At 55.1% G+C, this 125,393-nt stretch overlaps 3 protein-coding genes across 6 annotated transcripts; 2 read left to right on the top strand and 1 right to left on the bottom strand.

The window, feature by feature from the left end:
• The first annotated feature begins 2,620 nt into the window (after window positions 1-2,620).
• STARD10 (StAR related lipid transfer domain containing 10) lies at window positions 2,621-27,528 on the top strand. The gene is made up of 7 exons (XM_044258598.1): window positions 2,621-2,704; window positions 3,095-3,405; window positions 23,476-23,623; window positions 24,222-24,325; window positions 24,902-25,019; window positions 26,811-26,863; window positions 27,110-27,528. Exons 2-7 carry the CDS (start codon window positions 3,199-3,201, stop codon window positions 27,353-27,355), a joined length of 876 nt encoding a protein of 291 aa, XP_044114533.1. The 5' UTR covers window positions 2,621-2,704; window positions 3,095-3,198; the 3' UTR covers window positions 27,356-27,528.
• LOC122912614 (60S ribosomal protein L31-like) lies at window positions 20,636-21,130 on the bottom strand. Its single transcript, XM_044258599.1, has one exon. It carries the CDS (start codon window positions 21,002-21,004, stop codon window positions 20,636-20,638), a length of 369 nt encoding a protein of 122 aa, XP_044114534.1. The 5' UTR covers window positions 21,005-21,130.
• Window positions 27,529-29,522: 1,994 nt separating the features above from the next.
• On the top strand, window positions 29,523-91,262 carry ARAP1 (ArfGAP with RhoGAP domain, ankyrin repeat and PH domain 1). 4 transcript variants are annotated; one of them, XM_044258600.1, is made up of 35 exons: window positions 29,523-29,626; window positions 46,835-46,918; window positions 50,872-51,441; window positions 63,412-63,581; window positions 64,398-64,465; window positions 65,034-65,167; window positions 65,308-65,463; window positions 65,847-65,916; window positions 66,232-66,352; window positions 66,705-66,907; window positions 67,355-67,461; window positions 69,659-69,858; window positions 71,793-71,878; window positions 73,036-73,218; window positions 74,305-74,479; window positions 75,609-75,743; window positions 77,594-77,729; window positions 78,012-78,114; window positions 78,932-79,127; window positions 79,399-79,450; window positions 79,570-79,733; window positions 79,881-80,093; window positions 80,408-80,513; window positions 80,970-81,117; window positions 81,210-81,296; window positions 81,384-81,452; window positions 81,776-81,893; window positions 83,479-83,592; window positions 83,840-83,985; window positions 84,452-84,484; window positions 88,009-88,091; window positions 88,757-88,807; window positions 88,958-89,021; window positions 90,176-90,325; window positions 90,631-91,262. In XM_044258600.1, exons 3-35 carry the CDS (start codon window positions 50,915-50,917, stop codon window positions 90,646-90,648), a joined length of 4,386 nt encoding a protein of 1,461 aa, XP_044114535.1. In that variant the 5' UTR covers window positions 29,523-29,626; window positions 46,835-46,918; window positions 50,872-50,914; the 3' UTR covers window positions 90,649-91,262. The 4 variants fall into 4 exon arrangements, with proteins under 4 accessions (XP_044114535.1, XP_044114537.1, XP_044114538.1 ...); XM_044258601.1 differs by lacking the exon at window positions 29,523-29,626 and adding an exon at window positions 41,836-41,913; XM_044258602.1 differs by lacking the exon at window positions 84,452-84,484.
• Window positions 91,263-125,393: the final 34,131 nt, after the last annotated feature.

Below are 125,393 nucleotides of genomic sequence, written 5' to 3' on the forward strand. Positions count from 1 at the left end.
ACTGCCACATGTACAACTCTTTTCATTTCAATAATTCTCAGAGAGTAGGTATTTTTATTTTAGAAGAAGAAACAGGCTTAGAGGGGACTTTTCACCTGCCCTAGGTCACACAGTTAGGAAACAGTGTAGCTTGGATTTGAACTCAGGTCCACAGGCCCTTTGCACTGCCAGGCTAAGGGAAGCAGGGGTGGCCAAGTTCTAGAACTCCTCTCCAGACTCCTCTCCAAGGTCCTTGTCCCAACCTGCCTGGGCTCACTCTTCTGTCCTTGAGCAGACAGAGTCCTTCTCTCTTGCTCAGGGGTGTTTGTCGGTCATGTTTCAGAGGCTGTGATAAACCCCTGAGCTAGAGATACCTAAATTTGGGGGGCCTGGGGGTTTGCAAGGACAAATGAATGATGAGTAGAATGGGGAGTGATTGTGTCCATCCACTGGCTAGCTAGCCTGGCCTGAACCTAGAACCCAGGGTTGAGCCCAAGGCATGGCCATCGAAGCAGGGGTACCAGGCCACTTATTTCTTCTGACTCAAGACCAGGAAGTTTCATTCTTGGTTAATCAATGGTTTCTGCCATCTGTTCCTCCCTGAGTTTATGGTCTCTCTCAGACTGGCAGCTCTCCATCAGTCTGCCCCTTACTGCTGTCACCCCACCATACCTCTTTTACCCCAGACTGGGTGATGGGCATGAAAGGTTTATTGCTCTGGTACTTGCTGTCTGCTGAGATGTTGCTGGGGCCCTAAGAATGCAGGACCCACCAAGCCACTGTTCCCATCTCTTTTCCTTAGATCCCAGAGGCGACAGCTCACAAAGTAGGCTCTGTGGATTCCTTTTTTGAGTCTCCCAGCCGCTTGACTGTGATGTCAGATAAAACCACTGAGGCCACGGGAGGGACAGTGACCTGTCTAGAGTTGGGGTAGATAGAGAGGAGGTACACAGCAGAGAACCATAGGCTTGGTTTCCTGAGCTTCGAGCCATCCCCCTGCTGCCCACTCTCACATATTTAAAGAATTTGGGTTAGAAAGGGTGGGGTGATTATCTGACTATTACCCCCACATACTGGAGATTGAAGGTGATCACACCTCAAGGGGACCTGCAACTCCTTTTACAGGATTTACTTTGCAGAATACCCCTTGAGGTCACCTGCCATCACAGCTCCCTGCTCACCCTCCTGCGCTTGTAAAATCAGGCCTGATTCACAAAGGGCTTAGAGCCCTAAGCTCTGTAGGAAGAAACACCTCTATCTGTGAACCCACTGTGACAACTCATCTTTCTCTAGCACCTTTAGGAAAAGCTATTCCATCCCAGCACTCTAGGATGGTGAGGATAAGAGGTTATACATTCTGATTCTTTCATTCTACGGACAGGAAACTAGGGCCCAGAGAGGATGGAGGCGCCAGAGCAGGGAAAGGAACTCTGGGGTGGGAGGAGGCTGAGATCTGGGTACAGTATAGGATGACTATGTACTTGCTTTGTGACCCTGGGCAAGTAAGCTGCCCATCCAGGTGAGCTCCCATGGGCACTCCCTGCCCGTAGGTGGTCAAGGGCCAGTCACTGGTGTGAGTGAATGCTCAGCCTTGGGCCATCTGCCATGCTCATTCTGGCCTGGCCTGGGAGAAGTTGAACTATTGGCCTCAGTTCACACAGAGTGGCTGAAGGCAGGGCTGGCCCTAAGACCCAGGGGGTAGATGGCAGCCTCCCTGGCTGGAAGGGATGGCTGGAGTACTGGTGGAGGTAACCCCCCTCCGCCTTGGCTTTGGAGCTCTGGCCAGCTCTGCCTGGGGAGGAATAGGGGATGCTCTTGAGAGCCTAGTCTAGTCCATGGGAGGTGTGCGGGCAGGTGACTGGGTGCTTAGGACGGGTGGTGGTGGACAATGGCCGGAGTCCTGGGCTGGAGGGGCCCTGGTTAAAGCTCTCACTTTGGAGTAAGACTCAGAGATGTTACCCAAGTCTGGTCAGTCTGGGAACCTAGAGGCTAGTAGGTTCGATCAACTTCCTCCCGGGTTTGCGAACCTCACTGGGAACTGGGTTAGAAGTGTGTAGGCTTGGTGTGCCTCGTCTTTGGTGGGGGATGTAAGCTTTGGCATCTCGAGTTGCTTTTGACTGTGGCCGGGGTGTGCGCCCATGTTTGGGTCTCTGAAGTGTCGTGTGTGGGTGTCTCTGGGATGTCTGGGGACAGCGTTCCTGTGTGTAAGTAGGTTGTTGCAGGGGTGTATAACTGTGCGTATGGGAGGGGGGTGGAGAATGGGCTCCCAATTAACTTCCAGAATCGCTCTTCAAGCACCTCAGGACCCCTCCTCCCAGAGTCCCTCCTGACTTGGCCCCTTCCTGCCCCTTGCCCAACCCCGGGTTGAGGACTAGTTCCCTCCAGGCCATGGCCCCTCCCGGGGCGGGCGGGGGCGGGCGCTAGGACCCTGCGGGGCGGGGCGGGGCGGGGCTCCGAGCTCCGTCAGCTGTACCTCCGCAGCCTGGAAAATACCAAGCCCCGGGGAGCTGAGCCCGGGAGCCCCCGAGCCGAGCCCGGAGGGAGGGAGGAAGGGAGGGGGCACGCGGGGCTGGGGGGGGCACGGGGCGGGGCGGGGCCGGGCGGCGGGACCCACTGCTCCTCCCCCGGAGCCCCCGCGCGGCCCCGGTCGCCCGGGCAGCGGCGGCGGCGGCGGAGGCGCTTGCACCCCCAGCCCCGGCGGGCCCTGGCCGAGCAGCGGGCACAGGTGAGCGTCCGGCTGGGCGGGCGCCCTACCCCGCCCCCACCACCCGCCCCGGGCGCAGCCCGCCCCGGAGCCGCTGCCGAGTTAGTTGAGCGGGTCCGGCCGGCGCTGCGCGGAGCGCCCGCCGGACCGTCCGTCACCTCGGGTCCTGGCCTCCCCTGGGTTCCCGAAGAGGTCTCGCGGAACCCCCAGCACCCGAATCGCAGCCCCCACTCCGGCCCCAGGGAGGTCTGGGGTCTCTCCTGGGGGTGGCCCTGTGACTGCCCGGTGCTGGTCCGCGCTCACTAGGGGGCCAGTTCCTGCTGGTCTGGAACTCTCCATCCGCCCAGGACCCCGGACAGCCCCACCCGCGCCCCCAGCGCACTTACTCCCGACCTCAAACCGGTCCTGCAGGTCCCAGGAAGGTGGCGTCAGCATCTGCAGCCGCGTCGACGTTGTCGGAGCCTCCGCGGAGGACCCAGGAGAGCTGGACTAGGACCAGGGCCCTGGGCCTCCCCATGGAGAAGTCCGCTGCCTCAACAGAGCCCCAAGGGCCTCGGCCAGTCCTGGGCCGCGATAGCGTCCAGGTGCCCGACGACCAGGACTTCCGCAGTTTCCGGTCGGAGTGTGAGGCCGAGGAGGGCTGGAATCTGACCTACAGCAAGGCCGGCGTGTCTGTGTGGGTGCAGGCTGTGGAGATGGATCGGACCCTGCACAAGATCAAGGTAGGCTTGCCCTGCCCCACGTGCAGCCTCCAGGGCGCCCAGCCACCTCAGACAGGGAGTCTTCTGCTCCCCCGCAGGGCCACAGACACCTGGTTGTGCACCTGGCCTCAGAAGGAGTCTCCCACCAGGAGGAGGCACAGTTTGCTGGGCAAGGGCTCCTTACACAGAGGCCATCTGAGGCCGGAAGAGGGGGTGTGACTCACTCTGGCTTCACTCAGCCAGAGCCCAGTCTTCTTCATGCATTTGCCTGCTGCTGGGGAGGTGGGCTGCTGCCAGGCCTGTCTAGGGGAGTGGTCTCCCTCTGGGACCACTCTGCCCTGGCAAGACTTCACCGGGTCCCCAACTTGAGTTATCCCAGGTGGGGAGACTGAGCCCTTCTCTCCCTAATTCCTGGTTCTGTCTCCACTCTGCAGCTCTGGGTGCCAGGGACCTGATTTCCTTACCGCCTGATGCCCTGCTCTTTCCTCTTCTTTCCCCTGCTCACCCAGAGTCTTCTGCAGGGACTCAGGATCCTAGTTGGCAGATCCTGAGGTCAGGGCTTGGATGTCTGTGCTTTACACAGGGCTAGGCTCTCGGAGGAGGGGGCCAAGGGAGGCCAGCAGGTGCAAGGCAGATGCTGGTACATCGGTTCCCTCAGAGCCTACAACCCCACTCCACATATTCCTGTGACTTTCCTCCATGCAGGACAGGCTTGAGGTTTGGGACCCCATGAGCCCACCTCCCCTGCAGGATGAGATGGGGCAGAGGCTGGTGAAGACTGTAGTCTAGAGGCCTCAGTGGCTGCCTCCAACCTATCAGGCATTACTGTTATGCCACATTTCGAGGGGGGGCAGGTCTCCCTTCAATGGGCTCTTGGCAATAGGTTGTGCCCTTCGCCTCCCTTGCCTTTCCCTTGCTCTCCGCTTTCTGCTGCCCTCCTCCTCAGTGCAGAGGAGTGCATTTCTTTTGGGGCGGAGGGGAAGGGCAGGGTACTCAGAGGACACTTCTGCCCAGGACCTACTCTCAGACTTAACTGTGGCATCTGGACTTCATTCCAGGGTTGGAGATATCTGACCTTCCCTCTCTGACCCCATGCCTTTCTGCCTCACTGTATCTTCGTCACTTAAAGCTCTGTTCATATGTCCCATGTGGCCTTCTAACTCATCCTTTCTGCTTCCCTGCCACTCCAACCCTGCCACCGTGACTCTCCGTTTGGATCCCAGATATCTATCTCTTTCTCTCTGAGTGTCTATGTGTGTGTGTCTCTCCATCTGGGACTCTGCCCAGGCCTGAGGGCCCTTGGGCTAGGGGTTCCTGGGGACCTGATCTATGTCTGATGCTGAGGAGCAGGGTAGCAAAGGGCAGTTGATGTGTTCCAGCTTGCTGCTCTCTGAGGACAGGGACAGATCCTATCTCTCTTTGTGTCCCTAGATAGAGCAGGGATGTTGGTTGAAAGAAGGACGGAAAGAAGGAGGGAACAAACTGAATGAAAGGTGAGCAAGGTTGTTGTTGAGAAGAAGGTTCTTTTCCAGACTGTGACCTGGGGAAGGCTTAAGGCTCCCCAGAAGCAGAAGGTCTGAACTAAGTCCAGTATACTCCCACCCTCTGTGTCAATAGGGCCGAGTTGCTTCCTCCATCTGGTTTGGTTAATGAATAAACCCAGCCCAGTACTGGACTGGAGCTGGTGGGTCTTGGGGCCAGACTCCCACAAGAGACCCCTTGTGGTCAGATCAGACTTGTCAGGTGGCCTTCTTTGGGAGAGAAGGGGACTTGGAAAAACTGGGTGTTGTGGTACCTAGGCAGGACATGGATCTTCCGTCCCTCTCAGACTGAGCAGAGTTTGGAGGGGGCCAGAAGGCCCTTTGCCATCCCTGTTTCATACTCCCTCCTCATTGGGGCACATGTGAGAACACTGAGGCCTGTGAAGAGGACAGGGCCCAGCCCAGGGTCACACAGCTAAGTCTTAGAAGAGCCAGGCTTGGAACCCAGCCTGGCTCTCTCTGTTCTGCTCCCCACAATGGAGATAGAGTTGGGGACAGGAGGTGAGCAGAGCTGGGGCCTAGGATGGAGGCTGGAGCCTTGGCTATGGGTATCCCACGGGGCCAGCCCCCATTCCCGATCCCCTCAGCATAGCCCAGTGGAGCTCTGGTAGATGGGCAGAGGTCTCTGAGCTCCCCATCCTCAGGATTTTAGGAGTCCCAGTTTCCACGCAGTGAATCCCATTTCTGACAGGAGCTCCTGCCCTGAGCCAAGCAGGGACTGTCTCTCTCCACCTTTGAATTTACCCTCTGGCCAGTCCTGGGCAGGCTTGTCTCCATCCTACAAAGAAACTGAGGCCAAGAGTCACTTGCTTTAGGTCCCAGAGCAGCTGAGGTGGAAGTAGGACCCATGCCAGCCTGGCTCCAGAGCACCTGGCCCTGTCTGATTGGCTCACTCTGTTAGTCAACATTACAGCATTTGACCCCATCAATAACTCTTTGAAGTACTGCAGTGTTTTCATAATCCCATTCCTGTTTGATAAATGAGAAAGCTGGAGGCCCCGAAAGGGGAGGTGGCCTGCCAAGGTCACATAGCAGGTCTGCAGCCAGAGTCCCAGGGCTGATGGGGTCACTACGGGGGGCTGGGCCTCACCCGCAGCTGTTTGTTGAGCTTTGGCCCCTTACGCCATCCTGCCCCAGCCTGTTGGGAGCCATCCCCCTGAGCTGGGAAAGCCTGGACATGCCTTGTTCTCGTGATCCCAGGGTGGGGGCGGGGGTCCTGCCTATCTCTGATTGATCTCCTCTTGTGTCTCTTCCCCTAGACTTATCTTCTCCCTGTTCCTGTATCCAGAGGTCCCTGAGAGCCACTGTGGCTCTGGGACCAGCATTCAGAGCCAAGACAAAGGGAAGGGGCTGTTGGAGGCCACCTCCACCTTTGCCCTCCCTCCTGGCCTCCAGTCTGGCCTGGCCTGGGGGTTGCACTGTGCCTTGGGCCCTGGCGAGGAGGCAGACACCACCTCCCGAGAGGGCAGGCCTTGTCCCACAGGCAGATGCTGAACACGGATCCTGGGTCTAAGGCAGAAGGCAGACTGGAGCCCAGACCTAGGTCTCTTGATGCCCAGGCCGGTATCTGTGTGTATGAGGAATGCAAAACTCAGGGGTCTGCTGGTCATTTAAACAGGACCAGCTCGGGTCCAGTCCTGGTGGTGGTGTCCTCAGTGTATGACCATAGGTGGGTCCCTGCCCTTTTCTGGGCTGTTTCTCCTTCTGTGCCGGCTCTAAGAACACCTGTGCTGGGGCCAGTGGGGGAGAAAGGAGTGAGGGGACAGAGAGTAGGCGGCGATGTGGCCTGCCAAGCTGTGCCCTTGCTGCTCCTGTGCTCAGGCTCTTTGCTGCTACAGCCGGCCTAGCCTTGTGCTTGGCCAGCCTTGTGAGATGTGGAGGAGACCTGGCCCTGTCCTCAGAAGTTTCCAGAACCCAGTGAAGAGAGGAATGACAATGGCAGGTGACCCCTGCCTACTGCATGGGCAGATGTCCACAGGCGGACCACAGAGGCAGGAGTGGGCCCAGTGATCCGGGGGGCCTTGAGGGACTTGCTGGCTGCAGCAGGGGTGGGATGTCTCCTGGGAAAGTGTGCCTGAGAACCTGAGGTTCCTCTTGCTACAGGAAGCTGGGCGGTGGGGACCTGTCTTCTCTGACTTCCTTTCCAAAGGCTCCTCCCCTTCTGCTCTGGGGAGAGCTCCACAGCCCCTCCCTTTTTGACCTCTCTGTTCCCCGGCTCCCATATCACTCCCACCCCAGGTTTTAAGCTTTCAAGTCTGTTTTCTCTTAAGTGCCTCAGTAGCTCCCCTGTGAAATGTGGGATTATTTGACGGATCCCCAAGGATCCCCTTCTCACTCTTTTTATTTTTATTTTTATTATTTATTTATTTATTTATTTATTTTTGGCCCTTCTCACTCTTAACAGTTTTACCACTCTTAACAGACTCCCCAGGGTCATGGCGAATGTGGGGGCAGGGACAGATGTTTTCCTTATGGCTTCCCACTGAGTCTTCACAGCTGTCTTGTGGTAACACCATTGAACAGATGTGGAAACTGAGGCTCAGAGCAGGAATTCACTTCTGAGAGGCCAAACAGCTATAGTTGGCTGAGGCAGGATCAGAATGCAGGCCCTTGGGTCTCCAAAGCTGAGATCTCTCTGTTCCCTTGGGCTTGCTTATAAACACCATTGGGCCCTTTTGTGTTTAGAACCCCATGGGTCCCAACATACCCTTCTCTCCTTCCTGGGTCTCCCTGTGCAGTGTTGTTTTGGGAGGACACCCTGGAGGGGACCCAGCTGACCAAGAGCCCAGTCCTCAGTGGGACCCGAGGTCACTTCACTTTTCCAAGTCAGTGTTCTCTATAGAGGCAAGAGTGTGAGCAAATCTGGTTCTAGGGCCTTGGATTCAGTGAGTTCAGATTCAGGCTGGAACTCTGTGCATCTGGGGCTCAGTTTCCCCATCTCTATAGGAAGCTGCTGGGCAGGTGGTTTGTAGAGGTTGTTTGGGCCTTAGACCATGCTAGAGGGGTCTGTACCACTGGGCACAGAGTAAGGAAGGTGAGCTAAGGCCTTGCCACTCTGTGCCATCAGAGAGCTCTCTAGATGGGGTGCCTGGATCCAGGGTTCAGTCCTGAAGACTGTCCCAGCTGGCTCTACCTCTGACTTGGCCTGGAGGCAACTGGGGGCAGTGGCTCAGAGCTGAGGCCTGCTTACTTCACCAAACAGGCTCCCAGAGAGCATGCCTCCAGACAGTCAGGGTCAGGACCTTCCGGTGAGGGAGCTCAGGGAAGGGAAAGGTGAGAGGGGGCTGGAAACTTGAGGGAGGTCTTTCTGGAGGAGGTCCCTGGGTAAGGCTGAGGCTGTAGAGGAGAAAGCACATGGTCCGGAGGCCCAACCACATGGCCTTGAGCATGCTGCTGCCGCCACCTCGGCTTTAACTTCCTCATTCCAGAGACATGGATAGTGGGGCCTCTCTGAGGGCATCTCATCCATTCACTCCTTCAGCGAACACTCACTGATAGCCTCTCTGCCTGGCCCTGTATGAGAGGTAAGGGACAGAGAGGGGACTCCAGCCCATGCCTTGTTCTCAAGGAGCTCCCTTGTGCGTGGATGGACACTTGTCACAGGTGCTGTGGAGATCCGGAGGGGGGCCCTGAACCAGCCTTGGGGCCTGGGGAAGTCTTCCTGGAATGCTCAGGTGATACATCTGGAATTGGGTGGAGAATGAGATGTACATGTTTGATAGCCCTGGGAGCATTCCGGACAGGGGAGCAGTTGCGGGAGGCCTGGAGGTGGGACCTAGAGCAGCGTATCAGGAGACTGGCAGGGGGCTTAGGATAGAGCTGGGGATGCAGGGGCTTAGAGGTGAGTAGAGAGCTGGACCAAAGCCCTACGATGTGGGTCCTGCAGGTCCTGGGTGTCAGGATGCCAGGGGACGGTTTTCAAGAAGGCAGGTAGGAGGAGGAGGAAGAATCTATATTTGTCTGGACAGAGGTGCCACAGTCTATGCTAAAGCAGGGGCTGTGGGGAATGCCTCCAGGGCTGGCGACTGCATCCAGCAAGTCAGAGGAGCTGGGATGGATGGAAGCTGGCGGTTTTAGCATGACCCTTTGCAATGTGCAGGCTGGGCTGTGCAGGCTGGGCTGTGAGAGGGTGTGGTTGTATAGCTCCCTGATGCCTGCCTTGGGGGCAAGAACCTCGTGAGTATGAGTGGGGTGAAGGTGGGTTCCTCTAGTCAGTGTCCCCCTGGGGCCAGAAGAGCCCTCAGCCCATAGGCTGGCTCTGTTAATCTACGCCCAGCTCCCCAGGCTCTGGCTTTTAAACTTTAACGAGCCCCAGCTCAGTTTCCAGCCGAGAGTCTTTAAAGTTTCAAGAGATGAGAGAAAGGAGGGAGTCCTGGAGACAGATGGGTTTTCTTTCTTCTCCTGCGTCTCCACGCCTGGCAGGGCCACCTGGAGCCAGGGCCATGGGCGCCATGACTCCAGAAGCCTGGCAGTTTTCTGTGAGTTGGGACCTTCGGTTGGGCCACTCCAGCCTGTTCCTGAGGGCCCAGCAGCCACACGCTGGGCAACCAGGTTGCTGTCATGATAGACAGGCTAGAAACCTCATTCCAGCCCCGACCCTTTACCTTTGCTCCTGACTGGGTGGAAGAACCTGCTCCATCAACAGGCGGAAGGACGGCTGTTCAGACCAGGTGTCAGGCTATTCCTCTTGGTGCCTTACTTTATCCCCTCTGGTATGCTGGGGCTGGCCTCAGTGCTCTGGGGCCCCTGGACCTTTAGAAACCCAGACAGTGAAGGAACGTGGCAGGCCTAGGACTTAGTGGTGGGTCCCATGCCAAATCCAAGCTCCTCTCACTTGTCATGAGAGAGCCTGGGGCAGGTGACATAGCACCTGAAGCTCCTCTCTGGGGCTTTAGCCTACCATTTGCCCCTCTGCCTCTCAGCCTGGGGTCCTGGAAGACTTGCTACCTCTGTTGTCTCTAGAGTCATGTCCTGGGGCAGATGAGCAATGCCTGCACATGTTCACTGCCCCACCCTACCCCGCAGCACATGTGCACACACATACACGCATGCGCACACATACACACACACGGGAAGTGGGATGAGTACTGTGGTCCTGGGCCACTGAAATCATGTCCTTTGGGTTTCATGCCACAACTTGCATCTGTCTTTGGTTTCTTGAGATCCCCTCTACCATCTCCTGGATACCCCATCCCTATCTTTGGTTCCCCAGACTGCTTGTGACCTGATTCTGGACCAAAGAAGTGATAAGTCTTTTTTTTTTTTTTTTTAAGATTTTATTTATTTATTTGACGGAGAGAGAGAGATCACAGGTAGGCAGAGCAGCAGGCAGAGAGAGAAGGGGAAGCAGGCTCCCTGCTGAGCAGAGAGCCCCATGTGGGGCTGGATCCCAGGACCCTGAGATCATGACCTGAGCCAAAGGCAGAGGCTTAACCCACTGAGCCACCCAGGAGCCCCCCCCCCTTTTTTTTAAGATTTTATCTATTTGACAGAGGGAGTGTGAGAGAGCCCAAGCAGGGTGAGCAGCAGTGGGGAGGGAGAAACAGACTCCCCGCCGAGCAGGGAGTCCAACATGGGGCTCTATCCCAGGACCCTGAGATCATGACCTGAGCCGAAGATAGGTGCTTAACTGACTGAGGCACCCAGAAGACATCACCAGAAGTGATGTCTTAAGGCAGAGGCCTGACAACCAGAGTGGGTGGAGTTCCCAGGTGTGTCTTCCACATTCATTCATTCAACACATTTTTTTTTTAAATTTTTATTTATTTGACAGAAAGAGATCACAAGTAGGCAGAGAGGCAGGCAGAGAGAGAGAAGGAAGCAGGCTCCCTGCTGAGCAGAGAGCCCAATGCGGGACTCGATCCCAGGACCCTGAGATCATGACCTGAGCCGAAGGCAGCGGCTTAACACACTGAGCCACCCAGGCGCCCAATTCAACACATTTTTATTGAGCATATACTGTATGCCAAGTATTGTGTTATATCTAGGAATTTAGTGGTAAATCATACAGCTCAGACCCTGCTGTTATGGGCTTACATTCTGAGGTGGAGACCAGAGAAAACAGAAGCAAACCGATAATTAAATAAGATGCCAGATGGTGGTTGTGTGTCATGAGGACAGGGTGATGTGATAGGGCTTGTCTGGCCTTCTCCATGTGCATCTTTTGTGTGGGGAGCTGGATTGCGGGCGACTGTGTGTGTGATATGAGCCTCCTCCCAGGTGCCCCTGTGCCAGCTCTGACGAGGGTCAGTAAATTGTATTGTGTGTGTGTGTGTGTGTGTGTGTGTGTGTACACGAGCGCATACGCGCACCCGTGCCGGTGTCTGAGGTTGTGTGTATGTGCCTCTGAGTGTGGGACTGTGTGTTTCTGTGTCTGGCGTTACTGTGTGTGTGAGTCACGCCCCCTCACTGCAGCAGAGTTGTCTCTGATCCAATTATGTCTCCTCAGCTGTCTCCTGGCGGCTCTGGCCTGGGGCTCAGGGTTGGCTCTACCACAGCTCTGCCCTCCCTGCCTCCATCCAGCCTCCTGGCCTGGCCCCTGGGCCTACCTCTGGCTCTCAGAGTCTCCTCTTGGGGTGTGTTTCCTGTCCCCATGTCCAAGGGTTACCACCTCTTCCTTTATGTCTCTACTTGTCTCTTTCCGTCCATGTTTTTTTCTGTCCCTGTTATTCAGTCAACAAACCTCTTCTCATGGCCTCCCACCCACTCTGCCCCACCTCAGCCAGTGTGCAGGTGCTGGAGACCTGAAGATGGGTCAGACCCAGGCCCTATCCCTGAGGCCTAGCGGGGAGACCGATGGCGACGGGGACAGCCCTCCAAGAGAACTCTGGTGGGGACCCCAAGGCAGACAGCATGGTGGTGGCGGGGGCTGTCTGGGCAGGGCCTTGGGAGCCTGGCAGAAGCCAGGCTGCAAGCTGAGCAGTTCTCCACGAATCCCTCAGTGCCAAGGGCTCCCAGAGGCAGGAGTACAGACAGAGTGAGAAGGAGTGGAGGCGGAGCCAGAGAGGAGGAGGACATTTTGGAGTTGGGATCCGGGCCCGAAGGCAGAGAGAGATAGCAGGGACTTTCAAGCCTATGCCACCCTCAGTTCTGGCTTTTAGAAAGTTCCCTTGGGCAGGGCAAGCACTGGCCTGGGAGCCAGGAAACTAGGGACAAGGATGCGGCTGCAGTGGTTCAAGGGAGGATGGGGATGCCTGCCTCGGATTGGTGAGCAGGAGGTGTTGGAAGGTGGTGGCTGAGTGGAACTCCGATTGGAGTGAGGAATGAGTCCAGAACTGTGCCGGGGTTCCAGATGCCGGAGGAGAGGGGAGGGCAGTGGCCTTTGGGGTAGATAATATGGCAGCACTGGACAGGGTGAGTGCGTGCTCAGGTATGAGGAGGCCGTGGAAGATGAAGTCTGGAGCTTACTAGAGAGAGTGCTTTGGGGCATCAGGCCTCTGGCAGTCCCCGAAGCCCTAGAAGGTGCTTCTCCAATATGTCTTTGTCTTTGTGTCTGTGTGTTAGCCCTGGCCCTTGTCTTGTCTCTCGAGTCACCCCTTCTCTTTCCCTCTCCTCCAGGCCCACCCACTGTCTGCCTCTCCCAGCTCTCCTGCCCTCAACTCTACCTCTGTCCACCTCTCCTACCTCCCCCAGGGCTGGAGCACAGCGGCAGGAGCTCCAGGCTAGGAGGTCAACTTGTGTGATGTTCACACCCGATGCTGCTTGCTGCTGCAGAGCTGGGGCCTGCTGGTCTGGAGCCCGAGGGGTGTGCTGGGGTCCATGGAGGGTGCTGGAGACTGGGACAGGGCGGGGGTGCTGGAGCAAGGAGGCAGAGCCGGTGTAAGCCTCTCAGCCCTGGACTGAGAGCAGCACAGGGCCCCATGCGGTCGACCGGAGCAGACTCAGGCGGGTCTGGGTGGGTTCCTTCACTTCACTGTTTTGGGCCACCATTTACAAATGGGCATAATCTCCCTCCTCCCAGGTAATTGAGAGGATGGAATTAAGTCAATTTGTAAAGCTCTTAGCACAGAGCCTGGCACGTTGTTAACATTTGCTGAACGGATGAATGAATGAACAGTCTGAGGTTCTCAAGGGACGGCTCTGTTTTCTCCCGCCTCCTTCCTTGTTCGCTCAGGTTACCTGATGGAACTGCTTGAGCCCTCCCCTCCTCCCCTTCCTCCAGCCAGTCCAGGTCTTTGCCAGGCACAGACTCACACTGGCACCTCTGCCCGGAGCTCTCGTTTTCATCTGAGTGCCTTCTGTTCTTCCCTTTATCCTGTAGGACTCCACTGAGTGCTCGGCCTTGTAGCTGCAGACTGGCTTCCCTCTTGGCCTGCCCCACAGCGCCTGGTGCAGCCTGAGGACACAGACACCGCCCCCCCGCCTTCCACTCCCAGCTTGAGCAGGTGATAGGGAGCATTTCCAGGCTGACTCGGCTTCAGCCTGGGCAGCCTCAGGCCCCAGCTCAGCTCCGCCCAGACTTCCAGGTCCAGGGAATGAGGACCTCTGGATTCTGGACAACACTCTCAACGCAGGGGGAAAAAGTATAGTTCAACGCAGAGGGGAAAATTATAGTTTCAATGCCTTGTATAAACTGTTGTACCAAGAATCCAAAAATGAAAAATTACCCAAAGCCTCAATTCCTGTGTAAAACATTTCTTTGTTCTCTCCCAACTCTCATTCGATTGTGTAGACAAGTTATACATGGTTTAGCCCTTGGCACAGATACAGATTTGTATCTTCTTTCGTTCATTTAACATTACATCAGTAAAAGTTTCTTATATTGCTACAGAATTATTAATTCCCGAACCTTTCCCTCAGCTGTTCCCTGCCTGTCCTAGTCTAGGTTCCAAGGATTCAGAGCCAACCTCGCCCTGGGGAGCCCCCAGTTCTTAGTAGCTGGGCAGTCGTCATTGGTGATGTGTCTTAACCCAACCCGGCCCAGCTGTGGGTGCTGTTCCAGGTCGCTCTCCATATATTTTGCTAATTATAAATGCCATAATATAGGCATTAATATTGTAACAGCTTTTTGGTATGTTTTTTCCTGAGTATAAATTTCTGGTCCTGGGATTCCAGGAACTGAGTTGAAAGACATTTTTCTTTTTTTTCCTTTTCTTTTCTTAAAGATTTCATTTATTTATTTGACAGAGAGATTGAGAGGGAGAGAGCACAAGCAGGGGGCACGGCAGGCAGAGGGAGAGGGAGAAGCAAGCTGCCCGGGATCACGACTTGAGCCAAAGGCAAGACACTTAACTGACTGAGCCACCCAGGTGCCCCTGAAAGACAATTTTATGATTTTAAAAATATTTGCCAAATTGGTTTTCAGAATAGTGGAGTCAATTTTTGCTGTCACTAACGATATAACAGTTTTACCACATCCTTACAAGCTGTGGGTATTTTCTATATTTTTGTTATTTTCCTAAATGTAAATTGGGACCTCGGTACAATTTAAATTTATTTTATCGGAACTATGAAAGATCTTTCAGCAAGTCCCAGAATCTTCCCTGAAGCCTGTCTCTGACCTCCCACCCCCACCCCACACACTGCATTTCATGCAAGGGTAATAGCAGAAGGAATCATCAGCCTCAAGTGCCATAGAGAATTCTACCAGTGTCCAGGAGGTTTTCACGACAACTTTTCCTTCTGATTCCACAGAATCACTAAGGACCACCGGCCATGGCTCAGAGCTGCACTCTGAAAGTCAGAGGAAGCCTACTCGGGCACAACCTCTCGTTGTTTCATCTGTTCATCCCTTCCATTCAGAAACAGTTCTTGACTAAACCATGCCAGATACAGGGGAGGCCAAGATGAACAAGGGGCCATAGCGCCGGGGCAAGTCAGTGCACTGCAGTGTGTGTTGATGGAAGGAGGCCTGTGGGGTGGAGGAGACAGGAAGGAGGGCCCCAGGCCAACCTGAAGGATTTAAGGACTGGGAGGGCTGCAGCCAGGCTGAAGTTCAGAAACAAAATAGGGAAGGAGCCTGGGAAGGAAAGCCCTGGAAAGCAGGACTGATCAGACCTCTCTCTTCCCATACCCCACTGCCCACTTTCTCTGAGCCTGTGTCAGTGCCCTTGAGCTCTTCTTGAGATTTGGTAGGGGGCCTTAGAGGAAGGGCTTAGAAGTCTCCATTCTGGGAGCCCCAGAAACCTAGAGGCAAGGGCAGGTTCTCCATCAGCTCAGCTCGATGCGGGCCTCTTGGGGCCTTTGGGACAGACAGTGGGGATCCTGGGAGGGGACCCAGAGTAGAGAGGGTCGAGGGGCTGCTGAAGGGGAGCCTCTCATAGGCCTTGTGCCCCAGGCCAGTCTGCATCTCTCAGCACCTGGGCTGACATGGAGTCTGTGCTGCCTGGCGGTGAGGGGGGGAGCTGGTGCATTTGTGTAGGGCCCTTCCCTGGTGGAAGAGGCCCACCCACCCCACTCACTGTTCGTCCACCCTGTGGAGGGATCTAGGGCATTTTTGTGTTTTTAAACTTTGTTCCCTGGCCCTGCATGTCCTGCCCTTTGGGAATTAACAAGAAGGTGCTCCTGTTGGCAGGGCCTGAGAAGTCGGGGAAGCTGCCGCGGCTTGGGGCTGGAGGAAGGGCACCTGCTGCCCGGGCTTTATGTACAAGACTCATTTAATCCTCACAGCTCCTCTCTGAGGGGAGGATTATCTCTGTTTGACAGATGAAGATAACGGGGACTCAGAGCTGAAGTCCTTTGCCCAAGCCAAGGCCAGAAAGGATCTGCTGAGTCAGCTGTGAGCCGTGGGGCCTGGCTGGGTCTGGCTGGGCATTGCGATGGCCGGGACCTCCTCAGGGGTCTTCCAGGTCCAGAGCTCCAGGGCTAAGTTTTGGAAGGGCTCTGTGTTTGAGCCGAGTGAGGTCCAAGGATGCAGTGAAGAACTTTGTTCCAAGGAAGAATATATGGGCCTTGCCTTCCTGGGCAGCAAGCCATCTGAATCCAGTGAGTTCTGCATAATAACCATCAGTTAGTTAAGTCTCCAGCTCCTGCGTGGTGTTTGGGCTGGGCTGGTCCTGCCCCTTGAGGAAGGTAGCAGAAAGTCTTGACACTCTGGGGTCAGGCACAAGCAGGTGCTGGTTCCCTGCTTCACCACAGTTAGCCTTGAGGTCAATTCTTATAACTCTCTGGGCCTCAGTTTTTGCATCTGTAAGATGAGGATGATGATACCCACTGTGGGGCTGGGAGGCTCAGAGACAGTGTTGGTGTAGAGGTCGCAGCTTGGTGACCTTCACAACTGGCAGAGGCACTTTGACCTAAATGTCAGTTCCTGTGGGGTCCATGGGCCAGGAGCTGTTGTCTCCTTTGTGATGATGAATTAGGTAGTGATTTTGAGCCCTTAATATATGGTAATGGTTATTGAGGTTGTGGCTATGGTTCAGGGCTATGAGTGATTTGATATTGAGTGACCCACCCACAGACAGGAACACTTCCCTTTAATTTGAATATGGTTCTGTTAGGAACGGATGATTTGAATAACAATTATTCCTCTTACAACACTGTCTACTACAATGCAGTGTGGTGAGCAGTCAACGCGGCCTATGGGATGGTAAGAGCCCACAGAGACCCCCTACCTTCTCTGGGCCGCACGTTCCCCAGTGGTCACAGAAGAGTGGTGGAGAAGAGCTCATCCCCCTGGTCCCTAGCTAGGACTTTGGGATAATATGTGTGCCCCACATATCCCACAGGCAAGAATACTGGAGACCTGCTGTGTGAGGTCTGAGGATAAGGGCCAAACTAGGATCCCCCCCCCCCGCCCCCGCCCATCAGTTTGCATGTTACGGCCCTGACCTTTGGCCCTCAAGGTCCTATGGCAGCCCCACGAAGGTGACCTGACTTCTTTCCCCCTGTCTGGGGTCAGCTATCTTCCTGGGTCTTGGGAGAAACTGCCACCCCTCTCCCTACCACTTCTCTCCCTCCCATGGAGATTCTTTCTTCTCTAGGAAGCTGAGCCCTGGGAAGGCCTCCAGAGAAGCACAGGGCAAGGGTTGGGAGAGAGGGAGGGTGCCCAGCAGTCCTTCTGCTGAAACGGCCTTTCCCCACTAGAGGCATTTCCACTCCTTTCCCTTTTAGCTTCATTGCCCTCTACTCCCACAGTCACTGTGCTCTTCTCCCCCGACCCCAACTCATCCTCTAATGGGATTTTGTGTCCTTGTCCCTTGTGCCACCCGCTTGTTGGGGCTCCTGGTTCACTCCGGAGGCCCTACTGCCCACTTGCAGGCCTGGCACACAGTGGACTCCAGAGAATGGTGAATGGATGAATGGACAGACGGGCAGGGCCAGGGAGAGCAAGAGGAGCACGCAGGGCACAAAATTCGAGGCAGCACGTGCCAACGGGACCTGGTCCTGGTCTGTGGAAGGGTAAACAGCTGCTCACGGAAGCCTGCTAAAGCCAGAGCAGCCGCTGTGTTTGTGTATTTACTGTGTACCGGCATATCACCCCATTATCTCATTTAATTTGATCCCAACAGCCCCATGAGATAGGTACTATTATTACCCTCATTTTTCATGTGAAGAAACTAAGACTTGGAAGTTTGTGCCCAGAGGAGGAACTGGAATTGGAAGATGGGAGTGCCAGACTCAAAACCTGCTGGAGTCTTCCCTGAGGACCTTCCTCACTTGGCCAGTCCCTGCTGACCGTGGCTCAATGGGTGTGGTAGTCCTGGGGTTCGGAGCACTCTGTTTTCTGCCTCCTGGGGCTAGCGAGAAGGGAAGGGGGGACGCTGTCTGTAGTTTCCTGGTGTTACCTACTCCCTCTGGGCCCAGTTTTTTCAGCTAAAAGTCGGCGTCCCTGCTGTACCCAATCTCGGAGGGTTCTGCAGCTAGTGGCACCCTCACTGAGTAGCCAAAGCAGCCCCCCTTCGGTTCTGGTTTGCTGGGGGAGCTCCCAGAGGGCCAGCCCAAGTGACTGACTTGCCCATGGTTCAGTGGCTGTGGGTCCCGGTTACAGGCCTGCCCCCCGGGGTGCTCTCCAGTGACTAATCCCTACCCGTACCATCGCTCCTGAAACCTCTTAGAATTACAGCTCGCACATGTGGTGGCTGCCACCGTGGGCAGGAGCAATGCCGAGTGTAATTTACCCCTCTTGGCTCTGCTGCGCTGCCTCCACGGGGCTGTGGAAAGACACGGCCAGGAGCCAGGCAGGGTAAGAACACCGATAGTCACTCTCCACTCCGTTCCTGGACCAGCCAGACAGCCTGCCTGCTTCTTGACCCACAGTGCCCCCACTCCCGCCAGGCTTCCTGCCCTGCCAGCAGGGCACCGCTGCTGGCCTGCCCAGGAGCCTGCCACCAGCCTGGGAAACCTTTGACGTTTCCCTGTTTATGTATGTATGTATGTGTTTTAAGTAGGCTCTGTGCCCATCATGGAAGCCTACGAGAGACCTGAACTCATAACCCCGAAATCAAGACCTGAGCTGAGATCAAGATTCGGGCACTTAACTGACTGAGCCACTCAGTCATCCCTCCCTTTTGATTTATTTGTTTGTTTATCCCTCCCTCTTTATTTAAAAGATGAAATGCAGAGTTTATACTTACCTGTGGGGTCTGCCTCGGGGCTGTGCATACCTGGACTACCAGACTACCACTCGCTGTCTCAGGAAACCACAGGAGCCCCAGGCCCTAGGGAAAATGGGCAGCGTCTGGGCAGTGTGGGTCCCCTCTCAGTGTGTACCCAGGCCCTGGGGACGCTGAGCCTGGCCAAGGGGAGGAGGCGGTCCTAGGTAGGATTCTAAGCTAAGAGCAGAATCCTGTTGTCATGGCCCCTCCATACACACTCAGGGCCCAGAGAACACCTCTTAGGACCTGCAGAGCCAAGTCAGCTTTGCAAGCTGGCTTTCGTTAGACAAGTCCTATTTCCCCAGAGGCTGCCCTCGAGTGCTCCTTGAGAGCTGAGAGGACAGGAAGAGCCGGTTCTGGATCCCTGCTTGACTGCCTTCGCTGCCCTGTGATTCTGGCTGCTGCGGCTCCTGGGTGTTGGGCTCCTACCTGGCAGTGTGGGAGTGATGCCCACTCATAATTTGGGGTAAAGTATGCGTGTGCATTGACAGGCCACTGCAGCATCCAGACCTCCACGGGACTACTGGGTAGAGGTCATCCCACAGCTGTCATCACTGGTCTGACCTCTGCCATCTTCTCCACCACCTTTCTCTCCGTCCCAGCCCTCCCCTCACTTTGTTCCCTCACTGCCCCCACAGCATTCACTCCTGCGTCCATCAGTCAGTCCATCTGAAGTCTCCTTCAGTCTGGTAGAGTTCCCTAGTCCTTCCTTGCCTGTCCAGACCCAGATGCTCAGCAGGGGGACTTTTGTAAAAGTCCTTTATTTGGGTTTTGTCTGATTTTCCTAATGATTCGATTGTGTTTATGCCTCTTTGGCAGAAACGTCACATAAGTTTTGCCTGTATTCTCTTCATCATGTCCCGTCAGGCGACAGCCAGTGCCAATTTGTCTCCTTACTAATAAGTTCGCTGGGATCACTTGGTTCAGGAGGTGTCTTCCCTGCTTCTCTACAGTGAAGTTACTCATTTTTCCCTTTGTAATTTATAAGTATTTGATGGGAAGTTACTTTGAAGCTATGTAAATACCCTATACCTCATCAGATATTAATTTTTTTTTCCTTTTAAAGATTTTATTTATTTATTTGACAGAGAGAGATCACAAGTAGACAGGCAGGCAGAGTGGGGGGGGGGAAGCAGGCTCCCCGCTGAGCAGAGAGCCTGATACAGGACTCGATCCCAGGACCCTGAGATCATGACCTGAGCCGAAGGCAGCGGCTTAACCCACTGAGCCACCCAGGCGCCCCATAGACTTAATTTTATTTATTCATACCTATATTTCCTTTGGTTTCCTATTTTGTTCTGTGGAATACAATCTGTTGTCACTATTTTAATACATGGGTAGTTCCAGCTTTAGCCTGTGGTAGGTGGCCAACTGTCCTAGTTTGTCTGGGACTGAGGGGTTTCCCAGAATGTGGGATTTTCATTGCTAAAACTGGCAAAGCCTTGGGCAAACCCTGACAAGTCGCTTCCTGAACCAGTGGGAGCCCTTCATGCTGGATCCTGTATCTGCAGGGCAAGGTCCCTATCACTCTGTGAGTGTGTCCTTACTTTCTGTCCTTACTTGCTGACCCAGCCCCAGAATCACACATTTCTCTAAGACCTGGAACCAGGACCTTTTGACCATTAGGCTACAACACACCAGAGGGACTGGAGCAGACACTTGGCTTGCCTACACACCTCACTCTCATCTGCCTCTGTGCCTGTTTCCTGGCTGCTCTCTCTTCCAGGGTCCACGGCAGACACCTGCCTTCTAGACAGTTTCTCTATGCAGCTCGATGCCTCCCTTTACCTTGCAGAGCTGACCTCCTCCTTTGTGCCCTCATCAGGTGGTTTGGACTACCCTTCCATTGTCAAGTTAGTCTCCTCCCTCAACTGAAAGCCTCTGGAGCACAGGCCTGAGTCAACTCTGATTCTTCTGTGCTCTGCACAGGGCTGGAATTGGGGCCTGTTAGTTAACTGATTGGATCTGGAGTCATACCCTTTCATCCAGCAGAAAAGCAGAGAGGGAGGGTGACTTGTTCAGGGTCACACAGTGAATCTTTGCAGGCTGGAGTCTGTCCTTGAGCTTTCTTTTGGCGGGGGGGGGGGGGGGGGGTTCTTCCTTCCTTCCCTCCTCCACCCTCCCTCCCTCCCTTCCTCCCTTTTGCGTTTTAGACCTTTCTTTGAAAGTCAGCAGTTAGTCCTCATCAATAAGAACCGTCCGTAGACTTTTGAAAGGCACCTGAGTAACCAGCCTATGAAGCTTGTTGGATGAAACTTTACCCTTGTTATGTTTTCTGGACAACTGCGCACGAGTACAGTATAGAACATTCCTTATTCCCTTGGCCCAGACAGCTTTGCTGAGCCTGGTGTCACTGCGCACATCTGGGGTCCCCATCTCTTTCGTGGCAAATTTCTGGATCTCTCTGTGTGCCTGAGGGGCACGCCTCTTGCAACCCACTCCACAGATGCATTCGTGAATGTCAGTGGCATATTCTCTGGTCACTGCATCGTTCATGACAGAATGGCCCTTCCTCTTCTCACCACACTTCTTTGCAGGAGCCATTCTGCCAGACCCAGGTTGGAAAGGGAACTTCGAGGGCTGTCCTAATTTTAAAGTGGGGCTAATACCTCAGAGCCTTTCTGTGAGAACAAAATGTGGTAATGTGTGTAAAGCACTTAGGATAGTGCCTGGAGGGGGAAAAGGGAGACTTTCTCCTCTGTTGGTGGCTAGAGGAAGAAGGGGGTGAAGAGGAGAAGCAGGGGTCTGGGGGAGGGTAGTACCTGGCATCTGGTGAGTGCACCCCTCAGTACCTCTGGGCGACCTTTCTACTTAAATCTTGTCATTATTATTGTAGGAGCAGTACTATACATTTTAGAAAACAAGAAATACAGCAAAAAGAAAACCATCATATTCTCGTCATCTCAAGATTACTGCTGTTAACACCTTAGTGATTATTCTTCCCAGGGGTTTTCTGTGCATAGATTTCCCCCACAATGAGCTTATACTGCGCATTCCATTTTGTAACCTGCTTTTCCTCAGGCAGCATTCTACCACTTTGTTTTGGTAAATTTTCAGTGCACCTAATACTCAGAAGATATCCACATTTCTCCAGTCATCTCAAATATAGCCCTTAGAGCTGTTTCATCCAGGTCAGCATGCAATCCAGGACCACACCTTCTATCTGGTTCTTGGGTCCTGTCAGTTTAGCCCAGACCCTTCATTATGACGTTGACCTGTAGAAGCGACTGCATCAGTGGCCTTGGAGAGTGCCTCCCGTCTGCCTTCAGTTGTATTCTTATGAAATTTAGCTGGTTCTCTGTCCTCCGTATTTTCTGTAAAGTGAAGTATATCCCAGGCTTGATGAGTTAACTGATGCCTAGAATACCCAGTAGGTGGTGATGTGCCCTTCCTGTGGCTTTTCCTCACTATTAGTGTGCCAAGGCCTAACACAAGGTTAGAGGAAAGGCAGTATGACTCGCCCTCATATGTTTGCTTAGATCCCCTTTTTAGTAAGATGTGTGGCTCCCTTGGCACCATCTGAATGCCCAGTGCTGGGAGAACTTTTAGACTATACAAGAAAACTCATCCAATTGCTGAGGGGAACTTGATCCTGGTGTTTGGGGCTTTGAGGTGAAGAAAAATCACAGAACAAGGACATGAACTAAGTTTCATCTTGCTGAGTGCAAACTTAACATAGTTCTGCTATTACAGACATATGATCTGGGTTAAATCCCAGCTCTGCTGCTTACCAGCTGGGTGACCTCAGGCAAGTTACTTAACCTCTCTCAGCCTCAAGTTCCTCCTTGGATTTCTTGTCTGACAGAGTTGTTTTGAGGGTTAAATAAAAAAAGTATCCTTGGTTCTTTTCTCCCGTAGATGGAAAGCTCTTTGAGAACAAGGCTAAAAACTGTAAGAAATCCATAGATGTTTGGTGTACCTGGGTGGCTTAGTAAGTTAAGCATCTGACTCTTGGTTTTGGCTCAGGTTGGGATCTCAGGGTCCTGGGACTGCACTGCACGCCATGTCTGGCTCTGTGCTCCATGCGAAGTCTGCTTGTCCCTCTCCCTCCCCCTCTTCTCCTCCCCGGCACCCCACACTCACTCACTCTCTCTCCCTCAAATAAATAAATACAATCTTAAGAAAAAAAAATCCATGGGGTGCCTGGGTGGCTCAGTCTTTAAGCGTTTGCCTTCGGCTCTGGTCATGTTCCCAGGGTCCTAGGATTGAGTCCCGCATTGGGCTCTCTGCTCAGCAGGGAGTCTGCTTCTCCCTCTCTCTCTATCTGCCACTCTGCCTACTTGTGTTCTTTCTATTGAAGAAATAAATCTTCTTCTTTTAAAATCCAGAGATGTTTGTTGGATTAAAAAAAAAAAAGCATACAAATGATATGGTAGTGAGTATCACGGATGAAAGAAACCATCCATTTAGGCATTTATTTATGCTTTCAATTCATTTAACATGTACCTATTCCACATTCTGCGCTGAGTCAGCTGTAAGCCTCAGCCATGATGTTCAAGGGTTGGGACTGCACAGAGAGAGAGAGATTTAGTATCTGGGAGTCAGAAGGTCTGGCCTGGTCATTCAAGAAGTCTTCCTGGAGGGGCGCCTGGGTGGCTCAGTGGGTTAAGCCGCTGCTTTCGGCTCAGGTCATGATCTCAGGGTCCTGGGATCGAGTCCCGCATCGGGCTCTCTGCTCAGCAGGGAGCCTGCTTCCCTCTCTCTCTCTGCCTGCCTCTCCATCTACTTATGATTTCTCAGAAGTCTTCCTGGAGAAGAGGACTGGGATGGAAGGGGAGGTTTATTGGGGGCAGAGACGGGAGATGGTCTCTGGATCCAGGGGCTGTCTGTCTCCTGGCACAGGCGGCTGCTGGGAGGGCTGGAGAGGGCTCTCAGCAAGAGGTCAGCCCATGCTGGCCTCAGAGCTGCTGTTCTTCTCTGTCCATCTTCTCCCCTTCTTGCCTGTCCCCCCTTGGGTCTCCCGGCTGGGGCGTGGAACCTTGTGTGGCCCTGACACCCCCTGTGTGTGTCCGCAGTGCCGGATGGAATGCCGAGACGTGCCAGCCGAGACGCTCTATGACGTGCTCCACGACATTGAGTATCGAAAGAAGTGGGACAGCAACGTCATTGAGACCTTCGACATCGCCCGCCTGACAGTCAATGCTGACGTGGGCTATTACTCTTGTGAGCAGCCACAAGCACGATCCCAGCTCTCCGCCCCCATCCAGGCCTCCAGCCCAGCCTCTTTCTCCCAGGAGGGAGAAAGCCCTCCTTCCCAGGAGGGAGCGCAGCCCACCCTGCGCTCACTCCTGCGGCCAGGCAGCTCCAACACCCGAGTGCTGAGATGGAGGGGTGCCCTCCCTGGCGTACGCAGGCACACACACACATGTTCATGGATACATATTCCACACATGTATACACAGTCACGCTGCAGCCCACGGCCACGTGCCGCATGCTCCCAGTCATACATCGTCAGACACACATACTCATGGTAACATCGTTCTCCCATATACTCACGATCACACAAACAGCCAGGCCAGCAAGGGAAGAGCCGTGGAAGGCAGTGAGTGGTCCCCAAGACCAGAGGAGAGAGGAGAGGGTTCTGCCCTTTCTCTCTCCTAGTCTTAGCTCTGGGACTGTGTTCTGGCAGGGGTTGGGGTACCCGTTCGGATCAGGGAGAACTGGCTGTTGATGAGGCATCTCTGTGCCTGGCCTCAGCTGTGCCCTCCCTTGCAGGTAGGCAGGCTGGTAGCCTGGCTGAACTGTCCCTTGCACTCCACAGGGAGGTGTCCAAAGCCCCTGAAGAACCGTGATGTCATCACCCTCCGCTCCTGGCTCCCCATGGGCACTGACTACATCATTATGAACTACTCAGTCAAACACCCCGTGAGTCTACCTGCCTTCCCTTCTGGGGGCGCAGGGGAAGGGGCCGTGTATGGCCAGGCCAGCAGGCCTGGCCCAGGAAGAGGCCGCCAACCCTCAGTTTCCTTCCTACATAGTGAGAATATTGGCTCTGGTCTCCCTGCTCAGCTCTCAGACAGTTGAGAAGAGAGTGATGTAGGCCATCCCTGTGGGCAAGTGAGATGGGCTGGCTGGGAAAGGGGGTACAAGGGGTGAGAGGCAGGGCTCTCTGACCCTCTCTGAGGCTGGGCCACCTTGCTCTGGCCTGGGCAAAGAGGAGTGTGTGTGCTTGCCCACCTATGTGCTCATGACCCCTGACTGCAGACTGGGGGCCTTCCTGGGGAGAGCAGGGGGAGCTTAAGAGAGGCAGGGGTGACCTAGTCTGAGTCCTCCCTTTCTCCTCACCCCTGCATCAGGCCTGGCCTGCAGTGTATGCCAGGGGTTTTGAACTAGCTACCTGTGTGTGTGTGTGTGTGTGTGTGTGTGTGTGTACACGTACTCACAAAGACACTTCTTTTGCCCCAACCCTGAGTCTTACCTCCCTTTGCCTTCCATCCCCAGAAATACCCGCCTCGGAAAGACTTGGTCCGAGCTGTGTCCATCCAGACGGGCTACCTCATCCAGAGCACGGGGCCCAAGAGCTGCGTCATCACCTACCTGGCCCAGGTGGACCCCAAAGGTGAGGGCTTGGCCCCAGCAGCCCATCAGGGGATCCTTTCCTATATCACAGGGGATGTGACCTGATCTACTAGGGTTCAAAAAGGGCCTCTGTCTGGAGCTATTTTATATTTGGGGGACTCTCCATCCAGAATATCATTTGAACCAAGGTTCGAGACTTGATAATGGTTTGAAAAACAAAGGCCGAGGTGGTAGGTACTGCTCCGCGACGAGGCCTGGAGCTCTTTTCCTGGACCCCTGCGCCCTGGCTCTGACTTGTTTCCCGCTCACTAGTTGCTCTCACCCTGTCTGTCTTGCTGGCTCCTACCTCTGCCTATCCCAGCAACCCGAGTTTTCCATGTCTCAGTACTCTTTCCCTCAGGAGGGCTCAGCTGTTCCCCAGGCTCTGCAGTCAGCTGACATGCATCTCTGCTAGTATCCAGACCCTGCAGCCATTGGCTTCCTGGATTCATCCTTCCAGATGTCTTCCAGGACCTGAGATTCACTGTGTCCCATGCTGAACTCTCTCTCCTTCTAGGTTATGCCTTATCCTAAGCCTCCAACCCCCCAGTCACCCATGCCAAGAATCTAGGGGTTGACTGGAGTGCCCTCTGCTTGGCTCCCAAATCTGGCCACCCATTCTTATTGATTCTACCTCCTAAATAGCTCCTGAATCTGTCCTTTCTTTCTGTACTCGGCCACCTTGTCTGTCCTTACAGCTACTGAGGGATTTCTCCAAAACGCATATTTCTACATGACTCTCTTCTGATTAGAATTCTTCTCTGGCTTTCCATTGCCCTCAGAGTAAAGTCTAAGCCCCCTCCCCAGCTTTCACAGTCCCTCCTCATACCTTACATGGTCCCACCTCCCTGTGTAGGCAATGGTTTCCCTCAGCCTCACACCTCTTTTCCCTCCCTCATGCCCATAGGGCTGGTTCCGATGTCACCTCCTTTGTGATACCCAGGTCACCACTGGCTCTCTGCTTGGTGGGCCCATTCCCCTCCAGCAGAGCCCTTGGCACACTGTTGGGCCCCAGACAGTGAGCTGTTTTTTGGGCCCCGGGACTGGCCCAGAGTAGGTGTCACGGAGTGGATGTGGAGTGAGTGCGCGAACGGGTGACTGGCTAGAGGTTGGGTAAGCCCTGAACATCTTTGCCTGGGTGTGCCCACGCCCCACCGAGGGTCCAGTGAGCCAGGCCCAGGGCCCTCTTGCTCCTTACTAACTGTGATGGATGTTAGGCAGAGTAGACACTTGGGAATGAGAAAGGGCAGACAACTGGGTTGTGGATTCCAGGTCGGGCCAAGGTGGGGTGCTCAGCCAAGGGGCCTGTGTAGCAGCTAGACTTCCGGGGGCAGGGGGCCTGGAAGGACAGGTAGATGAAGGGCTGAGCATCAAGGCTGTTCACATGTTGGGTATGAGAAGGGATGTCAGTGGAGGGGAGGTGGTGGGTGGGAGCTTGGTGGGTCATGATTTCAACCTACTTGTAGCCTATGGTCACCTAGGACCCCGTGGTTTTCTTCCATGCAGTCCTCTGAGGCACAGCAGAGGGATGGGAGGGGTAATTGGGGTGGGTTTGGGGGGACACAACAGAATTGATCCTAGAGACCTTGGGCTGAGGTGGAAAGAGAAAGTGAGGATGATGCAGTCTTACAGGACTTGACTCACAGCCTCCCCCCACTCCCAGGGAGAAGAGGGTACCCTCTGTGGAAGCCCCAGGCTGGAAGGAGTGGGGTGGTATATACGTTTGGTGGGGGCTGGGTCCCTTAGGTGGCTGCTTTCCTTCTCTCCTCATTACCCTTCCCTGCTCTCATAGGCTCCTTACCCAAGTGGGTAGTGAATAAATCTTCTCAGTTCCTGGCTCCCAAGGTGAGTGGCCTTGGCACTTTGGGGTACCGAAGTTGGGGGAAAGGGTTCGGATGAGGGGGTGGGTCAAGGATGGGGACTGGGAGTCAGGGGGCGGAGTCAGGGCTGAGGAGTGAAGTCATGAAATGGGCCAGAGTCAGGATACCGGGAGCTGGGGACTGAGCAGCTGGAGGGCACAGGCCGGGACTTGGAGAAGACGCAGTCCCGCTCCGCGTCCACCCCTGATTCTGCTGCACCGTGGCCCCACAGGCCATGAAGAAGATGTACAAGGCATGCGTCAAGTACCCGGAGTGGAAGCAGAAGCATCAGCCGCACTTCAAGCCGTGGCTACACCCAGAGCAGAGCCCGTTGCCGAGCCTGGCGCTGTCGGAGCTCTCCGTGCAGCACGCGGACTCGCTGGAGAACATCGATGAGAGCGCTGTGACAGAGAGCCGGGAGGAGCGCTTGGGGGGCGCAGGCGGCGAGGGCAGCGATGACGACACCTCGCTTACCTGAGCGTGGCACCACCGCAGGGACCAAGACAAGATGGAGTGGGGCCAGGGTGGCGGATCCTCCCGCGCTTTCTCCCCTCCCCCACCCCTGCGCCTCCTAGGGACGCTGGGCTCCTGCCCAGGCTGGCGTTGCGGCCTGGCTGGACACAGCCCCAATAAATGATCCCACAGCCTCAACTGGTTCGTCGCTGTGCCTGCTTCCCACCAACCCCGGGCATGACCACCGACCGCCGCAGCCCTTAATCCCCTGTTCTAGAGCTCATTTTGTGAATTTCATCGTTGATCATCTGGCCTTTATGCTTTTGGGCAACCCCTCATTTCCCCAAGTGCGGCTGGGGGTGTACGTGAGGTTGTTCCATAGTGTGTTCTCTTCTGTATCTGTTCATTAGTTCACTCATCTGCTGGCCTGTCCTTGTTGCCTGTTCGCTTTAGGCTCTTTGGCTACTTTTCAGGGCTCTGAGAGAAGTAGGTCTGGCCCAGGGTCAGAGGGTGAGGTTCTTCCATGTGACCTTTATCCTAAGGCCCCACTGGTACAAGCTGTGGAATTAGGAGGTCTGACACTCTCCAGTCATCACAGAAGGAAGGCAGAGAGGTTCCTCGGTCTCAGACTACATGGCTGTGGGCCTCAGAATGAAGATTGGGGGCAACATGTTCTGGAGGAGGAAGGTTGGGGGTTGAGATGAGGGTCATCAGACTTCAATGCAGTGGAGGGACCAGGTCCTGTGAGTCGAGACTTCCCTATGTCACTTTGAAGACCTCAGGCCTATGTTAACAGAAAAGGTAGGGCTCACAGTCCTCTGCAAGTGGTCAGATGCCTGTCCCCTGGTCTTGTGTTCCACCTGGCTGCTTTCAAGTCCAGGCTTTGAGACCTAGAGAGGTGCCTGAATCTCACCTGTTCTCAGTGACCTCCAGGTACCCTCTGCCACCTAAGGGACACCCCTGCTATCAGGTTGGGAGGGCGAGAGCTCTGTGCTCTGGCCCTCCCTAGTGTTTTTGCACCCCATATGAATTTGGGCTGGGAAGTTCTCTCCAAGGTTTGGCCCTGTCCTCCCCTCCTGGAAAAATACAGCCCATTTGGAGTTGACTCTCTTCTAGAAGGGTGAGGTGGATGTCCCATGCAGGGTAGGCAGGAGATTCTACAACTCTCCAAGATTTGGGTTCCCATCCCAGGCTTGCCCAATACTGGCTTTATAACTCTGGACAAGTCCTGGAACTTCTTGGAGCTTCATATTCTAATCCCTAACCTGGGGGGGGAGTGATTTTTGCCTTCAGGGAGAGGTATGAGGATTCAGATAAAAGGCATAAATTGCCCAGCACTGGGCTTGGCATGTAGTAGGTGCTCAGATTAATGACTCCTAATCTCAGAGCCAACCCCCGCGCCCCATCCTGGTGAGAGCTGTTCTTTCAAATATATCCACTGGGCATTTGGAGAAATAGAAGCACAGAGAAATTAGGGTCTCTTGACTTGGCTGGCCTCAGAAGCGACAGGAACACAGGACCCAGGAATTCCTCCCAAACCCAGGGCCCTTATCTGTGTATGTGCTGGCAGGATGGGCAGACATCTTATCAATCTCAGCCACTGAAGGTGTCTGGGTGCCAGGACCTCAGGCTCTATGCAGCCTCCTGCAAGGGATCCCTCAGCCCTTTGACTGTGTAGGGCTCTTCCCCCACCACGCTGCCCCTGGGGGATGTGGCCCCCGAGAGGGAAGTAGGATATCCTCAGAGAATGAGGTGGGGAAGGACATCCAGGAGAAGAAGGTTAAGGACCTAGGTCGTCCCGCCTCCAGCCGCCCCTTTCCATCCTGGGGGTCTGGGACGCTGGGGCGGGTGGAGGTCTGGAAATGTTGTGTGGCTCATTCCCCCGCCGATCCCGGGGGTAGAGTCACCAGGAGAAGGGTGGCAAGAAGCTGGGAGACTCAGGAAGAGAAGGAGACTCAGCGTGCGGGGAGGTTGGAGGTAGATCTTAACTTCAAGAGACAGAGACGGACAGGCAAGCAACGAGAAGGGCGGGCGAGACGCACGGACAGACCTGTCGGCTAGGCCTGGCCGGCGGGCTCAAAGACGGCGACTAGGCGGGGAGGAGCAGGGGGCGGATCCCTGCCCCTTCCCGGCCCTCCCCTCTCCACCCCCGGGCGTCACGTGGGGGCAGGCGGAAGCACCCGGCGGGGTGGGCGCGCCGGCCTGCGGCCGCGAGTTCGCTACAGCGGCGTGAGTCAGTGGTGGCGTCGGGACCCTGACTCCCCGGGTTCCCGCGTGGAGTCTTCACTCAGAACAAGTAAGTGCGGCTGCTGGGACTTCCCCGTCCGCCGCCCCTTCACCAGGTGTTGACCGGAGTTTCCCCATTTCGCAGAAGGGAACGCCGAGGCCGCGCGCCGTTTGTGCGCCCCGCGCCTACTTCCGCGGGCGTTTCTCCGGCGGCAGTAGTCTGCGCTCCTGTGTGGTGATGGGGGTGCGGGTCGCCACCTGGGGATGCGCGGTCGGGCCAGAGTCTGTCGGGAGGAGGGCGAACCGGCGGGTCAGGGGGCTTCCAGCTATCAGTCCTTTAGCTTGAATGTTCCCAGGAGCCCAAGCCAGTCCGCCTTCTGGCGCTTTGCTGTTCTCATCTGTGAAATGAAGGCTCCCACCTTCTCGACCGCCGAGACCCTTACGGCTTGGCACTTTCCTATGACCCTATGCCCTGGACCTGGGGCTCTAGTGACCTTGGGCAGACGACTTCCGGTCTCTGTGCCTCAATTCACCATCAGTAAATGGGGGCATGGCCTCCCAAGAGCTCCTACCTGGCCCAGTTGCTGGAAAGAGGAGGTGTGTGTTCACTGAATGGGGTCAAGCCGGGAGTGGGTTATTGGCGCTGGAGAGAGCCAGCTTGGAGTGCAGCCTAAGGGGTATGGGGTGGGTGTTTGGTCCAGGATCTCCAAGTGTGATTTTTGGTGTTGGGGAGCTCTGATCAGGAGCGATCGCAGACGGTCTGGCATATGCATTTCCCTCATCCAAAGCTCTTGTCCTGGGAGCTTTCCTTGATCCCCAGGCTTGGTTGCAGGGAAGGGGCGGGGGTGGGGGGGGCGTTGCTGCAGGGTGGTACAGATTTGTGGAGGTACTCAGGATTTGACTGTGTACTGAGCACCAAGGTCCAAACTGAGGCACCCAGGATATCTGTCTTTGGAGAGTGGAGAGTGCCCAGGGTAATGGGAGACCTCCCAGCAAGCTCATTATAGGGTAGAAAAATCCCAGCAGAATCTGGAAGACAAGTGCAGACAGGTACGGAGATAGAATCAGGGACTGGGACTTTTGGAGGCCCAGGGAGGAGGAGATGACTGGAATGGGCCTTGGCAGTGAAGTGGCAATTAACAAGGATAAGGACCCCCCAGAGGACAGCACAGTTTGTGCAAAGGCAGGAACTTTTATGGTATATTTGAGGAATGGAAAGGAGATGGGTATGGCTGGAAGGGGTAGCTGGGGCAGGGTGCAGCAAGAACTCGTCCCCATGTGTCCTATGGCTGGTTGGGGATTGCCTAGACCCTGGCCTGGGAGACCTTGCCTCCTCATTCACCACTTCCTCCCAGGAGTCAGGCACAAGGGGGTCGTTCCAGGCACAGTCCTGACAACCGGTGAGGTGGAAATGGGCAGAGGCCACCTGGGGCCCACACTGTCCCCAGGCTTCATCAGCCCAGCCTCACCCTCACCACCTCTCAGGCTCCAGTCATGCTTTTCTGTACCTGAAACCTCGGTCCTTTGTGCAGCTTGTTTGTCTTCCCTACCCTCCCTCTCCAGAATTTTCTCCCCATCCAAAAATCTATGTCCTTTGGGACTTCACAGGTGGGTTGCTTATTGCCTCTTCCTTCCTCGCCTTTCAGTCCTTCATAGTGTCACAGCTTGGGAAGGGTCTCCTTGGAGCTCTGTGGGGAAGGGCCTGCAGAGCCCTGGGGATGATTGGGGCTTGGGGTAGTGCCTGCACAGCAATCAAACATTATGTGACTCTGCAAGTCCCCAAACTTCTTAGAGCCCCCATTTCCCCATCTGCAGGATGGGGCGATAAGCCCTGGTCTCATGTTCTACAGAGAGACTGCTGGGGCAAGAATTGGGCCTGAGAGTAAATCTTGTTCCCTGAAATTAGTTTGAATGAAGGAAAGAGAGAAACTGGAGGGAAAGGGTCAGTTCAGAGAGGTAAGGGGCTTCTGAGAGTCCTAGGGACTGGTGGTGGACTAGCCTAGTACTAAGACAAGGGCATCAGCTAAAGAGAAGGGAGTCCCCTCTATTCTCTGGGGCCCTCTCCCCTCCCCACCCCACTCTTCCTTTAGCCAAGCTCTAAGCCAGCCAGCTGATGCCCAAACAAGTAGCCTCTGTTCCCAGGGTGGGGGAAGGGGAGGCAGGCCCTGGGCTCTAGGCCCGCCTGTCCAGCGCTGACCCTGCCGTGCACCCCTCCCTCCTGCCCTTCACTCTGGATCTTAACCCTTGGGAGCCTGGGATGGGCCTTGGGTTGCTTGAGGGCTCATACCCACGGCTCACCAGCTGTCTCCTCTACCCAACTTTAGGCTCCCAAAGGTTCTGTTGTAGGAGGAGGGATACAGTAGGACATGAGTTGGAAATGGAGAAGAAAGGAGGGAATGGAGGTGGGAAGGAGACTGGAGTAGATAGGGTCATGGACACTCAGATACCACTTGGCCCAGAAGCTTTTTCTCATAGATGGGGAGACTGAGGCCAAGGACCAGAGATCAGATCAGGATCAGACAGTGAGCCCTGGTGGGTGAGGATCAGGACAGATCCGACCCCTAGTCTCGGCCCTTTTGGGGAAAGAAGAGGGAAAGGGAGGGAGCTCTGTTTGATTTGAGCACCTATCATGTGCCTGATTTTACACTTGATTTACACTTGATTTAACTTCATACCATTCCATGAGACGGGGATCACTGTCCAATAATATGGGGGGGGGAGCAGCTTCAGAAAGCCGAGGAATCACATCCGTGAGAAAGATGTCAGTAAAGAGGCACATAGCACTGAAGGCACTATTATGTATGCTAACCATTTTCATCCTCCCCAGACAGCCACTGAGTGGTAGAGGCAGGGTCAGGCAGGAGTTTCCTTTGCCTGCTTTGGCCTGATTTCCCCGCCCCCAGCTTGACCTTACCCCTTGAATCAGTCTGGGATCTGCTCAGTGAGGGGCTTTCCCTTGGGTGGTGGCCAAGGTGGCCTTCAGGCCAGCTGAACAGACCCCTCCTTTCCTAAGGAGTAGGAAATCCTTAGGTGGGCCCTCTTACCCCCTCCTCTGGTCTTAGTCTGGCTGGCCTTGGCCCCCTTTGTAGCCCTGCACAGAGGGGTGTTTCATATTTCAGGAAGGGGTTTTGTGCTAATGGGGCTGCTCCAAGGATCTGAACAGCGGGAAGGCATGAGGGGCCCTCAGAGGTCCCCTGTAAGTACATTGCCCATGGAACTCAGGCTCTGCCTCTAACTCAACACCAGGCCCCCCAGCCCTGATCAGAGAGGACATCTTGTCCCCTCACCCCTGCCCCCATCAGGCCCCCAGACCTGTACATTCTGATAATGGCCCTGGGGAGGACAGCCTAAGGAGGCCAATGACCTCAGGTGTCAGGAATGACCAGGGGCTGGGGGAACAGTGCCTGGTTGGTCTTTGATGTGACCTTCCTGTGGAGGTTTTTCCTCTGTCTCAGCCTTTGGAACATAGTTGAGAAGGGAAAAGATCTGTCCTGTACTCAGGACATCTGCTCCAGACCGTTAGGGCAATCCGAGTGGCTGGGAGGGAATGTGGGCTTAAGTGACCAGTTCAGTAACAGCATTATTATTGAATGGTAGTAATAATAGTGGCAGTAGTTAGTGTTTTTTGGAAGCTTACTCTGTGCCAGGCACTGTGGAAGCATTTTTTTTTTTTTTTTGACTGATTTAATCCTCAGCAAGTCTCTTGGGGTAGGTACCATTCCCATTTTACAGATGAGGAGACAGGCCCAGGGGGGTGAAGTGATTTGCCTACAATCACCCATTACAGGGACCAGCCAGGAATCTGAATGTCTCCCCCTCCATGGTGAGAACTCTGAGCGCTGGGAGATACCGTGGGCGGAGGAGATCCAAACCCTGCTCTACTCTGGGAACTGCTGGTCTGGTGGCGGGCAGGGCGTGGAGGGCCACATGGTCATGTGACATTGCTGGCAGCCCACTGTGGGGATGGCAGGCCTGCCCAGGCATCCTGCTTGTAGATGGGGCCAACTGCTATCAAGTTCTGAGCCCCCCAGGGTCCTGGCCCTCAGACAAGCACCTCTTGGAGGTCTGCTTGCTGCCCTTTTTTGTCCTGTCCGCTCTGGACTTTGTTGAATATGACGGCTCTCCCAGGCCCTGTTTTGTTGATGAGGAGGTTGAGGTCAGTGGAAGCTAAGGTACTTGCTTGTGGTCTCTCAGCCCAGGAAAGGGAGAGCTGGAAGGGACACCCGGGCAGAAGTTCTGAGGCCTGCATGCCACCTCCCTGCCTGGGGCCCAGTCAGGACATCCTGGGCCTCTGAAGCCCTGACTTCCCTCAGATGCGGCCTACCTGCCTTGTCACAGGGCCCAGGTCTTTCTCCATGACCAAACCTAGTTCTCTTATGGTGCCTGGGATGTGGAACACCCAGATGTCAGTGACCGAATGAAGAAACCTGGGGAACATGGTATCAGAGCCATGAGGCCAAGAAGCAGGGACCAGTTGTGGTTAAGAGTGTGCTTAGTGCCAGAGGGGTCCAGAGGAGGACTCAGGTGTCAGAGAGGCCACCGTCCCCTGACCACAGCAGGGAGGAATGTGGCAAAATCTTTCTCCTCCTTATTATCTTCATTGTTGTGAGGGCAAGGGGGAGAGAGAGGAGCACTGGGACCTCTCATGGCCACTCCTCTGTCTCCATTCCCAGGGGAAAGAACTAGAAGTTGCACATGGGGAAGTCTGGCCTGGCCCTACTTCCTTCTGGCTGGGCCAGTAGTGGAGTGGGACAGCCCCCAGGATGGGGGAGCTACCCACTTCATCTTGCTACCCCAAATGCCTGGGTCTCTTTTTCTTCCTTCCCTGCTACCCCAGAGGGCACTGCCTTGCTCCTGGCCTTCTCTTCTCCCCTTCCCTCCTTTCCACCATAATGCCAGGCCGGGGCCCTGAACTCAGCTTCCCCTGATCTTCACAAAGGGACCAGGAAGCAAGAGCTTCCACACCAGTCCCTAGATATGGACAGATCAGGACAGGAACGACTCAAACAGAGCAGGTAAGGTGGGGTAGGGGGCCTTCTCCATTCCTCTCTCTTCCCATCCACCCTCTTCCCACACAGAGCAGCTAGGATTGGAGGATTCTGAGTCAGAGATCCTAGGCACCTAGGGATTCAAGGATTCCAGGGTTTTGTGTGCTGGTGTTTCCTGGCTTCTGAATTTCCAAAATTCTGGGTTCCAAGAGCCTGGAAATCTTTGAATTGCACTGGGTGGCCTCTGAGTGAGACTGAGTCCTATGCCCCACTTTGGCTGGCTGGTGCCAGACAGACAAGGCCCAGAGCTTCTCAGGGTTACTTCTGGGGTTCAGTGGCACAACCGGCCTCCAGGCTCTCTGTGCTCTCCAAACCCACCATCCCCAGCAAGAGCACCCAGCTCTCGCCTTTCAAGAAATCTGAGAACCATGTGGCGCCTGGCTGGTTCAGTTGTTAAGCATCTGCCTTCAGCTCAGGTCATGATCCCAGGGTCCTGGGATCGAGCCCTGCATTGGGCTCCCTGCTTAGCAGGAAGCCTGCTTCTCCCTCTCCCACTCCCCCTGTTTGTGTTCCCTTTCTCACTGTGTCTCTCTCTGTCAAATAAATAAATAAAATCTTAGAAAGAAAGAAAGAAAGAAAGAAAGAAAATAAATCTGAGAACCAGACCCTGGAAGGGAGACTGGGCGGTAGCAGAAGAGATAGCCATCTTAGTGGGGAATGGGGTGGGAACAGGCAGAAGCCAGGCAACCTCTTCATTTTCTGGCAGTGGGGCTGTCCTGCTGGGTACCAAGATGGGGTTGAGGGAGGGTCCAGGGAGGGCTGATGACTGGCTGGGTCCGAGAGCAAGGTCTGGGTCAAGCTGATGGATGAGCCAGGTCCTCCCAGGGCCAACATGGAATGTAGTTCAGCAGGCCCCGGACCCATCTTGGAGGGTCAGAGCCAAGCTCAAGGGCTGAGACAGACTGGTGGATGGAGACCTAAGCCTGGGATCCCTCAGGGAGGAACTGCCCCTCCTTGGGGGGCAGGGAGGCTGGGCCTCGGCTCAGGGCCTTTGAATATTTTGCAGTGCTGCCACCTGCACCTGGTCCTGTCGGTGCCCCCTCTGAGCCTGTGGGCATAGCAGTTGCCCTCACAGGGCGTGGGCATGAGAACGGGAGCCACCTGGTGGGAAGGAGGCCTGTTCCCTCCTCTGAGAGAAGTGCCTTCCTCCTTGGAGAATCCTGGCTGGTGTGTTCCTTCCTGGGTTGTGTTTCCCATCTCCTTCCTGCCACACATGCTTCTGGGCAGGCACCATGCAGGTGCCTGTGTGTGCCAAGGGACCCAGACGCATCCTCAGAGGACCTGGTGATTGCGCCTTTGTGCAGGTGTGGTCAGCGTTCAACATCCTGGTGGACTGCGGTAGGAGGTGCTGGGCATTGCCCTCCTAGATGTGCGAGCTGGAGAAGGCTTTTATCCATCTGAGTGGATCCCCAGGCAGCCCACTGGGGATCTGCAGCCGAAATGCCAGAGTTTGTTCCCAAAGCCAACCGTAGTCTGGTTGGGGGAAAAGGGACCCCGGAGAGCAGGGCTGGGGATGAGGCTTTGCCAGATGACAGTAGGACAGCTTTGGGTGCCAGAGCCTCAGCTAAAGGCCTACCTCTCCCCTCAGACTGGGGCTCTTCCTCCCCCTTCTGTCTCCTCAGCTCTGAAGATGGGCATGCTGAGCCCAGGGAGCATCTAGCTGTTCGCAGTTCTGTTCCAGTTTCTGTTTCGGAACATGAACCAGGACACTCATTTGCCTCTACCGCCAGTGACCTGAAAACCCAGAATCCACATTTCTCAGTGAGGGGCCTGCCTAGCCCGGTACACTCAGGGCATTGCTGCGGTATCTCTGAGGTTCCCCGAGGGACTGGACCCTCTCACTTCTTCCAAGGAACAGGCTAGTGGAAAGGGGTACAGTCTGGGGCACCTGGGGCCTGGCCCTGACTTGTCCTGGGGCCCTGGTTAGTTTAGTTTCTTGCACCTCTTTGGGGTTCACTTTCCTCTCTGAAGGAGGGGAGGGCTGGGTAAGGTGGTCCCCCGTGCCTGAGAAGTGGGTGGTTGGTGGGTGTGGAGCGCGGGGGGGAAGGCAGGCCTGCAGTCTGGCAGGCAGGAGACTACAGCTATACCTGGTGGGCACTAGGGAAACGGGGAGGTTCCTGATCAAGGAGGCTGGAGGCCAGATTCGAGCCACAGTCTGGCCACTGATTGCAGTATGACCTCAGGCAAGTCATCACTTGCCTGGGAACTAATTTCCAAGTATAAAACTAGGAGATGTTCATTCATTCAGCAGATACTCACTGCCTGCCTGCCAGCCTCAGGCTGGATGCAGGGGAATCAGACTCTTGTCCTGCTTTCAAGGAGCACCCAGCCAAGTCTATGGTGAGACAGTCACAGATAATGACATCCCTGCATGATCAGGGCTGTGGCCATGGGAGTCAGAGACTGCTTCCTGGAGTAGGTGACTCTTGAAGTTGACACTTGAACTTCAAGTGAACTTGAAGCTCTGCTTTGAAGAGCAAGGTAGAGTGATGTTCTAGGCAGAAGGAATGGTATAAGCAAAGACCTGAAGGTCAAGTGTCAGGCAGTGCGAGTGGACAGAACGAGATGGGAGAGGAGGAGTAAGTGGCAGGAGCCAGGGGGTGGAGGCCCTTTGAACCCCACCAGATGACACAGAAAGTCATGGAAGGGGTAGACAGGGCAGAGGGAGCGGGGCTGGCCTCAGAGACTCCTGGAAGTCCGAGGAGGTTCTGACCTGCTCTGGGGAACAGTTGCCCAGTGGGCAGCAGTGTTGGGGGGTATTGTCTGAGAGTCAACACTTCCTCTTTGCGGGTGAGGGCTCCCTGAGCAATGTTTATCAGGCCAACACAGCAGGAAGTGGCTGGGGCAGCTTCAGGTGGAGAGAAGGGGGAAGCCCAACCGCAGAGGGGGCCAAGGAACCTCAGAGTTGAGTCTTTGACTCCTAGAACTCCACTGTGAACCTTGACACCCACGTTGTCCAACCATCCCTCTCCTTACCCAGGTCGCAGGCCCTTGTCCCAGGCTCCTGACTGAGGTGAGCCAGGCCTTTGTGGATGTCCATTCCTCCATCCCTCCAGGGACCGGACACTTCTAGCCACTGGGGATAGGGCTGTGAAAGAGACAGCAGCCCTGTCCTCTGGTTAAGGGGACAGACAATGAACAAATAAATGTGTAATGCAGTAGTCCAGTGCCCCAAGAGTGGTGCAGGCATCCAGGTCTGTAACCCCCCAGTGATAAAGCTGAAAGATGACTCAGGGTCAGGGACTCAGGGGGCACATTTTTAGGCAGAGCATTCAGGGAAGGAAGGCCTTGCATTTGAGAAAGTGCTGGGAAGAGCATGGGAGTGAGTCATCAATGTCTGGACGAGCATTCCAGGCAGAGGACCTCCAGGACCCAGCTCTGAGGTTAGCGCACACAGTGAGGAGACAGAGGCAGTGGGGATGGACTACACACAGCCTGCTAGACCTGTGTGGCTGTGGTGTTTACTGAGGGAGGTAGAAAGTCACTGGGGAGTGAGAGCTGGTCAGATTTGGGCTGTGTTTTGAAGGTATGCGTTTATTTCTCACAAGTCTGCATGGTAGAGCTCTCATAATCCCTATTGTGCAGATGGTGAAACAGAGACTCAGAAATTTTATGAATTCCCAGTCTCCTAGCAGCCGGCACCCCTGTGCACCTGCCAGCCCCCCACCCTGTGATCCATCCTGGAAGTGCCTGCTGTCTGGACAGTACGGGCAGATGTCTTAGCATTGGCCTTCAGGGCCCTTCTCAGCCTGTGCTCATGCTCCCTCTCTCTTGCCCACCCGACCCCCTTTGTCCTCCCTGCTCTCTGCCTGTCTCTGCGCTGTCCACTCCGAGGAGATGGAATAGAAAGAGGGGCCCAGATGCTGGCTCAGATGCTGGCTCCTGTGTTATTTTAGGCAGGATACTTAACCTTTCTGAGGCTTAGTTTCTTTCTCATCCATAAGGTGGGCTAAACCCACTCACTTTCTAGATTGTCATGAGGGTGGTATAGAGCAGTCCCCTCACTGTGTTAAGCACAGTGTCTGGCAGATGGAGAGCCTTCCATAATCACCACCTTTGTTGTTTTAGGCAGGGATGGCCAGGCCGGGTAAGTAGGCAGGGATGGCCAGGCCGGGGAAGTGGGTGAGAATGTTCTCCGTGAGTTGGAGAGGGGAGGCTGAGTCATGGAGTCTTCCCATCTTCTGTCTGACTCTGTAGTTGGGAAGGCTGAGGTCACACATCACACTGGAGGCCAGAGCCTGCGTGGCTGGTACCTGGTCTCTGTCTCTTTGCCAGCGCCCACCCTGCCAGTCCAATCACCTCTACCCCATCAACACAGATAGCTTCCCCCTTTTGGGTGTTAGCCGCAAGCAGTCTGCTTATCTTCGGGCTTCTCCATTCCAGGGGCCACCTAGGGAGAGGGAGGCTCGGGTCCCTGCCCTCCTAGGCTGCTAGTTCTAGGGTGCAGGGGAGCCAAGTCTCTTCTCCCAGGTAGGTAGGCGCATCAGGTTTGGGGGCAGCTCAGAGATGATGGAGTCAGGTGGCTTTCTGTCCCTCTCCCAGACCAGGGCCAAAACTAGCCCTCAACCCTTCTGAGGTTCCCACCATGTGACTGGTTCTGTCCACTCCAGCTGCCTGGGAGCCCATTGCCAACCCCATATACTCCCACCCACCATGTGGTCAGCCCTGTTTCTTTCTGTTTCTGCCTCATTTGTAGTGTTAAGATGCCCCCGCTGTCCCCACCACTTCCTGCCATAGGGAGCAGTGGACACAGAGGAGGATCTTGCTGGAGTCACCCTGTGGCACCTCTGGCCCAGCCCTGCCTGGGCAGCCCCCAGCTGAGGAGGGGACGATCTATGCCTGAGGTCAGGGAACCAGACAGAGCCCTCTGTGCTGGGAGTGTCCCAGGTGTCATGAGCTACGCCTGAACAGTGAAGGGCTGGGGCATGGGGAAGGTGGGTGTGGGTCAGGGCTGTGGAGTCCGGGTTAGGTGAGGAGCTCTGCCTTGGGGGGTGGGGGTGGGTTACAGGGTAGGCTGCAGGGGTGTGTTGGCTGAAGGTGGTGCAAGGGCTGGAAGCAGGGAGGAGGGCCCAGAGATCCAGGCCTGCAGGAGAGGCCTGGGGTGGATGGGCGCAGTGGGGATGGAGAGGGAGGTATGTGTCAAAACAAGGTAATGAGGAGGCCTAGGGGAAATGGGAGGGAGTGGCCCAGAATGGTCCTGACCGATCTGTTTGGGGGTGAGAGTACATGGTCGGCCAAGGGGGATTCGAATGTCACAGACTTTTTGACAAGGCCTAAACCCCATATCATTTAACTTTCAGTTTCGTTAATTTGCAAGTGAGGCACTCCAGATAATCACACTTGATTCCATACCTTCCTTCTCAGCTGACCTTCTCCGGGGTGGGGCTTGGGCATGAGGGGCCCCCTTGATGAGGTTTGGGGGAATATGGGTGACGGTCAGGGCTCGGATGGGGTCAGGTGCTGTCTAGAGGACAAACCACGGGACTCTGAAGTCTCATGTTTACTAATGGCCCTCAGTCCATTTCCCATTTAAAGTCCTTGGGCTGCACTCTGCTGCTGGCCCTCATGTCCTGGTAAGGGGGACCTTATCTGCTAGGTGGTGTCTTAGACTTTCTGGAGGATAAGGTCATGATGGAGGGAGGAAGTGAGTTTGGGGGTCTCAGTTTTTCATTCTCCAGTCCAGATGGCCCAGGAAATCAGCTTCGTTTGTAATTGTTTTCTTAGTCGTCTACTCATGTTACATTTAAACTCATGAAGGTGCTTTTTAATAATGGTTTTGAAGAACAGGTTGGAACAAACTCAATTCTAACAGACTTAAGATACTTTTATCTTTTTTGCCTTCTAATTATAAAAGCGATACACGACTATGAAAACTTTAAACAGTACAGACATGAAGGTTTTAAAAGTGATAGTCTTTCAAGATTGGGGTGGGAGTTAAGGCTAAGCCTGAAATTGAGCTCAGCGATGTCTGCTGTCCCCTAGTCTTTAATGCACCATAGTCACGAATAAAACTGGTTTTATATTTTTTGGGGTGATGCTGAACCAGCTGCCCCGAGGAGGCTGTTTAAATGGCCTGCCTCTCACCAGGTCCACTGTGTGCAATGTGCCTGTTGTGCCCTGTACCAGGGTATCTGGTTGGGAGGGGTGAGGTGAGAGCTGGGAGAGGGGTACTGAAACCTAGCCTGTCCTCTTTGCTGAGCTGCAGGTCATGCTGTGGGGCTCCTGAAGGAAGAGGCATTTTTTTCTAATTTGCTCAAGGGGCCCACCTAGGTTGGAGGGTAGCCTTGCTTTCCCTGGAGAGTGCATGGTGGGGTGGACATGTGCAGTGCCGGGGCCACCCAGACAGAAGGCCAGGGGGAAGTGGGGTATCCAGTCTAGAGCCCTGCAGGGGGATGTGGCTGGAGGCAGGGTGTGAGAGTCACTGGGAGCTAGGCTAACGGAGAGCTCTGGGGTGCTGCAGGGTCCAGACTAGAGCCTGGCAACAGGGCCAGCACCAAGGGCTCCGCTGGTCAGGACTGGCCAAATCTTTGGGCCTTAGGAACAGGAAGCGTCTGTCTTTGCAGCAGAGGAGGGAGTGGATGACGAATGAGTGTGGTACATATATGGTGAGGTGTCATAGTCATCTGGATGACAGCTCTGCTTTATGGAGGGGGAAACTGAGGTTCATAATGTGACAAGACTCGCCCAGCACTTCAGGCCAGAAGTGACAGAGCCAGGACTGGAGCCCAGACTTGCCTTGCCTCCTGGGGTGGAATGGGCTCTGACCTGGAGCCCCAGGGACTCACCGGTGAGGCCACTCTTCATGCACCCAGATGCTGGGGCCCCGACCCAGTCCTCACTGTCCTCAGTGTTGCTCCTCATCTGCCTCAGTCACTCTTGAGACCCCAGAGGACCCCAGACGCGGCTCACACCATGGATGGGATAGGGTAGAAGCCTGGTGCCTGGACAAGTGACAGGCAGAGATTTGGAGTGGCGGCGAGGCAGGTGACTTCAGTATAATTCTTTGGGTGCAGTATGCAGTGGCCCTCCATCCCTGAGAGATAGGAAGTGGGCTTCTTGGCCCAGGGATCAGTCAGCTGCCTGGCTGAGGGCTGCACCTGCTGCCTTGCCTCGCCTGGGAGGGAGGGAAATAGCTGCGGCCGCAGGCGGGGGCCACTTCTGCACCCTCTGCGCTGGGAACCCCGCCCCCACCTAGTTCCTCATATCTGAGGGAAGTGTCTCCAAGGCCCCTGGCCTGATTAGCGGCCTGGTTAGCGGAGTCCCAAGAACGCCCAGGAGGGTGGCGGATGCGATGTGGCCCTGCCCACAGGTATCACCTGGTGACTGGGCAGAAGGGAGCGGTTGGGGGATACCGGGCATCGCGGGGCAGAAGGGCAGTTGTATGTAGTCTGGTGGTTGGTAGGGAGTGTGGTGGCTGAAGGGTGTGTGTGCAGTGGAGGGGCAGATCAGCTGTGCTGCTGCCGAGTGGTGTGCAAGGTGTGTGTCCCTCAGGGCTGTGTGAGGTGTTAAGTTGTGGTACGGCTAGGTTGTGGTTTGTAGACCTGGCCGAGGCTGCATGAGTACTGTTCTTGGTGCCTGTGTGGGATGTTCTGAGGGGTTTCCTGAGGTCTGGATGCTAGGGTCCCTGACTGGTCTGCCTAGGGCAGCAGGGGGAGGGGGAGGGGAGGGTGTGCAGGAGAGGACAGAGGGAGTGTGGAGCCTGGGCCTGACTTTCTCTGCCTCTCTTCCCCCCATCACTGGGCCTTCCTTTGAACCCAGAGTGTAGCTCTGTGCAGAGGCGGCCTGAAGATGCCATCCTGGGAAGGGGGGGTGGGAGCAGGGTCTGGGCTGAGGGGACCTCAGAGCCCAATGTGGAAGGAGTTGGGACCTTCAAGGTTGCCCTGACTCAGGCCTGACTCACCATGCATATCAGAATGCAAAGGAGGCTCCCAACCCTGTGGGAGTCCCCAGACCTGTAGGGGTGTCACTACCGTCCTCTTACTTCCCCTGTCCCTGCCCCACTGAAATCACCTTGTCTCTAGAACTGCCAGGTCCTTTCCTATCCCTTGCACACTCGGTTCCCTTGGGCCGGAAACGCAACCTCCTACTTCTTCAAAGCCCAGCCCAGGAGTCCCTCTGAAAGCCTCTCCAACTGGACTAGACAGAGGAGGTCACGTTCTCAGAAGGCCCTGTTGACTCCAGCAAGTGACCTGGGCAAATTTCCACCCCACACAGCTTCCCTGAAATGGGGCAAGGATCTCAGGCCTCAGGGTTGTTACGAGGATAAGTGAGATAAGGGTGGAAATTTGGCAAGGGCTGGGCATGCAGTAGGCACTTAGGAAATGGAGGAAGTGGGAGTGGGCCTGCCCCTTGGGCTGCCTTCCTGCTGGACGGGTAGGTATGGCGCAAGGGATTCTGGGCTGGAACAGAGAAGGGGCAATGAGATTTAAACTGTGATGGGGGTCAAAATGGTCGTCAGAGGACAGAGGTGAAAGGTTGGCCGCCAGCAAGAGAGACTCAGGTCAGACCAAAAGAAGGACTGACTGGCAAGGATTAATGATTCTGGATGACTACCTCTGGACTGAGTGCCCCTGGGCCAGCCAGGCCCTGGACTCCGTTGTGGAGAACAAAGGGAAACAGAAGGGGTGCAGACCCTCAGGATACCCCAGGCCAGGTGGGGGTTAGGTGGAGGTGGACCTCCATGAATGGAACAACTAGAGGCAGATCAGGAACAGCGCCCGACTGCAGGGCTCAGCTTCCCAGGTTTAGGAGCCCAAGGTGGGTGGTGAGGGAGAGGACTTGCTGGAGAAGGCAGTCTGGAGTCAGCACCTGAAGGTGGGGGGCTGTGGCTCATTTACTCATTGTCAGCAGACATTTTCAGGGGTCCCCTATGCTCAGCTGCTGCCTGATGCAAAAAGCAACATGGAAGGAGTCTTGGGCCAGCCTGGCCTGGCTGGGGCTTGGGTTAGGGCTTGGGTTACATCAAGTAACTTCCTCTCTGTGGGTGTTGTTTCTTCATTTGTAAATGTCACTGCTGCTGGAGCAGGTCGAATGACAATGACGAATGACAATGACGAGGGGCTGGACTTAGCGGTTTTGAGCTGGAGTGGGATCTTAATTGGCACAGCAAAGGGGAGCTGGAGGGAGACAGGAGAAGCAGGGCAGAGTGGGGTGCTGGGGTGTTGAGGCTTGAGCTGGGCTCTTGGGGTAGAGGAGGAGGGGAACCCCCCATTTTGTGGCCTTGCTGTCACATTAGGACGACACTCCCCTCTGTCAGGTCCCTGCTCCCCTGGGGGTGGAGATTCAGGGATGTGTCACAGTAGCTGGAGAGCATACACCTCCAAACCGGGGCCAGGATTAGGGTACAGTTAGTGTGCTAATTGCCCTGGGCACCAAGTGTAAGGGGTGGGGATGGGCAAAAAGCTCAGTATTCAAGATAATATTTTTAAGCTGTATTTTTAAAAAATCCAAATAAATGAGAAAAATCTAAGGTAAGATACCAAAATTTTAAATAAAGAGGTTTAGTATTGCCAGTTCCTTCTTTTTTTTTTTTTTTTAAAAGATTTTATTTATTTGACAGAGAGAGAGAAATCACAAGTAGGCAGAAAGGCAGGTAGAGAGAAAGGAGGAAGCAGGCTCCCCGCAGAGCAGAGAGCCCGATGTGGGGCTCGATCCCAGGACCCTGGGATCATGACCTGAGCTGAAGGCAGAGGCTTTAACCCACTGAGCCACCCAGGCGCCCCTCCTTCTTTTTTTTTTTTATGATTTTATTTATTTATTTGATAGACAGAGATGACAAGTAGGCGGAGAGACAGGCAGAGCGACAGGAGGAAGCAGGCTTTCCACGGAGCAGAGAGCCCGATGCGGCGCTCGATCCCAGGACCCTGGGATCATGACCTGAGCCAAAGGCAGAGGCTTTAACCCACTGAGCCACCCAGGTGCCCCTGCCAATTCCTTCTTGGCCTCAGACTCCAGTAGGGCCCAGCTGGGCACTGCTCCAAACTTCTTTTTTCAAGGAGCTTCCTCCTCCAAGATGCCTTCCCTGACCCTCAGCCTGGTGAGGGCCCTTTGGGCTATTTTCATTGGCTGGATGGTATCTGACCCCCTCTAGCTTGAGCTTCCTGGAGAGCCAGTCCAGATCTCTGAGGTCAGGTTTGTGCTTCTAGAATCTTGAATGAGGTGTCCTAGAGGGGTGTCAGGATGGGTCCCTGAGTCTGACCTCGGTCTGAAGTCTTTAGTGCAGGAATAGGAACTTGAGGGAGGCCCCAGAGGAGTTGACCCATTCTCAGGGTTGGAAGTGGTTTCCTGTTTCCCAGCTCTGGTCATTCCAGTAGTGTGGTTGGGGACATCAGTCATTCATGTTGAGTCTTTAGAATGGGACCCAAGGTGGAACAGGCGCTCTCTTGGTGTTCATGATCACTTTTGAGAGGCAGGAAGCAGAGTGGCCAAGAATGCAGAGTTGGGAGCATCTGGTGGCATCGTCTGGTGAGCGTCTGACTCTTGGTTTCGGCACCAAGTCTGCTCGAGATTCTCTCCCTCTGCCTCTGTCTCTCCTGCTTGTGCTCGCTTTCTCTCTCAAATAAATAAATAAATCTTTAAAAAAAAAAGAATCCAGAGTCAGACTATCCAGGAGAAATGCATTGTGAGCCACAAGAGCAATTTAAAATTTTTTGAAATTAATTTTAATGTATTTAATCTAAATATCCTAAATAGTATACTTTCATCATATAATAAATAGAAACAATAGAGATGTTTTGTCTTCTTGGGTTTTGTACTAAATCTTCAAATTCCAGTATATACATTATACAGCACACCTCTTTATGTGGTGATGTCTTCAGGGCTCGTGGCCTTGTGGGGCTCCCGCTGGTTACTGTATTAGAGCAGATCTAAGACTATATTCAAGCTGCCCCTTCCTAGCTGTGTGACTTTGGGCAAATTACTTAACTTCTCTGTGCCTCAGTTTCTTCATCTTCTACTGCGAGCTATGTACCTCATAGGGTTGCTGTGAGGATTCAGGAAGTTAATAAAAACTGCTTAGATACCTGGTGTATAATGACTATTTAGGTTGTCTTTTATTAAAAAAAAAAAATGTCCTTTGAGTAGCACTGCCATTCTTTGCCAATTCTTTCTGAGGTACTAATTACCTGAAGTTTATTTTTAAAATGCTTTGAAGGGGCACCTGGGTGGTTCATTCGTTAAGCGTCTGCCTTCAGCTCAGATCATGATTCCATGGTCTTGGGATCGAGCCCCAGGTTGGGCTACCTGCTCAGCTGCTTCTCCCTCTCCCTCTGCCCTTCCACCTGCTTATGCACTCTTTCTCTCTCTCTCTCTCAGATAAATTAATAAAATCTTCAAAAAAATACTTTTGAAACATATATCTACTTTAGCCCCATCCTAAGAAGTACCTGTAGAGTCTACTTAGATAAATACCTAGCTAGTAAATTCAGATGGTCACAGGTGCACCCTGACCCCACCCTGTGGCAGGAAACGTGCTGTGGCCCATGGTGCCCGTCGACTCCCCACCCTCCTCACACGGCGGAGCCCGGGCCACCTGAGCTTGCTGGGGGCCTGCTCTCGGGGATGGCCAGTTCCTTTTCCTCCTGCCTGGTAATAGTCTCCTTTGCCCCCCACCCCATGCATGTTTAGGAGCAGGGCCTCTGGGGTCTCACACCCGTGCCTCAGTTGCCCCCTCTGCCCTCACCCTACCCCGAGGCTTCTAGCCCCTGCTGAGAGTGTCATGTTTCCCTGCCCCTCACCCCTGCTCCCCACCTCTCACTGACAGGTTCAGCTTTGTAGTGGGAACTGCATCTGCGCCCCCCACCCAGTCATCCCTGCGGGTGGCGCAGACAGGCCAGGCTGTTCCCACCGCAGCCTGCCTCTGCACAGCCCAGCCTGGGGACCACACACCGGTCCAGGGAGGCCAGAGCATGGGAGGTCCTGACTCCTCTTCTCCATCTGTGCAGCCATTACCTGTCCACCTCTTCCCTCCCACGAGAAGGTCTTCCTCTGGCTTAACCTTCTTGCCCCCCACCCCCCGCTTCCATTAGACTCCCTGATCCCTTCCTTCTTCCCCTACCATCTACCCCATCTCTTGCTTCCTTCCCTCTCTTCTAACTTCCCTTTTTCCTTCCCCTTCTTTCTTCCTCTTCCTTTCCTTCTTCCTTCCTTCCTCCTCCTCCTGGCATCCAGCGGCTCAAATTGGTTCATGGACTTTCTCTCCCCCTATCCCCGCCCCCGTTCCTTCCTTACAGATTCCACCGTGGACCAAGATGAGGAGCCATTCAGAGTAGCTGCTGCCCCTGGAAGGATCCCCAGTGTCCTGGGCAGCCCAGCGGGTGAGTTAGGAGGCAGGGGATGGGGAGCTGGGTTGGGTGTGTTTGGCCAAGCCCCAACTTTGACGTGCAAGAGGCTTCATGGAGGCAAGAGCTCAGGTCCCAGTTTTCATTTTGAAAATAGGCAGAGAGGCAGGAAGAGGGTGAGGTTAGAGAGCCTCCCAGAAGGGCTTTGAAGGGGTGGGTAGGGCAGGGACCTGCAGGTGGGTGGGCATTGTAGATCACATTCTCTTTTAAAACTTTTTTTTTTTTTTTTTTTTAAGATTTTATTTTCTATTTGACAGAGAGAGAGAGATCACAAGTAGGCAGAGAGGCAGACAGAGAGAGAGGGGGAAGAGGCTCCCTGCTGAGCAGAGAGCCCCATGTGGGGCTCGATCCCATGACCTTGGGGTCATGACCCGAGCTGCAGGCAGAGGCTTTAACCCACTGAGCCACCCAGGTGCCCCCACATTCTCTTTTAAATTGTACTTATTTTTTGGAAGGTGGTAGAAAAGTTGGAGGTAAGGAAACATACAGTGAGGGGTAACCCTCCTTCCTTGTCCTCACATCCACTGGCTCTTCTCCTCAAGGCAGGCTGGTTCTTTTCCCGCAAGGCAGGCAGTTTCTTGTATACCCATCTGGGGGTCATTCTTATGTATATGTATATACAGACGGACATATATGTACATTTTTTATTTAACCTAGATGTTTACATAACAAAACACTACTCTGCATCTTATTATCTTATTTTTCCACCTAACAAATCCTTACTATCATTTTATATGAGCTTTAGAATCTGCCTAATGGTAATTTTGGGGGGATTGTGTTTTGTGTATTGGTTATAGCTTAACCTGGGAAGAACTGATGTCTTCATAATGTGGAGAGCTGGTTTATCCTAGAACATCCAGCGTACTTCTGTTTGTGTCTTCCTTTTTGGCCCCTCAGCAGCCTTTTTGAAGAACTCGTGTAGTTCAAAATGTAGGTCATTGATAAAGATGTAGAGTGAAAAGTCTCCCTCCCACCAGAGGTGGGTTTCCAGGAAAGCTGATGGAGCCTCCAAGGCCTGGGGAGGGGCCTAGACATGGTGTGCATGTGGTTTTGGAAATTTTTACAAAAGGAAAGTATTTTTTGTTTTTCCAATTAAGTTTTTTTTTTAACTGAGATATGATGGACATAAAGCATTGTGTTTTTAGGTGTACAACATAATGATTTGATATTTGTGTATATTATGAAAGGATAAAGGTATTCTGATACCTTTTATTTTTCTTTTTACAAGAGGGGGGTGGAGGAGGGGCAGAGGGAGGGTGGGGAGAATCTCAAGCAGGACTCTATACCCAGTACAGAGCCCAACATAGGGCTCCATCTCAGGACTCTGAGATCATGACCTGAGCCTAGACCAGGACTCAGACACTTAACCCACTGAGCCACCCAAGTGCCCTGAGTTTCCTCATTTTTTTTAAGGCTGCTAAGTATTTTACTGTATGACTACACCATAATTTAATTAACTGTTCCCTGTTTGGTGGGTATCTTGGTTATTTCCAATCTTTTGTTATTGTACACATCACTGGTGCCAGTCACCTTGGAAGACTGCAGGATAAGTAAGTGCCTAGGGGTGGCTGGATCAAAGGGTAAAAGGACTTGGGGTTTTCATAGTTATTGTGGCTTTAATTGCCCTTCCCAGAGGCACTCCCACTAGCTGGTGGGGGAATGCCTTGCCCGGTCACCTCCTCGGGTCACCGGTGTTAGGAGGTTAAGTTAGTTTTCATATGCTTGAGAACCAGTTACATTTTCATTTTCCTCCACCTATTTCTTATTTCTAGGTACTCTTCAGTTTTTAGGAAAATTGGTCGGTCCTATGTCTGGGATATGAGAGGCATATGTCCTCTGACTTGTTTATCTCTTGACTTTGTTTATGGTGCATTTTTATTATGCAGGAATGTTTGTTTTTTATATAGTGGAATATTTTACTCTTTACCTAACTGGGTTTGCATCATTTTCAAAAGGCTTTTGACTCTCTGAGAAGGTATTTTAAATCCTTTCATGGTTTTATTTTTTTATAATGAAATCTTTGATCTGCCTGTGATTTATTCTGGTGTAAGGTGTGAGGTAGGGAGTCTAACTTTGTTTCCAGATTGTTCTGCAGCTGTCCCAACAATTTAATAATGCATCTTTTCTCCACTAGTTTGAAGATGTTACTTTTATTGGACACTAAATGATTTTATGTATTTAGATCTATTTTTGAACTTTCTGTTTTGTTTGATTCATCTGTTCCAGATGCTGGTAACATGTACTATTTTAATTACTATGGCTTTATATGTTTTAATATGTGGTGAGGCTGGTTCCCACCCTTTACCCTTCTTACCCCCCACACCCTGCTTCTAGAATTTTCCTGGCTCTTTCTGCGTGTTTACTTTTCCACATGAATTTTCAGATTTGGTTGTCTAGGTGCCCTCCCCCCTTTTCCAGAACTGTGTATGTATTTAATAGAATTGTGCATATTTATAAATTAACTGAGAATTACTATCTTCATGATGCCTTCTACCCAGGAGCATACCATGTCTTTCCATTTGTCTAGGTCTCTTCTTTTTGCCTCTTCCTACAGATCTCACATCTTGCACAATTCTTTTTATGTTTCTTCTTAGTGTTTTAGGTTTTATAATGCTGTTGTAAAGGAGGCTCTTCCTCCTGGTTTCTACCTGGTTATTGCCTATAAATATTCATTCTGTTCTATTAGCTTTGAATCCAGCTCACTTGCTATATTCTTTTTTTTTTTTTTTTTTTTTTTTTTTTTTTTTAAAGATTTTATTTATTTGACAGAAATCACAAGTAGGCAGAGAGAGAGGGGGAAAGCAGGCTCCCTGCTGAGCAGAGAGCCCGATGCGGGACTCGATCCCAGGACTCTGAGATCATGACCCGAGCCGAAGGCAGCGGCTCAACCCACTGAGCCACCCAGGCGCCCTCACTTGCTATATTCTTAAATTTTTAATCCCATGATTAATAATAATCACTCATGAAATGGATATCCTTGTTTCATGCCTGACTTTAACGGAAATTTTTTCCATTGTTTTCCCATGAAGCAAGGTGCTGATTTTTAGTTTAAGGAAGTATCAATATATTTCTATTTTAGTAAGATTTTTGTTAAGTACACTGGACGTTGTGCTTTGTCATTTGCTTCTCTGATATCTGTAGAGATGATCTGGTGAATTGCTGTTTTGATTTACTAATATCCTTCTCTCTATGTCATCTGTCTCTTGCCTCTTGCCAGGCCAGGAGTTCTGGAGTGCAGGGGTGGGACCTGAGTCCCTATCGCCCGGGGCAGGCTCTCTCCAATGAACAAATGAGGGGATGGCCTTTCCTATACATTAACCCCTTTGGTGGTGAGAGGGGTGATTCATTCACAGGGCCAGGACCCCAGAGGCTGGGTGATGCTGGCTTCACTTAATTCCTGGAGCATTCTGCTTCCTCCAGGGGCATGGAGAGGGGATGAAGCTCAATCCCTACACGGGGCCTGCAGGGAGACTGGCAACCCCACCCATACTCGCTAAGCCCCTGGGCCTGGCCATCAGCTGGGAACTGGTGCTTCAGAAGGAACTGGGCCCTTGCCCAGGTCCTGCAGAGGGCAGTAGACACACAGCCATTGGCCAGCCTTGCAGCAGTGGCCCTGGCTGTGGATAGGGCTTAGGGGTGGTACCAACTCTGGAGGTCCTGGAGGGCTTCCTGCAGGAGATGTGAGCTGGATGCTAGGAGGCTGCAGGAGTGGGGGTGGCAGGTTTCAGGCAGAGTGAAAAGGCTGTGTGTTCAGGGACCTGGAAGTATCTGGCCTTGCCGGCACAGGGGGCACCAGGGAAAAAGCTTAAGGACAGAGCTTGACCCCATGGCGTGGGAGAGCCACAGAGGGTTGCTAATCAGGAAACTAGGGCTGGGAAACTAGGGCTGGGCAGCTTTGCCTCTCACCTGTGCCTGTCTTTCTGTTGCAGGTCTGGACAGGGCCCCGCTGGCTGGCCTCTGCTAGCAGGAACCATGGCGGAGGCCCGGGATGTAGCGCTGTCTGTGACTGAGTGGCTGAGGGCGCTGCACCTAGAGCAGTACGCCGGGCTCTTCGAGCAGCACGGACTGGTGTGGGCCACGGAGTGCCAAGGCCTCAGTGATACCCGCCTGCTGGACATGGGCATGCTGCTCCCTGGTCATCGCCGCCGCATCCTGGCAGGCCTGCTGCGCACCCACACACCCCCCACCCCTGCGCCCCGCCCCAGCCCGCGGCCTGTGCCCATGAAGCGGCACGTCTTCCGCTCACCGCCTGCGCCCGCTGCCCCTCCTGCCGCGCCAGCACCCGTGGAGCCAGAGTCCGAGGCTGGAGAGGAAGAGGGGCTGCCCACTGCCCCCCCCATCCCACCCCGGAGGAGCTGCCTGCCGCCTGCCTGCTTCTCCGCCCCACCTGCAGCAGTCCTGGACCCTGCGCTGCCCCCGCTGCCTGCCAAGCGCCACTTGGCAGAGTTAAGTGTTCCGCCCGTGCCCCCCCGCACGGGGCCCCCGCGCCTGCTAGTGAGGTGAGTGGGTGCCATCCGTGGTGGGAGGCGCCTTGGTCAAGGATCCTAGAAAGCGGATGGGGCGTTTGTGGCCTTCGGCCCTGGGGAAGGAAGGCTCCCTCAGTGGAGGGAACGGCCTGTGTAAAGCTCGGAGGTGGGAGGCACGGTCAGCGGGTGCACTCTGAGCAGACTGGAGCTAAACTGCCGGGTGAGTTGGGGTGAGGCTTGCGGCTAGCCCTGGTGGGACATTCTGTGAAGGCCAGGTGGGAAGCCAGGAAGGTTTCAAGCAGAACCATCGGATAAAAGCTGAATACTAATAAGATGACTAGGGGCTGGTGAGGCTGGTGGAGGAGGAGGCTGGGTGACAGGTGACAGGTCCCAGGCTCTCAGGAGAGGCCCCCACTCAGGCTGTGCTAATAAGGTTGGAGAGAAGTAGGCAGATTGGAGTGAGAGGTAGGCCCTGGAATGGGTGAACCTTGGGCATGGCCTAGACATAAGCAGAGATGGCACAGGTTGCTACACAGAATCCATGATTCCATCTTGGGTGGAGAGTGGTGCCATCCCTAACTGGGGATCCAGGGAGAGAAGTGTACCCAGAGAGGAAGGCTGGAGTTCTGTTTGGGGCCTGGTCAGTATGAGACGCTGAGAGATGGGAGTACATTCCAAGTCAGTAGGTAGCATGTGGAGGAAACAGTCTAGGATGATGAGCTTGCCGCCCTGGGGGCGGGGGGCAGGAATTGCCCAGGGCCTGGTGCTTGTGCTCCTGTCTTCCCCCTCCTCACTGCTCCAGCCACATGCCCCAGATCCTAGTGACACTTCTCAGGCTGCAACCTACACACTCTCCCTCCTCGTCAGAATTGTTTTCCCCTTTCCTGGTCCCCGTACTCCTCTGTTTCCTTGAGTTTCCTCCTACTTCTGTGGATGGCCTATTTTAACCTCCTTCACATATGCCTTCCCTTCCTGCCATTTGCTGGGATGCCCATCTGGGAGGGAGCATCCCCAGCTGGTGCTGGATATATGTTCAGGGGTGTAATGGAGATGACTGCAGTACTTGGACCCAGGTCAGCCTAATCTGGGAAGGCTTCTTGGAGGAGGAAGGGATGGGTATAGGGAGATCTCCCTTTCCCTACTCTTGGGCACTGTGCTGGGTGCTTCATTTACACGATCTTGTTTGATTCCTGCTCACATCTTCTGGGGGATTTGTGTCCTGTTTTCAAGTAGGGAAACTGAGGCTCAGAAAACGGAGAGGAGCACTAACTGGATCTCTGTCGAGTGCGTGCTCGGGGAGCTCCTGTGGGAGGGTCTGGGAGGTTTTCCCCTCCCAGAAGAGGGCTCTGATAGTAAGGGGGCCTTGAAGGCCAAGCCAGGGCTGTGGTGTTTTGAGGTTTGATTGCTGGAAGCACGAAAAGGGTTTTTGGCTTTTCTGGGTTTACACAGCTAGGGATGGTACTAGGTATACCCCCAGCTTGGCGCACAGTGTAGATTGGAGTTTTCTGGAGCCCTTATGCCCTCTAGTGGCCATTCTTATACATGCATGAGCTGTTTTTTTCTTTTTTAATTTAATTTTATTTTTAAAGATTTTATTTATTTGAGAGAGAAAGCGTGCTTGAGAGAGCATGAGGTGGGTAAGAACGGGGGCACGAGTGGGGTGGGGGAGGGGCGGAGGGAAAGGGAAAAGCAGGCTCCCCCTACCCCCAGCAGAGGGCCTGACCTGGGGCTTGATCTCAGGACCCCGGGATCACGACCTGAGCAGGAGGCAGAAGCTTAACAATTGAGCCACCTAGGCATCCCTCTTCATTTCTGTTTCCTTTCATTCCATCATCATGGAGGGGGCTGAGAGAGAGAGAGCATAGGTTTTTGTGTGTGTGTGTCTTTGTGAGTCTGTGTCTGTCCATCTGTCTCTAGGGATAGGAATAGGTGAACAAGGACAGGAGACAGGACCCTGTCCATTAGAAGCTCAGGAGGCATACCTCCCATTGAGGGAATGGAGGTCTGGATTCCTGTATCGGAGGCAGAATACCTAGGGCAGGCCCAGCTAGCTGTGTGACTGATGGCCAGTGGCCCCTCTGGGCCTGTTTCTCTACTGGGTATCCTCCTTAGCCCTCCATGGCCCTCCTGGTACCAACGTCTGCGGACAGGAGACTTGTTGGGTAGAGCAAGGGTCCTGTCTATGCCCCAGAGTACCAGCCCCCGCTCTTCAGAGCTTCATTCTGAACTTAGTCACTTAGCTGACCTGTGAGGCAGGCCAGGCCTCCATGCTCAGGAGTCTGGCCCTGTATAGCTAGAGGACCCAAAATTCATTCCATGCTGAGAGAATTTGTAGATAATTATCCTTTACAATTTGGGGCGATTTCTTCAGACAGAGTGTAATGGGAGGTGAGCTGCCAAGCCTGGCTTCCTTGTCCTGGGGTCTTTGACATTTGGAACGGTGGACATCTCCAGGTCTTATCACCCTGCCTTCCAGGGCATACAAAATCTTCAAAGCCCAGTGGCAGAAAAACTCACTGCAGATGGAGCTTCATGTGTGTAACAGCTGGAGGCTGGGCTGGAGCCTGACCGCTCTCCCTCACAGCCCCTTCCTCTGGACCACAGGCACCATGGGGCACGGCAGAAGGCGATTCAACCCGGCCTGCTCCTGTCCCCTTTGTAGAAGTCCCTTCTTCCTGATGTGGCCTTTGGGTCCTTGCTTGCAGCCTTGAGTGACAGGAGTCTCACTCTCTGAATCTTAGGACCTCTTATGCCAGTTCACGGCATCACCGAGTGAGTACTTCTGCCAGCCTCAAGCCCATCACCAGCCTCCCCAGCGGGATCTGGGGTTATCTGCTGTGTGTGCATGTGTGTACTGGCTGGACATGGGAGGGCATGCCTAGCCAGCATGTAAGTGGGCACCCCTAGGTGTGTATGTTTGTACAAGCCGTGAAGGTAGTAGTATGTCTGTGTATTTACACTTCTGCACCAGTTTTCAGGGAGGCTGTATGTGATCCCCGTATGTCGGCAGGAGTGGGGACTTAGGCGGTTTCACTGCTTACTTGCTCGCGGTGGTGTGTGCGCATGTGAATTCCTCAGGGCCCGTGTGCACACCTCCACGGGCCCATGTGTGCTGGTGTGCTGGGACCTCCAATGGCGTGAGTCCGTTCGTGTGTGCATGTGCTGTGGGTAGTGAATTGGCACATGTGTTATTTGTACCCTCCTGGGCATGATCCAGTGTGTATCCACGTGCTGCCCAGCCCACTAGTGTCGGCTCCATGAGGGCCTGGATTCTGGTGGGTTCTGTTTACTGCTGTATCACCAATACCAGCAACTGTGCCGGGTGCCTAACGCGCCCTCTGGAAGTATTTGTTGTGTGCATGAATAGATGAAGACTGACCGAGTCTCAGTGCTGCCCAGTGCTGGCACGGTTGCCACCCATGTGGACTCAGCACCAAGAGTGCCCTCAGCCCACACTGGACATTAGACAATAGGGTTAAGGGCCCCAAGCTCACCACCCCATATCCCTTCCCACCAAGCGACCTGTATCACCCTAAACATCTCAGGAAGGCGGCAGAGGCCTTCAAGGAGGCAGGCAGCCAATGAGCAGGGACAGGCTTGCCACCTCCCTGCACCAACTGGGTCAGGACTCTCACAACAAGGCTCACGTGCTGCCTGGCCTGGAAGGACCCTACTTTACCCCTCCAAGACTCTGTACCCCCCACCATTATTAAAAGCCTGGGATAGGAAACTTGTTGATGAGTCCAGAGATACGGAGAAACTTGCCCAGAGTCACTCAGCCCAGCAGAGTAGAAGCCAGTGTTCAGACCCTGCCTCCTGGCCTGGGGCTCAGTCTACTCAGCTCCAGGTACCACAGATGTAAACCCTCTGAGCCTGTTTCCCTGAATGGTAGAGGGGTCTTCTCAGATCCAGTGTTCCAGGGTCCCTCCACAGAGCCTCTATCAGATGGTGCTGGGCCTCAGTTTCCTCCTCTGATATCTCCCCAGATGCCTAGAGATACCTCCAAAGAGGGAGTATTTGCCCAGAGTGGGCAGCTGCCAGCTGGGATCACACTGCACGGCCTCCCACCTGTGCTCCTGCCTGCCCTGCAGCCCAGCCAATCCCTGGTCTTCCTGAAGGCTTATCACTTGTTGCTGGGGTAGAACTTGCTCCCTTCAAAGAGCCTCTTTTCCAGCCTCTCTGGGTCTCCTGTGGGGTGGAGAGGGGCCAGCCAAAGCTAGGGCTTCCTGAGGATCTACTCTGCAGGCCCTGCTAGACAGCAGTGGGGTGGCTTGTCCCATTCCAACTTGGGGTGTGTGGGGGCAGGCCGGGGGCGGGGAGGAAGTGTCTGCCCCAGGGGATTCTGGGTGACTTTTCTCTTTCTCAGTGTTTTCAGGAAGTGTGTGTATTGGCCAGGGCGGCAGGGGGTGGGGGAGGTGGAGAGCAGGAAACCAAGGGGAGCCAGAGCTGGATGTACACACACACACACACTCTCACACTCACTCTTGGACAGATTCACTTTTACACAGAAACACGCACTCAGACAAGTGATCACAGCCACACAGAGCGGTACCTGGACCCCGACACAGCCTCTGACACACCCGGGGAACAGAGGCCTGGCTGTCTGCCAGACCAGCCCTGCTCAGACAGGCTGCCTGGTCAGGCACATAGCGCTGTCGAGCGGAGCTGTGCGAGTCCTCTGGCCCAGGACCTGGTGGACATCTGAGGGTGAGCGAGGGGCAGCTTTGGGCTGGGCTCTCAGCAGAGTACAGGGAGGGAGGCTCCTTTCTGAGGGTCTTTCTGTCCCCTCTGGGCAGGGTTTTCTGTGGTACTCCCTCTGCCCCTCCATTTTTTGTTCTCAGAATTTTCTCTCCTCTTTCACTTTCTCCACATCTTGTTTTTCTCTTGTCCTTTCCTTTTTTCCCCTTCTTTTTTCCGTCCCTCAACCCTGGGCTTTTCAGGCCTACATCTTCCCATAGATCTGTCTCCTGGGCCCGCTGGAAGCCCAGGGTGCCTGAGGGGACTGTCTCTGTGGCCTCTGTGGGTGTCTGCCCTTCAGGAAACCAGTGCTGATCTCATCCTGGCTTTTCTCGCTGTCCAGTACAAAGGTGTTGTGGCTCTAAGCAGCTCTTACCTGAACCCGTTTGCCCTTGCACTGAGTCCAGGGTAATAGGGAGACTACCGAGGGCTGGCACTTAGTTGGTTTGGTTCCTCCCCGATTTCCCCAGGGCCAATAGAGGGGTGGGTCCCTATGATGTTGGGAGGCTGGGCTCGCCATCCCTCCCCGCAGTTGCTGTGGACCCCTCATGAGCTCAACAACCCTGTGTTTGGGTCCCTGGGGACGTAGAGATACCTCTCACTAGGTCCTGCCTGTGCATCCCATCCTGCCCTGTGCCCTTGGCTCATCTTTCCACAGGGCACAGCAGACACCTACCTGTACGTTCTTCTCCTGCCAGAACAGCCTTGAGCTGAGTACTCAGGATGCAGGGGACAGGGTCCATATGGTCATGGGCTCCCTCAGGGATGACCTTCTTTGCCCCAGAATCCTCAGGCATCAGCACAGGGCCAGAGCCGGGAAGCATGAAGAGCCGCCATGGGCGTGCTGGGCCTCTGCCTCCTCCTACCCACGACAGCACAGCTTGCCTGTGGAAAGCTCAGTGTAGGCCTGGGGGCACACCTGCCATGAAGAGCCCAACAGGCTGTGTGAGCTCAGCAGAAGGAGCAGTTGAGTTCCTAGAGGCATGTCCTGAGCACAATGGAGCAGATGATCTAGATCTAGATCATTGTAAGGATTAAATGAAAAGGCCTCCAGGAAGAATGCTTAGCACATAGTGGACGCTTAGTAAGTGGTAGCTGTCATTCCAGGGAGAAGTGCTAAGAGCTGAGCGAGCCTTGGTTGTGAGGGTGGATGCCAGGTTAATGGGGCGCTGCTCTGTGGAGGGTAACCACTGCCCTTCTCCAGTGATCAGGATGTGAGTGGGGTGCTGACCATTCAGTCACAACATGCACTGTCCAAGTACCCCCTCTGTGTTGGGCGATGTCATGGTCTGGCAAGAGATCGGCTTGGGGGGCTCACAGCATACGCAAGGGCTGAGTACATATAAGTAAGAGGAAGCCCAGGAAGGGCTTTCCATGTTGTGACCTGGGCACAACTAACAGAACAGAAGCAGGAGAGTGCTGGAGGGGTTGACCTTTGGTTCTCATGATGGAGAAGGAAAGACGGGCAGCCATGGATGAAGCAAGAAGCACAGGAGTGAGGCCTGAGCCCTCTGTAGCCAGAGCATAAATGAGGAAGTGGACAGCTGGGAAGGTTTGCCTCCTTGGGAAGGGGAGGTCAGGGTAGGAGACAGAGGTAGTCAGATCATTGGGCCTCATCCTGCCTCTCGGCCCCGCTGGTGAGAGCCCAGGGATTGAGATTTGGCTGGATCCCTCCAAGGCCTGTGTGACACTTTCCGGGGAAGGTCCTAAATCCAAGACAGGGTGTGGTCCTGGGTCCTTGGTCCTCTGAGGTCAGTGCAGTGAAGCAAACACTGACAGACACAACTATCCTGAATGATCACAAGTGTGGAGACTGGAGGAGCCCCAAGGAGGTCCCAGCACAGCCTAAAGCCTGAGAGGAGGCACAAAATGAAGGGGAAGGATGTACAGTGTGGACAGGGAAGGGACAGATGGGGGGAGCCACATACGCAGATGCCTGGTAATACACATTTATGGGGTACAGCTCAGGCAGGCATGGCTGGAATATAAGGAATGGATGAGTTCAAGGCCAGCCCGAGATATTCAGACTACCCTGCTCTGTTGGCCCATCTGTCCTTATGGTGAAGCCTGGCTCCTTTGGCCAGAGGTTGGTATAGACAGAAAGCTTGGAAGGGAGAGCCGCGGACCGCCATGGGGGAGGAGGCTGTGAAGCAGGTTCTTGGCTCAGCCTCCTCCATTGCAGCCAGAGTGGAAAAGTTGTGCTGATGAACTGTGGGGATGGCTTTCCTTACTGAATTGTCAGTAAGCCTGGAAGTAGATCAGACGGGAAACTGAGGCTCAGAAGTAAAGCAGTCTTCTTTGTAAGATCAAAGACTGACTAGAGTCAAGCTGGGATTTGAGTGGGTTGAGCCAGCTCTGCCAGGTTCCAAAGCTCGGTCTCTTAGCGAGACTGACCACACGTCTCATTTCACCAGGACAGGCCCTGTTTTACCTGTTGCTCTGACATAGTTACTGACAGTATAGACTGTCCGCTATTGTGGTTTATGTAATTTTTAAAAAAATATACAGTTAATTGTATGGTCACTCTATTCTTCCCCATTCTGACTTGGGACCCTCACATATCCCCAAGCCCTCACATTGAAGGTTGGCCGTGTGTATTTGCCCCAGTTCAGTAAAATGAACCTTCTTAGGCTGCGGTCACATGCCAAGGCAAATCAGCCTCTGCCCCTGTCCAGGAGTGGCCCAGGCTGGCTTCAGGCATAATGGGGGTAGCAGATGTGTCTGCATGTCACTTGGACAAAAGAGAAAGGGTCTGAAAGAACAGGGGAGCCAGCAGGGGCAGAGGTGGGCTGGTGGAGGCCTGCTGAGGTCTGGCTCATTGAGCTGTGTTCTTAGGTACATATGGGCTTTCCATGGGCTGAGATGGAGGGAGAGGGTGGTGATGCCGAAGCAAGCGATGTAGACCAAGGTTTGGAGGGGAGGCCACTGTGCACGTGCTCGTGTTTGTGGCTCAGGGTTGTGGCCAGTCTTCTGGCCTAATGTGCCAGAGGTCAATGGGAAATGGCCCAGCTGGGCCTCAGGTACAGATTGGAGCTGAGGTGGCCCTTAGGGTTGCCGGCACTGAGTGGCCAGGACCCCAACTGGGGTGGGAGCACTCTTCAGGCACTGTCCCTTCCTCTGGGGTTTTCCCACTATACTGTGCCTTCCGGATACCACTTCTCCTTTCCTGGCCTGGCCCTGACTCAGCATGGCTCTGTCCGCTGTGGTAGGCAGGCGGGGGTCAGCCAGGAAGATTTCTGAAGAAGTGGCTAGATAGAGGCCTAGAGGTCCATTGGGGTAGGGGGGGTCCCCTCTCTTGCTTCCACTTGCTTGGCACATAGCCGTTTGCCTGCAAAAACCATGCTGGAGGAGGAGCTGTTTGTTCCCCTTTCCCTTTTTGCCATGGTCACAACAGCCATCAGAGCTGTGGTCGCGTGCCCTCTTGGATGGCAACTCGGGAGCTGCCCACATCCTGAGCTGGGTGGCCAGTGTAAGGAGGCAGGCCTCAGAGAAGCTCTCAGATCCTGACCGTGGCCTCATTTGACCTTGTGGTGGAGTTTGCTAGCTGTGGTACTAGGGTACAAATCCCAGCTGTGGGATCCAGGACAAATTACTTTGTGTCTCTGTGCCTCAGTTTCCTCATCTCTAAAGTGGGGATAACAGTCAGCCATACCTTATAGAGCCCTTGTGAGAAGTAAATGAATGAAGCCACGTAAAATGCTTGGAAGACAACTGGAAATATATACACATACACAATACTAAAAAGAACTAATTAATCTATGTCTTCATTTATTTATTCATCCCTGAGTTCTGGGCATGCAGTAGGGAAGATGGTAGGTGTGGCACCTGCCTCAGGGAACCCACGGGCCAGGGAGATAGGCCTCAGATGGGCAGACAGTCAGGACAGTGATGGGGGGCCCGTTGCTTCTTCAGCTCCGAGGATGCTCTGCTGCTCGGCATTGAAGGGGAGGAGCCTGTCCCCACCTCCTCTGGGTCAGTCTGACTGGCACTGGCCTTGAAGCCTGGACTTCTGCTCCCAGCTGATCACAGGCCAGGCCTCCAGGGGCCTCTCCTGCTTGGGGTCTGGGAGGCTGTGTGTGGTAGATAATTCCGGATATTGCAGCTGACCAGCTGGGGTCACACCCTTGGACCTGTGAGTACTTACTTAGTCTCTAGGTCTTCCTTCCCCCTTTCATTCTCTTTTCTCTCAACCATGATCTCCAACCTATCCACCTACCCTTCTCTCCACCCCCCACCCATCCATTCAGCCATTTATTTGTTCTGTCATCTGTCCACCCGGTCGTCTGCCCGCTTAGCCGCCCACTCAGCATGCCCTTGTTGCTGACTTGGCTACTTCCTGTGCTGGGCTGTGGTGGTAAAGAATCAAGTCTGAGGCTGCCCCTGGCCTAGAGAGACTCAGGGTCAAGGAGGGGAGACATATGGTGTGGTGCCCACCTGGGGGTCTTCTTAGGTCCAGCTAAACGTAAAGGCTCTCAAGAGTACCATAGACCCACCTGGCAACAAATTCCCCCAGACGCACTTAGGGAGGGAAGGGCTGGCCATCAGGGTCGTGGCCACTCTTCCTCTGCTGCGGGGTCACGGTCGCAGTCAGTGCCCCTGTTCACACAGCCATCCGGGAGCCAATCTCTGTGGCTGCCCAGGAGAGCGCACAGGGGTAGGGAACCGACATTCCTGACAGATAGGTGTGAGAGCCACCCTTAAACATCTTGACTCAAGGGTCCAGTATGTCCTCTAACGACCCCACAGGTGTGGTTTCAGGTTCCCGCATGGGATGTGGCCAGTGACATGCCAGCCCCCTCAGGGAAGCCCAAAGCTCCAGCTTCTCCCCCAGGTGGAGAGCCCACCTGCAGTTTCTGGTCTAGGTATGCTGCCTCACTCAGGCCACTCTTGTCCAAGGCGGTGTCGCCAAGGAGCACGGTTGACACACCAGCTGCTGCGGGTTTCTGGGGGAGTGTGAGAAAGATCAGTGCAGGTCGGATTCTTTCTGCACACACAGAGAAGAGATGATTAGAGGACAGGGTGATAGGGAAACAGGCACGTGTGCTGGGAGTGTGGTTCTCTGGTGGAGTCAGGGTTCAGGTCCTGGCTCAGCTGCTGGCAGGACGCCGGGTACAGTGGACGGAACTACTTTAATACATGTGATTCGCAGTGATTGGTGGTATCAATCCCCTTGTAATAGAGGGGAAGATGGGCAGGGTCTGGGGGAGTGTGAGAGAAGGCTCAGGAAAGACTTGCAGGGAAGCAGAACTTAAGTTTGGAGTTAAAGGACAAGAGGATGTTCTCTAGTCAGAGCCCAGGAGGAAGGGATTCCTGGAGAAGACAACAGCAGGAACAAAGGCCTGGCATCATGATCATCCCCCAGCCCTTGCTTGCTTTTGCGATAGACATGCTTTGCTAATCACTGCCAGGAACGCTGGGGCAATACCAGGCTGAAAATAACCAGTGAGACAAGTTGCTCACCCACTCTGATGTTCCTCCTTGGCCCCTGCCAGACGCCAGCTGAGACAGTGGGTGGGGCCAGGCTTCTGGGGCTTAGGTGTCCTGTTCCAGCTGTGTGGGCGCACAGCATGCCTCGTCTTGGTTAATTCTCCAAACACCCTGTCAGATCATTGACATAGTCCCTGCTCTACAGAAGAGAAAACAGGCTCAGAGATGCTGAGTGCTTTCCCTTGGACACACAGGATCGAGGACTGAGGCGGGGTCAAACTCGTATCCGATGTCAAAGCCAGGAGACACTCAGCCTGTAGGAAGCAGTGGATCTCTGCAGAGACAGATACACAGAGCGTTGTGGCTGTGGGAGCCCAAGGGGCCCTGAGCCTGGCCCCGGAGTTGCCGAAGTGTGGTGATAGCAGAGATGAGGGGCTGGTATGCAAGAGAAGAGGGGTGGGCAGAAAGTGTTAGCAAGGACGTGTAGAAGAAGGAACCCTCATGCACTGGTGATGAGAATGCAAATTGGTGCAGCCACTGTGGAAAACAGAAGGGAGGTTCCTCAAAAAAAAAAAAAATAATAATAATAAAGAACTACCATATAATCCAGTAATTCCACTGCTGAGTATTTACCCAAAGGAAATGAAAATACCAATTCAATAAAGTAGATGCAAAAAAAAAAAAAAAAAGTAGATGCAGATCTGTTTATTGTAGAATTGTTTACAATAGCCAAGATATGGAAGCAACCTATGTGTCCCTCAATAGATGAATAGAGAAGATGTAGTGTTTGTGTGTGAGTGTGTGTGTGTGGTGTGTTTGCAATGGGATATTACTCAGCCATATAAAAGAATGAGATCATGCCATGTACAACAACGTGGATGGACCTAGACACTGTGATGCTAAGTGAAATAAGTTAGAGAAAGACGAATACAATATGCTTTCACTCATATGTGGAATTTAAGAAACAAAACAAATAACAAAAAAAAAGAAGCAAAAAACCAGGGCTTACATACGGAGAACAAAGTGGTAGTTGCCAGAGGGGATAAGCACTGGGGGGTGGTAGGGGGTATAGGCGAAGGGGAAAGGGGGTACACTTACTGTGATGAGCACTGAGAAACGTGTAGAGTTGGCGAATCATCGTATTGTATACCTGAAACTATAATGCTGTATGGTAATTGTACTGGAATTTAAAAAAATAGAGGGGCATGGTGGGATCAGATGAGTTTAAGGTGTCTGAGGGCACCATGGTGAACATGCATGTCTGGGACAAGAGAGAAGGTGGTCTTGAGCCAGAGCCCCACAGCTCAGGGCCTTAGGACTTGGTTTTTAAGGCTCTGGTCTGTGCCCTTGGCCTGCATGCCCATTTTGAACCTGACCCATCCACTCACCACCAAATGCCTTCTTATCCTTAAAAGCTCAGTCAGGTGTCACCTCCTCCAGTCTTCCCTGACTTCCCAGCCTGGGATGCACACCACCCCCCAGCCCATTCTGCTTTGCATCCCTCTTCTAGACTGGAGACCCTATGGGTACATGCGGCTGAAAGCTAGAGCTCCGGGGACAGGTGACCCTGCCAGAGCAGTGCAGGGCCAGCTCATGGCCAAAGAAGGGGCCTGCTTCCTTTAAGCTTGAAGAGCTCGGAGGTTCGGGGGCCTGGGGTGAGGGGAGGGGGGTTCCTGTCTGAGTCTGTGGAATGAATGCGCTTTGCTGTAGCTCAGGTGAGAGGGGTGGTGGGGGGACAAGGCTCAGGGGGTTTGGGTCCTGGCTCTGTGTAGTGAGCCAGCCCCGTGACTGAGCCGCCTGGAGCTAACCCCCCGGGCCTGGTTTTTGTTCTCTTGCCAGCCTTCCCTCCAAAGAAGAGGAGCTACTATCACCGCCGCTGTCATCCCCTCCCCAACCAGAGCCTGAGGAGCCCCCGGCCACCTTCCCCCGGGGGCCTCCACAGCCCCCGTCTCCACATCCCAGTCCCCCGGAGATCCCCCCGAAGCCTCTTCGCCTGCCCCCAGAGTTCGGTGAGTGCCATAGCCAGGCATGGGGCTCCCAGTGCGTAGCCTGGAATCAGGGCCCCTCAAGAATCGGCAAGGGTGCAAGGATTGAACTTTCTGTCAGGTTCTGCCACTCACACAGTGTGGCCCCAGACAGGTGAGCCTCATTCTCTTTACCCTCACAGTGGAGCCAGCACCCACCTATCTTTTTTTTTTTTTTTTTTTTTAAGATTTTATTTACTTATTTGACAGACAGAGATCACAAGTAGGCAGAGAGGCAGGCAGAGAGAGAGAGGAAGAAGCAGGCTCCCTGCTGGCAGAGAGCCTGATGCGGAGCTCGATCCCAGGACCCTGGGATCATGACCTGAGCCGAAGGCAGAGGCTTTAACCCACTGAGCCACCCAGGCGCCCCCAGCACCCACCTATCTTGACCTACTGACTGTTAAGTGTATGTGGCAGACTTTCTGAGTGGCTTGTGGTTGAAAGTCTAGGAATATTTTCCATGGTTGTCAATGGTTTGCTTTTCCTTGGATTGTCCATTTCTCTTGATTCTTGTTTCTTGTTTCTTTTTCAGCCTCTTTAGACAGCCCTTGCCTCTGACCCGCAAGTTTACCACCTATTCAGACCTCCTTGTGATAGTCTGGCCTCTCCTTTGGCCACCCCCCTAGTACTGTCCTATGAGGCCCTGAGAGTGTAAATAGCATTTCATGTCCCCTGTGCCTGTTTTTGAAAGCCAGGCTGGAGTGGGGGTGTCTTTCCAGCCAAGGGTGGCTTATGTGCCCCGGAGAGGAGGCTAGGCTCCTCCTTCTGAGTCTCCCCTTGCCCCCACCCCTCTCTCCTCAGATGACTCTGACTACGATGAGGTTCCAGAGGAGGGCCCAGGGGCCCCAGCCGGCCTGATGACCAAGAAGGTGGGGCAGGTGGTGATTAGGGTTTGGGCTGTCTGTCAGAGGGGAGGGTGAGCTGCCCAGCTGCCTTGCAGATCCTGGGGACCACTGGAGAGAGAAAGTGCCAGCAGTTTCCAGGGAGAGCTTCCTTCCCCCTTGTGGTCTTGCCACAAGGGGCTTGGGGATGGAGCACAGCACCTGAGCCCTGGGCCAGGGGTCTGAGAGCACTTGCTGGTGGCCTCAGTTCCAGTCTCCAGCCATGTCTGGATGGTTGTGTGTGGCCCCCTCTCTCCCCTGGGATACTGAGCACTTCTTCCTTGGAGAGTCTCCCTTGATCTCTTTCACTTTCTGTGTTCCTGGGCCCCATGGGTGTCTTAACTCTCCATCCCTAAGTATTTTTCACTATCCCTTCATCTTCTGTCTTTGATGCTGTCTAGCTGGGTCCCTGGAGAGGGTGTGGAAATAGCAGGGAAAGTGCGGAGTTGTGTGGGTCCCTGATGGAGTGGACCTTGGGGGGTCCTCCCTGGGTGGGTGTGATCTGGGGCTCAAAGGGAAGCATGATACTGAGTGGGTCTGGCGTGGGGGGTGCCAGGAGGAGCTCCCAGTGAGCCACATCCCACGAGCCGTGCGTGTGGCCAGTCTGCTGAGCGAGGGGGAGGAACTGTCTGAGGACGACGACCAAGGAGATGAAGATGAGGATGACCATGCCTATGAGGGCATCCCCAAGTAAGTGTCCACTCTTCCCCAGTGGTTGTTCCACCCAGCCACCCTCCGTTCCCAAGCACAGCCTGGCCCCTCCACCTCTTTGTCCCCTCCCCCCAGGGGATTCCCTGTTCTAGGCTCCCTCATTCCCTCTCTTTCCTCAGTGGTGGATGGCACACCAGCAGCCTGAGCTCATCCCTGCCCAGCAGCCTCCTGATCCCCGAGCTCCCACCACACCCCATGGACGGGCATCCTGTGGGCCCCGCCCCCATCACACCGGTCATCAAGGCCGGCTGGCTGGACAAGAACCCACCACAGGGGTGAGTGATGCCTGTTATGTCCTGCTGGTTCTCTGCGTGAAGACAGGAGTGCTCTAGGATACGGGTATGCCGGATCTGAAAACCAGAGGGGCTAGGTTATTTGAAGAGGTCTCTCTCCAGGCAGACTGTAACAGTTGGTCATCCCCACGAGACCTATGTTTTAGTACCCTTAAAATTGGGAAGTCCTACTCTGAGACTGACTTGAGTCATTTTTGCTGTAGGTGAAGTCCATTTTCTCTTTGACCGTTTGGGTTCCTTCCTCCCTTGAGCCTGGCTATTGTGCTGACTTTGTATGTAGCTGCCATAGGGGGCTGGGGTAATCTTAGAGCCTCTCCTCTAATCTGCAACGCTTTGCTCTTGTCCCTCTGCCTGTGCTTCTCCAGATCTTACATCTATCAGAAGCGATGGGTGAGACTGGACGCCGATCACCTGCGGTACTTTGACAGTAACAAGGTGAGGCCCCTGCTGATCCCTGATGGGACCCCTGCTCCAGCCTGGCCCTAGGCCAACCCTTGACCTTGGATGCACGTGGAGGCCCCCACCCCAAGACGAGTCCTTACCAGAGTTCCAGTCTGACTTTTGGAGCTGTGTCTTCTGGCCGCTCGCTCCTGTGGGCTGTGGTCAGGGTCAGCCTAGGGGCTGTCCCTGGCCACCTGTGGGAGATGGGGTTCTAGTTAGCCTTCTCTCGGCTGAGGTTGAGGGAGCCAAGGAGGGGCTAGGCCTCCGGGTGCCCCACCCCCTACAGGACAGCTTCCGTCTCCTCCCCAGGACGCCTACTCTAAGCGCTTTATCCCTGTGGCCTGCATCTCCCGCGTGGCTGCCATCGGGGACCAGAAGTTTGAAGTGATCACAAACAACCGGACCTTTGCCTTCCGGGCGGAGAGTGATGGTGAGGAGCGGGGCAGGGAGAACGCTGGCTGTTTAGCCTGCTAAGTGGGGGTGTGGGGGAGAACCAGGGCACCTCTGCTCCCCCCACATCAAACCCAGAGAGGAATCAGTCCTCTACGAGGTAGGGGAGAGCAGGGGGCACTCTTGGACTAGAGGGAATGGGCTCAGGTAGGCAAAGTGGCTTCCCCAGTGTAGCTTGTCCAGTCAGAAAACTCAGAGATAGTCAGAGATAGGTGGGCCAATCTGGGTGGGCTTGCTGGCAGAGGTGTTGCCTGAGGAGCCTGGAATGGGGAGTCCTTAGGTGGCTGCCTGCCAGACTGAGCTCACTTTCACTCTTTCCCCTGTGCCCTCAGCCGAGCGGAAGGAGTGGATGCAGGCCCTGCAGCAGGCAGTGGCTGAGCAGGGTGCCCGGGCCCGGCTGTCTAGCACTTACCCTTTGGGTGTTCGAGGCTCAGAGCTGCCTGACCGTGCTGGCAGCCTGGAACTACGTGGTTTCAAGAATAAACTGTATGTGGCCGTGGTTGGGGACAAAGTGCAGCTATATAAGAATCTGGAGGTACGAAGGGGTCAGCCAGTTTGTTAAACCTGTCCCCTGCCCCCTGCCTACCTGGTCCTCTGGCCCTGCCTCCTGCCCACCCAGGCCCCCCGACCTGCCCCTGGCTCACCCAGTCCCCCAGCCCTGCCCCTTCCCTTTCTTCCTTCCCCTGACTAAGCTCAGCCCTGTGCTGGCTACCCTTCCTGCTTCTAGCTCTGACCCTGTCCCCTGCCTGGTCCCTGAGGATTATCTTTCCATCCGTGTCCTGCCTTCTGTTCCCGCTCCCTATTACTGCATGGCCCCTGAGCCTGGGTCCATTTACCAATGTCCAGATTCCTAAGCCCTCTTCATCTCCTTCCAAGGTGCTTTCTAGTCCCTAAGGTACTACTTCCCTTTAGTCTCTATCCCTCCCTGGGCCTTAGGCCCTGCCCCCAGGCCTTGCTCTCACCCCTCCCCCCCATCTGCCAGGAGTACCACCTGGGCATTGGCATCACCTTCATTGACATGAGTGTAGGCAATGTGAAGGAAGCAGACCGGCGCAGCTTCGACCTCACCACCCCTTACCGCATCTTCAGGTAAGCCCGCCTCCTCTCATTTACCTGTATCCTCCCTCCCTGCAAGGATCTTCTTGCTGATGTGGAAACCTGCCCCTTCTTCTAGAATGGGTTTCTCCCCTTCCCAGCCTTGCCCACCCTCCTGGTCCTTTCTGTCCACTCACTAACCTGCTCTGCCCCCTCCCTTCTAAGAAATCTCACTTTTACCCCACCCCCCATCTGACCATCACCGTCCCCCTTCCCCTCACTCACTCCCAGGCGGTCCTGAGGAGCTGGCCCATGCCTGAGGTCACATAGTATGTATCAGTCAGCTTGGCTGCGGAGCATGACAGAGGAGCACAGACGGGGTGGGGGTGGGACTTCAACAACAGAAGTTTATTTTCTCACAGCTCTAGAGGCTGGAAGTCCAAGGTCAAGGAGCCATCAGGGTTAGTTTCCAGTGAGGCCCCTCTTCCTGGCTTGCATATGGCCACCTCCTCACTGTGTCCTCACATGGCTTTTCCTCTGTGTGCAGGTAGAGAGAGTGAGCTATCTGCTGTCCCTTCCTCTTTTTATAAAGAAACCAGTCTTGTTACATTCGAACCCTACTCCTATGACATCATCTAACCTTAATTACTTCCCTAAAAGTCCTGTCTCCAGATGCAGTCACACTGGGGGACACAGTTCAGTCCATAACATCCCAGGTCCACCACTGAGTCACTGTGTGACCTGGGCAAATCACTTGACCTCTCTGTGCCTTGGTTTCTTCCTCTGGGAGTAAGACTGCAGCTGTCTTTGTAAAGCTGTTACCTGCCTCAGTGTGTGGTAACCACTCTGTCAACACTAGCGCCATCCCACCTCTGCTGTCATGTCCTTTGCCCTTAGCTTAGCTCTCTGTCTTCTGCAGGGACTTTCTCCTGAGCTCCAGACCTGCATGTCCAACAGTTTTGTGGATGTCTGTCCCTCTGTGACTTCCGCCTTGACTCCCTGGACCTCCCAGGCCACTGTCTCCACCCATGGGGACACCTGCCTCTCCCATTCAGCCCCGTGCATGCCTGTCACCACCCCTGCCTCACCACCTGGCTCTCTCACGTCTGTCTGTCCCCTCCACTCTGTCCCTCCCCATTTTGTTCCAGGCCAGGGGACCTCTGGCCCGGCTCCGCCTCATGCATCAGCTGCCTGTCTGTGACTGCCAGTGGGGTCTTCTCTTTTCTTTTTGTTGAAAGCCAAGTTTTTATTTGTTTATTTCTGTCTTTGAAGTAATGTTGGATGACATGTTGGCCCAAGAGTCTTTGCCTCCTCCTTAACGACCACACAACAGGGACCAGCCACCTTCCAGTGTTTTCCTTGCCTGTCGGTTTTAGAGAGGCCCGCCTATTCACCGAGTGTCTTGTGGTCATCAGCCTTAGTTAGGCTGATTTGGTGTTCAGCACCAAGGGCCTCCACCAGCCTGACATATGCGGGGAAAGACCGTCGGATGTAAACATGAAGACAGGCGGAGTGCTTGGCTAAGGCTCGGCAGCCTGCAGACTCCACGTGTGAGGACTTCACGGATGAGCACAGTCTTCAGCGCCTCTGGTCAGGCCACGTTAGTGCCTGTCACATCTCTAGCAGTGACACCTTTTCTGGCCATGGTAGAGGCTTATAGGGGTAGCCGTATCTTGAATACACACATAGGTGGGATAGTGGCAGCAGGGGAAGAACCAGAGGAAGACGTCTCTTTACCCTTTCCCCTGTCCCACTGAAACCCTCCACTGCTTCTGTCTTGTCCTCTGGGTGCACTTTGACCTCCTCTGCCTGGCCCAGGCTTGTCCCTGTATGTCTCCCAGCCTCCTCTCTACCAGTTTGCCTGTCTTGTTCCTGGGTCCCAGAATGCCCCGTGTGCCATGCTGCTCCCTCTCTGGCATGGTTTTCCACATCTTCTGCTGGCTAAGCCCTTCTCATCTGTCAAGGCTTAGCGCAGGCATCATTTCTTCCCAGGAGTCTTTTCTGTTTCCTGGGGCGGGGGGAGCACCTCACCTGCTCTGGGATCCCCCAGCCCCCACATGTCTCCTAGGTTCATGGTACCCTTGCCTCTGTCCACACCCACCCTCCTCACAGACCCAGGGTGCCTCCCTCTTCCAGTTGTGAGGGCTCAGCTCCTTGCTCCGTCCACATCATGCTGCACCTCTTCACGCTGCCCCCCAATCTCTCAGAGTCCTCTCCCACCAGCCCCCACCCCCCACTCCTGTGTCCCCAGCTTCTCTGCTGAATCGGAGCTAGAGAAGGAACAGTGGCTGGAGGCCATGCAGGGAGCCATCGCTGAGGCCCTGTCTACCTCGGAGGTGGCCGAGCGCATCTGGGCCGTGGCCCCCAACAGGTTCTGCGCCGACTGTGGGGCTGCCCAGCCCGACTGGGCCTCCATCAACCTCTGCATCGTCATCTGCAAACGCTGTGCAGGTGTGTGGGGCTGGCATGCCAGGCTAGGCATGACAGGGCTGGTGTGTCAGTGTGGCTGGGGGCCTATCTGGCTGGAGTGGCCGGAGCCAAGACACTAGTCAGATCCTTGTCCATGAAGTCGCGTCTATGCACCAGGCCTCTCCCACCATGATTAGCCTGCAGTCCAGAGAGCGCAATGCAGGGGTTCAGCTGCACATGCCATGAGTAGGACACTGAGGCACAGGGAGAGGAAATGGTGCATAGCATGGCCTGGCAAGTGAGTCTTGCCCACTGAGCCCAGGCCAGTTGGGGTCCAGCACCCCTCCCCACCCCCGTCCCGTCAGAGGAGTGGAGGGGAACGAGACAGGAGGGGCTGGCAGGGATCTGCGTGCAATGGGAGGCCATGGGAGGAGATGGGAGGCCGGGGTGGGAGGGCCGTGGTCAGATCCGGGCCTCAGACTCCGGTGGCGGGTGGGACCTGAGTTGGAGGGGTGAGACTGGAGACCGGTGGGGAGGCTGTTGACGGCTCCATGAGAGAGCGGAGCAGGCTGAGGCCTGGTCTGGGGAAGCAGTGGAGAAGATTCGAGAGACATACAGGTGTCGGAGTCCCTGTGACAGATCTGATGAGTAGGGTGAGGAAGACACGCTGGGGCCCGAGATGCATTCATCTCTCTGCCCAGCAGTTACTGGGGGTCTGTGCTGTGCTGGACACTGTGAGGTGTTGGGGTTTGGCCCTCAGCGGAGCTGCTGATGCCCAGGGAGCAGCTTTGGGCAGCTTGAGATGGGGATCTGGGGCAGGGGATAGTTCTGGGGAAGGCACTGAGCAAGAGCAAACATCCAGGAGGCCTGGGGCCAGGAGGTCTGCATGCAGGAAAGAAATGACTTGATTTAGAAAGGTTTCCGCTCGTGGAGGGGTACGGGTGACTGGTGTGGCTGAGGTGCTCCCTAGGAGACTGCAGGGGGTGGGGGGGCGTTGAGGCTGAAGCCAGAACAAGATGGTGCTTGGCGCTCCTAGTGCCCCAGCCTCCTCCCTCTGACAGGGCTCCTTCCTGGGACCTGTAGCTGAGGAAGGCTACATTCCCTTCAGCCAAAGCTCACGCTGCCCTCTCATTCCACAGAGAGGTCCTAAGTGCTCACTGGTGCCAGACTTTGTTCTAAGCACATACAGAGGCTACACCCTAAAGGAGACAGTCAAGGTTCCTGCCCTCTGGCAGCTGACATTCTAGTGGGGAGAGGCAGAAAATACACATATGAACCAATAGAAGTATCAGGTAATAAAGTGCTAGGCACAGAATGTGTTTGTCAGGAAGCCCTCTCTGAGGAGATGATCTATCAGCTGAGACCTGAAGGTGAGGAGGGAGCCAGTCCTGGGGAGATGGGGGAAGAAAGAACTGTCAGTGCAAAGGCCCTGAGGCAGGAATAGGTCAGCTGATTAGAAGAGGGAGGAGAGTATGGCTGATCAGGATTGGAATGGGGGGGGAGTTCTGAGATGAGAGTGCAGGAGAAATTTAGATCTAATTCTGGGGTGCCATTGAGGAGTCTAAAGAAGGGATTTGGAAAAATGGGATTTGCATTTTAAGGTGATCACACTGGGGGCACCTGGCTGGCTCAGTTGGTATCTGACTCTTGATCTCAGAGTGGGGATCAGGGTTGGGGGTCATGAGTTCAAGCACCATGTTGGGCATAGAGTTTACTTAAAAAAAAAAAAAAAAAAGATCAAAAAGACTACTGTGGTTGGGCTGTGCACAATGGCCTGGTTGTAGGGGGGTAGAGGGGGTGGGTTACTGCTGCAGGACGCCCGTGACTTCAGCTCCCTGGTGCCTGGAGCAGGGGTGTGTGTGGCTAGCACTGGAAGCTGCTCCCCACTGTCTGCTCCTACACAGGCTCACGGGGAGGCAGGGAGGGCAGGAAGGTAAGTAAGTGCTCTTGTGAAGGTGAGGGCCCTCTGTCTGCAGGGGAGCACCGAGGCTTGGGCGCTGGCGTCTCCAAGGTGCGGAGCCTGAAGATGGACAGGAAGGTGTGGACGGAAACACTCATCGAGGTGGGGAGGCCTTGCTTGCCGCCTGCACTTGGGATCTGCTCCACTCCACCGCTGCCTGGGTCTCCACCCTGCCCCCCTCATAGACCTTGGCCCCCCGAAGCTAACAGAGAGCTTTGGGATCATCTAGTGGGTGGGGATTTTGGAAAAGGCGATTTTTGGCAGAGTCAGCAAACTGGCCCATGAGCTAAGAATGTTTTTACAGTTTTAAAGGGGTAGTTAGAAAAAAAAAAAAGACATATGCAACAGAAACTGTCGTGCAGAGCCTGAACTCTTTACTTCTTCTGCATGCATGTACGGATGTCTGGGGGTACACTTAATGTGCATATGTGCCTGTCTCCGTGGGGTTTGCCCATGGAGGCGTGCAGTTGTTACAGAGGAGAACCTGCAGCGGGAGGCTGACCACGCAGGGCCTCCCTGTCGCCCCGTCCAGCTGCAGGCCCCAGTGTGGTTTGGCTGTGACATCAACCCCTGTGGGTTAGGCTTTGAATCCCCAGTTTATAGATGAGGCGCAGGGAGAGAAGATGGCTTGCCCACAGTCACTGAGTGAGTCAGTGGTGGCAGGGTCTGTTTCTGCTTTATTCTCTTCTGTGGCCTAGCGCCCCACGCAGGACCTGACACAGAAGCAGGATGGGGGGCCCAGGAAATGGCTGTGGGACAAATGATCAGCAGAGGGCAAGGATTAATAAACTAGGCTCCCGATGACTGGACCCCTGCATCTGCGCCCCCAGCAGGTGCGCCTGCCCCTCCTCCCCTGAGCCCAGAAAGGAATGTCAAGGACAGGAGAGGTTTCCATAATCCTTACCCCATTGGCAGACGGGTTAGCTACCCCGCTTCCCACCCTCACCCAGGCTGTGATAGCCTCAGGAATGCGGAGTTCCAGATGTGGGACCGGGTTGGGGAAATAGCAAGGGCCCCAGCCAGGCACCAGGCTTGGGGCATCCCGCTGTTGGACTGTCTGCCTCTCGTCCTGTCACTGAGCTGAGGAGCTGGGTTTGGGCCCATAGCCACTGACCAGCCAGGCTGCCCCTCACCTTCCCTGATGGGAAAGTGGGTGGGTGGCCTGGCTCGCCCAGCCCCTCTCCTGACAACCTCAGATTTTACCAGACACTCAGGCCGGGCCATGGGCTGCCCATCTGACCTCTTGCCCCCACTCACAGCTCTTCTTACAGCTGGGCAATGGTGCGGGCAACCGCTTCTGGGCAGCCAACGTGCCCCCCAGTGAGGCTCTGCAGCCCAACAGCAGCCCTGGTGCCCGGCGGCACCACCTGGAGGCCAAATACCGTGAGGGCAAGTACCGCCGCTACCACCCGCTCTTCGGCAACCAGGAGGAACTGGACAAGGTCAGGGCACTGGGCCTCTGGGACCCCTGGAGACCACCCACTTTTTTTCTACCCCCCTCTATTGCTCTCTCTTTCGCAGCTCATCTCTTTGATCAGCTCACAGTGATGATGAGTTGGCATATGGGGAAACTGAGGCCCAGAGGGTGGAAGGGCCCTGCCTAAGCCAAGAGAGAATTGTAGCAAATCAAGGAGGAGTCAGGCCTGACCCTTGGGCCAAGTCCACATCCCCAGCATCTGTCTGCCTCCCTCCCCTCCTGATTCCTCTGTCTCCTGAACCCTCCTGCTCCTGTGAATCCTGCCAAAAGGAGTGAACTTGATGGGGATGCTATTTCCTGTCAGGCTCATGAAAAACAGCTGGCTGCTCTGACCCACCCCCATCCACACCCCACTCAAGTTGAGGCCCCACACGGGCCTCAGGCCCTGACAGGCTGGGAGCCAAGCCCTGGGCCCTGGTCTGGCTCAGCCTGAGTGGGAGGCAGCCGGCTCTGAGGCAGGGGGATGCCACTTGTGACCTCTGATTGGCCTTCACCCCCTCCCCCCAAGCGGCCCCACCCAAGCAGGCTCAGGCTGGACGCCCAGTGGGAGCCAGGCCTCCACCTCCCAGGAACCCAGGCGTCCAGCCCCCAGCCCAGCCCAGTCTAGCCCGCCAGCTAGGAGGGGCAGGGACTCCCATTGGTTGGGAGGGTTGGGCAGGCAGTGAGGAATTCAAATGTGGGAGGAATGAGCTACAAAGCACCCCCCTCTGGCCTTCCACAAGGCAGAAGGAGCGTGAGATCCTCTAGAGAACAGGCTTGGCAGCTGATTGGGTCCCAGAGGCTGCTAGTAGGGGTGAGCCCTGCACCACCAGGATCCCCAGCCTCTGCGGAGCGGCCCCTACCCATCCTCCTATGCCCTTGGCCCTTCTCATCCTCCCCCTCTCCTCTCTCTCTGTCCTCCTTCCTGGCTCTTCTCTTTGAACCTGAGGCTGGGCCTCCAGACTTGGGTGACTCCTTCTTCCTTCCTCTCCTCCCCCCAGCTCCCCATGCCCACTGGCTCCCCACTCCAGCTTAGGCTGACCCTCCCCTCCCCCTTTCTCCCTCCTCCCAGGCTCTGTGTGCTGCAGTCACTACCACAGACCTGGCTGAGACCCAGGCTCTCCTGGGTTGTGGGGCCGGGGTCAACTGCTTCTCAGGGGACCCTGAAGCTCCCACGCCCCTGGCTCTTGCCGAGCAGGCTGGCCAGATACTGCAGATGGAATTCCTTCGGAACAACCGGACCACGGGTGAGTGACCAGTGGGACGGTCTACCTCGAGGGATGTGCCTCCCTGCTGCCATGGCCTGGCCCTGTGATAGGGGTGCTGTGAGGCCCCCAGTACACACGCACTCGAGCCGTGAGTGCAGCTCTCTAGGGGCCCCGGCACAGCAGTGTGTGGTTTGGGTTGCCATGTCAGTGTTCATTGGTGCGTCTGGCTTCCCCTTCCTGTGTGTTTTTTTTTGTGTCTGTCCCTATGTCTCTCGTTCAGGACTTGTGGGTCCCTCCCTTGTGGGTCTGCAGTGCGGACCTTCATGGTGGCATCTGTGCTCCAGTGTCTGTGCATCTCTGAGCCACTGTGGATCTGGGTTTCCTTATCCATGGGGGCGTTGAGGGCTTTGGGGTTTGTGCAGCCACAGAGTGTCTGAGTTGCTGTGTGGGTTTGCATTTCTCCGTGTGCGGGTGACCCATGATGGCAGCCTTGTCTGCTGCTTTGTCTGGGCGGGGCTCTGTCACAGGCTGGAGTTGGGTCCCATTTGGCTGTCACTCTCCAGCTGGGTGAGGAGGGGACGGTGGGGATAAGCCCTGCTGGTCATGGCTCAGGGCTGGCCTCTGGGGCCATATCCTAGGACCGAGGGTGGAGCTCGGCGGCCAGAGCTCGGCTCAAGGCCACGGGTGGGTGGGGCGTGCTGTACTGGAGCAAGCCCAGGTGGCCAGGGAGACACAGGAGACCACCCAGCTGGCTTGGGCTTTGGGACTGCTGAGAGGAGGGCTGGAGCCAGGCTGCTTCCCTAGGCTTTGCACTGTGTGGGACAAACCTCCTTCTGGGGATTGTTAGTGAGTTTGCCTAAGACCCCTCATTCTAGTGTGCTTACTCTGTGCCTCAGCAGAGAGAACGGGGTGGGCTAGGTTGGGGAGTCAGGAGGGCTTCCTGGCAGGGGAGGTACTGGAGCTGGGCTGTGGAATTTGCACAAGTGGGGAGAGGTGGAGGATGACTTGGGCAGAGCCCAGGATGTGGCAATGAGAGCCTGAGAGTGACAGGGGCTGGTGACTTGAATGTAAGCTTGGATGCTCAACCCAGGTGGGGGTGAGGGGGGGTACCTGGGATGGCGAGCATGAGCAGCCATTCCTACCCCTACCTTCAAAACCTTTCCTAAAGAGGTACCTCGGCTGGATTCAGTGAAGCCCCTGGAAAAGCACTACTCAGTTGTCTTGCCAACTGTGAGCCACAGTGGCTTTCTCTACAAGACCGCTTCAGCCGGCAAGTTGCTGCAGGACCGCCGTGCCCGGGAAGGTGGGTGCCAGGCCAGACCCCATTGCTGCCAGGGCATTCTGGCATGGTGGCAGGGCCAGAGCAGCCAGGGCAGGCTGGGCTGGTGGGCCCATGAAGGTACCAAGTGTACTCTGGCAGAGTCACCCTAAGAGGGCTTCTGAGATGTCGTCTCTGGGACACAGTAGATGCTTCCTAAGCGAGCCAGTAGGGGTAGGAGCAGGGCCTGGCACTGCAGAGCAAGTCACTGCTAGAGTTCCTTTAGGCTAAAAAAGCCATTATTGAGCAACTGCAGGGTGCTGGGCAGCTGGCATTTGGAGCCAGACAGAGCTAAGCATAGAGCCCATCCCTTTATCATCTCTGCCTTCCATTTGCTCCCCCACTCAGTGCGACCTTCAGTCCTTCCTACATCCTGCAAGGACCTGCACTGTCAGCCCTCCCACCCCATGACCTGTGACCCCTCCCCCCTCACTTACTGTGCTGCAGCATTACCAGCCTCTTTGCTCTTTCTCAGCCGCATATATTCACTTCCGCCAGGGCCTCTGCATTTGCTCTGCCCCCGCCTAATGGGCTTTTCCGCAGAATATCTGCGTGACCAGTCCCTCGCTTCAGTCTGGTCTCTGTTTAAATGTTACTCCTTAGAGACTCCATCCATGACCATTTTATCCAAAATAGCATGCCCTATTTACCCTTCTTTTACCCTAATTTCACAGCACTTAGCTAACATTAATTTGTCTGTTTATAGATGTGTCTGGTGTTTCTCTGTGCACCATTGGAATATTAGCTTCCTTTGCCCGCACTGTAGCCCCAGCACCGAGAACAGCTCCTAGTGTGGTGGGCACTTGGCAGACATTGCAGGACGAAGGGTAACGGAGGCAGGGTTGGTGCTCCTCGAGGGGCCCAGCCTGGGGGGATGGCTCTGGGACACCCTGCTGTCAGAGGACAGAGGCCATATCCTTGCAGACAGGACAAGAGACAGTGTCTGCTTTGAGAAGATTGTTGAGATCATCGCTCTCTGTATCCCTCAGCGCCCCTCTGTGAAGCTTACTAGCACCCAAAGAGATTTTGTTGGCGCTCTGTGCTGTTCACCACCTCACTGCCCCCCAGGCACTGCCTCTAGTCTACCTCCCTTTACCTGATAATGTCGTTTATGTAAGCCTGAGTCATCCTTTTTGCCCTGGGTGCCAGGAAGCTCTGAGACAATGTGAAGCTCAAAGCTGTGAACTCTATGAGCTTGCATGGCTTTGACATTGTGTTCTTTCTCCTGCCTTTCCTGGTCCAGATTCCCATTTCTTTTCCTTTCTGGGCTCTTGTCAGTTTCTTCAGAACCATTATAGGAGGAGACAGAGTGTAGAGCAACGTGTACCACTGGCAGGGGAGGGTGAGAGCCATGGAAGCTTCCTACGGCATACGGGCTGGACTTGAGGGATGGAAGGTGTGGGTGGAGGGAACAAGGTGAACAAAAGTGGGGAGGTGGGGTGCCCAGGAGTAGTCAGAGAGATGACTGGAGAGGTAAGTGGGGGCAGACCCAGCAGGGCTTTGAATGCCAGCCTAAGCGGTATAGGATAAGGAGAGGAGGGCATGGAAAGGTGTTGGGCAGAGGAAGGATGGAGTCTGGATTTACCTCGCTTTTGAATCTTAGCAGAAGTGAGGCTAGAACCCAGTGAAGAAGTTACTGCAGTAGTCCAGGGGAGAGGTGTGAGCTGGGCTGGGGTGGCAGGCTACAGGGAGGAGGATGGAACTGGGGGAAGCTTGTGAGTTAGAATGAAGAGAACATGGGTCAGGTGGGAGTGGGGGCCCAGGGAGGATACAGAGGTGGTTTTCAGGGGAAGGAGGGAGGCTCCCTCATGGCTCCCTGCCCACCTTCTCTCTAGAGTTCAGCCGACGCTGGTGTGTCCTTAGCGATGGGGTCTTGAGCTACTATGAGAATGAGCGGGCAGTGACCCCCAACGGTGAGATTCGGGCCAGCGAGATTGTGTGCCTGGCAGTACCCCCTCCTGACACCCACGGGTGAGCACCCCTGGGGCAGAATCACAGAATCACAGTTACTGCCATAAGGTCCAACACCCATCCCCCCATGATTGAGGAAATAGAAATGGGCCGAGAGAGGGCCAGAACCTTCCCAGGGTCATGCAGCAGCAACCTGGGACTAGAGCTGGGTCTCCTGAGGCCCCAGTCTAGGGCTTTCCCACCACTTCTTTGGGGGCCAAGGAAGTCAGTGGGCAGGGGGTGGAGGCTGGGCATCACGGGTGGGTCTTGGCTGGGCCTGAATCCTGGCTTGTGTATCTACAGCTTTGAGCACACCTTTGAGGTGTACACAGAGGGAGAGCGGCTGTACCTGTTTGGGCTGGAGAGTGCAGAGCTGGCTCGTGAGTGGGTCAAGTGCATTGCTAAGGTGGGCCTGGGTTAGTGGGCAGGTGTGGGGAGTCTGATGGCCCAGGGTAGGACTTCCTGGCTGTTTCCATGTACCCCAGCTCCCCTATCTCATGAATGCAGGGAGCAGACATAAGGCAGGCTTCTTGGGCCAAGGGCCTGACAATCTATAGTCACCTAGCGGAGAGAGCGGTCAGGAGACCTGTGGAAGAAGGGCTTGTGGGCCTTGCACTCTGTAGGTGCTCAGTACATGTTTAATAATCAATAACAGAGCCATCTTAGAATGGACGGTACTGACTCCAGAAGGAGTGAGCTCCTTGTTCTGGAGGAAGGAGGCAGGAGGCTGCTCACCCCTGGGGACCAGAGCCAGGTGCCCCATGGGGTCCCTCTGTGCTGTGAGGGCCTGTGACTCTTACTTACTTGTTCCTTGATCAGTCTTCTGTGACCCTTCCGATGGTCAGCCCTCTGAGCCCTGGGGACCCAGCTGAACCAGTCTTGGTCCTGGCCCTTCAGTGGTTCCTTTGCTGGTGGGAGAGACAGATGGGGCCCAGACAGTGACAATACTGTAATCAGAGCTGCAGCAGGGGAGAGGAGGGCATCCCTGAAGGTGTTTGGGAACGTTGTCTGGGGAGGACACATCGGAGTGGGTACAAAGTGGGGTCTGATACCCGAGGTCCTGAACAGTGGTGCGTTCTGCCCTGGGGAAGAGAGAGGAGGCAGCTGGGTGGGAAATGGGTACGTGCCCACAAGCCAGAGAGCTGGGGGGTCCCAGACATGCGGTGCCATGAGCTGATGCAGCCTCCTCGGCTACCTCCCCTTTCTCCTGGCCTCCCTACCAGGCATTCATACCTCTCCCGGCTGAAGATCTGCTGGCCCGGGATTTTGAACGGCTTGGGCGCCTACCCTACAAAGCTGGCCTGAGCCTACAGCGGGCCCAGGAGGGCTGGTTCTCCCTCACTGGCTCTGAGCTCCGAGCTGTCTTCCCAGAGGGGCCCTGTGAGGAGCCGCTACAACTTCGGAAACTGCAGGAGCTTTGTGCGTGGACCCAGCCCTGGGCCCCTAAATTCCAGGGCACCCTATCCTGGGCCCCCAGGCCCCCAGCCCCTTCCTGGTAGTCCGAACTCTACCCTGGCCTGGCCAGAAGGAGCCAGCCTGCCCTCCTATGTCTTCTCCTGCCCTTGGGGTATATCTCAGCAACTCTGTGTATTGGGGGATGGGTCCCAGGGATGTGTGTACCCAGAGAGCCTCTGGAGGGAGTTGGTTGGGGACCATGAACAGGGCCTCACCTTGACCGGTCCCTCCACAGCCGTCCAAGGGGACAGCGAGAACCAGGTGCTGGTGCTGGTGGAGCGAAGGAGGTGAGCCCTGGACTCCTGGGGCAGAGCTCCCTTTCAGAAGCCTGTGGCAGTCTGAGAGACTTGGGAGGGGTCGGGCCAGGGGTAAGCCCCCAAGTGACCGACTCTCCCTCCCCGCCCAGGACGCTGTATATCCAGGGGGAGCGACGGCTGGACTTCACAGGCTGGCTGGGGGCCATCCAGAAAGCAGCGGCCAGCTCCGGGGACACGCTGTCAGAGCAGCAGCTCGGAGACTCAGATATCCCTGTGATTGTGTACCGCTGTGTGGACTACATCACGCAGTGTGGTGAGCCCTGCCCCCTTGGCACAGGCCCCGCCCCACCCAGGGAGACTCCCTCCCATCTGCCCCCTGTAGGCCAAGTCCCACCTTCCCAGGATGCCTCTGACAGCAGCTGTGAGGCTCCGCCTCTGGCTCAGTCCCACCCCTCTCCAGGCCTGACGTCGGAGGGCATCTACCGCAAGTGTGGGCAGACGTCAAAGACCCAGCGGCTGCTGGAGAGCCTGCGGCAGGACGCTAGGTCTGTGCGCCTCAAGGAGGGGGAGCAGCACGTGGATGATGTATCCTCAGCACTCAAGCGCTTCCTGCGAGACCTGCCTGATGGGCTCTTCACTCGCGCCCAGCGCCTGGCCTGGCTGGACACTTCAGGTGGGCCCCGCAGGCCTCGTCCAGCCTAAGACTCGGGCTGGTGCTGCTGGCTTGGCCCCTGCTGTCCCAGGATTCCCTCCCTTCCACTCACCATCCATGGGTTTGGACACGTGGACGAGGCATGCCCCAGGGGACAAGCTCCAGTTCCCCTCCCTTCCTTTGCTTCTCCTTTCATTGTTACTCTAAACAGAACCAGGAAATGTTGTCCCCAAGGATTAGAGGCAGAACAGCCAGAGGGGTGGGACAGGGGAGATGGCTAGGTGGGGTGGGGGGGGATGGGGACTTCTTGACCTGATCTCTCTCTCCCCACCCAGAGATTGAGGATGAGGAGGAGAAGATCTCTAGGTACCGAGAGCTCTTGGCACGCCTGCCTCCAGTCAACCGTGCCACAGTGAAGGCCCTTATCAGCCACCTGTACTGGTGAGGAATGTTACTATTATATGGCTACGGGGGGATGGGGTGGAAAAGATTCTTCTCCCAACCTGGCCGACTGCTCTCTCCTCAGAACCCAGTAGGTCTGGGAACTGAATGTTGACTTTTGATGTGCCCTGATCTTGGACACTTTGTCTCCCAACTTCCTGCACAGGACGGTGGGATGGGGGGAGGATCTGCAGGGTAGAGGAATAGAGGAGGTTTCACCTAGGACCCAGGGGACCTTGGCCAGGTATCCCAGCTTCCCAGCTCTGTTCCTCCCCAGGACCCAAGACATGGCCAGGAAGACCGTATCCATTTCCCTAACTAGCATTGCACTCTGACCAGGACCTTCCCTGGCCTGACTCCAGGAGCTGGTCATGGACCTGCTTGGAACTGGAAGGGGGAAGTGGGGAAGTTCTGGGCTGGACTTCTCACTCAAGCCTTCTGTCTTACTCTGTCCAGCGTCCAGTGCTTCTCAGACACAAACCAGATGAACACACACAACTTGGCTATTGTATTTGGGCCCACGCTCTTCCAGACTGACGGGCAGGACTACAAGGCTGGCCGAGTGGTAGAAGACCTCATAGGCCACTATGTGGTGGTGTTCAGTGTGCGTCTCCGGCTAGCGGGCAATGGAGGGTGGGGACGAGCCTCTCGGGTAGCAGCGGTCATCTGTCTCTGTGTGTCTCCCCCCACCCCCAGGTAGATGAGGAGGAACTGAGGAAGCAGCGGGAGGAGATCACAGCCATCGTGAAGATGCGTGTGGCTGGCACTGCCAGTGGGACCCAGGTGAAAGATAGGGCCTGGGGGTGGGGGCTCGGGACAGCTGCCTGCACCCACTGCCCAGACCTCTAGCCGAGCCCTGTCTCCTCACAGCATGCGGGTGACTTCATCTGCACAGTGTACCTGGAGGAGAAGAAGGCAGACACAGAACAGCATGTCAAGGTGGGGGCTTGGGACCTAGCCACCAAGGGTTCCAAAGAGTCAGGCTGGACCAGGCATAGCCTCAGGAGACCAGGGGACTAGAGCCTCCATCCCAAGGGGGAGCCCTAGTTTGGAACCTGTATGTGGCTGGTGCCTGAGCCTGTCTCACTGCCTCGTCCCCACCCAGCTCCACAGGCCCACTCAGAGACACTCCCCCAGCATGCCAGGACTCCAGAGGACCGGAGGGCTGGGCTCAGCCCCTGGATCACACAACAAAGTTGTGGCAAAGCAGGGGCAGGGGCAGGGGCAGGGTGGGCTGACCTCTCTCTCCTCGGCCACCGCAGATCCCAGCATCCATGACGGCTGAGGAGCTCACCCTGGAGATCCTGGACCGCAGGAACGTGGGCATCAGGGAGAGAGACTACTGGACCTGCTTCGAGGTCAATGAGAGGGAGGAGGCAGGTGGGTGGCCCCCAGGATTGGCACGGAGTGTGGCATGGCCCGTACCTGTCTGGGCGGCGGCCCCAGTCTGTCTTCCCCTGCCCCGCAGTGTGGCAACAGTGGTGGTCAGGGGGGTTTTGGATGATGGGTATTGCTGTCACACTGTCCTCTCAGTGACGGAGGTGATAGTGTGCTGGCAGGGATTGAGGGGATGGCTGTGATGTGGCTGATAGGAAGGACCATGAAGGAGGTAGGTGGCGTCAGCTATGACCATGCTTTCTTGGTGTCAGAGTGATGTTGCTTGCAAGGGTGGGGATGCTGAATTTGATAATGGCATTGGTGATGAAGGGAGTAGGAGGTGGTGATGAGTGCAGGAGGGTTGGGGCAGGGTCGGATGTGGTGGTATTCCTGAGGCTGCTGGAGATGGCGGTGTGAGGGAGCCATGGTGGTGAAAGGGGTGATAAGGGCATTTTAGGGTGAAGGGTGGTTTGTTTTTAAACATTTCATTTATTTATTTGACGAAGAGACGGCAAGAGAGGGAATAGAAGCAGGGGGAGTGGGGGAGGGAGAAGCAGGCTTCCTGGTGAGCTGGGAGCCTGATGCAGGGCTCAATCCCAGGACCCTGGGATCACGACCTGAGCCGAAGGCAGAAGCTTAAGGTCTGAGCCACCCAGGTGCCCCAAAGGGTGGTGGATGAGGGTGTATCTGTTCATCTGTTTTCCTGTGATTTGTTGAGTGCCACCCACCAGGCTGGGGGCCAGACACAGTCCCTCGCCTCACAGGGGTTAGTGTGGTCTGGAATGGACAGCAATGCCATGATCACCGTGACAACCGTACAACTGAGGGACCTAGCCACAGCACCGCTGGAGCTCACAACAGGCTCTCTGGCTTTAAGTCCCTGTGCTAGGAGGTGAAGAAGAGTAGGAGTTACATGCTAAAGGGGGAGAAAAGTGCCTCCTGGCAGTGGGAATGGCACAGGCAAAGGCCCTGTGGTAGCCATGGACGTTACCCTTTCGAGGAGCTTGAGGTGACAGTGAAGGGCTTGTGTCACAAGGTGGGGTGGGGGATAGACACAGAAGCAGTCACTGGGCCTGACCACAATGCAAGGCCACTGAAGGGTTCGCGATGGGAGTTTGGAGAGGTTGTTCCTTATTGTTGGGTAGGGAAATGTTGTTCCTTGTTGTTGGGTAAGGAGAGGTGGGGGTGGGGAAGGAGACACATGCTAGGGACCACATGGAAGGCCCCGGTATTAGTCCAAGGACAAATGGTTATGTGGGCCACTGTGTCAATAGTGATGGACAGAAGCAAAGAGATACAACATATGGAGGGAAGATGGGGAGGCTTTGTTTCTGGCTTGAGCGGTTTGGAGGGTGGTGTTTTCCTTGATGGGGACACACAGGAAAGATCGCTGGCTTGGATTTGGATGTGTGGGTTGGGTCGGCTTTGGTCACAGCCAGATGTGTGGAGCCTCAAGCTTGGGTGTGGCGGTGCTGGTAGGTGTTGGGCGTGGACGGAGCCTGTGGCCATGTAGGTGGTACGTGTGTGCACCAGGCCTCAGAGCTGTGAGGCCGGTTACGCAGTAACAGCGGGTGTGCCCTCCCCACAGAGCGCCCCCTGCACTTTGCGGAGAAGGTGCTGCCCATCTTGCATGGACTGGGCACAGACAGCTACCTGGTGGTGAAGAAGCACCAGTCCATGGAAGCCATGCTGCTCTACCTGGGTAGGTGGTGGTGCCTCTGGGGGACCAGTGCCCGTAGCGCTGGGCAGACAAGGGGCTCCCCTTCATCTGGAGCCTGGATGGGAGCTGGTGGTGCTGGGCAGAGCTGCTCAGGCAGAGGGTGGCCCGTGGGCTCATTGTCAGCTGGGGTAGGCTGGAGTGGCTTCCTTCATCCTGGGACCCTCCCCTGGGTGTCTATGTCCATGGTTGGGGGTCAGGGCAGCCCATGGCCACTCCAGTTTTCCCCCAGCCAGCCACGTGGGTGACACCAAGCACGGCATGATGAAATTCCGTGAGGACCGGAGCCTCCTGGGCCTGGGCCTGCCCTCGGGGGGCTTCCACGATCGGTACTTCATCCTCAACAGCAGCTGCCTCCGGCTCTACAAAGAGATCCGGGTAAGTGGCCCCAGTGGGTCTGGCCGTGCAGCAAGCACTGGCACCCAGGTGTGCTCACACACCCGTTCACAAACATCTGCTGGTGTCTGCCAGCGGGAGCATCCCCATCGCAGGACCCTAGGACGGCTAGTGGCGGGGGAGAGCCAGAGACTCTTGGGTCCAGTCTTCTGTGTCCTGTGGCACCTGGATGCCATCCCATCAGGCTCCTGCCATCTCGCCTGCACCTGGGCCTTGTCACGGCACCCACAAGGATGTGCCCTATGGTGACAGCCCCCACTTGTGGCCTCTGCAGTCCTCGCCACTTCACAGGCTGTCCCTCCTCCATGCCCTCCTCCCAGACCTTGACACCCTGCCCCCAACATCTTCTGTACGTCCCTGCCACAGCCCACCACGCACCACTACACACACTGTCCTGGCTCAGGGGCTGGACCTCCTTCTTCCATAACACTGATCCTCTATCAAACAGAGCCAGAGGCCGTGGAGCGGGGCCCCTGAGACCGTGAGTAGCTATGAGCCAGCTGCCAGCTTCCTTACACTGCCTGGGGGCCAAGTGAGCCTGGGGGGAGCCTAGGGACCTAGCCAGAGCTCTTGGCCATTTCCAGGCATGGTTCCCCAACCCCCTACCAGTCAGCACTGGCTCCCACCCTGACTCCTGCCCTTCACCTCCAACCCTGCCCCAGAGTCCTTTCCCCAAGGTAGAATGCCCATCAGTGTGATGCTTTACAGTTCTCTAGAGGACGCTGTGTGGGATCTGTGGGGCCAGTAATGGGGGCCCCTAGGTTTGAATTAGAGCTCCGACCCTTATCTCCCACCATCCCTGGAGTCCTCCTCTTTACAACCCTGGAGAGAGTTTCAAGGCTGTCAGAATGTCCGTGCTACTGCCCTGATTCTTAAGTGCTGGGGTGGGACTCCACAGGCTTGTGGTATAATCCTGCCTTGGTAGGAGCCCCTGCTCATCCTCCCTGGCTGCTGGCCAGCCCTTACGTGCACACTCTGTGGGAGAGGAGAGTGTATCCATCCCTCGGGACTCCCCTGTCTGTAGGGGATAGTTCCACCTGGGAGAAGTCCCTTACTCAAGTTCAGCTGAAAACCTGCCTTCCGTGATGACCCTGTGGGTCCCAGCTATGCCTCAGGAGCCACAGAGCATAGCTGTTCCACAGGGGTGGGCAGCAGAAATGTGTTTCCAAGCCCAGGGTTCTAGCCTGAGCTCCTACCGCTGCCCTAGCAGTGACTCCAGCGCTTCCTGCCCCTCGCCTCTTCTGAGGACACTGGACAGGCCTAGCTGCCATGGAGGGAGCAAAGCAGGCAGACTGGGACCCTCACCTTCCTCTCTCTGCACGCTCCACCTCTATTAATGAATCTGGGCTCCTACAGACCCTTGTGGGGAATGCTTCCTCTCCTCTCCTTTGCCTCCCTCTATGATTACTTATTTCTGGGTCTGTTCACTCCTCCACTCAGTCTCCCTTGGTTCCGGTATATTATTTCCCTGACCCCCTCTTTATATGAGCCCCTTGGAGCAGAACAAGACCATCATTGTGGGCAGAGGGGAAGGAGGGTGGCTGAGGCACCTGGAAAAGCAGCTGCTGATCCCTTAGCGCGGAGGGGGAAAGGCAGGAGAACTAGAAAAAGGAAAAAGTGGTAATGTTTATTGAGTGAGGTTTGGTGCCCAGCCCTCCCCGTACCTAATCTCACTGTTGTTCTGCAAGGAGGAATATTGTCCCCATTTCACAGGGGAGAAAACAGGCTTCAAGTGACTTGCCTAAGGCAATCTCTAGATAGTAGCCTGGGATTCAGACTGAGATTTGTTAGCATCAGAGTTCAGTTCTTTGGTCCTTGAAGTAAAGGAATCAAGGCCTCAGTAGCTGGGCTGATCAGGGCTGGGCCAAGTGGTGCTCGCCCAATGGCAGCCAGCCCCTGGGCCCTGACAGGAATCCCAGGAGGGTGTGGTTTGGCTACCTAGGTGTTGGTAATTCTGGTATTTGCTGGTTTATGGAACAACAGACAGAATATTTGAAATTGGGACAACACCCGACAATTCAGGATATGCAAACACCCAAGCCTCGGCCCAGGCATCTTCTGTTGTTAAAGACCTGGAGGCATTTGGGGAAGAGTCACATTCTAGAAAAATCTTGGTTTCTGCAGAGCTCTTTGAGCATCAAGGGGCGAACTGTATTCTCTTCTAGTGACCTCATACCTCAGAGATGCTGGAAACATGAGCTGTTTGATTGGAAACCAAGCCCCACATTGAATGATGTCCCCCTCTCCCTCCCTGTCTCAGCCACACTCCTGTCACTCGTGCCATACATACACCGCACAGACAAGATCCTGAGGAAGTAGAGTCTGAGGACAGTTTTTTCGAATCCTCAGGGAGCCACAGCCTGGTTTGAATTCCTTGATTCCCACAGTTCTCCCCACACCCTGACTGGAACCATCCCTGTTCCTGCGTCACACCCACGAGCCTGTTCCTTACCCTGTCAACTCCCTCTATCCCTTGTTTCTGGTTCTCTTTGCCTGGCACCCACAGCTCAACTTCTTCCAGGCCCTCAGCCTGCTTTCCATTCTCTCAGCCTGCTGCCTTCCATACTGCAACCTAGTTTTCCACACATCCTTTCCCCTGTCCTGCCTGGAGCCTGCTGTTTTCCCTGCCCGCAGACCCGTTTCTTTCACAACCTCTGTCTTAAGTCTTTTCATCCCCGTGACCTGGCTTCTTCCAACCTGCCGTCTGATGGCTTCAATGCTCTGGGCCTGACTTCTTCCCTGCCTTCCTTCTTTTTCCCTGCCTGTGTGGAGGTTTTCTTCCTTGTGTCTACCCACACCGTGTTTGCCCAATGTCCGCAGCCTGATTTCCCATCCTGCTGCTCCATGTTCTCCTGCCTGCAGCCCAGTTTGCTCAAGGCTGTCTTGGGCACATGGCCCTTGTGTGTAGGAGACTTAGGGTTCCCCCATCAGGGCCTTGGTTCTCAGGGAGGATCAGGGTGAAAGCAGGGCAGTAGGGCCTAGTAAGTCCTCCTAAGCTATATCCCCTGAGACAGCACCCAGGTCTCTGCTCATCCTTTATGCAGCCTCACAGGGTCTGCCAGTCCCCAGCCATCCTCTGGTCCCCTCTTTTTGTTCCTGCAGAGGAGCCATGCCTGGGGGTGGCCGGGAGCAATGGTGGGAGCAGGGTGGAGGTGGCTCAGTCTTTGACCCCCAGTTTTGGTTGTAAGTGAGTCCCCCTCCCTACCATCCACCCTGGTGCCTGGCTGGTGCCTAGGGTGCCTGGTGGGGCAGGGCTTCAAGCAGGTGGCCCCCGAAGCAAGAGGAAGGCTCATTAGCTTGACCCCAAATCCGCCTCTTCCTTGGGGGTCACTGTACCCGTACCTCTGCCTCAGAGCCAGCCTGCTCCTTCCAAGCCCAGACCCATATGCAGAGGGGGGCCAGAGGCGAACTTGTCCGTGAGCCACTGACCCTCCCCAGTACATCGGTCTCTTGCTTCCTGACCTAGACCACTGGAAAGTTCTTCCTTTGGTCTACCAGACAGCTGTCCTGCTTCAGCGTGAGTCCTTAGCCTTCCCCTGGTGGAACCAAAGAGCCAGTAGCTACTGACCCCACAAGTCTTCTGTTCACACGGTCAACCCTGGAGCCTCCGTGGGGTGGAGAGGGGTGAGGAATAAGCCAGCCAAGGCTCTCAGGTCCTACACGCTCATTCAGTTTGGTGCCGGAGGATGACGTGTAGGCTTCTCCCTCCACAGTCTGGTTCAGCGACGGTGCTGCGAGTCAGTTCTGGGGATCACTGCTCTGTGTCCTGCTGGAACAGCCACCTCAGGGACTGAGGGTTGACTGTCTGATGCTGCTGCGGGGAGAGAGGCCTGGGGGGCTGAGTTGGGCTGGATGGTGAACTGGAAGGGCTTTGTCTGGAAAGCTTCCTGGTGGAGGTTCCCTGTGCTGGGATGCAAAGGGGGCTGGGGGAAGGGAGCGGGGAGGTCACAGCAGTTCCTGCCCCAGCAGACTTGAGTGCCCTCCCACTGCCTTCCCCCACCCCAGAGTCACCGGCCTGAGAAGGAGTGGCCTGTCAGGAGTCTCAAAGTCTACCTGGGAGTGAAGAAGAAACTGCGGCCACCCACCTGGTGAGCTGGGGCTGGGGCTTGTGAGAGCTCAGGACTCATGGTCAGGGGTGCAGCACAGCAGAGGCTTTGAACTTGACAGGGGTTAGTACTGTAGTTTTGAGGGGGTGGTGCAGCAGCAGCATCACCTGGAAATGCAAACAGCCCAGACCTGCTGAGTCATGGGTCCTGGGGGTGGGGCCACCAGTCCTTGGTAACAAGACAGTCTGGGGACTCTGATTCTTGTCTTGTTTGCATACCACTGGCCTGGATTGAAATCCTCACTGACTACCTCTGGGACCTTTCGGGGCCTCACTTTGCACATCTGTAGAACGCAGAGAATGATGGTATACCTGTTTCAGAGGGTGGTATATGTTTTTGAGATGGAAAGTGATGCCTGGCCGCTATTATTGTTATGAATTGCGGTCACCTGACCTAGTTTCCTGACTTTCTCCTCTTATCTGCGGGCTGTGCCTGGTTATCTCTCAGGGACTAGGGCAGGCCTGGGGGTGGGGCGGGGGTGGGTGCAGGCAGAGAGGAAGAGGCAGTGGCCAGAATGTGCCCTGCTTGTAAGAATGCCCTGACGCCTGCCCCCGGCTCTGCCCCAGGCGTCTGGGCTCTGTCCTGGGCACCTGGGCTGGGAGGCCTCTGTGGGCGGCCACGTGACTCCATCTGGCCCTTCTCTGCAGCTGGGGCTTTACGGTGGTGCATGAGACTGAGAAGCATGAGAAGCAGCAGTGGTGAGTGAGGACCCTAGCCTCAGACCCCAGCCTGTTTACGTGTCCCCTCTTGTGGGATTCCCCCACTGTCCACTTCTGTGCCCTGCCTGGAGGCAGTGGGCCGGGGAGACAGGCGCTTGGCAGTGTCCAGATCTGTGCCCTACCCCGCAGGTACCTCTGCTGTGAGACGCAGATGGAACTCCGGGAGTGGTTTGCCACCTTCCTCTTCGTGCAGGTACCAGGTGGAGGGGATCCTGGGAGGCATCCTTCTGGGGAATGGGTCTGTTTGTTCCTTTGCTTTAGAGGCCACCAATTGCTTCAAGTAGATTTTGAGTTGCTTTGAACTCATTGGTTTGTTCATTCACTCAGTAAGCCCTTCCTAGATGCCCCTCTGGTCCATCCCCAAGCCAGGCGTGCTAGAGACCGAGGGTGCAGCCCCTTTCCTCGGCCACTCTGCAGGTACAAAGGAACAGACCTCGAAGTGACCTGTTAAATAGCCTGGTGTGGTCAGTGTGTGGAGACAGAGAAAAAAGCCCAGGGAGCCTGCTAGCTAGGGAAGCTGGCGAGTAGGTGGGGAAGGCAGCAGGGAGGGGGGCGTCATGGGAGCTGAGCCGGAGGGTGACAGAGCCTTCACCCAGCAAAGGCGGTGGGGACAGGTGGGGCGGTTTCCAGGCAGAGGAACAGCTGATGGAAAGGCATGGCCAGAGAACTACAGCTTGCATGGTAGGGCGCAAAGAGAGGCCAGGAGTGCCAGAAGCTGACACTGGAAAGGGAGGGAGTCAGGAGACAGCTCTCAGAGCCTTGAAGGCCATTCCCAGGAAGCCAAATTCAACCTCGTCAGCAGTTTGAAGTGAGAAAGTGGTTTGCCGGTTTGACTGAGAGGGCTCATTCTGGATGCGGCCTGCAGGGGAGGACAGACTGAGGGAGTCAGGTGGTCAGGTGGGAACAGGCCAGGAAGGGGTTGGATGGGGTGAGGGGAGGGGGTTGGACTCAAGCCATAGATTTTAAACGAGAGCTCAGAGTTGTCTGGGGGAAAAGGGAGACAGAACTGTACCAGGGCCCTGAGCTTCCTGGTAGTCAAGCCTAAAGGGAAAACAGGTGGATTCCATAGTCTTGGCTCCCAGTGGAAGGAGGTGCACATGTGTTTCCTTTAGAACTGATTTCTGGGTACCGTATTCTTGGAGCAGTTTGTGTACCCAGAGGTGGGAGTTATTGAGCAACATCACTGGCTGCGTTTTGCCACGGATACAGTCATATTCTCCTCTACTGCTGCTTCTCATACTGACTGGGATCAAAGCTGAGGGTAACCCCTCAGTTCAGAACTGGAGGCATTTCTGGGAAGGGTGGGTGGATCGGGAGCCGAGAGCCCTCCTCTCACCTCCTCCCCAGCACGACGGCCTGGTGTGGCCCTCGGAGCCCTCCCGTGTGTCCCGGGCAGCGCCTGAGGTCCGGTTGGGCAGCGTGTCCTTGATCCCCCTGCGTGGCAGCGAGAACGAGATGCGCCGGAGCGTGGCCGCCTTCGCTGCGGACCCCCTCTCCGTGAGTGGCTTTCTGTCCCTGTGGGCAGAGGGCTGGGGCCTGGCTGGGGTGTGCCTTCCGCCTGAGTCCCCTCTCTACTTGTCCTGATTGCCACACACCCCCCGTCCTCCTCCGCATCCTGACAGGCTCTTTCAGTTGGCGTAGTTCACAGGACCCCCCTCTTTGCATGGCCCTGGGGGACCCAGCTGACCTGAGTACTCCCAGGCTGGCATTCCCAAGTAGCTGCAGAAGCTTAAGTGGGGCCACCGGCCCTGTGAGCCCTCCCAGCATGCTTATGGAATCTGGCCTTCTGTGGCTTCCCACAGCTCCTCCGCAACGTCTGAGCACGCAAGAGCCAGCCCCTGCCTCTGGGACTCTGCTGTCACGAAGTCTTCCTGTACAGACACCCTCGTGCCCTGCGTGCCCGGTGTGAGCCAGCGGGGAGTGCACAAGGAAGCCTCACCCGCACACCCCGCATCCTGACTGCAGCGTGGGGTTCCCTGGCCAGGAAGCGGAGGGCAGCAGGGTCTGCCTGAGGAGGAACCTCTCATGGGCTCTGTCCAGGTGCTCAGCGCCCCTGGCTTGGCCTGCTCCCTAACCAGGGTCACCCACCCTGAGTTTGAGGGGTTGGAAAGATGGGATGGGCATCAGTCAGGAGATCTGGAGGACCACCATCCTTGCAGAGGCCCAAGGCTCTGGGGCCCCGCTGGAAGGGAGCCCACCTTCTTGTCCCAGACTCCAGAGCAGCAAATGGCGGCGGCAGATGCTCTAAAGGAACACTCAGCTGGGATGGGGAGAGAGCTCTTGGGTATGTTTCTCTGTAGCCTAGAGCCAGGCCTGGGGGACTTTAGGAGCTCCCTCCAGTCTAGCCTGACTGGGAGGGCCCAGGCTTCCTGGTGCCCCTTCCCCACTTTGGGGGCCTTTTGATAATATAAATATATCTGTATATTTTATCCTATATTGCCGAGGCCTGTGATTGGCTGGGGGTTTCAGGTGCTCTGGTGTAGGAGGGGCCAGGAGTTCAGGAGGCCCAAAGGTGAGTGCCTAGTGCCCTGAAGCTGAGGGGACCCGGGGCCCTGAGCTGCTTAGCCCCTCCCTCCTGCCCCAGGCAGAGCCCCAGCCCAGCTCCATGCCACCCCATTGCACGCCTGTGCAGCCGGTCTGGGAAGGCCTATCCTGACCCTGGCCAGGACAGACCCCAGCTGGAGCAAGCCCCTTTCCTGGCTGCAGTCTAGAGTCTGGGCTGGGGCCTGGGTGTAGCCTGGGAGTGACTCAGGGCAGCCCCCCACCAGCCCCTCTGAGACACAAGGTCACAGAGTCACAGGAGCTTTATTAAATTAGGAAGAAGAGCCTCAAGTGTCCCTTGGTCCCTATGCATGGCCCTCCAGAGATGGGCCCTGCCTTACCCCTGGAGGCTGCCCTCACTGGGTACTCCCTGGTTGTCTCCTCCAGGAAGACAAGGCCCTGGCAAGTTGGGGAGATAACGAGCTGTTCAGAGACCTATTTGGGACTCCCTGGGAAGGTGCCAGACACCACATTCCTGCCTCTGCTTAGAGCCTCATTACCGCCCTCTCTCCAGGGGCGCAGCAGGCAGACAGGCTGACCTCCCAACCTTAGCCTCAGCCAGTGGGGGCTGGACAAAGCGGGTGGAGATGGGTCACCTGACCTCTGATTCATATGTTCCCACTCTGGGGAAGGCCAGTGTAGGAATGGGGTGTTGGGGAGCTGAAAGCTCCTCCAGGTTCTGTGTTCCAGGCTCTTGAGGAGGGGAAGTGGATGTCAGACTGGAATAGGTCTCCTGGCCAGTTTCACAGGCTGGGGCTAAGCCCCTTGAGTCCCACTCTTATCCTCCCCTATGTGGGCTGCTCCGGGCCAGGCTGACAGAATGAAAGTCCGACCATTCGGCCTGCAGCTAGGACAAGATTGTCGTCCAAGTGCTCAGGGGCTGGAATTCTTCCCTGGATCTCACCTTGGACTGACCAGCTAGTTCTGAGGCCTAGAGAGAGTCTGGTGGGTAAGACTGGAAATGCCCCAATGCTAGGCTGCCAGCCTTGCTGCCCAGGCTCAGGGACTGGCTGCAGTGACTCAGTTGGGCCACCAGGGGGCAGCCATGGACAGCTCAACATTACTGGTCCAGGAGCAGGTTCTGGAGACCCCAGTGTGGCTGTCCTGGCCCAGGTGGTGTTCTGTTGGAGTGTGGGGTGGGACCTGGCCCTGCCTTTGACTCCAAGACTAGTGATGTTCTGGAAGGCAACACCAAGTGCTGTGGACTCCCAGAATCTAGGAGCCAGAAGGAGAGAGTAGTGCTTTTCCAAGTACCCACTGTGGGTCAGCACCTTGCTCTCTGCACTGTCTCCTCCTGGAGGAGGCTCAGAGAAAGGGAAGTGACTTGTGCAAGGTCACATAGCTTTCCTGAATCAAACGTGAGGTTCGTTTCTATAGTCACTCTTTCAGGGGGAGGGAGTCTCCCTCTTATGTATCCCTCCTGATTTAAATTCTTCTCTCTCCTCTTATAAGTGGCCCCATACGTCCCCTGGGAAAGGGGATCTGAACTGTCAGGAGTTAGTGATAACTTAAAGTGCTTTCCCTTGGGATCAGGGACAACATCCCAACAGGAGCCTCAGGTCTCAACTGTAATGAATTACGGCAGTGACAACAGCATGATGGGTGGTTTTAGGCAGGAGACTCTGCTGGTCTTGGTCAAGGGATTCCAAGAAATGGGGTCTCTTGGGACCCTGAGTGGTTTATATTCACATTTTGAGGTTGGGGTTGTGGGGGAGGGGTGGGATGTGTCAAGATCCCAGAACTAGACCTACTGAGGGGTGGGAAGCAGCTCTTGGAGAAGAGGGGGCTTTCTGGAGGAGGAGGTACCCCCAAGCTGGCCCTGGAAACTGGAAGCCTTGCCGGTATATGTGGTAGGAAGGGGTGCAAGCCAGGGTGAGGGCGGGTTGAGGTGTTTGGAGAGACAGACCCGGTGACCCAAGTCTGGGCCTGACCACAGTGAGCCCTGGGAGAGAGGCTGTGGCAAGTCAGTCTGGGTGGAGAGCATTATGGATGGAGAGGGAGGAGGGAAGAGGGAAAGGGCTGGGTGATGGGGTGGGATGTCTGTCTGTCTTACTCTTTCTCTCTGCTACCTCCTTCTTGCTCGACCCACCCACCCTGCAAAGTGTTCTGCAGCCTTGGAGGGCCTCGGGAGACCCCCAGGCTCTGCAAGAAATCCATAGGACAGGGGAGGGAAAGATGGGCCCTGTCTCCTCCTTCCCCCAGATCCAAGGGATTGGACGGAGGCCTGGAATGGAGCCTTTCTCACCGGGCCCAGTGCTCTGGTGGCTCCCCCCCCCCCCCGCCCACAACTCACTGGGAAAGAACATGGGTGTTGGACACCCGTTGGGCAGATGCCCACGCTCCCATGTATAAGCTCTGGAACATTGGCTGAGTTCCTGAGGTCTCTGATCCTCACTGTTCACGTCTACTTTGGAGGTATTAATAGTACCTACTAATGGGAGGATTAAATGAGCTAATATGTGTGAAGTAACTCGCACTATCCCTTGGTAATCCCCTTCCTGCACATGTCTAGGGAGACCTGGCATCCAGAGTCTTCTCCGGGCCTTGTATCTTTTACTTCAACAAGCCCTTCTTGAACACCTACTGTGTACAGAGCTTTATTGGACACTGAGGGGGAGCACATAAGTAAATGCCGTGGGGGGGGAGCCCTTCCAGGAGGGGTATTGATCAGGAAAAACTCCACAGAGGAGGTGAGGCTACAAAGACGAGCAGATTTCTACAGGTGGATTTAAGAGGGAAAGGTGTCTTAAGAAGATGGAACAGCATGATGCGGGGGCAAGGTGTTGTGACCCTGCAATGAACAACCCGTTGTGGGTGCGGCTTAGTGCCCTGGGAGCCTCTCCTCCATGCCTCTGGTGCTGGGGTTTTGCCCTTCTTGCCTCTTAAATGTAACCACATCCCAGTCAAATGGGCTCTTTGGGGTCTTCCCTCACCGGAAACCGTTCCTGTTTCTTTAGCTAGCTCTGTGACCAACGTGTGATCCAGGCCCTAATTGCTGGGGAATGTCTGTCTGTCGCACATATACACATAAGTACAGTTGGCATGAACCTCTCAACCTCTCCTCCAATATGACACTTCCTTCAGGAAGCTCTTCTGGATTGCTCTTCCGCACTGTGCGCACTTAAGAGTATGTGTGCCTGTGTCCAGTCACATGACCCCAGCTAGGGCCTGGCCCAGGGAGGAGCTACCAGGGCAGGGTTCCCCAGTCAGCCCGAGCTGGTCCAGTCCTGGCATGTCCCCTCTTCCACGCCACTCTCAGCTTGTGGAAATTTCCGCACTTTTTTCTCCCTGGTTCCAGCTCCTCCTGCTGTATTTATCACCCTGGAGACACAGTGGCACGGGTGCACACATGCACTCATGCCCTGTACACACGTGCCTGCACACCTCAGCCTGCACTTCCAACACGCACACACGCATACACGGCACGTGTCTGAACGCCCCCACAACAAAGCTCTCTAGGAAAATTGCCCCCACCCTGCTCCTCCTCCTCCACTCTGCCCTCCCACCACCAACCACCTCAAGACACTGAGACCAAAGAGATGGGCTGGACAGCCCTCCCACCACTTGTCAGCCTGGGAGGCACAGCCCACTCCCTGACGGTAGCATCCTCCTCCCCCTCCCACCCGGCTTCCCCACCACCCGCTTTTCCCTCCGTCTGTTTCTGTAGCTCCTCAGTCCTTCCCTCTCTGCCACTTCTCTGCTCCTGTCTCTCTCCCCCTGCGCCTCGGTCATTCTGAGTCCTCTTAGCATTCTTTCGACCCCCTGAGGTAGAAACTGTGTTTCCTCCCTGCCCTCCCTCCTGGGGGCCTTAGGTTGGGGACCTCATGGGGGCTTATGGGGACAGAAGGACAGGCCTAGGGGACCCAAGGGCCTGAGCCTCCAGATCCTGTCAACGTCAGCCCCTCCTCCTGTGTGCCTGGCACCATGGAGACCAGCGTCATGGTAACACAGCTTGGGTGGGCACAGCCTTCCTCCTTCTAGGGGCCCCCCATGGCCTTCTAGGAGCTGCCAAGCAGCTCTGAGGAGATGGGCCTTGTGCTGGCGCCCACCCCCAGCTCATACCAGCCCAGGATACCCCCACCCTGAAGCACTGCAGCTTCCAAGCTTCCAATTCGTGCAGTCACGAATCCCCAGTTGGGGGGGAGGGTGGATTCTCTCGCAAACATGAGCTCCAGAGCTGAGGGCCTCGGGGGTCTTTCATTAAGGGCTCATTTACTAATTGAGGACCAGAGAGGGCAGGGGCTTGCTTAGAGGAACACAGCAAGTCTGGCTCCTGACTCTCAGAATCAGTTCTCTCCTCTGGGTTCCCACTTTCCACCTGGGTCAGTGGTCACTGGGGCACAGACATCATTCCAATCTGGGAGGCCTCCAGCCAGTCCTTAGTGTTGGCAATGACAGTGATGCAGATGGTAATACTGATAAGCCACAGTGAAGCCCCCCACCACCACCAGGGCTAAGGCTTTGCTTGTCTTTTCTCATTTGATCCTTACAACAAACCCACCCCATGAGGAAGATATTCTCATTTTATAGGTGAAGAAACCAAGGCACGGACTTGGCAGTGTCAGGTGACTAGTAAGTGGCGTGGCTGAGAAGGAACACAGGTCCCTCCCAGAAGGTGCAGGTGAGCAAAGCCTCAGGCCCGGTGCCCCCCCTCCCAGCAAGCACTCTTTTTCTGAGTCAGTGACAGACCATGTTTTCTGTTCTGTCTTTCCTTCTGGAGAGAGTTCAAGGAGAGGATCTGGGGTTTAGTCTAAGTTTGGCCATAAGGTTTCTAGAAGCCACAGGGTTATTTTTCTAAGAAGGTGGAGAGGGAATGGAGCCTTTCTACTGTGGTTAGCCGTAGGGAGGACATCCCTCACAGTCCAGCAATGCAAGCTCACACCTCCCAGGTCCAGGTGGAGTCCTGTCCAAGCCCAGGCGGGCACTGTGTGATGGAGGGAGGAGACCCTGCTTCCCGGGCGCCAGCCTCAGCTTGTCTACCGACCTTGCCTCCCTCCTAGCTTATGTAATCATTCAAATATAGCAGCTGCCTTTATCCCACTGAGTCACACCCCCTCCCGCCCCCGCTCAGGTGCGGGGAGTTAAGGGGGAAGAGGTAGATTGGGGCTGAGTGGGTAGCTCAGGGCCTCCTGGAAGGAGAATTGCCTCACTGGAGGGTGGTGGAGGTGAGGAAGCTGGGGCCAGAACCCCAGGGAGGGCGAAACCTTCCCCAGAGTATGAAGCCACGGAAGCCACGTCTGTTCAGACCTATCCTGCTGAAATGCCACATTCCTGGGGATACCTCTCCGGGGTCAGGAGCTATATCCACAGCCTTCTTTCCTAGCAGTGTACCCCAGCGGAAGAGGTGAGGAGGAGGAGGTAGTGGAGTGGGGCAGTGGCCACAAGTCCCTGGTTCTAGGTCTTGGCCTGCCCTCTGTTCACTGTGTGAGCTGGGCATGTTTCTGCCCTCCTGCCTGTTTTCCCCGCTGCACCATAAGGGGCTGGATTCCACCGGCTCTGGCATCTTGTGCTGTCTGATCCATATTCCTGGAGATGACCTTGACCTTAGGCAGAAGGCCCTTCTAAGCATCTGGTCTAGCCCCATCTCAGGCTGACTTCCCTCTCTTCCTTTTTGTCCATCCCAAATCTCTCCATCCTCAGTGGGCCAGTTCAGCACCCCCACCAAATCCACAGGGCAGTGGAGACAGGAAGCATTACTGGGTTCTGGGCTGAGGGGCTGTATTTTGGCTGCCTCTCCCCTTCCTGAATTGGCCATCTGCTCCACCACTTCATTCCCCTGCCCAGCAGGAGAGGGAAGCTTACTACCCCCGTGTGAGGTCACCCCTTCTTTCATGGGACAGCTCAGACTGATCCTGGACCTGAAGCAGGCCCACACAGTGCCTCAACCCTCAGTTCTGGGTCCCCAGAGCCACCTTACCGAGGTGTTGAAGAAGCCATACCAGCTTAGAGCTATTCTGGAGCCTGGCATGGCTTTTTATTCCTTTGTCAACAAGGGCCTTGTCACCTGTGGCGTGATGGGGTCTGTGCTTCGTGTGGGAACACAGGGAAGTATGCCAGGCCCTTGGCGAGGACTTGGTGCTTCCTCAGCCATTGTCCTTGAAGCCACAGGTGGCATCCTCCTGGCTGAGTGGGAGGCAGAGAAGCACTGTGAGATGGAGCCGAGTTCCCCCACACACACACCCTTGGGCTTCAGTTGCCAAGACTCAGATGCGGGTCCATCCTGGCTCCCAGCCAGAGGGAGTCACCCAGGAGTTTTCAGGCTGAGCCTTCGTGAAATCCATGTTCTGCCAATTACCAAACTTCCCCCGGGAAGGCCAAGGGATGCTCCATGGCCTCAGTCTGCCCTTGGGAGGGTGGGTGGGGCTGTGGTTCCCACAGAGTGGGGCAATCAGCCCCCCCCCCATCCACCTACAGCCTGTTCTGAGACCTTGCTCTGGTGTGGTCCTGTGCCGAGCTCTCAAGCACTGTCTCACTTCCACACTCACCGGTGTTTGCTCCTTACTTTCCACAACATTTCTCACTCGGACCTGGTGAGGCTGCCCCAAGGCTACAGATTGGGGCTGAGATGAAGAAGACTTTGGCCTGTCCTTGGGAGAAGTGTCATCCAGTAGAAGAAATGAGGTGACCCCGAGTAGGGGGTGTGGAATGGTAAGACAGATGACAGGGAAGAGGGAGGCAGCCAAAGACTGATCAGACCAGAACCCAGTGATTCCTCCTGTCTACCCTGTCCCCTGTGGGTGAGGGCAGGGAGTGTGTGAACTGATCCAAGAAGGGTAGGCCAGGATTTGGGATGGGCAGAGAAAGCAAGAAGAGGCAGAAGTGAGCCTGGGAACCAGAGGGTACCAAGTCAAGGAGGAAAAAAGGACTGATGCATGCTTAGGGACTAGACCCTCGTCCGTGTGGAGAACGGAGAGGTCAGTCAGAGCGAACACGAGAGACTTCAAATACCAGGCTGACAAGCTTGGCCCTTATCCTGAAGGCACTGAGGAGCTATGCAAGGCTTTCAAGGAAGAGTTATATGACGAGCTAGATAGTACCAGAGGCAGGGTAGCGTGGAATAGTGGGGTTGAGGGCTCTGGAGGGGCTGGAGAAAGACCAGAGGAGGAGGAACTAAGCTGGGCCTGGAGGGATGGAAGCAGTGGACAGAAGAGAGGATTACAGAGGAAGAGGAGGGTGACAGATTTACACAGGAAGTGCAGGAGAAGAAAGGGGCAAAATGACTTTGAAGCTTCCAGACAGGAGTAGAAGTTTGCTGATGCCTTTGTTAGGGACAAAAGACACGTTGGATGTTGAATATTTGAGTGTGAGGGGTCTCTGGGATGTTCCCACAGATGTCCAAGAGGCAATCTGTACTGGAGGTTTGGAGCCCTGGGGAGAGGGCTGGCCTGCACGGGAGCACTCAGAGATGGTGCACTGGGGGAAGGCTCCAAACTCCCTGAGTCCAGGGTGGAGAAAGAGGAGAGAGGGGGCCTGGTGCTCCTGTGAGGAGCACCCATGTTGAGGGGGCAAAGACAGGATGAGGCAGCGAGAGAGACAGAGGAGGGGCCGTCTGGAAGGTGGGAGGGAAACAGCCGAGCAGGAAGGAGGCGGGAGAGGGCGCTGGGAAGAAGCCGCGTTCTTTGGCAATGAAGAGTTAGCTGGAGCCTGCAGTCCTCGCGAGGCAGTGGGCGCAGGGCGGAGGCTGGATCCCAGAGGCTGCACCCTCCCGTCGCTTGGGACAGCCACCCCCTCCCGGCTTCCTCTCACCTCCTGCCGGTTCCGCCAACTAGCCATACCCGGGGTCTGCCGACTGGCGGCACAACGACGGCCCGAGCCTGTGAGCGCGGCACGCCCGGATCAGCACCCGGGAGAGCGGCCGGGGCCTGCGGCGGGGCGGGGCTTCGCCGTGAGCGCTCCGGGCCTAGGGTTCCTGTGGGGCCGCCTCCCAGGCCGCAGGCCGCCAGAGGAGCTGAGAGCAGGCCGGAAACCTCGGGCCCTCTCCCCTTTCAGAGGCCTCCCCCCATTCCGGCACGCAGCCCCTGCCCCAGCATTTGAGGCCGTTACTCTCACAGCCCCATCAGCTCAACCTCTTAGGGGGACGGGAGGGAAGGAAGAAGGTTCTCCCCTGGGAACTTGGCAGACATTTCCAAAGCCTCACAGTTCTTTGAGCTTGGAAATTGTGACCTCTCCTTTCAGATGAGAAAACTCAATAGAAGTTCAGAGAGGTTAAATAAGTTGCCCAGGGCACGTGGCAGAGCAGGGATCTGAACTTCCACCTGCCTACCTCTAACCCAGGAGTACCCCAGGACACAGGAGTTCTGGCTCTTGCGCTTCGTTTCTGCAGACTCCTTCTGGGGCAGCTGCGGAGTCTGGTGTGGCAATGGGATAGGGGGAGACCTTCCCTCCTCCCTGACTTGCTTGAGTATATTCCCAGGAAATTTCTGAAGATGAGGCCTCCACTGCGGTTTCCAGAGTGGGAGGGCAGAGAGGAGGCCGGGTGGTAGGTGAGGCCTCTGTGCACCTGCTTCCCCTGTGCCCGGGAGGTGCCCTGCTTTGAACCCCTTTGACTCAGCTTCTGACTGCCGGGCTCCTCGGGGCGTGAAGGGGAACTGTGAGAGGCCGAGGCTGGACATGGGCCAGGGCCTGGGCTTTTTGTGCTGAAAAATGCCTTCCCAGCTGGAAGGCATGGGGCAGCGAGGTCCCAGGTACAGGTCAGGCTGAGAAAACAGTTCGGCCAGAGCTTTCAGAGGTCTGAAATTTTACCCTCGGGGACCACAGTGGGAAGCAAAAGCTCCCTCCCATTTTCTTTCCTGACACTTGCTCAGCCATGAGAAGGCTACCTTCTGTCAGCCTGGACAGGCCTCATGCACAAGCCAGGTCATTCCTGCCCATCCCACCACTGTTGTGTGCCCTCCCCCCGCACCCATTAACAGGGGCTGGGTTTTCACTCAGTCTCATGGGCTTTGCAGCCTGGATCCTGGTGTGTGGAGCCAGGAGTATTGCCCCCACTGGTCAGAGAAGTAAGGTTACTGGTGAGTACACCCCCTTCTCCTGGGGTCCTTTAAAGACCCACCTGGTATCCTCTCTTACAGAGATGTTCACAAATCCTAGACTGAGTCTAAGGGTCCTCTTTGGGCACGACAGACACTGTGCTTCTGTCACACTACCAGTCATAACCGCCCCCCCCAACACACACACCTTGACTTGGTGCTTCTCCAAGGCAAGGAACAGTCTGAGTCCTATCTAACATTGGTCAACTTCATTAGATAGTGCTTGTGAATGAATGAAGAAGTTAGTGGAGGTGAGTTCAAGCCCCATATTGGCTGTAGAGATTACTTAAAGTCTAAAAAAAAAAAGTGCATGCTTCAGCATCAGGTCCCACAATGTTCCGACTAAGCAGAGCCACCAAAAGTGAACTCTGTGACAAGGCTCTGAGTCCAAACGCCCTTAGCAAAAGTCCCCAGAACCCCCCTGTGTACCCAGCTCCATGCTGGGGACACGCCCCAGGACTATGATGCAGACTCAGTAAGGGAGCCCAGAGGAGCTGGTTTTGCCTGGAGCGGGGGCCCTTCCATACTTGAGGAGGGCTCAGAAGTGTCCCCCGATCCTGAGGGCCTCCAGAATGGGGTAGTGCAGGGTCTGGGTCCCACTCCTCTGTCCCTCACCCCTAGCTCCCATTCTAGTTCATGCACAGTGCAAATCCTTCATCCTCCAACCTCTCTAAGCTCCTCTCTCTGCTTCTTTCTCGCTCACTGTCTCCCATCTTGACTTTTTTTTTTCTTTTCTATCTTTGTTCATCTGTATGTGTTTTCCCTATGCCTCTCTGATCTCTTTATATTTCCGTCTTGATCTCTTTGAGGCTCTGATCCTGCTCTTCTCTCCTTCACGCATTTCCTTCCTGTCTGTTTCTCTCTGTCTCTGTCTGTTCCTCTGTGTGTGAATCTTTCTTTTCCTCTCCCAGCCAGAGTCTCTCTCTACCCCTCCCTCCCTCTCTGCCTCTCTGTCTGGGCCTCTCTCTTCCTCCTCCCTCCTCCCTCCCCCTTCTGCATTATCAGACCTGCTCCAACCTCCTCCCAGAGCCAGCCTAGCGGCAGAGGCAGTGGCAGCAGGAGAGGTGGGAGCAACTGGGGCAGCAGCAGCACTGGGTCGGGGTATCAAGTCCAGGCTGAGTTGGGGACAGGCTACCGCTCTTGGTCCCCGTGCCTACCGGGCCAGGCACCCTGCCTGGCACCCCGGGCAGGGTGGACAGGGCGAGGTGCCACCTTAGTCTGGCTGGGGAGGCAGACGATGAGGAGCGATGGGGCAGGCATGCGGCCACTCCATCCTCTGCAGGAGCCAGCAGTACCCGGCAGCGCGACCGGCTGAGCCGTGAGTACTATCGAGGGGCTGGGGTTTGGGTGAGCGGCTGCAAGACGCGCCAGGGACAAGGGTCCTGGGAGTGCCTGTGAAGAGCTGGGGTTGGCGTGGAGCGGAGCCACGTGGGAGGATCGGGATCGACCCTGCTCCTGGGAGTCTGGTTGCTGGACTATAACCTGGGGGGCCTCTGCACAGGGTTGGAGGTGTCTGGCATCATCCTGGGGAGCGATGGGGCTGGGGTCCCATAGAAGGGACTGGGGGAGGGGTTAGTAATGAACCTGAATTATCCTTCCAGGGGCTGGGGGTGGGGGAAGTCTGCAGGGAGTTCCAAGGAGCTCTGGGGCGGGGACAGGGGCTGGGGGGGGGAGCCTGGGGGGGGAGGGTTCCGAGATTAAACTGATTCAGAACCCTGGAGAAGGATGAGATGTCTAGGACCACGTGTGTGTGTGTGTGTGTGTGTGAGAGAGAGAGAGAGAGAGAGAGAATGAGGGAGGGAGAAAACAAACATGAATACGAATTAGAGTGGCGCTGGCACAGAACAGGGTCTGGGGCAACTGCCTTTCATGGGATTGGGATTCACAGCCACCAGTTTAGGCAACTTTACCCCCAAAACACCCATCCTGGAGAGAGCCATGGGACTAGTTGAATGAGGCCTCGTGCCACCAGCTTCTTGGTTCTCCACATGCTGGCGGTGGGCGGGGGGGGCGCGGTTAATCGTACAGGTAGGGGGGTGGTTTTGGGGAGGTGGCCCTCCACCATCTGAGGGCTGCCAAGGTGGGTGACAAGTGACGTGTGTTCCCCAAGTCCTCAGGGGGGCAGGCCTCTGCCCACATGTGAAGGTATGGGTGTGCATACGTCTGTGAGGGACAAGGGGACACTGGGGTGCGGAGGGGCCTGTGGAGTCCTGGGTGGTGGGATGGGCAGCAAACTGTCCGGATGCATAAGCCATGCGGTGTGACCGTACGAGTTCATCTGTGCACGTGTGGATGCAGGTTGCGCTGCGTGTCGTCGCAGGTGTGTGTATGTGAGTTGGTGTGTTCACAGGCATGTTAAGATGTGCAAACAGAGTGACCCCCATACCGAGTGCATTGTTTGATTCCAGTATGTTCATGTGTGTGTGCTTATTTGTCCGCATGTGAATACTAGCATTGCGCTGTGTGTGTGTGTGTGTGTGTGTGTGTAGATGTGGATGTTTGTTAACCTGAGTGTTCGAGTGTGGGTGTGTGAGTGTGATGCTGGTGTGTGTGAGTGGATATTGGTGCTTGTGTGGCTGGTGTCCGCGTGTGTGTGTGTGTGTGTGTGTGTTCATCCCCCCTGGGTGTGGGTGGCTGTTGCCTTCCCCTGGCAGTTGAAGACACAGCTGGGACACTGTGGCCCACTGAGGCGGGGGGGGGGGGTGGCTGAATGTGTGACCACCCCTGTGAGCCCAGGACAATTCATACTACACCCTGCGGGGAGAGGCAGGAAAGAAACAGGCAATAATGGTTCTGCCCTCTGGGGCCTCCTAAGCTTCCTAGACATAAAATAGCTTGAGAATAATTAAGCATAAAGATCAGGATCAAGCTAACAGGTGGGGGTGGAGTGGGAGCACCATAAGCAAAGGCCCTGGCGGGGGGAACGGCCATGTGCCTGGAGCTGTGAGGAGGCTAAATGGGGAGGCAGCAGCCTCATCCTGTAGGACTGGGAACTCCAGACCTCTTGGGCTTAACCTTGAGGGTCCTGGGGAGCCCGAGAAGGCTCCGTGTGGTGGAGGGACAGAATCAGGTTTGGGGTTGAGAAAGCTGCCTCAGTGGCACTGTCGCAGTGGAACTGGAAGAGAGCGAAGGGGCGTGGAGGCCAGGCAGGTGTGGGCATTTAGGAGGTCTGGGATCAGGTGGACCAAGGGGCAGGTGACCAGGGCCTTTCCAAAGGGAGAAGTTGGAGGGCCTGGGCAAGAAGGCGGGAAGGGAAATGTCAAGGAGGCTTGGGCTTGGGCTTGGGCTTGGGCTCAGGTAGGAGGAGTGGTGCCAGGACCTCAGAGGGTCAGGGTGTTGGAGGAAAAAGCCCCTCCAACAAGGGAACAGGAGAGATCCCCAGAGGGTTTGTAGCCAGGGTGCCAAGGGTTGGAAATCATGGAGCTGCCTCTTCCCAGACAGGGGTACTGAGGCTGTGGATTTGTCCACCTCGTCGGGCTGCAGGGCCAGGGCTGAAGCTCCTCAGCAGACGCGAACCTCGGTCTCCTTCCTCAGGCTCTGCAGGGGACCTGTTGGTTGCCTGAGCTGGTTCAGCTCAGTGAGAGTTAATTGCCTTTATGTTCCCTGAACCCCTCAGTTGCCCCTGCCCACCAAGCAGCTCCTGCCACTCTTGCTGCTTCCCACTCTAGCCTCCCATCCCCAGAGACTGCTGATGGCTTGGCTGGGATCTAGCCAAATAGGGGAGGCAGAGCTCCCAGCAGTACCCGCCTTCTGTCTTAATGGCCTGGGAGTCTCACCCTGAGCCAGGCTGCTGTCAAGTCAGGCCTACACTCCCCAGGCTTGGGCCTATACAACCTACCCCCTCGGCATGCTCCCATTCTGATGTTGTTGTGTTTACCCATTCATTTATTCCCTCAACAGCAACTGTCTGATGCCTGCTTGCTGCCCACTGGGCTGGTCACTAGGGACACAGAATGGACACAGCCCCAGACCCTGCTCTCAGGGACTCCTGGTCTGATGAGGGAGGCAAGACTGGAAACCTACAGCCTTGTGGTGTGAACGGTGCTGTGCAGAGGGAGCCCCAGGAACTGTGGGGCCCAACCCCCTAAGTCAGGGCTTCAGAGGGGGAGACACTTGAGCTGTGTGTTGAAGGATGGATAGGAATGGCCCATGAGGGGAAGAGCAGAGGGAACAGCATGTAAAGGTGGGTCAGTGTGAGAACTTGCTATGTGACCAAGGGACAGAAAGAGTTTGGGTTGGTGGGAGCAAGAAGGGAGTGGAGAAGAAGAGAGGACAGGAGGGGCCAGATTCGGTAGAGTCTCAGATGCCAGGCTAAGGGGCTTGGATTTCTTTTCATAGGACCAAGTTGCTAAGGAAAAGCTTTTGAATAGGAAGGCTCCCCTAGAAAGCCCTCCTTGGTTCTCCCTCCCTCTGACCCCATGACCCACCCTGCAGTCTCCCCAACAGTACAGTATCAAGACTGTAGCCCAGACTCCGCTTTCCTCTGTGATGCCCCCTGGGTGTGCGGTCCTCACCCAACCCACCAAGGAGCTTCTCTGGGGCAGGAGCCTTCTCCCTGTGCTTCCCAGCACAGGGCTGGGCATCTAGGCTCTGTCCAGCCTCCCAGCAGGAGAGGACATATAGAGCATCTGGGCCTTCTCGCAGTTGGTTTACTCTTCTTTGCAACTTGCCCACAGATCTACCCAGCCCTGCTTACATACCCCGTGGGACAGGATGCTCATCCCTTCCCTCTTGAGCAGCCCTTCTCTTGGAGTGGTTATATCTATCCTGGGCTCCTCTCCAGGGCCTGGTTGCTTGGCTTTGTGTCCCTTCTCCATCCTGGGTCACTATCCTTCCAAGTAGGTCCAGGCCGGAGCATAATGGTTCAGGAGTGGTATGAACGCATCCTGGGCAGAGAGTTGGGAGAGAAAAGCAGCCTTTATCCCACTACAGATGGTAAAACTGAGATGGGGCAGTCCCTGACCCCTCTCCAAAAATAATGATAAAGAAGTAGGCATAGATAAAAAAGGGAGTAAGGATAGACAACTGAAAGAACTTCCTACCAGCACAGAGGGGTGTGGAACCTCCTGGCTTTGGGAGAGTGGGCTGTGGGCATGAGGGTGAAGTCTTCTGGAACAGGAGGGGGAGTAGGGGACCGAGGCCCTCTCCAGCTCTGTCCCTCCTGTAGGTGAGTGAAGTCATCCAGGGAAAGGGAGGTGGCAGGGGCTGAGAGACAGGGGAGGGAGGTGAGGATTCACTCATTCATTTAACAGGTGTGTCCTGGGATACTGCCCATCCAAACAGGCCAACTCTGCAGGGTGCTGGACACAGCAATGGCCACATGGAGGAAGGCCCATGATTCCCCCTACCTCTGCCAGTGTCTAGGGAAGGTCTTTCAGGGGAGGGGTGGTTGGGGCTGCCCTTAGAAGGAAGAGTCACTTCTTCAGGCAGAATTGACAGCTCTAGGAAGAGCAAACGCCACGTGCAAAGGTCTTGGGGGAGAGCAAGCATGGTCTTGCTTATGTGAGCACTGAAGGAAGTCAGAGCGGCCTAAGCATGAAGTGCAGGGGTATGGAAGGGCCTGGGCAGAGATGAAGGAGGAGAGAAATGAGAATTGAGGTTAGACTATAGGAAGCAGGGTACCCCCAGCAGCTTTAACATGTAGACATCTTTGGGAATTGGCAACTTCTTGGTCTCTCCCAGCGACCTGCTGAGGGACTCCTCCTTGCTTGAGAATGAAATGCTCAGTAAGCAGAGCCCCTGAAAATGGGGGAGAGGCAGCAGTTGAAAGTGAGCCCCTTCCAGAAAGTGGCATGCAAATGAATGCAAAGTGATATGCAAATAAGCCAGCTTAGGCTTGGCAGCTTTGTCTGGGAGGATGAGACATCACCCCCTTCCATGCTTGACTCCCACCCTCTGGGCCCCCAGCCCACGGCCCCTGGGACAGCCTGAACACCCTCATCTGCTGCTCTGAATGCCCCAGCTTGTCTGAGCCACAAGGTTGTGGCCTCTAGGTTAGGGGCCATAGGCTCCCTGTCAGCACCCCCATCCTCTCTGGAAGTCGATATATTTAGTAACGGATGTTTTCAACACATTTATCTCCCATTGTTCAGCTGCCCGCTCCCTGGGAAAGGCCAGGTCCCCAGTGACGTGACCCACTTCTCGAATTCCCTGAAGTCACCCTTCTCACTGCCCTCCCTGAAAAACAGGAGACAGCTGGGGCTTGGTGCAGCAGAAGGGATTTAAGTCAGACATCTGGGAGGACGTCCCAACAGTGTGGTTGCTGAAATATGCAGACCCTGAGGTTTCTGGGTTCTCACTTTTTCGATGGCTACCCAGCTCCAAAGCCAGAGGAGGCTTGGAGAATAGAGTAGAAAAGGTGGTGGACAGGTGGAGGGTCAAATATCAGCACCATCACTCGGCAGCTGTGTGGGCAGGTTACTTAACTTCTCTGAACTCTGAATAGTGGACTGGGAATATTAGTACTTTCCTGGCTGAATGACTGTGAAGAATCTGGAAGTGGGGAGCTTCGCGGCAGGCATGCGGCAGGTGCTCATAAAGGTTAGCTGTTGCCATTATAAACCACCCACCCTCACCCACACTTAGAAAGATTCAGTGGGGGCTTGGAGGGGGAGAGACCAGATCTAAGAGCCCAGAAGCTGTCATCGTGTGGGAGACACAAGGATGTCTGAAATGGAGCCATGGAGGTGGGAATGCTGAGAAGTGTGGATGCTCCGTGGGAGGGCCGAGGGCCTTCAGAGACATGCGACCACCTCCCTCGGCTGCCCTGGATGGTCAGGGTCTAACCCCCAGAGGAGGCAATGGGGAAAAGGGCTCGATGAGGAAGGGGTTAAGCCAGCGGCCACACCCATAGCAGGCTGTGAGTCATTCTGGGAGTTGTAGTCTGGCATGAGTTCGCAGTAAGTATACTTAGTCCAGCCACCTGGCATCCAAATGCATACTGTGCTGCTGAGGCGGGCTGGGGGACGCAGGGCCCCAAAGTGGAGCATTGTCAGTCCCTCCCTCAGGACCCTTCAGTCTGCTGTGTTTTGGGCCATGCAGGTGGGGGTAGGGATAAAGGGATTAAGCCATAATTAGGACTCTTCACACATTCACGCAGAAGTTTACAGCTTCGAGAGCACTGTTTTCACATCTATGATCTCATTTAATCCTCACCACAAACCCAAGAGACTGCTGTTTTCTGGATGAAGAAACAGAGGATCCAAGAGGGGAAATAACTTGCCCAAAGGTATTCAGCCAGTGTCTGGTGGAGTCAGGCTTGGAGCACATATCTGCCCACTCCCAAAGTTTCTGCTCTTTCCATGGATTGTTCCAGATAGCAAAGTCAGGCACTGAAGGACAGGCAAGACACAGACAATTAGAAATCTCAACAGAGGTACAAAGACCTGACTCAAGGGACAGAAGGCAAAGCCTGAGCTCCTAGGGATGGGAGGTTAAGAAGTGGATTAGGCAGACCCTAGACAACCAATTCCAGGCTGAGAATTTGGACTGCTTACAATGGCCCACCAGTCTCTTCCCAAGAGTTTGGAGCAGGGGCAGGGATTGATGAGAGCTGGATTTGGGGAAGATTGATCTTGCCTGGGCTGAATGGTTAGGACTGGAGAAACAACACAAACTGAGACTTCTGAAATTCACTTGTGGTGCTCCCAGCACTTTGCTCCTCTTCCTTCGCCACACTTCTTCCCAGTTTCTTCCTCCTCCTCTTCCTCTTTTTCCTTCTTCCTCTACACTGTACCCTCCACCCCATCCTGGGGAGTGAGAACTACACCGTAGAGCTGTGCTGTAATGCCACCTGTCTCCAGCAGGGGTTGCTGTTGTGTACAGTCAGTTGCAGCCTGGGTTCTTCTGTCTGAAGGGCCAGAGGGAGGCAGGCTGGACAAGGAGTAGAGAGGAGAGATGGAGGAAGGGTAGCCCATTGTTCTCCACTCCCACTGGGCCCAGGGTGAGAGGGCCCTGCTGACCTGGCGTAGGGAGGAAAGAGGGCTGAGGGGACATCAGACCCAACATGGCAGGCACAGACACATGGAAGGGGATAAGTCAGAGGACAAGATAATTTTACTTCCTCACAGTTCTGGGACAAGTTTAGATTTGGAATTGGATATAGGATGACAATTGCATTTGGAGTCTGGGTTTCTACTGGATTGTGATTTCCTTGATCCTGAGATGAGGGCTAAGACTGGTTGGTTTGTGTTTCTGTGTGTGTGTGTGAACCTGAATGTGAGCTTCCCATTGTGCATGTGTATTTATGGGTCTGAGAGTGTAGGGGTGTGGACATATTCATGGAATATGTGGACATATTCATATGTGTGAATATGTGAGTGCCCATTTTCCTGCCTGGTTATTGGTAAATGGTAATGTGTATGTGAGTGTGTGCTCCTCTGTATACAGTGTTATGCACACATGTTCTAATAAAACTGCCTGTGGGTGTGCGTCTCCGTGCATATGTGTGTCTGTGTTTCAGCGTAAAGGCAGAGACGTATGAATGTGTGTGTGAACCCAGCAAAGCCTCGCCCAAGACGTGGATACTCAAAATTTTCTCTCCTGAGTCCCATCTGCCTGAAGGTAGAGACAGGGTTCATGTGGACTTGGGCTGGGGGGTGGCTGTCACGTGTAGGGCTGGGCTTCCCTTGGAAGACTCTGGAACCCCCTCCTCGTCAGTACAGGCCCTAAAGGAATGTAGCATCTTTGTGTTCAGGCTCAGATCCAGGGTCATAACATGGAGATGGTGGACAGGCCATACTGGCACCCCTCTAGCAGAGCTTCAGGGGCTCCCAGCCTAGTCCTTTTCTAGAGATACAAATTCTGAAACCCAGAGAGGGCTAATGATTGACTCAGCATCACATAGCAGGATTCAGGGTGCGATGGTAAGGCTTGCAGCCCAAGAGGGGTGTGTCTGGCCTAGAAGGCCTCTTGTCCATCCAGCCTCTGGAGCAGATGGGGAGCTCAGAGTAGGGATCCAGTTCCGTGGCATGAGGACACCTCCTGCACCTGGGACTTTCCACTCCTCTGAGGCCTCAGATGCTGCCTTTGAAGTTTGTACCAGAACCTCTGCCTGCTGTGAGACTCCTCCCGGGCACTTGTGAAGTCTGTCATTCCTGGAGCATGGTGATTCTGTAGAGAGGAGTCCGGCAGGGGAGTGGGACCACGGGGAGGGGCCTCATCTTTGCATCAGATGCTTTTTTAGGTTTTTACTGTTCTAACATTCAAGGCTTTCCCTATAATCCTTTCTTGGTGTCTTAGTACTGAATCAGTGTTGGGATAGTAGGGGAGTCCTGGAAACAGCTTAGCTCAATGAGAGGGGGACGGGGCAGTCCCATGGGGAAGGGACTGCCCTAAGCGGGAGGGATGAGCTTCCTGTCCCTGGTGCAGGGAGGTGTGAACAGGGGGGCTGAGCCGCCTGGTTAGGGAGACTGTAGATGAGAATCCTATCCTAGCAGAGAAGTTGGTTTACAAACTCTTTGAAATCCCTTTAAGCTATAGCTGCCATGGAGGGGCCAGAGGAGGACATAGCTTGGCCCAGTGAGCACGGGGAAGTTTGAGCCCCACAGTGCTTTTCCTGGTGGCCTGGGCAGTGGGAAACTGGAAGCAGGAAGATCCCCTTCCCTGGGAAACTGGAGAGACACTGTCTTCTTGGAATTTTAAGATTAGTGGCAGGGGGCTGGATTCAAAGACACCAGTGGGGCTGGGGATATGATGGGTAGGAGGCAATGGCCTTTCAAGCAACCCTGGCAGGGAGGGAGCAGACAGGCAGCTACCTTCCTTTGGGATGAGCTGTGGGGGGACTCTCAGGTTAGAGGCCCATGTGAGGCTCAGAACTGGGCTCTGTGTGGGGTGGGGGCACAGGTTTCCTGGTGCTGTGGGCTGAGTAGGGATTGGGTAGAAGAGCAGAGAAGCAGGCAGCCTGGTACCGCATCTTTCCCATGGCAGAGAATTCAGAGTTATCTTAAAACTCCAAGTGGGGTGCAGTTTGGGGGCTAGGAGAGAAATAATGATCACAGATTGCCCTTTCTATTTTCCAAATTACCTTGTTTAATCACCTCAATAATCCCTCAAGGAGTTTGCACTGTTTTGTAGAGGGGAATCAGATGACACAGTAAGGTGGTCTAATTGAAGGCACTTTAATGAAGCAACCATTGTGGAGATGGAGCAGAATGAAGGGAGAAAACAGGGAATGTCGAGGTACTTTGGACTAGCATCCATGAGGCCCAAGGGACAAGGAGAGTGCTGAAGATCTGAGAGCCAGAGCCGGAATAAAGGTATACCCCCCGGAGCCTGTCAAAGGAGATAAAGAATAGAGGTCTGGAGGGACAAACGGTTGGTGGGAACCCAAAGTCCTGAGAGGGTGCCAACTTGCCCAAGGTCACACAGCTGGTTAGTTTCAGATGAAGCCAGAAGCCAGGCCCTGCTTCTGCACATGGATTTTGTCATGTTCTCTGAAGCTTGGTGGGATCCAGGTACCAGAGTGCTTTCTGCGTGTCTTCACAGGTGCCTTGTGGGCTGCTAGGAGTCTGGAGCTTCTTCTGCCACCAACACCCTGCGCCCTACCTGAGTAGCACTGGGGCTGCTAAAGAATGTCATTCGCAGGGTTTCGTGTCCTTGGCCCCCACAGAACCACACATTCATGGACCCCACCCCTCCTCAATGCTGCTGTCGCCTCCCCTGCCCTGTGCTTGGCACCCTGGCCATGGAGATGGGCTGGACAGCCCTTGTCCTCCCCTTTGTTAGAGGAAGGCAGTGGACATTAGGGGGTGAGCCCAGGGAAGGAGGAAAGCTCACGCTGGGACCACTGATCGGGAGGCTTCCCCAAGGAGGTGATGCTGGGTCTTAGCCCTGAAAAATGAATGAGAGTTTTACATGTGAAGGAGAGGAAGGTAATTCTAAACAAAAAGCCAGCACAACAGCAGGAAGTCATGGTGGCAGGGCCCAGGCTGCTGGGCTAGGTGAAGGGCCAGTTGTGGAAGCCCAGTTCACCCAGGGAAGCCAGGGAGGGTGGAATCAGGGTCATGGTTAGCTTTGGGTTTTGAAAGCCCCGAGTGAAGGGTGAAAGAAAGGGGCCAGGGAGGAGGCTGGTATGGAGATGCAGGTAAGAGGCAAGATGGCTGCACTGGAGGTGGCTGAGGACAAGCGAGCTGTGGAGACAGGTCACAGGAGGACTGACCATCCCCATCCCCCAGCTCACCCATCTAAGCATATCCCGAGTTCTTCAGTGTCCGCCCTCCAAGGCAGGGATGGATGGCAACTCCAGACTGTCCTCCAGAAGCACCCCTCCCTGCCTCATCCTACCTGTAGCTTCCGCACTTGAGTACCCATCCCTGACACCCATAAGCCACCCCCTCAGACTGTAGCACCAAGAGCAAAGCTCTGTCCCTGCCACCTCATCTCTTGATAACACTTACGACTTGTCCACCGCCAAGTCTAATAAAGGTCCTCCCTTTTAAGACCTTCATCCTGGAGTTTGATCTCAACCCTTTTTGCTATCCAGAGCCTGGGCCTTGGCCTCCCTGGGAGATGAGTCAGTGAGATGGTTCCCTCCTGGTGCTGGGGGGCAGTCATGGGCTTTGGCTCAGCCAGCTCATCCGTGTGCCTCCGTGCCAGTGGGGATCCACTTTCAGCCTCCGCTGGGCCTCAGGTCACTGACTCATTATCAGTGTTAACTGACATCTCTGGTGCAGGCATCCCCCGCCCCCCAACTAAGTGCTAACAATCGTTAGGTGCTGTTGTGTGCAGCTGGACTCCAACTCCAGCACCCTCCTGCCCCTGGCTTCTCCTGGGTCTAGCTCCCTGAGCCAAGGGACCAAGTGTCCAGGCCACAGACATACAGCTCCAGGCATGGAGAGACAAATAGAAATAAACAAGAGAAAAACTCAGCAGACACAGAAGCCCGCATACAGAGAAGCAGACGCTAGTACAAAGACATAGAGAGACCCACCACAAACACGCATATAACACAGACATCAATATACACTGAGAAACAGAGAGGGTAAATCTAAAAAACTGACCTACTAATTGAATGAAGTGCAACACGTGTGCACATAACCCAGGTATCCACACATGGAACACAGACACACATTCGGCACACAGAAACACTCACACTTGGCATAAATACGGGCTGCCCATCAGGTGGCCAGACAAAGCTACCTCTGGTTCCTTACCTGTGAAGCATTCTCACCTCTGGGTTATTGCGCATGCTGTTCCCTTTGCCTGGAACACTCTTCCTGGATGCTTCCTTCCTTCTCAGGGTTAATTCCTATCGTTCTTTATGTCTTGACATCCCTTCTATACTCCCCAACCTTGGAGCTCTCCCCTGCTCCAAGGCATCACTGACTATTTTCCAACCAGACTTTGATAAGTTTTGGGATGAAACTTTTGCCTGTGCCTGGTGAGGTGGCAGCTGTGGTTGTGAGTAGGCCATTAGGGCTGAGAAACCAAGCAGAGACAAATTTGGGATGGAGGGGGACAGAGTCAGGAATAACAATGAGGAGCTCTGACTGCTTGGGGCCTGAGTAAGCATTTAATGCACAGGCTGGCATAGCCAGATGTTCTTTGCCTCATTTTTTTTTTTCCGACTCTGCCTGATTTCTTTTGCGTTTCTTCTAGGCTTGCTGTCCAATCCAGTTCCCTCCTTCCCAAAGCCAGACCTGCCTCTTGCCACCTCTCTGAGCTCACACATGCTCACCTGCCCTCTTTGCTTGGGTGTATCCTGCCTGTACTTCTAAGCCTGGGGAAAACTTCATGATTCAACTCCTAGGGTCAGAGACACAGCCTCCAGACACAGTCTCCTAACCCAGGCCACTTAGTTTGGTAAAGGGAGGCATAGAGTAGAGTAGTTATGAGCATAAGTCTTGGGAACTGTCTCCTGGTTCAAATCTCAGCCCTTCTAGTTCTTGGCAGCAGGACACGTGTAAGTTCTGCCACCTTTGTTCCCTCATCTGTGAAAGGGGGACACTAATAGAGCCCATCTCATTCGGGCTGCTGCAAGGATTAAATGAGACAAGTGTGTGGTATACTTAGCCTGCAGTTAGGCTCCCACTCCGGGCTGTGTGAGAGCTGAGGGAGAGCTAATGAGATCAAGGATGTGCAAGTGCACCCAGGAGGTGCCTAGTGAGTCCTTGCTAATTGGAACTGAGTGAAACAAACATGTGTGTGAGTACCTACTATGTGCCCTCCATGGCTGGGTCTTTGCACTTCCCCTCCTCAGTATCTGCATGGCCGCTGATTCTGTACAGCTGTTACCCTATGGGGGGATCAGAAATTGAGGGTGTAACTTCTTTTTTTTTAATTTAAATTTTTACATTTATTTTATTGAAGTATAACTTATATACTTCACCAATTTAAGGTTTATGATTCAATGAGTTTTAGTAAATGTAATATACAGTCATATAACTGCCATTCCAATCAAGACAAGAGTATTATTGCCTCAAACTTCCCTGTGCCCTTTGCAGTTAATCCCCCTTGGGGGTGGGTGTGACTTTTTACAGGGCTGTGAGAGGTGCTGGGTTTTTACTGGAGCTGAAAACCTGGACATATAGACTGGAGCTGCTTCTAACATGCTGGGTGATGCCAAGGAAATGCTCACCCTTTCTGGGCCTTTGTTCCTGTGGCCTTTGTACCTCCCGGCAGAGGTAATGAGGCCAGGGAGAGGACGGGATGCACAGGCCACAGTTTCCTAAGGGTACACTCTGGGTCTAAGAGTGGGGTCAGTTGGAGGTGGTGGCCTCAGAAATCCACAGAGTGGGTAACCGGGAGTAGAGTTGGTGTTCTCACAGACCTGTCCCTCCTTGGATCAGGTGAGCCCTGTGGCCCTGATGGGAATGACTATTTGTGGGTCCGGACTGGAGCAGGGACCTGGCCAAGATGACTCCACATCTCTCCCTATCTTCCCCTTCCAAGGGCTATAAACCCCTCTGAGAATTAACAACTCCCTGAAAAGAAGGGGGCACTTTTGTTCCCCAGTTCTGGAACCAAATATTAAAGCAATTATGTAACTAGCAATAAATTACTTAAAGTAGTGACTCACTCAGCTTAATTAGAGCAAGAGCAGGGAGGGATTAAGGTATTTTTAGAGCACACACCTCATTCCCTCCTGGGGGGAAGGGGAGGCCTCTGTGCAAGGTGGGGGTGGAGAAAGGGCTGGGAGCTCATGGAAGCACCCCAGGTGTCTGCAAGGAGATGAAAGCTGATCCTCCACCCCACAGAGGTCTCAACAAAGAGAGGCCAAGTCAGAGCAGTAGCAGGAAGAATTCAGATCAGACTCAAGGAACACTTGCCAGAGATGCTTGTTGGAGAACTGGGACAGGTAAACTAGATTATGAACTCTTTGCGGGCAGGGACCAGGTCTGTGATCCGCCTGCCTAACTGCGTGGCCTTCGGCAGGTTCCTTTGTTACCCCACACTTCAGTTTCCCTCACTGTCAAATAGGCATAACAATATCCACCTTCCCACACATTGTAAGGACCACGTGGGTGAATGTGCATTAAGCAAAGTCCAGTGCTGACTTAACAAGACAAAAATCTCCCAAAAGGCAGGAATTAAGTCTGTTTTGTTCACTATTTTATCGCAAGCTCTATTCATAGGGCCACACAGAGTAGTGTCCAATAAATGCTTGTTGAGTGAATACATATTAGTTTTATTCTCATTCTTCTACTCCAAATGGGTTCCTTGTTTCAAGGTTTGTGGACGATGGACCCAAATGAGAGGAGGGCAGCGATGTCTCGCAGGTGGAGACTGGCCTTTCTCCCCCAAACTGAGGAAGAGACGATTTAGGACAGAAAAAAAGCGACTTCTAGAGGCAGGCCTGGGAGAGGTCAGAACCACAGACAGCTCTGCCCTCCTAATAATGGGCGTGATCTCCTGGTCGCCTGTGGTGCCCCTGGGATGGAAGGGCCCGCCTAGTTCACCCTCCACAGCTACAGGTGAGAAAAGGAGGAGCCGAAGTCCAGTCAGACTGGAGAGATTGGGACCCTCACTCACGATCATAGGGAGTTCCAGGGAGGGAGGATGAGTGAGGGATGGAGCATTCTGAAATCTTCCTGGAGGAGGGGAATGGGATTGGCTGGGAAGATTAAGGCAGAGAGAATATTCAGGCATCTGTAAAACAAAGTAATAATTTTGACCCTATAGGTTTTCTAGGTGGATTGAATGAGTTACTTTTTAGGAATGCCTGGCACATTTGCCTGCTTGGAAAGGGCACAGCATATGGGCTCATTTCTTTCTGCTTCCCTCCACCTCTTCTCAGCCCCTGTGACTTGAGGAGGGACACGCCCCTGCCTTACTGGAGACAGCAGGACCTGGATAACTGCTCAGAGGCTCTGAGGTACAGGGCTTCCTGTTCCAGCCTTTGCTGACCCCAGCTCTGAGACTGGACTGAGCTAGACATACAGTAGGTGCACAGGACAGACTGAGGGAAGGTCTGTGCTCCTCCTTCCTATCAGGACTTTGGAAGGCTGAGGGAAGGACACAGCAGGATTGGGGTGATGGAGTTTAATCTCTGATCCTCTCCCTGGCCCACAACCCCAAGACTCCTGCCCCTAGTGGTGGCTCTGATTAGTTCTGACTAGCTCTCTTCACACCTCGCTGGCCTCCCAGGGCTCCAGCGATGAATTAGTGATGACAGCTTTGCACCATCACTATGACGACCAGGCATGTTCTTAGCTTCCAGTCAGGGTGCAGTGGCAGAGGCCAGAGACCTCTTTGGCTCTGGGCTTTTGTACTGGTTTGTTTGACGGGGACTGGGGCCCAAAGGGGGAAGCAGTGGGGAGGCAGCTGGAGATGGAGCAAGGACCAGGGCATGGGGGTTCCATCTGGCGTAGCCTAGCATTCCTTCAGATTGCTAGATCCAAAGGAACCTTGGGGTTCTTCCTCTCTGCTTTCTATTTCTTTTCATTCCTCCCTCCCTTCCTCCTCCTTTCTTTCCTTCCATTTTCTCTAAGCCTCATCCCTGTGCAAGGCCCTTACCTGCCCACATCTTCCCCCTATTCTGGGAATCAGACCCAGCCCAGCCCTCACCCTTAAGAGCCCAGAGTGAGATGGGGACATTGACACATCCTGGCCTGGGCTTCAGAGAAGGTTTGTGGGAGCCACTGCTGGCTCTGCAAAGAGGGCTGCCTTAGCTCTGCCGGAGGCTATGCAAACAGCCTTGCAGAGGGAGTGATACTTCTGGTCCTGTTGGGTGAGATTTTCCAATGGAGAGACAGAGGATCGGGGTGAAGAAGTGAACCATGAGTTCAGAAGTGAAACATAAAGAGGGGTGGGAAGTTGACAGAAATCCAGAGCAGCCTACTTGTAGGAGGTGTAGCAGGGAGCAGAGGAGGACTAGAGCCTGGGGAAATACTCGGGGGCTGTGGTTACAATGAGGAATTTGCAGTGTGTCCTATAGGAAAAGAGGAGCCCCTGAAGAATTGTTGTTGTTGAGTGTTTGATTCTGGAAATGGGAAACCTGAGGCACAGAGAGAGAAAGTGACTTGCTCAAGCTTGCTGAGGTCACTAAAGCCAACCAAGGCTATGGGCTCTGCCAGGATCCCAGTAGAACTCAGCTAGGACCTCTTGCCTCAGACTTGCTGGCCAGGACTTTTCCAGGTAACCACTCTCTCCAAAAGGTGAGGAGGGCCCATGGATGACTTGACCCTTAGTTTGAATGAAATTTGCATAGGCAAGAGCTGTGCTATGGCCCTCCCTGCCTCTTGTGTGTTGGTGGTAGTTGGGTAGAGCATCCAAGGAAGGACCTGGGAAGCCAGAGGCTTGGCTGAGGTCAGCAAGAGATCACGGTCAGAAATTGATTAGGGTCAGAAACTTGGGCCGCCAGGCTTCCAGCCCAAGCACTGTGCTGCATTCTTTAATTTGCACTCTCAGGGATCTTTGTCTGCATGGGGCACGCCCAGGAGGTAAGGGCATCTCTGAGGCCCTCACACTCTCCCTAGGCTCTTCCTGGCCCGGGGGTCTGATATTGGGTCTGCTGTAGCTGGAACTTATCAGGGCAGAGAGAGACATTTAGCCCCGCTGTCCTGATGAAAACACTGAAGTTTCAGGGCAACAGTGACTCACTCAGGGTTACTGAATAGGTCAGAGCTGAGCTGGGTCTGGCTGCCTGGCCCTTGGCCTGTCTACACTCCTCCACCTCGCAGCTGTCCCCTTGCCTCTCTTCCACCCCACTATGCAGCACTGCTGGGCCTGCCAGGTTTGATGGATGGTCCCACAGCTCAGCCTCCCTCCCATTCCTTTCCGGATGCTGGGCTGTTAGCCTTCTAATCACCAGTTCTGCCTGGTGGCCGCCAAGCCATCCATCTCCCCCCTACAGCTTTACCCAGCACAGGTAGGGTATTTTTGCAGGCGGGGGGAGGGAAAGAGGAGCAGTGCAGTTATTCCCCCCCTCTCTGAGGTTGGGCTGGGAGTACGGCTGCAGCCCCTACTCTAGGGGAGTCAAGGGTTAGGAAGCCGCCTACACCCCTTTGCTGGAGTACCAGAAATCCCTCCTCCCAAGGATACCTACACGTGCATACATGCACACATGCTCACAGTGACAGTAATAAAATAAAAAACTTTCATGTATCAAAAAATACCGTATGCCAAACACTGTGCCAGAGTTCTGCATGTGTATTCTCATTTATCCTGTTAGTTGGGTACTGCTGATGACTACACTATAGAGATACGGAAACTGAAGCTCAGAGAGGTTAAGTGACTTTCACAGGTGCACATGGCCAGGAACTGGAGGAGCTGGGATTTGAACCCAAGTCGTATGACTTACATCTTATTATTAGCAACTCCTTTGCTATACTGACTTACTTATGTGTGCACACACGCACACACAAACACAAGCACGCATGCACACACATCCATGTACGAACACAGGCCTCCATGCTGGCCCTTGTGCCGCTCATCTACCCAGACCAGCTTCCAGAGGAATAGGGAGAGCACTGGGCTGAGGAAGAGATGAGGAGTCTCTGCTCATTGCCCCCAGGCTGCCCCCAGAATCACCCTGGCAGTGACACCAATCAGCTGGAGGGCTGCATGGAGGAGGCAGCCTCCAGGCATCCAGAAGAGGAGGCTTGGAGGCAGCCAATCAATAATCCCTGCAGCTCCGCCTTCCATGAACTGGGGCTCAAGGGAGTGTGGCTCCTCGGGTCGATGATCTGGCTGCAGCCCAGGCCCGGCAGGCAGGCCCATGTATGCGGAGTGTGGCTGGTGAGCGGTGGCCTGCTGCCGCTGTGCCCCCAGCTCCATGTGCTCTCCCTTCTCCCTTTCTCTCCCATTCCTGCTGTTGTCCTACGCCTCCCTGTTTCCCCCCTCCCCACCCCCCCATAGTCAGCCCTGCAGCTGAGGATCAAACTGCCAGTTCTCAGGCACCTGTGTGCACCCACGGCTCTGGAGCTCCGCTGCTCCAGAAGCTGCTTCTGGGGAGGTGCTGGGAGGTGTGGGGAGGGCGAGCAGAAAGGCCAGGGTCGAGAGTGGCAGGAGGTGGGGGCAAGCCCTCAGAGCCCTAGGAGACTATTTAAGGAGGTAATGAGTGTAAAGTGCTTCACACCACCGTGGGGCACATAGTAGGTGCTTAATTAGACTGTGTCTTGATCCTCCCTCAGGAGTGTGGAGAGAGCAAGGCTGGTACTGATGGGGAGTTGGGGGGAGGCACATGAGCTCCCAGAGTGGCGGTCAGGTGCAGCTGACAGTGTTAACAATTACTGGAACAATTAGCTTTGTGGGGTGGAGGGGGGGATTAGTACCTGATCCCTGACAGGAGGCTAGCCTAGCCCCCATTCTGACATGGGGGGAGGGCATCCGGCACTGGGAGGAATGGTGGCCAGAGCAGGGCTGGAGACAGTCCCCTGCTCCTTCTGGGAAGGGCCCCTGAGCAGGTCCCCGGCAGACAGGCTTCCGTCAGTCATTTTAACTGGCACTGGCCCCTAGAGACCTGGGTTCAGGTTCTGATTCAGGCACCTGCTGGCTGTGGTACTTAGGGTGATTCACTCTCCTTTGGGTGTCCTCAGTCTTCTCATCTATAACAGCTTACGGTGAAGATCAAATGAGATGTTGCCTGTTAAGTGCCTGCCGCTTCCCTGTTCCCAAGGAGCCGGGCCACTCGGGGGTTCCCCAGAATCTGCCTTTCCTAGTCACACCCCTGACAGAGACAGGTGTGGGCCATCTCTCCACCAGATGCTGTCTGCTCCATCCTTGGGTCCCCTTGTGTCCTGACACAGGGTCCCCAGTGCCCGGACATAGGGTTGTTGAGGAAGAGGGAAGTAAAGGGGGTCCCATCTTAGCTTCTGTCATCTTCTTCACTCTGGTAGGGGGACACACGTGCCTCTCTATACTGGCCGCACATTCATGGGAAACCACAGGGAGCCGTCTGACTCCGGTGAGGGTGGGAGGAGCCCCGGACTGGGATTCCCGATGCCTGCCTTCCTGCCGTTTCAGAGAGGGCTCACTGTCTGACCTTGGGCAAGACCTGTCCCTGGGGGGTCAGAGAGACATGCGACCTCTGACCAGCCTCTTTTTGAGGGCCTAGATGATTCTGTGTTCTGGGGGAGAGGTTGGGTGAGGGGCTGGTGGTACAAGGTTGGTGACCTCCTACAGGCAGACCCAGGAGGCGGGGCCAGCTCAGGACACCTGTGACTTTGGTGCCCTTGTCCTCCTACTGCCATAGGCCTGCCCCTGCAGTCCTCTGCTGTGCTCCCGAGTCTCTGCTGCCCCGCCTGCCCCTCCATTCTGAGTCCTCTTTCCTTTATTATCTAACTCTATTGCCTCCTGCCTCAGGCTTATCTTCTCCTGTCACTCATCCATCCTCTCTGTCATCCCCTGCGGCTTCCTCCTGCTCTCTGACACACCCTCTCTGGAGGCGGGCCCTTCTGGGAGTCAGTCCTTCCTTGCCAATTGTCTAAGTAAGTGGTCTCCGCGACTCTGACCAGCTCTTGTCTTCTACCACCTTCCCCTGTCTTCCTCTTTCTGATGATGTCTCTGCCTTTTGCTGTCTCTGGACTCCCTTTGTCTCCCAAGTCTCCCTTTGCTCTTATCTCTGGGTTTCTGTCCTTTAAAGCCTGCCAGATCCTGCCCCTTTGCCTCTGTCCCCCCATTGCATGCCCAGTGAGGGCAGCAGGTCCAGCCCTGCAGCCTGGAGCACGGAGTAGCCCACACACCCTTGCTCACTGGCTGCCTTGGAAGCCCCCGACAATGCCCTCCCGCCCCGCCCTGCGCCAGGGCCTTGTTGCTAGGCCTTGGGCTGGCAGCACCTGGCTTCCATAGCGACGGCTGCTTAGAAACAAAACGCCACATCTCCTGGTCCCAGCACAGAGTCTTTTCGAGTCTTTGTGGGTTCGAGCGCCTTGCGATCAATCATGACGGGAAATGTGGCCGGCTCTAGGCTGCCTCCAGCTCCGGGAGGAGAGAGAAGAGGGAGCCACAGTCTCTGCCACTGGTGCTTGGGGTGGCTGGGGCAAGAGAAGCTGCCCCAGCAGGACCCTGGGCCAAGGAGGGAGCACAGAAGGAGGCCCCCTGGTCTCTTCTCCCGAATCAGCCTGCTACCAGGATGCATGGTCTGCCACGGGGCCCAGTTTGGATTACTGTTCTACTATTTCTAGCTCTGTGACTTTACACAAATGACCTCATGCCCCAGGACCTCAGTTTTATCAACTGTCAAGTCAGGCTAATAATATCATAAGGATTAAATGAGAGAACCAACCAGGTGTGCCTGGCACTTAGAAGGTAGTCCCTGATGGCAGTTCTTCCCTTCTTTAAAGTTGCCTGAGATTTAATTAGCAGAGAGGAGGGCAATGGACAGCCATATTAGCAAGAGGGCAGAGGAATGCACCTCAAGTGTGCTGGGGTTCGTTGGAGCCCCTCTCTCTTATCTGGTATTCACAGAGACTAAAGCCTCCAGACCAGCAGGCTCTGAGGGTCGTGGAGACACTAGCGGAGTTCTGGCTTGTCAGGCAGTTAGAATAACGGGGTCCTGGACTCCTGTACTCTCAGGACTCCAGGTTCTTGCATGCATAGAATCTAAGAAGCACAGACTCTTGAAATAAAGGGACTTATAATAGAGGCTTGATTTTCTTAGAACACAAAGCTCTGGGTATTCTTGGAACCTCAAAGCCACAGACAGGGGCCTCCCTCTATGATTGCTTCTCCACCAGCAGGGAGTTTTCAGAGCACGGGGCCTTGAGTCCCTGTTGCTTAGACTTTCTTGTGCCTTGGTATCTCTCATGGGCTTAGCTCTGAGCAACCCTGGTGTGTGTTGGGGTGGTTGCTGGGGTCAGTGACCGACGGCAGCCTGAGATCCCTTTGGAGCAGGGCCAGCCCAGGAAGAGCCGGCAGAGGAAGCTGGTGGGCTGCAGCTGTCCAGGCGAGGCTGGATGGGAGTCTGGGCAGACACCCTTGGCCGGGGACCAGCCTGCCCTCCTCTATCTACCCAGCCTTTGAGTCAGGGCTCAGGAGGAAATGTTTCCACATGGCACTCCTAGGGCTAGAGTCAGAACATTCTTCATGGTCCCGAAGACTGGAAGGAAGGAGGCTCCAGTGAGGGAGACGGGTGTGAGTAGGGGTGTGGGGGATGAGTGGAGGGGGCTCAGTGAGGGGGGTGAAGCTTAATAAAGGGGTGTAGGTTCAGTGAGGAGGATGGGAGTTCAGTGAGGGGATGGGGCCTGGTGAGGGGGCCGGGTTCAGTGAAGATGTGGGGCTCAGTGAAGGGCGGGACTCAGGGTTGGAACTCAGTGATGGGGTGGGGCTCAGTGGAGGTTGCTGAGGAGTTTCTTAGCACTGAGCTGTCTCCGCACCACCCCAGGCTCTGGAGGATGGTAGTTGAGGTTAGGAATCTGAGCACCTTAAACCCATTTGCCTTTCCCTGGTGTAGGCTGAGAACCAAGAGCTCCTTTTCCCATCTCTTCCCAAAGCTGGAAAGATTGGGAGAGCTGCTGGGAAAGCTGGGCTCTGCCTCTCCTTTCGCTCATCTTCCTTCCTGGTTTCCATGGGAATCGTGGCTCAGGATGATCAGGGTTTAACAGGATGGTGCTGTGGGAGGAGTCAGCACCAGGCAGAGCCACCGCACAGAGGAAGGAGTTGGCTGCTAAGAAAGTGAGCTCCCTGTCCCTGGGAGTGTGCGAGCAAAGCCTAGATCACCAGTCAGGGTGACTTTAGAAAGGGGCTCAGATGAAGGAAGACTGTGGATGAAGGAAGAACCAACCTCTTCCCTGGAAGAGGCCTCTTCCCTGGGATGTGTAGGCTTTGTGTGATTGGCCCAGATGGCCCAATCTTCCAGACATCCTTGTGCCTGTTGAGGGGGCCACGACACCTTGGGCTCTGCCTCCACATCCACCCTGCATTCTTACTCTGTGCTCGGCCCTGAGCTGGACATGTACATGTGGACCTGAATCAGACCCATCTCTTCATGGAGGGGCAACAGGTCCGACTGCGGAGGCACACAGGGAAACAGATACGGTTGGGCAAATCCTATATGTACGGGAGCAGACCAGGCCAGAAGGAGGATTCTACCACTGATTTACGAAGTCACAGATTTCTTTTTGAGCAGTTCTTCTGGGTTGAGCCTTGTTCTAGGTGCTGGGGTCACAGCGATGAATGAAAAAGAAAGAGTCCCATTCCCTGGAGGGGACAGCACAGTGGGAAGGCTGAACACCTGGCAAAGCACAGGGAGATGGTGAGTGCTGGTTGGTGGATCTGGAAGCCATGAGGAGTGTAGCCAGAAGGCAACATGGGTGTGGCCTGCGAGAAAGTCTGTTCGATGGTGGGGTTAAGGACCTTGAAGGGCTCCAGCTTCGTCCAGCAGGCAACTGGGAGCCATTGAGTGTGGATGAGGTTGCAGAAAAGACTACTCCAGTGGGTATGGGCCTTGGGAAGGAGGCATAGTGGTCCCTGAAGGAAGCCCTGAGGCAGACATGCCCACCTATGCCTCTGTGTGTAGGAGTCATGTGAGCATGTGTGTAGGTATAGGAGAGTGCGTGTGTGTGTGTGTGCGTGTGCGTGTATCTGTGGGAAGATGGTGAGTGTGTGTGTGATTATGGTGTCCCAGGGAGGCCTTGTGTGCTGGTAGAAGGATCTTGGGGTTTGTAGATGATAAGGAGAAGATACTAAGTCCTAACATGTGCAAAGGCCTGAGTCCCGTGAACCTCAGCCCAGATGTGAGACTATAGGCCCTGGGCTAGTCTGGGCCAGAATCCTGTGGGTTCCCTTAACTCTCTAGGGTCATGGACCTGGCCATCTGCTGCAGACAAATGAGTATACAAATAACATGGAAATGGATGAGACTTCGGCTGACTCCTCCCCATCTCCAGATTCCCCTGGGCTTGAGTTTGCTTGGCCTGTGCTCTTCCCCACTCAGCTGCTCCCAGGGCTCTGGGAGCAGGACCTTTTCATCCAGAGCCAAAATCCGTATTTTCCCAGCACCTCCCTGTGGCTGGATCCTTTCTCTGTGAGGGCTACCCCTACATCTGGGGCCATAGCCAAGGGACACAGAGAGCTAACCTGAGCTGGTGGCCTTGGCAGTGCCTCTTGTTAGGTATGAATTTGAATACATGCATACTCACACACTTGCACACATATTCACACGTAAATGCATGTTTTTGATATGTGGACACTCGTGCACACCTACAACTGTCCACATATGCCTACGTGTGTATGTACACACTTGCAACTGCACACATAGACCTGTGTGCACACACATACATACACGCACGTTCCATAGACACACACACACACACACACACACACACACACAGAGTCAGCTATACCATGGAAGCATCACACATCCTCACAAAAAAATAAGATGACAAACCTGTAGTCATACTCTCTCCAGCCTTCACTCACACCATGCTCACAGGCCCGGGTGTTAGGCCTTACACACCTGCACACACACACACAGGTACCTAAGGGTGGCTTATACCCATGCTCTCGCCAGGGCTGAAGCGTGCAGGACAGGCTATAGATGGACACAGAACCTGCAGGGATGTCACCTCCTCCAGGCACTTCTTGGATTGTCCCTTTGCAGGGCCCCTAGGATGGTAGAGTCTCTCGGCTCCACGCCCAAGTCACGGAAAGACTGAGTCATACACACTGTCTCCTGAGAAGCCTGCCACACGGGGATCTGGTCCTTGTTCACGGTCCTTGGGTCCGGCATGCCCAGGCAGGCCTGTCTGCCCAAGAAAGCTGCTCTGTGCCCAATTAGGCCTACCTGGATGCTGCCTCCCTCCACCTAAGCTGTCTGAGCCCTCAATGAGAACCAGGCTCACTTTTCTGAGTTGTCTGAGAGCCAGACCTTGCCTGAAGTCCCCCAGTATGTCAGGGCAGGCTTCCTTCAGATTTGAACCTGGGCTTCCAGGAGTCTGACCACAGTTAGCAGCCACAGGAGGGAGGCATGTCAGACACCAGACAGGCTCGTGGAAGTAGGACATGTAGGCATGGGGGGTGAGAGCAGATTGGGGGTCTGTTGGGGGTCAGCCGGAGGGATGGCCAGCAGGAAAGTCCACTCTCCTGGCCCAGCTGAGAAAGTGTTTTGTGAACACGGTGGCCCACAGCGGTGTCAATATCATCAGGAGCAACAAAGACCTGGTTTCTGGACAGGGCCTGAGGTCTGGGGGGCCTGGTACCCAGGTTGACAAGCTGTGGGCTGAGTCACTTTTTCCTAAAAATACTCAGTAGCTGGGCCATGGGGCAGTTAGAGTGGCCCATAAGGTGGGGCGATGAAAAGAAGGGTCTAGAAGGGCTGGGGCAGGCATTCCTGGGGCCGGGCTTCCTTGTGACCGAGACGGGCAGAGGGTTCAGGGACTGGGAGCATAGAACCCTCAGTCACTGCATTGTTGGGGGCAAAAGGAGAGGTGGGAAAATCTGTTTTTCTCACATGCTTTTCTTCAAGATGTGGAGCATGAATTTAGGGCACAGATTGGAGCCAGATGGGCCGGGTTTGAATTTTGGCTCCATTACTTACTAACTGTGTGACTGTGGCAAGTTACTTGATCTCTCTGTGCCTCAGAGTCCTTATCTGTAAAATGTGGCTAATAACAGAT

This window comes from Neovison vison, chromosome 7 (assembly GCF_020171115.1).
Source record: "Neovison vison isolate M4711 chromosome 7, ASM_NN_V1, whole genome shotgun sequence".
NCBI classification, from domain to species: Eukaryota; Metazoa; Chordata; class Mammalia; order Carnivora; family Mustelidae; genus Neogale; species Neogale vison.

Coding starts and splice junctions, on each gene's coding strand:
- STARD10 (XM_044258598.1), top strand. CDS start 3,199: ATGGAGAAGTCCGCTGCCTCAACAGAGCCCCAAGGGCCTCGGCCAGTC. Junction 25,020..26,810: donor GGCCCAGGTGGACCCCAAAG/GTGAGGGCTTGG, acceptor CTGCTCTCATAG/GCTCCTTACCCAAGTGGGTA. Junction 26,864..27,109: donor CTCAGTTCCTGGCTCCCAAG/GTGAGTGGCCTT, acceptor GTGGCCCCACAG/GCCATGAAGAAGATGTACAA.
- LOC122912614 (XM_044258599.1), bottom strand. CDS start 21,004: ATGGCTCCTGCAAAGAAGTGTGGTGAGAAGAGGAAGGGCCATTCTGTC.
- ARAP1 (XM_044258600.1), top strand. CDS start 50,915: ATGGCGGAGGCCCGGGATGTAGCGCTGTCTGTGACTGAGTGGCTGAGG. Junction 79,451..79,569: donor GTGCTGGTGGAGCGAAGGAG/GTGAGCCCTGGA, acceptor CTCCCCGCCCAG/GACGCTGTATATCCAGGGGG. Junction 81,297..81,383: donor GCACTGCCAGTGGGACCCAG/GTGAAAGATAGG, acceptor GTCTCCTCACAG/CATGCGGGTGACTTCATCTG.